At 32.9% G+C, this 140,945-nt stretch overlaps 1 protein-coding gene across 2 annotated transcripts; it reads right to left on the bottom strand.

Moving 5' to 3' along the window:
• Positions 1-19,646: 19,646 nt before the first annotated feature.
• On the bottom strand, positions 19,647-108,568 carry Sply (Sphingosine-1-phosphate lyase). 2 transcript variants are annotated; one of them, XM_085817080.1, is made up of 13 exons: positions 108,220-108,563; positions 98,367-98,533; positions 94,754-94,923; positions 94,396-94,644; positions 86,248-86,339; positions 86,022-86,058; positions 75,860-75,967; positions 53,786-53,848; positions 48,944-49,090; positions 40,808-40,928; positions 29,951-30,068; positions 29,573-29,840; positions 19,647-20,010 (listed from the first exon to the last, which is right to left on the bottom strand). In XM_085817080.1, the coding sequence occupies exons 2-13, from the start codon at positions 98,521-98,523 to the stop codon at positions 19,873-19,875; spliced, it is 1,668 nt and encodes a 555-aa protein (XP_085673206.1). In that variant the 5' UTR covers positions 98,524-98,533; positions 108,220-108,563; the 3' UTR covers positions 19,647-19,872. The 2 variants fall into 2 exon arrangements, with proteins under 2 accessions (XP_085673206.1, XP_085673207.1); XM_085817081.1 differs by lacking the exon at positions 75,860-75,967 and having other exon boundaries at positions 108,220-108,568.
• Between the last annotated feature and the right edge of the window lie 32,377 nt (positions 108,569-140,945).

The raw sequence follows: 140,945 nt of genomic DNA, 5'->3' as shown, positions 1-140,945 counted from the left end.
AAAAGATAAACCAGTGTGTCTAATCTGCAACGAAACTGTAGCAGTCTTCAAAGAATATAACATTTCCCGTCATTTCACATCTAAGCATAAAAATTCCAATTTCGAAACAATGTCCGAATTTGAAAGTAAACAAAATGCAGAAAGTCTTTGTAAAAAATCATCAGGCCGACAAAATTTTTTCAAGAAGGTACATCAGGACTAGTATTCCTTCTTACTGCCTTGGGAAACATCTAATGTCCTGAATGGGAATAGGGAGCTTACTCAAGCTATGCTCATGTATGTGTGGAATGGACAACACAAGTAAGAAGGGTAAACTTTACCCTTTATTCTCCACGATATTACAGGTGCTCCCGCACTTCGGGATACAAAGACCAATCACTTGTTGTCTGAACGTAAAAATATAAGAACTACTAACTAACAAAATTTAAATAAGAGCTAATTTTGAATACTTTGCGCAGATGACTAACATTAAGGTTGGCCTTTCAGATTATTACGTATGAAGAAAGCAAGCTGTGGAAAACTACACTCGTCTGAGATATCAAGAGGGCTAAACCTTTGGCCTTAAAGGCGGACAGCAACTGATTGAAAGCTCGCGTGAAATACAGTGGCAAGAAAGCTCTCTCTCCATCTAACTCTGTTCTTGGCGAAAAGCCACAACTTAAATTAAGCGTTAGCAAGTACAATTTGCATAAACAGATTAAAGCGTTTATTATGGGCGAAGTGGAAAATAAGAGCGGACTGTAAAGCTTTAAAACAAAATAAACGTTAGACAAACTTAGATCCTTACAGGTAAACAGTATCCAAGCAGCAGCTACACGTGCAAATTACATTGTAGCATACAATATTGCTAAAAATAATAAAGCTCTCAGTGATGGGGAGTTCGTTAAACAATATTTTTGATGGTTGTGATGTTTTATGTTTGTGATGTGTGCTCAAAGTTTGTGATGTTTTATGTCCAGACAAGAAAAATAATTTTGTGACTGTAAGCTTATCTAGAAAAACGGTGACTTCTAGAATCGAAGACATCGATAAAAATTTGGCATCACAATTAGAGTCAAAGATTGGCCAGTTTAAGTTTTGCTCCATAGCTACGGATGAAAGCACTGATATAAATGATACGGCTCAATTTGTATTATTTATATGAGGTGTTGATGAGAACTTTGAAATTACCGAGGAACTGGCGTGCATGCGTTCCTTAAAGGGAACTACAACGGGATTTTTCGTGAATTTCAGGAAGGGCTTTTAACTTTGAAAGTGCCTATAACAAATATATGTAATATTACGACTGATGGAGCACCAAACATGACAGGGAAAAAAATCTGGATATCTTGGACTCTTTAATCCAAACTATACCGAGAGAAATGTTGTTTTTCTACATTATGTTACATATCAAGATGCTCTGTGTAAATTTGCATTGAATATGAAACCCGTGCTTGATGCTGTCGAGAAGCTTGTAAATAAGATCGTGCTTACTATTCTATCTCGTGGACTTACTCACAAGCAATTTCGAGATTTTCTTCAGTCCGTGCAATCTGAATAGCCTGATATACTGTATTACACGAAAGTAAGGGGCTTAGTGCTGGATGAGTTTTCGAGCGAGTTTGGCAGCTGAAAGACGATATTGTGTCGTTCTTCCATGAGAAACAGTGTTTTGCGGAGTGCAAAATGTTTTAAGATATAGAATGACTTTCGGACTTTGCATTTTTCATAGATTTTCGTTGGCATATGAGGAACCTGAATGCCAACATGAAAGGGAAAATTTAATTTATCGACGATAATTGGGCCCGACTCAAAGGCCTTTAAACTAAACCGTAATCTGTTTGCTGGACAGATAGCTAAGAACGACTTGTCGCATTTCCCGAGGTTAACTTCAATACCCTCTGTAAATGAAGATCTAAGATTTAGGAAGATGGCTTAAAGAAACTACATTTTGAGTTCGAACGCAGATTTCAAGATTTCAGTGCCATTAAAAAAGAATTGGATATTTTAACAATTCCTTTTCAATTTTAGCAATATTGTATGCTACAATGTAATTTGCACGTGTAGCTGCAGCTAGGATACTGTTTACCTGTAAGGATCCAAGTTTGACTAACGTTTATTTGAAGTAAATTGTGAAGTGTAGTAAATTGTGAAGCAGTGAGGTCAGATTTGCAGCTTGAATATATTGAGTTGCAATCTATCAATCATCTCAAGCAGTTTTTTCTAAAAGTGCCAAAGTTAGAGTTTTACAAATCATTATCGAAAGTACGTTTCCCAAATTTAATATCTCACGCCTAGAAAATCAGTGCTATGTTTGCTTCATCTTATATATAAGTGTTTTCAACTATGAACCTTAGAAAGAATTATTTCAGATGTAGACTGACAGATGAGCACTTAGCCTCCTTCCTTAGAATCAGTACATCTCATTTCGAACCTTAATATAAGGAACTTTTGGAAATGAAATGGCAATTTCATTCATCTCATTAACATAGTTAAATTGTAATGCTTGTATATTGTTTTTAAAATTTTCGGAAATTTATCTTGGCCCGGCAATTTTTTTTTTCTCGATTTTGGGCCAATGACCGAAAACGTTTGCCCATCCCTGATCTAGCCAGTAGGCTGGATCAATGTAGTTGACATTTATTTTGATTGAGTTTTCAAATTTACTTTAAACATTCTCAATATTCCAGGTTATGAATGTGACATTATTACCTAAGACTAAGCCTTCACCCGCGTTATAGTTATAATCTCGATCTTATAATTAATGCAGGCAGTTGTTATTTTCTTCAGAAAGTACAGTAATTTTAGTGGGTTTAACCTTCCAGCATGCGCGCGTCGTATTTTTTACGACATCTGTGGCCTAATCGCACCGACGGTGCGGAATAGCTAACAGGCTATTCACACTACCTACGTTCGCGCATGCGCACAAGCAGCCCAGGTACAAGGCAGGCGGTAGTGAGAGCGAAGGTTGTTAACCCTAACTCAGCAATAGAAAGGGTTGTTAATGGTTCACCAGCAAGAGAATAATTTGCAAGTAATAACTATCACTTACACAGACGAAGTCAATCTATAATGATAATGTTCAGGAAATGATTAGATAAAATTGGGATTTAATGATGGTTCTAATTGCAAGCGAGGATGAGTAATTAGCTAAAAAATCTTTAGTGTATTGACAAAAAGGCTACAGAAATTACTTAAATTCTTTGATTTAACAGAGGAATTTTTATGCAAACTTAAACCCTAGTCTTATAGCATTGGACTGTCAGAATTTATTATTCAATAAGAATACTTATAATAACTTATAATATTCTTAGAAAACTTATAATATTCTTATATATTCATCACTTTTTCAGTATCCACTCATGTTTATAGGTTAAAATGCCATATTCAATATCATATATATAAGTTATTTATGAAATAAAAACCTTATAAAATCTGATAAATCATTTGTGTGTGCAAATTTTTAAATCTAAATCTCTTACATTAAATTATTTTTGTCTTTTAAATTACATCCCATTATTTATTTCAATTTAATTGATTAATGTGTTTGTGCTAATATTTCAAAGTTCTTTGAAGCACTTTTTGTGTCCTGAAAATGCCAAGTATTTCCATAAAAAAAACAAGCAGGCATACAGAATATTTCATTTAATAGTTCATATAATCGCTTTTAATTTCATGTCTAAATTTTCTACAAATATCCTCTGTCTAATTTTTAGTATCTTTTATCAGACGAAATTTTTCAAAGAGGAATGCTTGATTGAGCAAAACACATCTTTAAAGCTAAATGTATTCTAAGAAGTACAAAAAATGTCAACACGATTTTGCCCCCTTCTTCAAATCAGTCATTTAAACTATTCAAACCGTTCAGGAAAAGGATAATTATTGCGAACATAAAAATCTGCCCTCTTTTATATATACTTTGATAAAAGGAAATGTGTTCCTTCTTTTTATAAGAAAAGGAACCCATTTTCCTTTCTAAACTTTTGAAAGTCGCCAACGCTTAAAAAATGATAAAATACGCCAAGGTAGAAACCCGCCTTTGACAATTCATTGCGCATGCGTGGTTAATGTTGGTGCGAATAGCTTAAGCGGCTAATCATACCGGTGGTGCGAATAGCATCGGCCGTTATTTTACTGTTTTTGGTACGAAATATGACAGAAATGAGTGAATGTTGATAATAAATTTGTTAAAACATAAAATATTAACTTTATTATTGCAAAATACAAATGATATCACATTCAAATGATAGTAAATTATTTTTAAACGCTTATATTAGTCAGGCGGAAAACCAATGATGTATTTTATTATAGAAATTTAAAAAATATTATTTAATAACTATATTTTAAAATCTAAGCTAGTTTTAATATTCATCTGTTCTGTCCTGTTGATTTATCATCAAATCGAAGACAACTTGTTAGAAATAAAAATCTCTTGCAGCTCATCACAGTTCTTGTTATTTCAATTTCAATGCGATCACTTGATAAAAAGTCTTTTGCATTTACATGGTGTTCTTTTTTTATTTCTATCATACATAACAATTCAAAGTAGACAATCATTTGCACTCAGGTAACAGTGGAGTCTCTATCTCTTGAGTATTTTGCCTTTTAGTGAACTTATATATTTATATATTTATTTGTACATTCAAAATTTCATCAAACATATTTATATCAACTATTTAAAAAATTTTTCTCGTTTCATCCTTTATATCCTTGGCATGGTGTTTTAGGCCAGGTAACGCTCACGATATTCATCTTATTCGTCTTTGGGCAGTTTGCATACTTCTGTTTTTGCCACTTAGAAGATTTATCCTTACCAACATAGAATATATCATCATCATTCCTTTTTTCTATATCATTATTACTATCATCATTCGATATTTATTGTTCAGATTCAGTGCTGATATTATTTATCTCTATATTTTCTTCACTCAGATTGCGATTATTCTCACATCCAAAAGTTTTTTTTTGTCTTCTTTTTCTTCATCAGATAATTCTTGAAGAATGAGAGTAAAATCTGCTGGTACCACATAATGTTTTGCCATGAAAACCGATATAAAAATTATAGAGTCGAATTTATGCAAATTAAAATAATACAGTCAATTAATAACACAAAATTGCAAAATATTTGACAAAAAATATTTTCCAAATTTTCACCCGCGACCACGCGCGTCGTAACTTTTACGATGAAGCTACCACGTAGCGCAAAAGCCCAGTATAAAAACAAAAAAGTCATATGACTTCCTGTTGGCACATTCCATGATGTGGGGAAGGGTTGAAAAGAGGAATAGAAATGACATTCAGATGTCTCAGCTGCGATATGCGAAAAGTGTGCATTAAAAACCGAATTTGTCGTGCACTTTGTGCATAGCGTGCGTGCTGGAAGGTTAACTTCACAATCATTAGATCACTTATATAAGTGGCTGAAGAAGTTTAGCTTGCATTGTTTCCATTGTGAGAGTTAGGCCTAAGCAATTTGATACTTTTGGGCGTTTCATAGCTGCTTCTTTTAGCTGAAGACGTCTTTTTTTGCTTTTTTAGTCGGATTAAATTTTTTGATGCATTTCTCAATTTTAGGAGTGAGAAAATGAAATAAATATAAACTGTGTACAGAAAACAAACACGAACACTACGTTACATCATTATAAATAGTACACACACACACACACACACACAAAAAAAAAAAAAAAAAAAAAAAAAAAAAGAGCAAGTCACAGAAATAAACAACAAAGCGCTGATTCCAGTTCAAGATCAACAACGGGCCTTTTTTTCTTTCAAAATGGAGCTTTTACTTAAAAAAAATTTTGTTTTTTTTAAGTATATGCTCCACACTTATTGTTATGTTATAGGTCCACTCTTAAAAAAAGGCAATAAAACAGGCTATAGTTCAAAGTTATACAAGCTGAACCCAAGTGACACTCAGACTTAGACAGAAAAGAGTTATAAAAATCAGATTGAGAACAATATGTTAGTTTTCCTTTATTTCGTGGGGGAAGGGGTGTAGATTCTGTATGTCGTTCCGGACAGTTGCCCGTTGCTGGTATCTTGAGTCGACACTGGGCCTGTTCCTCTATCGAAGAATATTTGCTCTTTTTAAAATAAAAGCGAACAACATTGTTCTCTTTCCTTTAATCGTTGTTATTCGAACAATTTACTCTGTTATCATTCCTCTTACATTATCTCTGTTATCATTACTTCCTTTGCACCTAGGTAATTTCTTAGTCTATAGGCTTTTCATTAGCTCAGTCACTGCTATAAATATTGGGTTTTTCGAAATGTTGACGCCTTTTACAGGTCAATGATATTTTCTGTTTGCATTCTGGTTGTCTTCATTTTTATGGCATGCCTAGAGCAAGTGTAATGGCTCGCTATTCAATTTATCTTCACATCCATAATAGCACATTGGAGATTTAAAATGTTTCTGATACTAGGGGCATTATTTAACCATTATTCAATATTAATCATGAGATCTTGAAGTGTTTCTTTTACTTTCTGTTGTCAGATCTTAAGGTGGAATCTTTGGTAAACTTCGGGGAAAAAAAAAAAAAAAAAAAAAAAGGTTTGTCGAACCTCAAAAGTATTTAGCAAGGCGTCAGCAGCTGTTCATTTTTTATCCAGACGTGTCAATAATGTCTGCGGCTTCTCGTAGCGACTTTGGAGGAGTCCCATTAGTTCGTCAGCAAAATCTTTCAGTTTGCCTTTTATAACTGATTTCCCATAATACGGCGAGAGTAATCAGAGGCAACGTATTCACAGTGATGTATCGAATAAAAGCTGTAACTGAATTAAATGCTCCTAAAAATTTGAATTCAAAAACCAGTTACCCTTCGATTTCCAAAGGGTGAGAGGGAAAGAGTCGTCTTCTTATGAACATCTCATCACTTCTTCATTCGAATTTAGCAATTTAAACTCATAGCTCCATAGTGGAATTGATTCTTCACATGGTTAATATGCTGGGGTGCTACCTGTGCGATTCAGAGTGAAATTTGTGGTGCCCCACTCACTTATAACTAGTATCTACCAAAGGTGAGAGCTTAAACATGGGAAGAGATGACTGAACCGGGATATTACCCAAGGCTGGTTTGTGATACCATTCACTGTCTTTACGAATGACAGAAATTTCAACAGAATTTGTGTATTTCTTTCTTCAACCTTTGGTTAACAACAGAAATTTCTTCGGTTACGCTGAAAATTCTCCAAACCATATCTTGAATCGTTATGATAATTCTGTACATACATAACCTATTGCTAATAAATCTAGCAGTTCATGTCGGACTATATAAACGCTTCGTCGAGCACATATTCTAGCCGTCTACCAGCCGAACTCTTCAACCTAGCTGTTTAATTTTGAGCTTTTTTTTTCAAATACATGGCAAATCAAAATTAATGTTACAGAAAGGAAACATACTTGCCACTACTATAACGAATTTATTTCGAAAATGCAGATATAACATGAACACGTAACTCTTCATATTTCTATGGGCATGCACAGATGTTCTATGTGGAGGCCTTTTGTAACACGGCAGACGTCTGCACAATAGTTTATTTCGTAAGCTCTTGCCAATTAAGTGAACGGATCCAGCATATTTTAACTGCTGGAATCATAAAGGCGGTCAAAACACTTACCGTCTCGTCTTGAATTTCTCAGTAAAAAAACTCAGAAGAAAGTGTAAAATAAATTTTGCTCAGCCTAACGTTTACATAGTACAACATTCCATTGGGTTAACAGCGTTTATGTTTCTTAATTCTTTCCCTCTCGTTTACCCCTTCCCCGGCCGAAAGTGATTAATTTCTCATTCATTTTACTTCTAACATGTTTTAACTCACATACTTTCTCTTTCATTTCTTTCTTCATCTCCAAAATTGCATTAATTATGTTAAACTAGTTATTATTTAGCTTTCAACTGAAGTTATAATTTCCAAATTATTTACTCATCGAATTTTTTCTGCCCCAGCCGGTATAAATATTATTAAATCATCCATTAAAATACGTTTCTAAATTGCAAATACAAATTAAGTTTATAGCTGTTTGTAGAATTTACGTTTAGCTTGTAACCAGTTGTTTTACGTTAAACTACTTTCTTATCCTTCTCATTTCAATTTTTCCGGGCAGAGAGTAAATATCTAGATCGCATCATATTCAAACGAGGTAGAAAGAAGAGAGCATTTAAAGGAATGTTTTATAGGGTAGAATTAGAGTTATTCGGCCTATTGAAGGCCACATTAATAGTCTGATTCCCTTGCGAGTAGTATTTCTGCGGCGTTGCGTTATTCTCGCCATTAGACCTTATGTCATACTCAGCCTGCGCGTCATTCTATTTGTGCAGACATTAGGCTAATTTACTTTTCTTACTTTTAATAATCCTTTATTTTTGATTTAAGCCATAGTTGCTGACTTCGGTAAGAACGAGTGGAGCCATCTGTTAACTTCTAATTGAATCAAATAAAAAGGTCCTCTACACCCTTTCAATGTCTCAGTGGTATTTACAAGACATAGCGAGAATTCGCTTAAGTCTTAAGAGTTTGGTACATATGAGTACAAGACTCTATATCAGGGATGGCCACACTTTTCAATGATGGTTCGATGTGGAGGCTTTCAAGACGTTGGGGACTGCATAATAGGTTTTATGAACGTTCGAGAGCCACAACTCCAAATTTATATTGTTTCAAAAATAATGAGACAGGTTTTGAATATAAAGAAACTTTTGAAGTAAATTAATGAATAAATCTTATATTTACTGTTTTTGTGTTTATAAAAGATAAGTCCCTAGAAAATAAATATTTGTAACTCTTGTACTGGGCAGCTGAGCGTTTTCTCTTCAGGTAGAGCAACCAAATATTCTCTTCCGATTTCCTTTATAATTATTATTTTATTTCAGTGGAAGTAAAATTAATGGAAAGCATATTCATTGCTCTACAATTACATAAAAATATGTTATTTGAGTAAATTACAAATCATTATTTGAACTGAGCGTTTTTTAACTCAGGAGCATTCTTTTAGAAAGGATAAATTAAATGATACACGTCAACGTACACTGCAGAGAAACTGTTATTCGAGAAAGAATATTTATTTTAAAATAAGCTATTAACTTGTTTAGGCTTTTGCTTAAAAAGTAATTTTTTTCCTCCACACAATTAACATAGGGACCAACAAACTGAGATCATTCGAATCTTTGGAACCTAACCTAAGAAATCGTTAGACTTTTTCCCCAAAAATTTTCGGAAAACTATTTTTACTAATGCCCGGCATGCAGATATAACATGATCACGTAACTCTTCATAGTTCTACGGACATGCACAGATGTTCGATGTGGAGGCTTTTTGTAACACGGCAGACGTCTTCACAATAGTTTAGTTGATAAGCTCTTGCCAAATAAGTTAAAGGAATAAAAAATAAAGTAAAATTAAATAAGTTAAAGTCTTAAATAAGTTAAAGGAGCCACCATATTCTAACTGCTGGAATCATAAAGGCGGTCAAATGACTTGAATTTCTGAGCAAAATAACTCAGATGTTATTTTGCTCAGAAATTATTCTCAAGTTTAGAAGAGTTTAAAATAAATTATTCTCAGCCTAAAGGTTACATAATACAACTTTTCATTGGGTTACCTAACCTGTATACAGTGTAACGTCTCCTTTCTCTAAAGAACACTTGGTCACCCACCCTCAAAGAAGGGACAGATAACTCTCTGTTCAATATCAATATGCCGATTTTGACAGAAACTTTGGAGAAGAGAGACGTTTGTGTTCTGTTGATCCCTCATTGCTTGATGCAACGTTATTAATATGAAAAACTGATGATCAAGGTGAAAGATGCCTATCTGGAATAACAATATTTGATAAAATGGGAAATAAACATTTTGACTAAAATTTAAATCGTTGTCAAACCAGTGATTCTTCCCATGACTCCAAATATTTCAGCATGCCATTTCACCACTAGTGAAATAAATTATGATCTCTGCTTAGGATTTCCAAGGAATTATTACAAAAGATAAGAGTTTCATGTGGGAAAACTATTCATTAAGCATATTATCATGAATGTTTGCGAAATATGTGAAGCAATTGTATAAAAATGCTTGACTTGTTTACGGATAGGAAATTAATTTTGAAGGAGTTCCGCAGAAAATTGAGATACGTCTCCTAACCAAGGCTGAAGGTTCACTCCACTAAAAATAAAATCCTCGTAAAATTCTTCCACAGATTAAAAAAAAAACTCAATATGGATTGGAAGGCGAAACAGGGTTTCTTCAATAGTTACTCACGCCATTCAAGGACTGAATAAAAGTAATACACTACAACGAATAGCAAATCTTCCAGGTGGATCACAATTGTTATGAACAATGGGATCACACAGGAATGTAAGCAGATACTGCCTGAAGTAAAATTAACTTGAAAGAAAAAAATATTGGGAAGAATATTTAAATAAAAATATTAGCATTGAATTTCAGATTAACTTCGTATTAGTGTATTCCAGTGACTATTACTTGTTCAAAAAGTAACATAACCGGAGTAGTAATTACCAGAAATGGAATTATTTGTGATTTTACGTATTTGTTGCTCTGACGATAAGCCAGCAGTGGACAGTTTGAAATCTATCAAATTTTTACATACATAATATGTATGTATTAGAAATTAGCGATTAACAAAAGAAACGCAGCACTGCATGATTTCTACTTCAAATTCCATTTGTATTAAAAAATTTAACTATATTTATTCAAAACAAGTTGCGTTTCAGATGGCAAAGGATCGCAAGTAGCTTGTGAGCCGCAGTTTGGCCATGTCTGCTCTATAGGCTAAACTTCTACTTCCCATTGATTTTTAGTGTTAAGAATTTTGTACGTATATAACTAATTTTAGTGAAATTATATGTAAAATTGCTGTATTTTTTCTGTATAATGTAACATGAGAATCTAAAGAGACGATGCTCTGCTGGAAGAATAAGAATATAGAGGCAATCTATTTAACATTGAACAAATGGGTCTTTCGCTAAATTGGCAAGATATCGCCAAGCTTTGATGGTTTTGTTGACTAATATTTGTCTCCAAATTCGGCGAGAAGCCGCCAGCATTCGCCAGACATGGTGACCATTTGGTCCGGTCCCTCTATAACTGTAATGAGTCCTGTAATTGATTCAATTATGCAACTATAACCGTATCCGGCCCTTAGATGTAACTTTAACCATATATGCCTTCCAGTAATTTCCAGAAGTAGAGATTTCTCAATGGCTGTGCGAAAACTGTAGACCACAGAGAGGCCATTTGCTTTCAGTTGTCAATTTAGAGACGAATTTAGAGTATTGAGATATCCGTGTTGGTTTCGCTTTAGATGCGTTTTGCATTGCGTTGGATTTAATGTTCTTCGTAGTTTGAAGTGTAACTACTCATTGTACTCTGTGAACAGCTGTACGAGTAATTTTGTGGAAATTTCCAGAAATGTGAAGTGTTTCCTTTTGGTAAAGTAAATTTCATCAAGCTATCATCAATTCAATCTACATTCAATATAGTATTATGAGCCATACGTACGCAACGCTATCGAAAAAAAAAAGCTACCATCAATTCATTCTGCATTTAATATAGTATACGAGCTGTAAAAAAGCAACACTGTCGAAAAAAGAATAAAATAAACAAAAACTTTATTTTCTCTTTTTTGAACTGTATTCTTATTTGAATGTTAATTTACATAACCAAACTAAGCTGCTTGAAATACAGACAAATTGTTAATTATATTTTTTGCTAATATAGGTTACCCGTCTTTTAAGTATTTATTTAACTGCTGTCGGATAAACCGCATTTTTGGTCTGGATGTCGTCTCCGTCATTTTCATGATTCATTGGGAACATACTGTATGTGAAAATATGGCTTTAATATTTCATTGGGTTATATTAAAGCATTATCAAGACTTAGTTTTTATATGAAACTTTTATTTTTGAGATATAAGCCTATATGATCGGCATTGTCTTGCTGGGTTTGGTTTATTTAATCAGGACAAAGCACGCAAGGGCTATCTTCCTAAGGGAAGAGATGCCTTCGTGGAAGACTTTCTAAGTGAAATGGCTCGTATACACATTACATGTGGAGAAAGGCACGAAAACGCTTATGTAGCCAGCCCGTTCACTTGGAATCGAACACAGTTCGGAACTACCAGTGTTCAGCGACTTTATCGCTTGGCCAATAAGACAGGCTCCTGTTTTGCTGGGAAAGATGTTCTTTGATGTATAATATGAAAGGCAGTCAGTTGTAGCGTTTTTGGGATGTACCTCTAGGCTGTGAGTTTGCCCAGAATCCCTCTCTATCTTTAGGGAGGAGTACAACTGTTGAACAAAACAACTTTCAACAACTATCTATAGCTACAGCGTCTGCTGTTCGATAGAAAAGTACAAATGGGAGCACCAGTTGCGTCTTCACTGAAAGTTAATGTGATGATCATCTGATTCAAGCCAGAAATGGGATTCATCACTGAAAGCAATATGCTGCCATTATGTGCCTCTCCCCGATTCTCTGGAGGCGCACCACTCCAGACATAGCCGACTATGTTTGAGAATCAGAAATAAACAAGCAGCACATCTGCAGTCCTGCTTGTCTAAGTTGAATAATTTGTGAACAAACAAGACGTTATATTTCAGCCATCGGCTCAGTTGTATTTGCATTACTGCATTTTATCTTCTCTCACTGAAAACAATGTACAAGTCTCTAATAAATTAGACAAACCAAATTCAAGGTAATAAATGGAAAGTGTTATTTTATGCATGATTTATTCACAAACACCAAAGAAGAACTACTGCATATACACTAATATGATTTCACAGTTTCTTTTACAAAGTGTATACTTGTATAGTCTTTGGCTACTACTATTTACAGTTTTGACTTGAAACTGACTATTCTGTTTAATTACATCACCGCGAGCTGCGGTTGATTTTGTTAGCACAAGAAAATGCATTTATATTCTGTTTAAATAAAAAGGTTTATTTAAAACTTTCCCCTGACTTTGTAGTTATTGACAACTGATAATTTCCTTCTAGACTTACCAATAATTTCCTTCTTGTTTGGTAGCAGTTTTGAACTAACTCAATTCACTTTTAACAGATCAAATAAAAACCTATATTATCCTATTTAAATATTTTCCTAGGCCTGTTGCATACATACGAAATACTTTTTCTTGTAATTACTGATACATACATGTAATCATGTACATGTTACCCTTTGTAATCTGCAATATAAATATTTATATTCATAATTAATAAATCTTTTAAAACAAGCTTCAAACGGCTGTCAAAATTATTATTTAGTAATGTGTTTATCATCTTTTTGTATTTATGGAAAACATTTCCCTCTTTACTCTCTACTCAGTCGATAAGACCAATGAATGGAATGATCAAACTGGTAATTCATCCCCAATTTCAAACCAGCTGAATGTGCTGGTTGTGTAAGCAGAAGCGAGCTATGAAAATTTTACAATTTATCTTAAACAAAGTATGAGTCATATTAAATGTGCAGTAAAGTAGCTGCACACTATTAGTTCGACATGGCATCGAATCTCAGCAAACAGCCTGGATGTATGGTTGGCTTTCTCCCCGTTAACACAGATAAGAGCCAGTTTTCATGTCCTCTACAAAGGCATCCCTTCCTATATGCAGATAGACCTCGACCTACTTTGCCTTAAAAAATTAGCCTAATTCTAAACCTTATTAAATGTTTCACTAAAAACAGAAAATACAAATAGTTGTGAATAAACAAAATAACTTCCAAAAAACCCGTGTTTTGAGCCCTGGCGAACATGCTGGCTGCATAGCCGTTTTCGTGGTCTTCCCCGTGCGTAACGATATGGGCCATTTTCCCTTAAAATGTCCTCCACGGGCACTCCTCCCTTTCTATATAAGTGTCAAATGGCGGAGCACGTAATACATAAAGAATACCATGTGTGATACTTATAGGCACTTTCCTAACTTTAAAGATAGAAAATAGAAATAATTGTGTATTGAACCTCAAAAACAAAGGTCATGTTAAAAAACATTATAGTTCAAAATTCTTAGAAATCATTATTTTATAGGTCAGACATGATAGTTCAAAATTTGTAAATATAACTTACATTTTTGGCACTGATTCTCTTTCAACCTTATATTATCTAATGAATATCTTCTTCTGTAATAAACTGTCACTTCTCATGACTCTTAAAGATCTTAATCACAAAGATTGTTGATGTCATCTTTTCTCATAATATGGTCACACTGGTCTATGAAAGAAAAGACTGATTGGATTGCAAAACAAGCTACAAACTTTCAGGTTAACACCATTATGACAATGTCTAAGTTATTCTTTAAGGAACGAAGTTCGAGCAAAACAATTCTGAAGTTGAATGAGCTATATAGTACTGCCTCTCAAGGAAATTCTATTTTTTAACAAAATACTTCATGATATCCATGTGGATCACGAGTTACCTGCAAACATTTCAAATTCCTGAATCTTGTGAATTTAAGATTTTTATATTTCAAATCCTCATTCTAACTATATGTGGCAGAATTTTTGATTTCCTCTTTATTCTAGCAGCCATCTGATACATATGCTACGTGTATTAGGTGGCTAAAGGCAGAAAAAAATCCCTGACTTACCTTCAGACCTATAAGTACACTTTCGGTCTATTCACTTTCAGCAGAATTTCCTTATTTCACCACAGGAAGTTGGAATGAATATGTTTGTAGATCAAAGCTTTAGAAAATATGATTGAAAGTTTCATTAAAAAAAAAAAAAAAAAAAAAAAAAAAAGAAGGCTCATGCTTATCTATATTATTCATTTTTAGGAGCATCCCCCCCACATGGATGAAAAAGGGACCTGTATCTTATCACCCTCAAAAATCAAAAGTTGTTTCAAAACCTGCTCCAAACTAAAGTTGCTTTTTGCATAACTTGAGTTGAACTAGCTGTTTTTCTCTTTGTTGGATTACCTGCATGTCACTTCTTATCTTTAAATGCGAATGTTTTATTCAGAGGTAACAGGACAAATCTCACATTTCTCCACAATATGACTCTTAATGATTCATTAGTTTAGGAAGATTACATGGCTTTCGTAACTCACACAGTCAAACTGCATTTATATATCTACATTAAGCCATCAGTTATTGCTATGGGTATTCTTCCAAAGCATAAGAAGAAAGATATTCTCGTTCTTTAGGTTTAAACTAAAATAACTAAAAAAATAGAGAAAGGTTAGGTTATTTAATTACGTCAAAGCCTCGAGGGATATCTGCCTAAGGGGGAGGGATGCCTTCATGGAGGACTTTCTAAGGGAAACTGACTCGTATACATGTTACACATGGGGAAAAGCATGAAAACACCCATGCAGCCAGCCTGTTCGCGGGATTCAAACCTCGGATTGAACTACCAGTGTTCAGCGACTTTACCGCTCGGCCGCTGGTGGGCCGAATTAGAGAAAGGAGTCTGCAAAGTGAAATTAATGGAAATTGAAAGTTCAATTTTATGTGACATACAGAAACAAGAAAGCCATGTTCAGACATTTTTCATGCAAACAAAATCTATAAATTTGCAGCAAATCGAAAACTACTCATTAGTCCTCATATGAGGAATAAGTTTGTGTGCTATACAAATGGTTTGCCTTAAAAAGATAAGAGGGAGCTTGTATTTCAGAACTGATGCTGTAAGAAAAAGGTGAAGAAAAACGAATGTGCAAGGAGAATGTAGTTTCTCTCAATACTTATTTGCTTTAAAGAAAAAAAAAAAAAAAAAAAAAAAAAAAAAAGGCATCTGCAAGTTAGATATTTCAGGTGAACATTGGAGTGCAGTGACCACAAATGAGTTTACAATGCAATTTCAAAGAATTAGACACGAAAATATTGTGATTGCAGAGCAAATATCTAATGGTAGTATGAGTGGATTATTATAGAAATGCCTTCGCAGATGGAGTTTAGCCTTTGCAGTGGAATCCTTTTCGATGAACTTTAAGAATAAAGACAGCTTAACTCTCATGGTATGTGCAAAAGCAGTTAAGTACTGCAATGCTCAATACTACAAAAATGTAAAATATTTGCATGTCCTTTACTATTCACAAAAGAAAACATGGAAAAATTGTGATATATTTATTAAAAAGAACTAAAACATCCTGGCCAAGTGTTGAGAAGCATTTAAGGAAAAGAGGTTTACTAGCAGAAAACTATTGCATAACTATTGCATGTATTTCTGAACTAAAAGCTGAAATGTTTAAATATCTACATTATCCAATGTAACATGCCTCACCCAGCCCACTGGACCAAGGAGTTATTCAGAAGAATCAATCCCTTTTTATACATCAATGTGTGAACTTTTAATGGAATGTTCATGATTTTCAGAACCAACTCATATTGAAAGACACAAGTACAAACTTTGTCTCTGGCTGGAAAGATGTAAAGAATATTACTTTATGTTTCCATTTGCATAAATTGTGTCCTGTAATCATGTTTATAGATAACTTAAGAAGGCTCTTTAGATTTCAAAACATATCTGGGACTTGTACCTGACATCCTGGATTTCATTACACATTTAGAAAAGGTTGGTGCTAGTGAACATGAAGTAGAATCTTGGGTAGACAATTCTGTTTCCATCATAATTTATCAAGGTAATGATGAAATAATTGAGGTGGGGAGAAATATGATGATGAATGGAGATATGAAGGTAGTAAGCAAAGTAAAAAAGTTACATGCAAGGAAGCTAACGAAGGATTGCAGACTTTCAAAAGATCTGCCGAGAAATTTTAGTCTATGCAGCACATAAAGTTATACAGCTTCATTGTATACACAGCACATTTTTTAATTTACAGCCACAAACTTTTAAGCAGGCAGACTTGAATGGCATCACACTAAGAATATGATAATTTTTGTGTGATAATAAATATGATTATTTTAAAATGGTGTCTAATTTTGTTTTTCTGAAATATAAAATTCATCAGAATGTGTTTCAATTTTAAATAATTTATATAAATTTCAATTTTATTTATTTCATTATGACTGACAGATACAAAAACATGACCAATGGCCTTCACTGTAAATTCTATAGATAATAAGCCTTAAAACATGACCATGTAAGTTCTAGAAATAAAATTCACTTATCAATAAAGTTCTACTGCTGCCAATTAAGAAGGATGATACTGTATTTAGAATCTTCATAATAAAATATGTCAAGTGTTGTAATAGATATACTTCCATGAAATAAAGAAACATTTTATGAATTTTGTAGCTGCAATTATTCGCAGGGTTTGTACACATTTCTGCACACAGAAATTAAGTACTTTTAAGGACCATTAATGTAGTGCCAATGTTGAATACCAGATGGAGTACAGATTGCTCATCGTATAATTTTTTTAATGTTTTATTTTTCGTTTTGTGGGTTAGCAATCAGATGAGTTGGACTCAAGATGCAGTAAAAGAAGGACGATGATAAAGACATAAATAAAAATGTATTGAAGAAGTTAATTCAGTTTATAACGAACTTATTTGTTAAAAATGTAAATACTTTAAATGTAATTAAACATGCTGTCCTTTTAAGTAGTTTCTTAGATGTCTTTTTAAGAAAGAACACAGTTTGCTCCACATTTGAAATTAAAACCAAAATATCTTAAACCGTACAGAATAACTAAAGAAGGGAATACTTACGACATAGTCAAAGAAGGAAGTCACGAAGGCCAAAACTGTATGGCGACATGCACTGAATTTCTAAAACCATGGAACAATTAATTGCTAGGACTAATACAGAAAGAAGAAGAAAAAGAAGTAAATTATATGTTTTTTGTATGAAGACGAAAACAAAGTAAAATAAAAACAAAGATGACGCTCTTAAGATGAAAAGAAAGGTGCTTAACGACGAAAAGAAAGAGGCCTAAAGAAGAATGAGACAATGCCTAAAGACGAAAAAACTGTGGTTAAAGCCGTTAACTACTGTTTATATGGCAGATGAAGCTTGAAGACTATGTCTGCTCATTTTCACATTCTTGAAATTGAAAGACAATCAGGACTTTAAACATTTAACTTTTATTTTTTATTATCTTTCTTGTTTTGCTTTTATCTTTTCTTTGTATTTGCAGTGTCGCCTGGAGGACCAGACGAGTGCAGGACGGCTGAATGATGTAGTGCCAATGTTGAATACCAGATGGGATACAGATTGCTCATCGTATAATTCTTTTATTGTTTTATTTTTCGTTTTGTGAGTTGGCCTCAAGATGCAGTAAAAGAATGACGACGATAAAGACGCAAATAAAAATATATTGAAGATGTTAATTAAGTTTATAACTAACTTATTTGTTAAACATGTAAATACTTTAAACGCAATTAAACGTGCTGTCCTTTTAAGTAGTTTCTTAGATGTCTTTTTCAAGAAGGTATTACCACATTAATGAAAAAAGTTAAGGAATTCACTTAAGGTTTAATAAAAGGATTCACATTCCCCCCCCCAAAAAAAAAAGTTGTTCAAGAGCTCCTCATTAGAAAAAATGAAATAATTTCGAAAAGCTTATGTTTCATTATATTATCATATTGCATATATTATCATTATTTTGAGAAAATTTATTAATATTATAATGTTCTAAAAAATTGTCGAAAAATTCCCATATCTCGGAATTAAAAATTTCTATAGAAATAGATCCTAAAATCGCAAAAATGTTGATAAGCCGCCAAATTTAAAACCGTTTAAATAAAAGAATTTACATCCCCAAAAATGAAAAGTTCTTTAAGAGCTTTTCATTAGAAAAAATGAAATAATTTTGAAATGCTTATCTATTATTTCTTGCCCAGAAACTCAAATATCGTAAACATTATAACCCATTAGAAATAGAAACATTATAACCCATGAACCCATTTAAAAGATAACCATATTTGTCAGTAAATCACTGAAAATATTCCTCCAAAATGCTTATTCACACTCAAAATGACAGTTGTAAAAATAGACAGAAATTTCAAATGATTAAAATTAAGGACTTTTGCAATTTTGGGTGAAATTAAGGACTTTTAAGGACCATACGAACCCTATATTCCCTTTTATGTGATATATCATTCTTGACAATTTGTTGCCATTCCTGTCTCACATGTCTTCATTATCTTTTGTTGATTTCTTCCCACAGTTTTTAATACATCTCTTTTTCCCCCCCTTTCACTTTCTGACACTTCCCTTTGTTGACAATTCTCTGTAGCAAGATTTTGCAACTCTGAATTAACTGACATATCAGTTCATGAAACTGAGAGTGGATAACACTAACAGTTACACTTTAATGTGTGATTTCCATTCTGCATTTGTGTTAAATGCAATTTTAATTAATAATTTTCCATATTCTTTTAAAAATTGTGTTTTAGAATTTTTTTCATATCATGCAAAGCTTATATGCCCTTTCTACACATATATAGAGAATAAATGTGTATAATATTCAATTCCCCCCCATTTAAATTTAGTACAATGCATAATGTATAAAGGATAACAAAATAAGATGAAAAATTATTTTATGAAGAAAGCAGTATGAAAAATTTAGGAATTACTAGCAATGGAATATACCTGAATTAATCTGTAATTACATTAGCACAATAAAGTTTCATCTAAATTAGAATTCAAAAAGAATAATCATATATATAATAGTTCTAGTTTCATTAGTTTGGCTAACTTGTGCATAGGAATACCTGTGAAATAAGGAGAAAATTTCAAGAGTGGAGAGTTTGCCCTGTAAACAAAAGTTCATTTGAATTTACTTAAAAATTTGTTATTATTTAATACATAAAAACTTATACTTGTATCACAATAAAATATACATAAAACTTCTTGTATATTATGTCACAATAAAAAATTATTATATTTCATACATATATAAGCTACAAATACAATAAATTCTTCACAAAATAATTCTGTCACACAAAATTCATTTTTACTAAACTTTTTTCACTTGACTATGCCATTTTCAACTTTTGGATTTTTAATTGGATTTTTAATGCTATAGCATGCATCCAAATATGTCCACACCAACTCGGACACAAGAGATCTGTCAGGAATTTGTTGAGCCATTCCATAAATAGCAGCCTAAGGATTAAGATTCTTATATTAGACATAAATTTATAACTCTTCAAGGATAATAATTTTTGCTACTTACTAAGAATAAAAAAAAAAAATAAAAATTTTATATTTTTAATTACATTTCTCAATTTTTATATGAGAAATCATAAAATGAACAAAACATTCATTACACATCATGAATGAAGAATATGTACACATTGATCTATTTTATTTTCTAGAACAACAAGCACTCTTTCATATTGTTAGAGATATCTTGCTCCACATAAAAAAAAATGGACCATCATTTGCTTTGCTGCTTCAATCCTAATACAAAAATCACATTCATTTCTTATAATTAATACCTCTGAATGCATTTCATAGTTCCTGCCACTTGTTTTTGGAATTTCTTCTATAATATGTTGCAAAGGCCAAATAGCTGTTTGTAGATGTATAATAAAACTTCTAGTAAACAATTCTTTTGATTCTAAATGGCATTTGAAAGTAATTTTCAGTCTTTATCCTACAGAAGCAGCAAGAACAACCAATTTTGGTACCTTTTTCTTAGCTTAATGCTTAAGTTTTCCCATTTTATCATAAGCCTAGATTACAAGACTGCTTGGAAACAGCAACAGTTAGGATATTTGTGGGTCTACAAACACTTAAACTTCCACAGTGTTACTATAAAATTTTCACATGCTAAATATTACATACTGCAATAACAGTGTGCATATTCCTATATGAATACAAATAATTTATATCAGTTTTTTTTTTTTTCCAGACAAAAGAAAACTAGTTCTTTCTGACTATACTCTCCTGAAATACTTTGTAATCAAAATAAGCAACCCGTACACGCATTTGCATGCAGCAGATTTCCACCTCCAAATCTGATGTTCATCTAACTGATTACTGTTTGTTTCTACCTTAAGTATGTTTTCCCCCCTCTCCCTCCCCCAACATAAAAGTTACCATTATCTTTAGCATGTGATTACTAATATTAAAAAAATAAATAAATAAATCCTTAGAGTTTGCATGAGTAATTTCTGCAGTTATCAGAATTGCACATATGCCAACATCTGATGAGACATAGGTATAATTTCATTGTCCACTGCTTATATTTATTTTTCTTTCATGCTACTTTTCACACTGCTTCTGTTTTATGGAGTTTTAATTAGAGGGAAATACACAGATTTTATTGGTTTGTTATCATGAGGTACCAACTTTTAACTACACCTTTCACACAATTAGAATTTACTATCAATTTACTTCAAGTATTCATGTATTTTCTTTCTTTTATTTATGTTTATTTATTATTCCTATTTTTATTCTTGCAGTTGCACATTTTCGTTACTTGTCCACACCCTCTGAATGAGCAAAATTCATATTATTAAATATTTCCTTTTCTTTTGCTTTCAAAAGCAAATTTAAATCTATAAATACAACTACATTTTACTGCAGTTTTATGCACATTAATATAAGTAAGACCATATTAGAAGACTTGCAACAAATTATTTAAACCACTAAATGCACTAAAAATAAACATATCACAGTAAAAGTTGGACTACTAGTATGGAAATTTAAATGAATAACAGTAAATAAAATAATAACGATTTTTACATCCTGAGTAAAATATAAATATAGTTGGGTGCTTAAAATACAGTATGTTACTTAAGTACTGAGCGTAACGTAATACCTTCTGTGAATGAACAATGGCAAAACTTATTTCCACTGATTTGTCACTAGAAGTAACAGTGGTGTGTATAACTTGTTTTAATGTTATTACTAAAACTTAGTTATTGTTGAATTTATTTCAATAAATTTAAGCTTACAAGATCCATCAACACGCTAACAACAATATAACCCCCCCAAAAAAAAGTAATCCCTCTAAAACAAAAAAAATTATTTAAAAAAATCCACTGACACATGCCAATGGTTTAATAGTTCTAGATGGCACCAGCTACTTAAGTTAATAACAAGTATGGCATGGTTGAAGACAGACAGCCGAACACCACTACATGTACTAACTTGTCTACAATATAAACATAAACTATACAAGAGTCGTACATCTAATCATCAATTTAGTTCTATGTTATGCTGATACGAATTGCATAAACAAATTTTCCCAGTCTTAGAGAAAAAAAATTTGTGCTGTTAGTTGGAAGATTTGTTACAGATGCATTTTTATGTATTATTACGCAGATAGCGTACTTTTGTTACAAAAGTATATTTGAATACCTGTTGGAAGTTTTGGTACATCTGCATTTTTTTCATTCACAAAAAAGTTAAAAGCATTTCTCCTAGGAATTCCCACATGGTTTCTTTTGATGTAAAATCATTATTCATCAATGTTTTGGAGAAAGGCGCAGTAAGATGTCTAAACACCAGACTTTATGAATTTCATTTCTCTTGCCCCAAAATTGATGAGCTAATAATTTCACTCACTCAACTCTGTTTGAAACAAACGCATTTTGTTTTCCAAAATAAGTATTACAAGCAAGCTGAGGGATTGGTCATGGAAAGCCCTCTTAATCCCATCTTTGCTGATATCAACATGCATTAGTATGAATCAAAATTATTTGAAACTTTGCCAAGTAGACAATACTTTTACCCTATTTGATGGTAATAAAGATGATTTAAAGTTCTTTCAATAATGAATTCCATTGATCCAGCTATTCAGTTCACTTCTGAACTAGAGACATCCAATTATCCTCCATTCCTCAACATTTTGGTCACATATAACATATCATGTAACATATCCAACTTCTGTGCTACTGTTTACCAAACCTTCATCAGTTTGCCTTCCACCACACTTCAAATCATGTCATTTGACTTAACAGAAGTTAGCATCATTTTATTCCTTTGTTTTCCGTGAACTTCAAGTTTGCTCCTCCAAACTAACCCTTGATCTAGAACTAAATTACTTAAAAGCAGTTGCTATTGAGAGGGGCTTTTCACCCAACATTATTAACAAAATGTTTAAAAATTTCTCATCTCAACACATCAAAAGGCACTCTCTCATCTTGGGAGATTACAAGAATTTATGTTGTCAATCCTTTCTTTTTATCGATTAGCTATAAAAATGCTCGTACTCTACAGAAATTTAATTCTCTCTCTCTCTTTTTTTTTTTTTTTTTTTCTTCTATCAATAAAATTCCCAGTTCCATACTTAAGGATCCCATTCTGGATATGAGTTCCTGGGGTATTTATCGGATTTCTTGCCAGTGTGGTTTAATTTACATTGATTAAAAAAAGAGATCCTTAAAATTTTGTGTTAAAGAACATGAGGCACATGTTAGGAAAAAGAATGACCAACAATGCTGAGAACAGAAACCCTCTGTTGCTCAGCATTGTTGGTCAGAAAATCACTCTTTCCATTTCTACAGCAAAAATTATTCAAGAAACATCTTCCATTGGTGAATTAGTTTTCTAGAGGCGTTTCACATTCAACAACTACAAAAATTTCTTTTTAAGTTAATGACCCAAATTCCAATCCATCTTTATCCTCAGCCCTTTCAGAAATTATGTTTTAGTTTTCTTGTTTCATCAATAGATGGTGCCAGTAGCTTGACTTCTTTGCAGCCATTCTTATCTTATCACCATATTCTATCTCGCTCATTTTGAAACTAGTCCTGCAACATTTACAAACATTATGCTGATTCTTGTTGTTTAACTTACTTCTAAATTAATCATTATTCAGTGTGTTATTTTAACCTAAATTAAAAATTCATTTCCATTTAATGTAAATTTGATTAATTCTTGAAAAGGTGGTTTAATTTCATTAAAGATAGATATAAGCCCTATTTTTTTTCTTTGCATTTTTTTTTGGGAGGGGAACTAATATTTGGGTCTGTATGAAGTGGAGTATTTCCAAAGTTACAGGATTGGGGTATCAACAAAAGCTATGGTACACGACTTTGAAAACGGATAAATAATTATAAGTAATTTAAGTTTTTTATATGCTATATCCATAATTTGTATCTCTTTAGTATCCATTTAAATAAAGAACAATCTGCTTGTTCAAACTTCTGCTGGAATGATTGGTTACATCTTCACCAACTTTCATGTTCGGTGGAATTTCATAATTGGATCAGATGCTCTATTTTCATGTTTAAGGCATATGAAATACATTGGCTTTTAAGTTCAAAATGCCTTTTCTTTTCCAAATTTTGTATAATTTTAAATGTAGGCTTTTGATATTCAAGTTGGTAACAAATAACATGACTCTTTTCATAATTTTAGAGCAGAAATTTTCATGTATCTTGAATTAGGTATTTTCCAAGTTTTCAATAGCTTTCCCAGATAGTCGAGCTTTCATTGCATAAATAATAAAAAAGAGGCAATAATCTAACTGAAAGCAGTTTTTATTTAACCCTGCCCACAAACATACACATAGACATGCACAAAAAAGGGGATTAATACTATTTAAAAATTTGACTATGTATATTTAGGAAACAATTAGTCATAGCACAGGACACGATATCATGGAAAACTGTATTTTATATAAAGGTTCACACATAAAACAAAACAGTCTAGGTTAATATGCTAAAAACAATGCTTAAACATTACAATTGTAGGAACTTTCACAAGCAACCATCTGCTTTATCTGTTGAATCGAAATGAATGGCTTGATCAAGTTTGTTTCCTTTTGTCAGAAAACTATATCTTATATAGAAAAATACTATATCCAGAAAATAAAAAAGTGAATGATTGCAATGGTCTCAGAACGAGCAGATGAAAACAGGTGATCTCGTCAGCCCCCCCCCAAAAACCAGACGTGTACCTCCAAGATATTAAATAAGTTGTTAGACATATTACCAGCATCTCTAAGATATATAGTACATTTTGCAAAATAGTGGAATAGCCCAACATAAAATACAATCTTACTAATATTAAACCTAATCTGATTTATAATACACAACATGTTTTAATACAGATCAAATATTGAGACCTTAGATAAATACAGTAATTTAGGGATGCACAATCTGTTGCCTGCATGTGGTCAACTTATGACGTGGCGAGATCTCTTAAAATTTTGTTATGATTTGACATGTTGTTTGTCTCTAGAAGGGATTGCGAGCAGAAAAAATTTCACCGCATCCCCCTTCATCATTCATTCTACTCTCTCCTCTTGAAGTGAGATTTGGCCCTGAGCCAAGTTCGCGGCATTCAACCAAAGCAAGTTCCACCGCCTGAGCGCGAAAAATGTTCCTAGCCTGTATAGCGCACAGATTGAGGAAGGGTGTGGTATAATGTAGCACAAGTATGTTTGCACACACCCGGTAGTAAAAACGGAGAGAAAAAAAATTTGCTCAGGTCGGAAGGTGCTGCATACATTTGTTTTGGCATTGATGCAGTTTTGCCTTCATGACAATATATTGTTTTATCACTTGTGTGTTTTTCTTTTTGAGATCATTAAGAAGTTTCTTTAATATTATTCTGAAAGAGAAACCAACAAATAATTTTCGTCATTTTTGTTCCACATGGTTTTGATAGTTACTTGCTATGCTTGAAAATGGAAAGAAAGGTGGCTAACAATAATAGGAAATTTTCAGAGGCCTGGACTTCGAAATACTATTTTGTGGGGCAAGATAATAAAATTACATGCTTGATACATAATTTTACAATTAGTGTTTGCAAGGAGCATAATATTAAAGAACACTATGACACGAAAAACTCAACATTTTCAAAGCTTGAGGGAGAGGATCAAAAACGTAAAATTGAATCTCTTCAATGTTTGTTCTTTTGTTGCACAAAGAAATGTATTTACAAAAGCATCTTCACAATCAGATGAATGTGTTGAAGTTAGTTTGGGAACTGCAGCCTTAACTGCTAAAAGTGGCCACTTATTTACTGATGGCGATTTTGCAAAGGGGTGCATATTGTTGGTGTCCATGGAAAGTATGTACTAAATCTATGAAAAAATTTTAAAATAAAGCAGAATGACAATTCAAAGAAGAAGTGAACTTTTACCTGATGATGTTAATGAACAATCAGAGATTGCTGCCACAAACTTTAAGTACTTTTCTCCCACAGCTAATGAGTCAACAGACACTACTTCAACAGCTCAGCTGCTTTTGTTTGTTAGAGGAATTTCTGAAAATTTTATATCTGAAGTAACTGAAGAACTTGTTGGAATGAGTTCAATGAAGGGTCGGACAACTGGAGCTGATATTTTATCTTCCCATTTCAAATTTGTGTTCTGCAGATAATTTTGATACAAACAAATTTGTTAGTATCACTATTGATGGAGTTCCAGCCATATTGGAATTCAAAATTGCATGGTGAGTCTACTGAAAAACCATTTGGCTTATCGAGACAAAGATTTGTTTGGGTAGCAATGTATCATATACCAAGAACAGCTGTGTGTTAAAGAACTAGGATTCGACTGCCTAATGAAGGTAGTGAGCAACACAATCAATTTTATTCGCTCATATGTTTTAAACCACATGCAATTTAAGGAAATCCTAGAACACACAGATGCACCACATAATGATCTCATATAGTACTCTGGAGTACGGTGGTTGAGCCGTGTAGAGGGCCTTGAAAGGTGTGCTCTAATTTGATTGATGAAATGCCACCATTCCTTGAAGAAAAAGGCAAGCAAACTAGGATGTTAAGGAATCTTTCAAGTGTGACTTTACGATTTTCAGTTGATGTGACAGCCCATCTGAACAGCCTAACAAAAAAGTTGATAGAAAAAAACCAATTCATCAGTCAACTGGCCAATGCAGTATCTGCTTTCAAACAAACTCCAGTTGTTCTCAAATCAACTCGGCTATCAAAATTTTGTCGATTCTCTTTACCTGAAGAAAATCAAGAAACATTTTTCTGATAAACAAATGTATCATTCAGATCAAATAAAGATATTGCTTACTTTCATTTGAAAATCGATTTACAGATTTTGAGTAGCGTAAGATTAAATTTAAACCATTTGGGGATCCATTTTCTATTGTAGTCAAAGAAGCTCCAGAAGATGCTCAAATGGAATTTATTTACAAACTTCTGACTTCAAATCCAGATTCTGTGATTTAGACACTCTTGACTTTTATAAAACTCTTACCTGTTGAATTTTTGCACTTAAAAAATAATGCAAGCAGATGTGCAGATGTTTGGTAGTACTTACATATGTGAACAAACATTTTCTCTTATGAATTTAAATAATTCAAAATTAAGAAATAAGCTGACAAATCAACAGTTGCAATCTGTCTTACGAATATCAGCAACTAGCTTTCAACCAAATATATGAAAAACTGTTGATAAAATTCGGTCTCAATCATCCCACTAATGTATTTAACTATATGAAGTAGATATTTTTATTAAAATATTTATATATTAAATTATCATGCACAAACATAAACTGTAATTTTTTTTCCCAAGCTGAACTGGATGTGTTGGCCCTAGTAGCATATGCATGCCCCCTCTCTCCTTATTTACTTACATATGTAATGGTCTCCAAATCTGTTTAAATTTGATATCGTTCATTTCTGAATTGCAAATTCAGCAACTTATTGCAAGTTCATAAAATGGAAATTAACTAATTTAAATAATGTCTCTATTCACAGAAGCTTACTTCCTGATTTGCATTCAAAAACGGAACCTTCCACATTTTTTATGAGATATCTCAGATATACACTATTTGTATATTTCTTATAGCTAAGAATGGATCTGATATTTCTTGCCAACTAATACAAGCACAGTCTTGTGCTGCTCCTATGAAACCTGTGTTGGTCAAGATTTGAACTATTGGCTTCCTGTGTAAGTATTAGACTATCAGTGCTATTAAGCAAGATTTTTATTTTGAGCAAGTATCTATCTACTACTACTAATCAAATTCAGTGAATTCTATGTGATAAATAAAAAAGAATCTTGAGCTACCTTTGTAATGATTCAAGTTAAAGAAACAAGGTCTTCAAGCAACCCAAATCAATGAAATATTCTGGGACAGCTGAACCCTGTTATGTTCCTTCAATAGGATGCTCTTCTGACGCACTTACCAAAAAGCAATGGTAGGAAGAACCATTTAAGAACCTGAAGGAAAATGGCCAACATGTGAAGTAATTCTATATTGTGATTTGTTCACTCACAAAGGAAGAAAATTATCGTGACAAGTATATCTAGAATATTAAATGATTACTGGTGAGTCTGATTCGAAAAGAATTTCTGAATGCTATTAATGATAACATTTGTGAATTTTATCCTGTAACAGATGAGAAAGGACTAAAACCAAGAATGAAGAACATATTCAATGTCTACATCCTTTGGAACTGACTGATACTGAGGGATCCTCTTTCGAGATAAACGTTATTGCTGGATGGTAACAGATCTGTTAGTAAACCTATATAAACTGAACCTTTTATCAGGACTTGAAATGAATGCCAAGTTAAACCACCAATGAGACTACATGTTTGATTTGGTGACTTTGTTGTGTTATTCAAGTAGTCATTATACAAAGTGGGAGTATTTTACAGCCACTTACAAAATGATTAAAAACAAACTATGAACTGAACTGAATTCAGACAATTGGGATGTAAAAAGTAGCAATACTTCAATACTCAATTCCCTTTGCAGGAATACTCATTTCTTTTTGTAACATACATATATATTTCTTTGCATAGTTAAAATTTGAAAATAAATTAAAATGCCTCTGCATTCATCAAGTAAGACGTTCCTTATTTAGGCTGGCTGGTGTTGAATCTGAAAAATGGAAGGTAAGACAGAAATTTGCTTACCTTTCGTTTTCATCGAGTTACGTATTTCCTTACGCAATGATCTCATCACCTCACAAATTAGTTCACAATTTGGAGACATAATCTGCCATAACCCCAGTCCCATCCATCTGGAAATGGTTAACAACATAAAAATCAAATGTCAGCACAGCAGTTATAGTGAATGTATATACCACTACCTTCTGTGATGAAAAAGTCTAATACAAATACTGAAGAATACAAACTGTAGTGAAGATACAATAGACAAGTTGGACATCTAGAAAACTATCAAAAGAGCTGCTGAGCATAAGGAAGATAATATGGAGATTCTCTGCCAACTAGTACACCAATGAAATTAATACATCCTTGGTTAAGTATTCCTAAGAATATCCAAGCTTGATACTTGAATAAGATAAAGATAAAAACCACCAAAAAAACCCTAACACAAATGCAACCTTAATATTATTGAAGTTGTCATCAAAACTGCCTCACCATCATGTTGCAATACAGAACTTCTGCTCACACTGCTACATATCTGGACATCAAATCTAAAAAACACAGCAACTCTATACATAGCAACCTTGCATGAAACAGCGATAAAAGGAGTTTGATCGAGCCATTCATTCAGAATCCAGCTAATGAAGAAACTGCTGGCCTCTTGAGAAAGCTCCTACAATAACATAGTTTAAATGTGGTTTTTAGCAAGTTAGCCTACATTTTAACAACTTTTGATTCCTCAAATCTACATTTATATCTACATTGCTTTTATATAATATAAATTATTACTGGAACAGAATACTTAAAAGTTTTTCAGACAGAAATGATCATCAAAAAAGAATAATTTTATGAATAAAATTTGTGAAAATGAAACTTAAATATCTACTTACAGTTCCAGAGGTAGGTAAACTTGGATTTTTCATTATTTCTGCTGTGCACTGTTCAACATCTGTTAGGAATTTATCAGCAATTCCTTCATAAGTATGTTGCATAGTTATGCAAATATGAAAACCTGCTGGGAACTGAAGTATGTTGAGATTCCAACCTCTTTCAGTAAGTGCACTACTTAAGTGATAAATGTCAAATGATTTTGATCCTACGGCTATGACGCTCACTTCAGGACAACCATAAACAAATATGTGATTAATCTTCTTCAAACTATGTATGAAAAAAGAATAACAAAAATAAATTACTCATTACTTTGGAATCACTAATGCAGATATTATATAAGAAATTCTTACACTTAACCTTCATAGGAAGGTCCTTACCCATTTTCAATATACTTTGTAACAGAAATAATTTTCTGTGTAGATTTAATATAATTATCTTCTCCATGATATAATAAAGAAGCCCAGCATGTTGCAATTACTCCACCAGATCGACTACCTTATAAAAAAAAATTAAACACATAATCATTAAGACTTTTTATCACCATTTCACACTTCTATAATGCAAACAATTTTTATTTACAGTCATACAAAATCATTAATTAAAGTAATGAAAAAGAATTACAAAAGCTCTTTTTATTACACATTATAATACAAAATAAGGTACTCTCCGATCATCTGCTCAACCCTGACCATGATTTCTGGCAGTGTTCCTTCTAATTTTTGACTGCTAATGAACATTTTTTTTTTTTTTTTTTTTAAACTACAAGAATTACCTGTGGACTTATTTTTCACTCTTACTTTTATATTTAAATTAACAATATTTTAATACTATAATACATTTAAAAAACTATTTATGAGTTAAAAATTAATACATTAATATACATATAAATATAACACAATTATATACTAAAATACAGCTTAACTTTAATCATTCTAATACAAATTAAGGTACTCTCTGATTACCTGCCCATCCCTGACAAGGATTACCAGCAGTGTTCCTTCTAATTTTTCACTGCCGATGAACTTTTTTTTTTCACTCTTACTTTTATACAGTACAAAGTCTGTAATCCGGATGCCCATTATCTGGAATGATTTATAATCCGGACATCAAAGCCACAAACTTTTTTTTTTAGTATGCTTTACGCATGTGCATGCACATTGAGAGGATGAGTCTTCAGATATGTTAAAAAATGCTTGCCATAATTTATGGCAAGCTGCCATATTTCATTGTGAGGACAATGAAGATGATAGCCGCGAATCTGAAGGTTTTCGGACATCACAAACTAAAGGTGAAATTTTCCAGTTATTGGATTTTGTAAAGAAATGTGGAGAAGCGGTAATAAATGAAGATGATATAACAGAAGTTTTTGATTGCGACGACAATGCCTCAATCATCAATCAATTAATGGATGGCGAAATCTGTAGTATGGTTCTAGATCCAGAAAATAACGCTTCTGATACGTGGAACTTTGTAACTGAACAAGAAATTATGTCTGTTTATAGAATTAAAGAGAAAGTATTAGCGCAAAAAACGAAGCAAGTTAAACAACTTGCATTAAAAGAAATGTTTAATAAAGTAAACAAATAAATATTAAGCTTTTTTTTTTTTGTAAATTTTGATACCCTTTATATCATAATTGCTCTTTATTTCATAAATTACGGTTTCATATTTTTAATTGTATAATTTCTGCATGCCATCTTACAAGATTTAAATTGATGATCTATAATCCGGAAATAATCCCTAATCCGAAATCGAAGTCCCGACGAGTCTGGATTACGGACTTTGTACTGTATTTAAATTAACACTATTTTAATAATATTCATTATTTTCAAAAACACATATATTTATGAATTACAAAATTAACGCATTAATATACGTGTAAATATAACACATTTATACACTAGATTATTGCTTAATAGTAATAATGTTCAGATTTATAAAAAATAATGACAAATAGTACATTTATATGAGTATTATTAAATTATTGCTCTTCCATCTTTTGAATTTAACCATTCAGCATATATGCAGTTCAAATTTATACTGTTTCCTCTACTTAAATAAAATTTTACTTGCATCAGTGATAAATGATTCTTTCTTCACTTAATGGAAATGACATTTACAGTCAACACTAGATACCAAAAATGTTGCATCAATATCCATTAATTCAGAAAATTGTTCTTTTTGTTATAAAAACATTACGAGAAAAATTCTGTAATGAAAACATTACCAGAAAAATTCTGTAATGAAAATATTACCAGAAAAATTTGTTAGCAATTAACACATAATTTTTTTTAAATTAACAGTAAATTTAAAACCATTTTATTGTATCAGAGTTATTTTTTCTATTAATATGTTGCTGTATTTTATGCATAATATTTTGATTAGTTCTGTGCCATAATTAAAAAATCACATGCACTTAATGTTGCTCATTACTGCACTTCATTTTCAGGAAATCTTTCTTCTAAATGACAGTAATGTAAATTTATAAAAGTTAACATAGAATTAGTGTTTATTTCAATCCTTTTTTTCCTTGGCTTTATGGAGAAAAATTTTCACAACATTACTCCAAGCAATGCTGTTGTGGTTCATATATTATTCTTTTACCACAAAGTGAAATGCATCAAGAAGTGTTAGTGATGTTGAAAAATTTTACACAAGATCTTCAAAAACATCTTTTATAATATATAACCTTGCATGAAATTCGGTATTTTTCTATTTCCATAAACAGTATTTTGAAACAGTATTACTTCAGAAGTCAAACAACAAAAATCAGCGTTATATTTTCAAATTTTCACAAGACTAGTTTCGATGGTTTTACCGAACCACCATCGAAACTAGTCCTGTGAAAGTTTGAAAATATAACGCTGATTTTTGTTGTTTGACTGAATTAATATTTGTTCGACGTGTTATTGTGTCTTAATTAGTATTACTTGCTTTATCTTCTTTAAAGTATTTAATTAACAGAATTTTTTATGTTTTTAGTGTAAAATATCTAGATAAGCATCAAGCTTAATTTATTGGTTTAAACGTAAAGCTTCATTTTCTAAAGCAGTAGCAATATCTTGAAATTTATCAGTCTTTCTTGCAGGTCTAGAAAACACAGAGTATTTCATTTTTATCAAAGTTTCAATGTGTCACATTAACTTAATTTCTCTTGAAGCACTGCATTGATTGCTTGAAGAACACAAATCTTCACATTGAGCAACACAGTGTTATTGAGCCAAATGCGATACATTTTCTTTTAGTTTTGCTGCTTCTTCATTTATCTTATCAAACTGCCCCATCAAAAGTAAACATAACCAATTTTGCCTCACCAGAAGTAAATATATCTTTTGTAAATCAATATGATTTTCTCTATAAAATTCTATTACTGCAGAAACAACTGAAAAGCATCACAAGATTTAATTGAATTATTTCAACAAAAATAGTTTAATACTAGTTATTTTGTGGATATATAAAATTTTAGTATAATATTACACATTTGGTGATAAAAATGTCAGTACTTTTGTTGACAGTCAACAAGTATAAAAAAAAAAAAGATACAGTTCTTTTATCATGTGTTTTACCACAGAATTAATAATTTCTAAAAAATTTTCGAAGCATAGTTCTTAACTTTGGTAATTTTCTGGAATTTTAACAAATTTTGACATATGATCCAGGGCTTAATTTCTAAAATTAGAAGTGCCGGAGTTCTATGGAAGACTGAGGAACGAAAGAAAAAATAAATAAACAAAATAGCTAAAAATTAAAATAATTAAATTTAAATTAGGAGGAATGTAAACAGAAATCTGATAAATTATTAAATTAATTTTAAACAGTTAAATTTTAAAAAAATCCGACTTATATAGTCTTATATAGGGCATCGGCTGGAATTACAATTCTACTTAGAAGCCAAGAAGCAGCTCAGCCAATCTCTGTCTGAATTTAAACCCTCATTATACATATAATATTCCAAGGGATGACCCGCACCACTCTTATTTTGCAGCACAACAAGGAAAAAATATAAAACGATTTAAACTCCACTGAAAAGAATCATGAGAATTCTAGACACAGTATTAAGATATGGAAAGAAATTTTAATGGAAAGTGTAGCTTAGAAAATAAAGAGGTAAGAGTTCAAGACTTTCTGATCATGATGCCCTGTCGATATAATTCTAGCCATCAAGAAGAAATTTTCGCCGAATACGATTCAGTAACAACGTAAAAATAAACATAGGACTTCTCTATACAAGTGACAGCAGTGGCGCCCCATTTGGTTGCATCATTCAGACAGTCTACAGGAGTTCTGCAATAGGAAGTCACTAGCATGGAACGTGCAAGACCAGGGTATTACTTTTAGTACTTTGAGGAACACAAAATTTGCCCATTGTCATAAATTCATTGCACATCCTGGAGGATAAGCCTTTGACATATGATTGGGGGCTTTTCTTTCCTTAAAAGTCTCTACCTCTGTTCAAGGTTTGAATGCGAAGGAAAGACAGGCCTACATTCAGAAGTTAGAATTAATTTTGAAGGCATGTTTGCTATTAAAACAAAAGTTGCTTACTAAAATTGTCGTTCACATACATAAAAGAAGTGCCGGAGCCCTTTTGCTTCAGTCTCCGGCTAAATTATAATTTATCTCAAAAACTGAGAAGTACCGGACTCGGTCTACGGTGCAATTTAAGCTCTGATATGATCATTTATATCCTGGACTAAGTGCAATAAAATGTTCGTATTAATTGCTAGTAAAACATTACCAATTAATGCTGCCCAGACGGAAAAGTGGTTAGTGACTCTGACTGACATTCTAAGTGTCCAGATTCCAGTCCAGAAGGCATGGATGTAATTTGCCCATCCCTTTACAGGAGGCAATGGTGGCCCACCTAATAGGTGTCTCCATAATACAGAGACCACAGCTTTTGGCCTTAGTATGGCCAATGCCTACAGCCCACCATTTGGGGGGGGGGGGAATCATTATCTATTAAAATTTTATTTTTTTCATGAATGGACTTTTGATGCTCATCTGAGGACTTACTTAATAAATGCACTAATTCTGCTGCTGGTGGCAATGGATGTTTGTATCTTAATTTTGTTACAATTTAAATACCGCTTAAAAAAAAATTCCATTTTCCAAGTATCTGGTTTTTTTTTTTCCCTTTTTCTTTTCTTTTCCTTTTGGGGGGGGGGTATTTTCCCCCCCATTAATAAAATCATTATTTCAATATCCATCATGCTAGTGAATACAAATAATTAAATTTTTTTCATTGTATAAAATTATTTTCCATAATGGAATTTGTAATCTATTTTTAATGTTTGGTGTGTCTGTTTAGACTATTTCATTAAACCATTCAATTTTAAAATCTCTTGCTGTTTTTCTTCTTTTTACAAATTTTCCATGGTTTTATATATATATATATATATATGAACATACAGTACAATGCATAAATATATATATTGAGAGAGAATCTTATAGAGACTACACTTATAAAGAATCCACCCTGTGCTAACTGTTGCTTAATAACATGCACTTTACATACCACATTAAGAGACAGTGTAAGCACACCAGCAGCATTTCCCTACGTTTGTATGGCACAATACAAATGTGCATATAAAATACCAATGAATAGATAATGTGCATATTTAATATGACTTATTTTAAAAGTAATATAAAAATGTAACTATCATCAGTATTATTTTAATTACCAGCCTGTTTGTGCATGAACTCGTTAATTTTTTTTTTGGGGGGGGGAGGGATGCATTAAACTTTTTAAAGGTAGGCATGCACACAGCTTATAGCAAATTCTGATCACTGGGCAAAGCACTATACCACCAGAGTAGGCAACTTAGAATTTTACAAAAACGTATTTATCTTGCAACTCGTTAATGGCCACATGCACAATATGGGCTGACTTAATGCATGCAACAGATGCTGCCATAATGTTTTGAAATTCGAGGGTCATGTTTATAGATTTTGCTTATAATTAGCATGTGGAATATATATATATATATATTTTGTATTAGAATGTAATGCCACTGTGGATTTTGGCTTCTAATGAAAGAGAAAATATTGAAATTCAATAATATGGCCTTTTGTCTAGTAGTAGAGAGCACAGGAATGCACATTTCATGAAGTTAATTTGTGCAAGTTTCTGATTTTTTAAACTAAAAAAAGCTGATGGTTAATGTCAGGTTGTACTGCAACGTTGTTTCATGATGCCCAGAATTCTGCTACTCTCCGAAGCATTGTGCACATGGACGGAAGTCCAGGAAAAAAGAAAGTTAAGCATTTTATTATGGATGTTTATTTTTAATTTAGTTAAATTGCTGTTCTTTTGTTTCATTATGGCTTTTCATTCTTAATGCATGCAACAGATGCTGCCATAATGTTTTGAAATTCGAGGGTCATGTTTATAGATTTTGCTTATAATTAGCATGTGGAATATATATATATATATATTTTGTATTAGAATGTAATGCCACTGTGGATTTTGGCTTCTAATGAAAGAGAAAATATTGAAATTCAATAATATGGCCTTTTGTCTAGTAGTAGAGAGCACAGGAATGCACATTTCATGAAGTTAATTTGTGCAAGTTTCTGATTTTTTAAACTAAAAAAAGCTGATGGTTAATGTCAGGTTGTACTGCAACGTTGTTTCATGATGCCCAGAATTCTGCTACTCTCCGAAGCATTGTGCACATGGACGGAAGTCCAGGAAAAAAAGAAAGTTAAGCATTTTATTATGGATGTTTATTTTTAATTTAGTTAAATTGCTGTTCTTTTGTTTCATTATGGCTTTTTGAGTTTTTGTGAATTCACTATTGCTTTATTTAATTTTCAATGTACCTCCATTTTTAAAAATGGCTACTGTTTTCACTTGTTAGGTTGGCAAAAAATTAGTCACCAACAACTGGCAAATTTGTGAGACGTTTGGGCGGATAATCAGAGAGTACCCAAATAAATTACTAGTAACTAGTATTTTGACAAATTAACACATTATATTAATTAGAAGATTCCACTTGCTGTATTATACAAAATTATTTATTCAAAGCTAAAAAAAGGAGTGTAATATATTGATAAATAATGCAATGCAAAAGTAACACTCCTATATACTTTGGTGAAAATTCGCTCTTGTGAAAATTCAGTTTCTAGTTATTAAATTTATTTTTAAAGTCAAACTAAAAAGCCCTATTTTTTATCATAATTTTTAAAAATGATACTAACTCAATTTAAAAATATAACTGACAACTAAAAATTACTGGTCCAATTTAGCCTAGAAAAAACTATATCTTTCAAGGATAATTAGAAAAATTTAATATACATTACACTGAACAGAAGAAACATAACAATAGAGAATGGGTATAGCTTAGTGACCCTGAAATAAATGGCAATTAAAAAGAAACATTTAATGCTGATTTTGTATCAGATGATTTCATGAGTCCACAAATAGAAATTTTTATCAACCCACAAATTCCATAGATTTCAAGTACTCTCCAACATATACCTTCCCAATTCTTTAGACAATTTCCCCCCCTATCATCTTATAAATTTTAATAGCTTCAGTTTCTTTTACCTGAAAGTTCAACTTTAATATAATTCTATTAGAATGACTGCAACACTGTTTTATTTATTTTAGAGACCAAGGAATGATTACGTCTTTCTAGTGTTTATTCTTTAACTGAATGTAAATTTAGAAAGTTCCTTGTAGGGTCACAGTTATTTGGTCTTGATCATCAAACATGACCATTAATTTAGAAATATAAGCTATATTACTTATGGAAGAAATCAAATAATGGATATACTGCATGGAATCTAACACAAAAGAACCATCAGTAACTAACTACATACCATATTAAGCAAATAAAAATAGCAAAGATAAAATTTTATGAAGATTCTTGCCAAATAAATTGTTAAACCTAGTTAAAACATCAGTTATACAACACTTCATTTCTCAGGCAATTACATCTCTCTATCTAAGTTGTATATGGTGTAAAGTCACAGGTTATCAAAGCTTTCATTAAAATGCCAAGAAAAAAGAAGACATAAATGCACATCTTTTGAAAGAAAGATGTGATTTTTTTCTGCACAGATTTTAAAAGACTCTGTGTGACAATTATTTTAAGTTCTACTAGCAATTAAGATGTGATTTTTTTCTGCACAGATTTTAAAAGACTCTGTGTGACAATTATTTTAAGTTCTACTAGCAATTACGCTTAAATTTGCATACTGTAATGTCCTTTTTGCTAATGTCACAATATTTGCTTGGATCAGGCATGCACAAGTTAAATAAGCACTACTCTAAACTGCAACTCATGCTGCTGTAGAAAAGAAGAGACCATTACCTAAAGTGACCATACGTCCCGATTTTAGTGGGACAGTTCCGCTTTTTGGATTAATTTTCTAAATTGATTAAAATTTTAATTTTATCTAATTAGAATAAAATTTTAAATATCTTCTAATTAGAATATCATGTTTGAAATAAAACGGTGAAAAGAAAACAATGGCAATATAATAAAAATCAGCTTTAGTTTCATTTAATAATAAATTATGCAAATTAAGATTAGGTTAAAATCATTCTGAATTTTGCCTTTTTAGGAGATCTGAAATCGTGGACATGTATTTCACATCATTTCATTGAAAAAAGTTCATCTGCTTAGCCAGCAGAATCAAAAATAATTTTTTCCAAATATATTCAAAAAAAAAAAAAAAAAAAAAAAAAAAATTACAGATCAGGTTTTATTAATCACCAAGTAATGATAATCAGTAAAAAGAGAAAATTAGAAATCAAATTTATTCATCAGTTTTCATTTATATACTTTACAATGCAATAACAAAACAAAGGAAATTTTCCTCTTTTCTTGGAATGGATTTAAGTTTAAAATTTCACAGTGAATTTTTTTTTTTTCTTCTTTTTTTCTGAATTATAAACCATAAACAGTAAGTGAAGCAAACAGGAGAAAAAAAAAAAAAAAAAAAAAAAAAAAAAAAAAAAAAAAAGCAAAAGCTAAGTAAATAAACAAGCAAAACTAGGGGTGAATGAGGAGTGGAGCTGCAAGCAAACCAGTCTTCTGCTGTGACATCACACTTTCGTGCTCAGGCCTTGTAACTATTTATAAGGTGTTGCCAGAGCCCCTGATCTTAACCCTATACAGTATGTCTAGAATGATCTCAGAAGAGCAATTTCATCTTGCCATCTTTCTCTGACAACAATTCCAGAGTTTAAAACTGCATTGCTACAAGTGGGATCAATTGTCTAAGTATAGGGTCGTGCTGCACAATCTCTCTGGCTGTGTGAAGAGATCATACTCAATATTAGACTCCTTTACAGTCTGATATCACAATGTGGATTTTGAAAACCCTTGCACTATAAACTTTACTGATAATCATGTGCGCACAAAATTATTTTTGAATGGTACATCTTTTTCTCTGTTATAAATGCATATTCATACCAAATTTCATTAACATGTGTGCACAAATCACTAAGTTTTCAGAAATTCAGAATTTGTTAAATTTCAAAAATTTGATATAATGTGCAAATTCTCGTAACTCTGGAAATAATTTCACTTAATTTTGCTTATTATGCTTGGTTATCAGCTAGATTTTGCATGAAGATGATGTATAATTATAATGCATTTGTTAAGTCTAAATGCCTTCTAGGAATTTCCAGATGTGATTTTATAAAATAATTAGAAGCATACTGCATAGCTGTAAATTTAATTTCACCAGGAAAGGATTTCTATATTTTAACTGCCAGTGTGATGACTCGCTGACATGGAGTGTGGCTCATTTGACTATAAGATTTAGACCAGATGCTCACAGAAGAATCTCAGTATAGCAATTGTGATAGCAATGAAAATGATTGATCTTTAAGCTTTTCTCAGCCTATCTCATTATTCTGAAAAGTACTTTCATACAAGAATAAAAACATTGAAAATGATGATCTTTAAGCTTTTCTCAGCCAATCTCATTATTCTGAGAAATACTTTCATAAAAGAATCAAATAGCTTTCTAGTATGTTCTTTTTTTGGAAGGAGGTGGTAAATGTCAGCTAATTTACTTTCTATTAACTAATGTCATTTGAATATTATTTTTAATATTTTTTCTACAACTTATTTCTGAATTCAAAAGTTGCACAACTAGTATTTAATAAGGAAGATTGAAAATTTGTAGCAAAATTATAAAAACTATTTAAAGTAAGTTTAACCTTCCAAGTGGTCAAAGGTTTAGAACTGAATTAAGTTCACCAAAAGACCATAAGTAAGTGGTATTTTCTCAACTATAGCTCCAAAATGTCTCTCCGAATTTGTACCTTGACTTTCTTTCTTCTATATATAATCGCTTTACTTTTATATAATCGCTTTCTTTCTTCCAATATATAATCGCTTTAATATATATTGGTAAGGTATAAATACAACTGTAAGCTTTCCCTTCGTAGCAGATTTCTTTTCTTCTGGTGAAGAGTGACCTGCGTCTGTCTTCGAAATCGATAGAGTTCTTGACTAAATCTATGACAGACACAAAGCTGTTGCTTTGCTAATTTTAAGTATTTCACTTATGGTAAACTTGTTAATACAGATACAGAACAACAATAACAACAACAAAAAAGCTTGGATACAGTTTCAAATAACTGTAAGGTTTTTGACATAAGAGCATCTCTATATTCATAGCAGTATATCCCTCTGATCAACACCCAGCATCATTATCAACAGTAATCAGTTATAAGTATTAATACCAATGATTACATATAATAATTTAATTGTTCTACTTTCAAATTAATTAACTGTAATAAATATATAAACAGCAAGGTATCAGTACAACCACTTTGCCTAGTTTGGTGACTTTTGCAGAAGAAAAATAATGATTTATAATTCAAAAAAATTATTTACTACAAATATATAAGTATTATATATTTTATATTTTGATTGGATATTTATACTGAGAATCAATCATTATAAGAGTGTTTTTCTGAGTTTTATTTTGATGAACATTTTGTGGCATTTGCTTTAAAAAAACAACTCAAAGCAATTTTTTCCTTTAAAAATTTTATGATTATTGCACAAATTTTACTACAATTTTTTCTACTGCAAGCAAAAGGAACATATATGAAAATGGCAAAAATTACTTGTTAAACCTGAAAAATTGCTATACACATGGTTGCCTGAAATTTTGGCACCTTCTATTAAGGTGGTTGTGCTAATACATAAACACCAGTGCAACAACAAGTGTGTTATTTAGATACAATGATGGAAATATACCTGAGAGGTTTGGTGTCCCATATATACCACCAGGCCAATTTGGTTGCACGGAAAATTGATAATGACGATATATTTTATCTCTGTACAAAATTATAGATGAACCTTTTGGTGCAAATGCATACTAAAAAAAAAAAAAAAAAAAAAAAAAAAAACACTGTAGCAAATTAGTCATCACCCATTCTTTTAAAATACTAATTAAGATGTAAGATACACAAAACTTCTTTCTATTAATGATTACAGAGATACTCAGAGGAAAACACATTACCAATACGAAAAAGTAAAGTAATAGTTTATTAACTTTACTTTCAAATATAAAGACAGTGAATTAAATTAATATATTTTTTGATAAAAGAAGTATCCCCATTTCTTTTCCTCATCAGATGTTTCCTGCAAGATAAATAGTTTTAGGTCAAGAGAAAATTTTTTATGAAAACGTTATGAATATTTAAATGAATTTATTATTTAAAATATGCTTAGATAATCACAAAAATTTGTGCATGCCTATTTAGCTTATAATATAGATTTCAAATTTTTTGACTGAAAAGTTGTTAGGATGTGCATTTAATATTTTCATTTCTTTTTCTTTTGCCTTATTTATTTTATCAGTATTTAATTCTATGATATTATCAATGTATGATAATGGACAAACCAACTGCTATCATTAAGCACATTCTCGTTTCTGAAGCCTTGAGGTTTGGGAACTCATGAATCATTAAAATAGAAAAAAAAAAAAAAAAAAAAAAAAAAAAAAATCAAACTGTCATGTTGCTTCTCAAAATATTTCTTGAGCAACCAAGAATTACTAGTGCTGATCCTGTTAATTTAAGAAAACTATCTGTTATGTCTGATGAAGCTGTCCATAGAGTAAATAAAATCTCTTGCGAAAAAGCTTCGTCTAGAGACGTTTGGCTATTTTTTTTTAAAAATTAGAAAAGGTCGACCTTGAAACACATCATTTATGGTCACAAAAGATTGGGGGAAAAACAGTTTCCTACCTTAGAATGTTTTTGGGAGTTTATAAACTGAAGATGTTTTTCATTCAAAATGTTAAACAATCATAATACTGAAAGGCGAGTATTGCAGAAAAATCAATGTGCTGTTTCTAAGAGTGCTCCGCATAATAATAAACATTCTGTTGTCAGCACTGCAATGGTTTTCATACTTTATCAGAGTGTTATAAATTTAAAAGTGCAGATATTACAACTAGGAAAAATATCATCTAGAAGAATTTATTACATTTCAGGAATCATTAAGCAAAATTTTGTTCACCACAAACTTTATGTTCTATTTGTAAATGGAAACACCATACTTTCCTGCATGAAGATATTAAAAAGTAGTAATGTATTGTTGTCAAATTCATCTCTGTCTGATGAACAAATTTGTAACTCAGATGAACAAAATAATATTTCAAATTTTTCCGTTAAGGGTGTCAGAGTATTTCATTTTTACCAACAGTGGCAGTAATTTTTTACAATTCTGCTGGTCACAGTAACAAATGCATTATCCTTTTTGGCAATGGAAGTGAAGCTTCTTTCATCAGTGAATCATTTATTCGACAATTAAATATTCAAAGACATAATGCCTGCATTTGGGCAAAGGGACTTGTGATTCTGAAGCAGCACTGATTTGCAGTTATGTAAACTGCAAATGTAATGTATGTAAATGTAAAATTCTTTTCGAAATCCAAATTGAAAATAAATAAATAAATAAAAAATGGTGTTTTTAAAACAAGCATATATTCTTAAAATTAACTTCACATTTGCTTTCAGGAAAAAATTGATGGCAAACATCTTGATTATTTCAATTCAATTAATCTTACTGGTCCGAATTTCAGTATGCCCAACAGTAATTGGAGCTGAATATTTCTTTTCTCTGCTTCAGCCAGAGCAAATTATTGGCTATAAAAATGTTACTGCACAAAATACAATTTTCGGCTGGGTTGTATTGGGTAGAATTAAAATAGATGGTAGTGTTCTGCATCCCATTAGCATATTGAGGATAATGTAAGTGCAACACTTAAATCGTTTTTGACAACTGGAAGAATTAATGTTCCAAAACCAGAATTAAAGGCTGAAGAAGAGTTTTGGGAGAAGCATTTTTAAGGAAAACTATCAAGTAAACAAAAATGGCAGATTTGTTGTCTGACTGCCCATTTTCAGTAAATCCAAAGAGTTAGGCGACTCCAAACCCTTTGGCTATTTCCCGTCTTCCATTCATGGAAAGAGAACTTGATTTAGATAAAAAGTTTGGAAGGCAATACAAGGTGTTCATGCAACAATATGAAACTATAAATCATATGGCTTCAGTTGTTCAGGATGAAAAAAATTATCAGGTATATTACCTACCGCATCATGCTGTTGTAAAACAGAGTAGTTCTACCACTAAACTTCGTGTAGTATTTTACGGATAATGTAAACCTAAAAATTAAGTTTCTTTGAACTCTGTCTTAGGTGTATGTGCAACACTACAACAAAATATATTTTCAATATTGCTTAATTTTCATATACATAAAATAGCTTTTTCTGTTGATATAGAAAAAAAATTTACTGCCAGTAGTAGCGGAGAGTAAATAATGAGGATCAACATTTGCAAAGAACTGTTTAGGGAGAATCACTTAATTCAAAAATGCAAACATATAAATTATGTAAAGTTATTTATGGCATTGCATCTGCCCCATTCTTAGCGAATTGCTATTTGTGGCAAATTGCTTTGAATTCAGAACAGGATCATCCTCGTGTATATTCCGTTCTTAAAAATGATTTTCTATGTAAATTGTTTATCTGGATCAAACAATTTAGAGGAAGCAGTTGACCTATACTCTAAGTTTTCACAGTTATTAGACAAATGTGGATTTAATTTGAGGAAATGAAGAGCAAAATGTCTTAAGCTTCTTGAAAACTTATCCATTCACAGCAAAAGTGACCTGGAGGTTCATTTAGATGACTGTGCCAAAACTTTAGCTCTTTTGGAAATCTACAGAAGACATATTTTTATTTAAAATTTCTATGGATTTCAGGACTGAAATTATTAAAAGAATGTTTATTTCTCAATATTCTAAGATCTCTGACTCTCTTGGCTTGCTATCGGTATATAGAGTCAAGTTAAAAATGTTTTATTAGAAGCTGTGGTTTTTAAAATTTGACTGGGATGCTCCAATTCCTATAAAATGAGAAGACAAGATGCAGAGACTTCAAGATTTTAATAGATTCTCAGCAATGTTAAAATTACCAGATGGCTTCAAATGATATCTAACCACATTTACCAGCATATTTTTGTGATGTGTCAGAATCTGCTCACACTGCTATCATGTACTGTGTTCAACCAATACCTCACGACAGAAGTGAAGTCAATTTGGTGGTTGCTAAATCTAAAGTCACACCCATTAAGCAAGTGTCTACACCTAGATTGGAACTCACGTGCATTGCTCCTTTCCAGACTAATCAAAGCTGTCCGTAAGGTCTTCTCCAGCACTGAAATTTCCTTCCAGGCTTGAACTGACTCTAAAGTGGTTGTCTGTTGTGGTTAGAGCTCATCCTCGAAAACAGAAGTATTTTATGGCAAACAGGATTTCAGAAATAATAGATGTTATTCCCTATCAAATATGAAACTACATTTCATCGAAACAGAACTCTGGTGATCTTCCTTCTAGAGGGATTGATCCTAAACTCCTACTGAACATACCCCTTTGGTAGCAAAGGCCATCATTCTTAGCGTTAGACAGTGCAAAGTGGCCTCTACAACGTTTTATAAGTAATGAGACCAGTAATGATGCAACTGTCTTAGCTGAACAAAAGACACAAATCAATTTTTTGTACAACAGCTTATTTGACTAATGATACTCTGGAAAATTTATTTCAGAAATGTTCTTCTTTATTTAAAATAGTTAATGTAATTTCGTTTTGCTTAAGATTTATTCCACAGTGCAAAGAACGGGTCTTTGGTTCTGAAGATGACAGTTAAAAAATCCTGCAGTAGTACTTTCATCTAATGAAAGGCAAGAAGCTATGAAGTTGATAATTAAGCGGTTCCACTTCGTGAACTTCCACAATGATATAAAGGCCTCAAAGGTAAGGTTAAGTAAGGTCCCAAGAAACAATCACCAATGATTCCAGCCCACACATTTATGGCAAAAACATGTTGTGCAGTGCGACTTCTCGTACCATGTGGCATAAGCCCACACATGCGAATTTTGTGTATTGAACACACCTCCACAAGTGAATGAAGCTTCATCTGTAAAAACAGCAGAAGCTAGGAAACTGAGCTCCACGGCACCTTTCTGCTTGAACCATTATGCAAATTCCACATGCTTCGGATAAAAGTTAGGATGCAATAATTGCATCCTTTAACTGCATGCTGGTAAGGATGCACACGTTCCTTGTACAGTGTCTGACTGAGACTGCTGACTAAGAGACTCCAAGTTGCTGAACAACTGCTGATGTGTTGATATTTGAATTATCTTCCATGGCAGTAAGCCTTGTTCTGTAACGCTGACAGTCAACATCAGTCATCTTCTCCCTGTATCCTGCATGTTGCTGTATAATGAACCACATTTACATAGACTGCGATGTACACATGCAAACATTTGATGCCGCTGTATTCTTCTGTTGGGGTATCAGTTTTCATAAACTTGCTAACTTGTCGCTTTTGCATACTTTCCTATGTAAAATCAGTTTCCCAACATTTTCCCTACCTCCTCAGGAAACCTGAACGATAGTGTTTTGAATCACCCTGTATAGCTTTGTTTATATGTCTAGCTACAAAAGCTTATCCTACTGAGGCAGTTAACGACATACCTGCAGATTGCTGGTCCTCATTGCTGGTGATTTGTATCAAGGCATGGTACACAAATATTATGGAATGGAAAATTATTCCCCCCTGCTTCTCTCCACTCTGGTGATTTGTGGGAGTTGACAAAATTTCATTTGAAAAGAATAATAGGAGACACAAAGTTAACATTTGAGGAATTAACTACTCTACTAACTTAAACTGAAGATGTGTTAAATTCATGACTTTTGTCTAAAACTAATCACTCTGATGTACCTAATTCAGATACCTTGACTTCTCATTTTTTAACTGGAAAAGTCATTACTAGAAACCCAGATGAGGATTTCTCTAATACTCCCAAACCCACTTTATTAAAATAATGGGAGTTATTACAGCAAATGAAGCAAAGCTTTTCAAAGAGATATTATAAGGAGTATTTCAATTCCTTACACCAAAGAGATAAATGGAAAGAACAAATTCTAAATTTGTCTGTAGGTGATCTTGTATTAATTAAGAACAACATGCCTCCTGGTGTTTGGCCATTAGGGCACATTGTTGAAATTCATCCTGGAAAAGATGGCAATGTGAGTTATTATAATAAAAACTATCAACGGTCATTTTAAAATATCTATAGTAAAACTTTTACCATTGCCATTGTATCAGGAATGATCTATTCTTAATGCAATGGCAAGGGTGAGAGTATGTTTGGATGTGCATTTTACACTGGCACTCATTTTATTTTTTCTTTTGGCTTATTTATTTTCTCAGTATTTAATTCTATATTATCATTAATACAGGATAATTTTGTTACTGGCAACATGTTTTCTTTTACTACTGAATTTGTGCAAATGGCAGCATTATTATATTACATTTACATTTATACTTTTTGGTGTGGAATATTTTTTTTTTTCTTAACCACACTGTGCTGCAGGTATTTTTCAGTTAAATAATATTTCATGTTTTAAGAATGTTAATAAAATTTGCCAACAAAGCTCATTCCCTTTAATCCAAGGTGATTATCAGAAGAATCTTCATTTTTTCCCCACTTGCCCAGCATAAAAAAGCTCTTGCTGTATGAAATCTATTGAAAGGGGAAACAAATTACAAATAACATAATTTGACAAAAGTTTTTAGTGGCTAAAACCTAAATTAAATAATAAATAACTTTAATTCTAATTTATATGATTAATGGCTTCTGGATGCAGTTTATTAATTATAATTTCACCAAAGCACTAGAGTGAAATTACTTATTATTGAAGACATAAGAATATGCTCTCAAAATCCATTAAACTTTATTAATAAAAATCATTGTCAAACCAGGCAGAATTTTAACAATTATAAACACTCAAAAGAGTAAGCTTCTCTTCCATCTCTTAATATATCTATTACAATAATTTTACACTATAAAATTTAAATGGTTTTGACTAAAATCATAAAATGGTATACAGATGCAATATGTAACTTATAATGCTTTATAAATACAATGTGTAACTTGTAAATGACATTTGGAACTTCCTAAAAAGTTGACTCTTTGTATATGAAGAATGCATTCTTATGGATTATATACTGATAATAACATCATAAAAACTGCAATGCAATAAGATGAAGTCTGAATACTTGCTCACAATACTTTCTTATTCTTCCTTTGTACCATGGATGCTTAAACGATAATGCTACATTTTATCATTAAAGATTACATCAAAAATAAATAAATATTGAGTTTTAACGAAAGTTTCCGGCCACCGCAAATATTGTCTGTACAAATAGTTCGCGTTGGCATGTTTAATAATTTGTCAAAAAAAATTTTGGCATTTGAAAGAAAGAGACTTGCTTTAGAACACTGTGTTGTGAAATTTTTTAAAAAAATATTGTTATCATTAAGTACAAGGTGTCTGAAATGGAATTATCATGTGTACAGAATGTCACGAAATCATAAGCACAGCTTTAGGTGCTAATTTTGTATCATACTGCACTATGAAGAATGCCAAAAGTTTAAAAACAAGGACTATGACATTCAAGAAGCAGAACACTCTGGCCAGCCTACTGATGTTGATAATGCCCACCTGCAAGAACTTGTGAAAAAAAAAATCAGTATGTAACCACACAAGAACTTGATAAGAAGTTACACATTAGTGCCATGTCTATTATTTGCACTATGCATTGCATAAACTTGATCTACTAGTTCAATCGCTGGGTGCCGCATTAGCTGACTCAAGCAGATAAGAACAGACATTTTTAGGCATGCACTAATCTGCACCAATACCAATGCAAGGGCAAAACTCTAGACCAGATCGTCATTTGTGATGAAAAGTGCGTTACTTCAACAACGCAGGTTGAAAGGAGGTTGGTCTGGCTATTGCTTTTCACACATTAGCTTGCACAAAACTGAATCGCCAATGTGTTCAGTACTTTTCAGCGGGGGTGCAGATAATCACAAAGTACCAAAGTTTTTTTGCATAAAGTATAATCCTTCTCTTCTGTTAACAGCAGAACTAATACATGAAAATGTTAACTTAAATAAGGTAGAACAATATTCTTTAAAATACTATATTTGGATACTGTAAAGCATATTAAACATTCCAAAACATAGAATAAAAATTTAGAATGACAAATAAATTTAGTTTTATTCCAAATCAAAACTGTATTTATAAAAAAAATACATGAATTTCTTTAAAATATATTTTTAGACATTTAACAACATAGTTGCATGCAGAAAGGACTAAACAAACCAGAAACTTAACAGAATACAAATTATTTCACATTTAAGGCATCTAAAAAAGAAGTTTTGGAAATAATATCTAACTCTGACTTGTTGAAAAGAAACATAATGAAAATAATGTCAACCCCATTTAAAAAAAAAAAAAAAAAAACTGTAAGCTTACAGAATACTGCAAAATAATATAACTTCTTTAAAGTTAACATTAATTTCTAGGAAATTTTATCTTTTAATTAAAAATAATTATACAAAGCATTCAGTTCAATCTAGGAAACATTTCTATTTACAGAGATCTACAGAATATGCAGTTTGCATACATAATAATATACTATGCTTATCAATAAATTGTCCAATAAACTTGGCCCCATCAGCGGCCACCAAATACTAGTAATTAGCTCAATCTGATTTGGGTCTGATGCCAGGCAAACAAGCTGGTTACATGATCGGGTTCTTAATTTTCCCCATGTGTAAACTAACTATGAGCCAGTTCTCCTTCAGAAAAATTGTCCATGAAAGCATCTCTCCTCTCAGGAAGAATACCCTCACAGCCTTGTCTTATTAACTTAACCTAACCTATCTTCCAATAAACAGACATAATTATTTTACTTATGAACACATCATTAAATTATGATATAATAAAAAATGTATGATCATACCTTATGAGTATCAACAGAAATGCTAGTAACACCACGTAAAGAAAAATCAAATGGAGGAACTATGAAACCAGCTCTTTCCATAAACGGCAATAAGAAGCCACCTAAGCAAGCATCCACATGAACAGGGATTTTTTTCTTAAGACCCAACTGAAAGAAAATATGTTACAACAATTTATTGTCTACCACGTTTTAGTTTGGGCACCATTTAGTTTAGTTTTAGTCTCATAATTAATATATTCATTAAATACAGGAAAATGCAGAATTTACTATCCTACTCAATGACTTTTGTTCAGTTCTTATAGGCACTAAAAGAAATCCTTGATTCAATTTACTTTTTAATTTTGGAATATTTACATCCAACAAAAATTAACTACTCATAAATAATTTGCTCAAAGTTTTTTGTGGAATATGTTCAGGGAATCATAATCATATAATCAGGCAACCCAGAATGTTTGTTTGCTTGTTAGTATTGCATTTTCTGGCATAAAACCTTACAAGATTATCTGTGCCAAACCAACAGTTGAAGTGAAGATTAAAAAGTGTGTTAAAATACTGCATACATGCAATTACAATATAGTTTAAGCTGTATAAAAATCAAAATAAAAGCAGATTACAACTTATGACAGAAGCCAAAATCTTAAAAACTGGAGCAATTAATGATGAGGTTTTTTCCTATTAAGTTTTCTGATTTGAAATAATTAAAATGTTTCAGGCGAAAATATTTAAAACTATGGCATTCCAGCAAAATATGATGAATTATCAGAACTGCACTACAATTTGTGCAAAGTGGATTCCTCTTGCATTTCAGATGTTCACAAGTCAGGTGACAGAGACCGATTCTCAAATGAGTTAACAATACTTTTCACTTTTATTTAGTATAGAATGCTAGCACTCAAATAGTGGGTTTAATACTTCTTGGCTTATTGTTTACCTGAACATCCCAATGCATCTACCATTTATTGAGAATTTTACATTTGATCAATACTTTGATATCTGTGAGTTGGACATGAAGGTTAGGCATAATAGTAGTAGCCTTAGTTATAATATCTGCTAGTTCAATTCTCTTTTAGGTCAGCAAGGCCAGGCATCCAGGAGTGAAAAATCTTATATCCCTGATAACTTATAGCTTGATTAAGCTTCAAAATTCCCGAAATAAGGGATTCAAACTATAAGTAGTATCTTTCAATGATTTTAAGGCACTCAAAGAATTTATGTAGATAACAAAATTCCTGCAACGTTGTTTTGAGAGGAAGAATGGGACTCAAAAGTGAAAAATATTTTTTTTTTTCATACTCTGGTCTTCAATTAGCAAAAAAATTAGCAATTGATAAATTTTTCTAGGTCTTCAATTAGCAATTGATAAATTTTTCTAGGTTGACAAGCTGAAACCATGTTTAAATGTAAGTAGGAGCTTTTGCAGATGAACTGCCTGCTTTGTCAGCTGCAGCTAGAATAGATGGTTTGATCAAGTTTGTCTTCTTCTATTCCTTTCTGCAGAGTGTTTAACCAAAGCTGTACTATTTTCTTTGATGTATTAATTAGCACAGAATTTATAAATATATTTTTTTCTTTTTCTTTTTAGTGCTTAGCAATGCTTGTTTTCAATATGCTGAATTGAAGTATAAAGTTTCTATGTTTATATCTTCAATGTGGATCAAAACAGTATATGTACCAGAAGTATCGGCTGTGGCGATATCTGATTTATCTGATGACTGGATAATAAGGGAATGTTCCAACAAATTTGATTCTAGCATTAGTAAGAACTTTACTTTTGGGAAATAACTGCAGAAGTCTTTTGTTGATTTTCTTGATAAGTTTTTCACAAAATTAGACAAGTATCTATTATTTTCAGAATTTAAGTGTTTATATTTATTTTCATAAAATTCTGGTGTATAAAAGAAATCTTTGGCATGTCTTAAGTAAAAATAAAAAGGCAGCTATTTTATGCAAATGCTGAAAAAAGCTCATATGGGATTAGTGCTAAATTAGTTTATGATAGACTACAGTACGAAGAATACCACCATTTCTTAAAATTAAGAGATAAAGGAACTATTGATGGCTATTGCCAGTTTCTCTTAATTGTAAAATGCAGGTTTGGCAAGTTTTCTTTAAATGAAAACAAAGTTTTGAATTCACTTTTTAAAGTTTCCATTTTTATTATTAAATAATGAAGGATCTATATGTATGTTTCTTACATTGTGAAATGCAAATTTTGGGCAGGAGGCATCATCGGACCATACTTTTTTGAGAATGAGGGTGGTCAAGCAGCAACTGTTAATGGTGCTCGATATCGCGACATGATAACACAGTTCTTTCTGCCAAAATTGGATGATATTGATGTGGCCAATATACGGTTTCAACAAGACAGTGCCACATGCCATACAGCCAATGAAACAATTCAATTACTACATAAGACATTTCCTGATCGCGTAATCTCTCAGAATTGGCCCCCTAGATCATGGGATTTAACACCATTAGATTTCTTTATTTGAAGTCAAAGGTCTATCCCACAACCACACGTGCATTACAAGAGGAAATTAAAAGCTGCATCAATGAAATTCAGCCACAATTATGGAGAGAGGTAATGAAAAATTTCGACGAAAGGGTGTGTATCTGCCAGCAAAGCTGTGGAGGCCATTTGCTCGATGTATTATTCCACAAATAACCCTATTATATATACTTTATGATTCACTTAAAAAATAAATACCTAAAGACTAAAAACTTCCTTTTATATTGAATTCAAATCTTGCATTAATTTTGGGACACCCTTTACTATCCAGATTAGCAATGAAATTACAAACACAAAAATCAATACATCAGTTCAACATTTAGAAAACTATTGGCTAGCATTGCCAAACCAAAAAAAGATAACTACAGACACTTTGCTAGAGTTAACATGTACTGATACAGTACAAAGTGCGAAATTCGGATGCCCATTATCCGGAATGATTTAAAATCCGAACCTCAAAGTCACAAACATTTTTTTGTATGCTTTATGCATGTGCATTTGATTTTTACTTCCATAATAAAACATGTGGAGATTTCCACTTAAAAATTCTGATTCTTAATTTCACTTAGGCACTAAATAAAACTCCTCATTATGGAAAAACAATCATGTAAGCATAAATTCGCGAGATCAGTAATTTGGCTCCGTAGCTGAGTGTCTGCTTGGCATACATCTCAAACTGAAACATTCAACTATTTTATATCCCTGTCGCCGACCTGGTGAATCATTATTTATTATATTTTGCTTACATCACCGCATGTTTATCAATACAAGACAGCTTCAGTAATAACTCATGCAGTGATGTCTGAACTTTTTTTTTTATATTAGTAATTGAATATTTTTTTTATATTAGTAATTGAATAACAAGAGTATGGCAACCTTTTATGCTAACATTACGCTTGGCGATGATTATAGATTTTTAAATGCTCTAAGAAAGAAATGTTGACGAGGAAAAATTCAACAAAAATTTCTTTTCATATGCTAAAAATAGATTTTGTTAATGAAACTCATAGGCCAAAAAATTACATTTAGTGCTATTTTAATTAAAAATAACTGGTATGTTATTGACCACAAACCCAGAAGCGGCGGCAGAATATATCGGCACCAGACGGCAGAATTTAGGGAAGACAAAATTTTTGAAATTTGGGAAGCACTGAGTGGCAAAATTAAGAGATGAGAAGTTTTTTTTATAATGCAAACTTTTTGGGATCGGAAAACGTGCACAACCTTGAGCATTTAAAGGACTAGCGATTTTTATCGTTATATATCGTGCAAATAAAAAAGCATGGGTGACGCCAGTGTTAATGAACGATTGGTTTGAAAATCATTTTCCAGTTAATGGATTTTGTAAAGAAAAGTGGAGAAGCAGTAATAAATGAAGATGATATAAAAGAAGTTTTTGATTGCGATGATAATGCCCCAATCATCAATCAATTAATGGACGGCGAAATCTGTATTGCAGTTCTAGATCCAGAAAATACTGCTACCGATAGTGAAGTGACAGAGGTTATTGAAAAGGAAAAATTTTTGACTGACAAGTTAGTCGGCATGTTTGACACAGCAATTACAGGACTTGAACAGTAGAACTCTGTAACTGAACAAGAAATTATGTCCGTTTATAGAATCAAAGAGAAAGTATTAAACCAAAAAATGAAGCAACTTGAACAACTTACATTGAAAGAAATGTTTAATAAAGTTAAACAAATAAATATTAAGCTTTTTTCGTAAATTTTGATAACCTTTAGATCATAATTGCTCTTTATTTCATAAATTACGATTTCATATTTTTAATTGTATAATTTCTGCATGCCATCTTACCACATTTAAACTGATGATCTAATATCCGGAAAAATCCCAAATCCGGAATTGCTGAAGTCCCAACAAGTCTGGATTTTGGACTTTGTACTGTATTTGTTAATTACAGCTTATAATGAGTTATACCACAATGGTTGGCTGGAATAATTATGAGAGGAAAAAAGAAAGAGATATGTACCAAATCCTTGCTAACTTTTTTAAACATTAAAATGAATGGATACAATGACATTGGAGAAATGAATAAAATAGCTTATTCATAAAAAATAGGCAGTGTTTTTTCATCCCAGTAAACTTTTGGAAGAATGTGTCATGAAATAAAGGTTCCCCCCCCCTTGTTGTTGTTATGGTCCCAAATGTATTCCACAAACTCCAAAAACGCATGGTACAGCTTTAATGGAAGAGTATACTAAAAATAACAGTTCAAGTTGCAATAAAACTCAGCTTTTAACTTTTATAGTTTAAATTAAACATACAGAGTCTTTTGTGAACCCTGAATGTAATACTTTATTCAAAAAGTATACCTTAGCAATTTCTTCAATTGGATCAATGCTTCCATGAGGGAATGCAGGAGCTGACCCTACAATCTAAAATAATGAAAAAGGAAAATTCAAAAACCTGTGTATATAAATAATGCAAAATGAAATTACATAAGTTCATACAAAATATTTTTTACATTAAACTAATTTACCAAAAACATGAATATTCAAATTTGATATAATATTAGTTTACATGCCTTGAATGTATGAAAACATAACAAAATGACAAGCAATCATGCATGCATCTTGTTGACATCAAGTTAAAATTTTAATATAAAATCACAGTTTTCAGAAATGTGCACTTAATGGTTTGACACCAGCTTTGAGAAAATTGATGATTTCCATACAATAATTCTCTATATTTATAATCTTTCTTATAGCATACCATTAAACAACAGAAAATTATCTACAAAACCCATACACGTTGAAACGGCAAATAATGCAGCTTTAATGCTGCAGCACAATACTAAGAATATACATATAGTAAACATACATGTACACAAAAGATTCATATTTTAAAATTATTGCATTATTCCTTGTGAAATATCTATGGCAATTAACAATAAGATGAACAAGTTCTACGATTACAACTTATTATAACAGCTGAAACTAGAACCAAGAAAAAGTTAATGCCTTTTTTCCTTTCTCTGTTAAAAAAAATATCGTTTTCCTTTTTCCTAGTAACTTATTTCTATAATTTGAGATATCAAAAAAAAAAAAAAAAAAAAAAAAAAAAAAAAAAAAAAAAAGAGAGAGAGAGATTCTTTAAAAGAACAAGACAAAGCAAGTCTTATGACCAAATAAAAGCAGATATATCACCCAAATTAAAACGCGGGAAAGCGCGTGGGGTGTATCATACCCCAACCCTACATAAAAGTGGAATATTCCTAACTTGTGAAATTGAAATTCTGTGCAGCTTTCAGTAGCTGAGTTTCTAGTTGTGGTTGACTTTCAGAACCGCTTTTTCTTTGCCTGTGTGTTTCAGAAAAAGATTTATCGGTATTTTGTTGGAACTGGGGTATGACACACCCCACACACTTGTCCTCATAAGTGTTTTTCTGACTGAATATTTAGTTCAGACATTTATTTCTAGAGTGTAACAGTAAATATTTCTACTCGCAAGTGATTTTAAAGTACTTGACATTGAATTCTTAAAAATTTCTAACTGCATTATGGTAAAAAGAATGAGTCCCTATAAACTGGAGATGCAACGCATGTGAGATTTATTAGAAATATTTAAAAGCGATGAAGATTGTGTTTCGGAAACTGAAGATGAAACTAAGAATATTTTCTACAATGTTTTGGTTTCGAAAAAGATAAAACATTAATTCCTGATGTTCCTAAAAAAAGAAAAACTGTTCTTATGCTTTCAACATTATATAACGATCATACTATAGATGATACTATTGGAGAAAATAAAACGTCAGGAATTATATGTTTTAATAATATGACTAAAGGAGCAGTGGATATGGGGGATGAAATGTCAGCCAATTATTCAATTGCCAGAATAACAAGGAGGTGGCCAATGGTAATTTTCTTTCCTGCACTGAATGTTGCTGTAATAAATGCTTGAATTATATTACATTCAACTGCTAATCCACCAACCAGAAACAGAAGTCTGTTTTTGAAGGACTTAGCATTACAATTCATGAAAAAAGCATTGAACAAAGATCAGAGATTAATACTTTTTCAAGAAACTGATGTACTGCATGCAAAACAAAAGAAGAAGTTTTGATGAAGAATTAAAACGAATACATGAAATTCGAAACAACTAAGTATGAAAGATGTGATAAATTTTTTGCCCTTGCGCCAAGGACAGAAGAACGTGAATGCAATGTTTAAAATGTGAAAATATTCTGTGCCAAGAACACATGAATGTATTTCGTTCAAAGTGTGAAGAAATAAAATAAGCATGGTGTATTAGAGATGTAATGAAACTTAGAGGCATGATGTTTATTTTTTTATTATTTTCATTTATCTTAATTTTAACTCTAAGATTATTTCGGAAATTAATTTTTTGAAACCCAATTATTATAATACACCAGAACGAAAAAAAAAAAAAGTTTTAAAACTAAATAATACTGTTTATATCGTATTTTAAATATTGGGGTATGCGATACCCCACGCGCCCACTCTAGTAACTTTTCTTGGTGAGACTTCCGCCGGGTTAAAGAGCACATAAGGACAATTTCTTGTGTAAATGATAGCAAATTTTGTGTATAAAATACCTCATTTTAAACAGAACAAAATCAGATTTGAGAATACAACATAATTTTATTAGAAACATATATATATATATATATAAAAAAAAAAAAAAAAAAAAAAAAAAAGATACATAAAATCATCTTACAATGAAAACATTTAAACAGGCTAGAATGTTTTGTATGATTTCACTGCATATTTTGAATGATACAATTAAATATATTAAATGTTTTATAAATCAAGAAACATCTGTTATGAGTTAAAAAACATTAAAGATACAGGTTATTTGTTTTCCCTGAAAATAAATACCTATAATCCTCCTTGCTTTCTGCCATCTATACTTTAACAGTAATGTAATTTAAGCTATAAAAATAATTAATAATTTTAGGTTATAAAAAGGTATAATTAATTCTTAAATTTCCATAACAAAATTTTCAGTTCAATTTGACGAATTAATTTTGAGAAATTAACAACAATAATAGTAATTAACATTAATTTTAAGATCACTACAAATCTTTTGAAGAAAACAAACCTAAGACTAAATTAATGCAAGTGTAATTGTGACTTTGTGAACATAGCTTAACATACAATACACAAAATAGTTAAAATGACAAAATCGATGCTGAAAGTGAATTCAGCATTAAAAAAGGGATGGATATTACATTTGCTTGATTTTTATATGCACAGTAGGAAGCATGTTTATCGAAATTCATTACGGCAGATCCAAATAACCCATGGCCGAGCTAATTTTCATTAAAAAAAAAAAAAAAAAAAAACTCTCTTTTTTAATAAAGAATAAAATGAACAAAACTCACATGTTAAATTTATTTTGCTTTACTAGCAATAAATGTTCTTCACATGATGAACATACAAGAAACTTATTTTCATATGAAATATAATTACACTACAAAGTCTAAAATTCAGACGTTCTATATCCAGACCTTCTGAACCACCAGCCAATAAACAGATTAGAAAATACATAAACTAATAATAATAATAAAAATTCCTCCTCTTAAAATCTAGGAACGGAGATTACAATATTCAACAAAAGAAAGCAGGTATGCTGTAAAGTCGAGTTGTCTACCAACTGAGATTACTGCATGTCACTTTCAAACACCTGCTGGTTAGGGAAGTCGCACCATAGCCAATAACAATATCTTAACTAATGCTGTATTGATGATGGCCAGAGTCATACTTTTGGTTCTTAGGTGGCAGTGAGGTTGGGCAGTTCTGCGCTGTGCATTTTGTCAGCCAGTGCATTGTGTGTCGGTTAAAAAATTCTAAAAATTTTGTCATCCCCAAATTTCACTGCTTGGTGCTTCTCTAAATTCTTAAAATTTTACCACCCCTAAATTCTACAGCCCAAAGTAGCCCTGTAGTATTTTTTGTCGGACCTAAACAACAAAAGAAGACCCAACGTTGCCATATCTACAAGAATCTTACTAGATTTAAACTATGATCTAAAATCCAAACATTTCCCAAATCCCAAAGTTGGAATGATTTCAGATCTTAGACTTTGTATTAGCAAACTTCATATAATTTACTAGTGGGAAAAAATTTTAAATAAGTACAAAATATATGAGTAAAATTTTTTTAACATATGTTGCTTTCAATAAAAGCACTACATATAAAATAAATTAATACTCACGGAATTTTTATTCACATGTCATAAAAAATAAAATTGTGCCATTACTGACAATGACAAATTTCAAAAGAAAAATTAACAGCAGTTCTCTTCCATTAAAGCCATGAAATGTATTTCTGCCACCATATTAGTGTATTTCAGCTCAATTTCTTTCCCACATACCTCTATCATGTTGGACAATACAGGCATGGTATGTTTAACCAAGTTCTACAATGAATTTATATGCTACATCTAAATTTTTACATGTGTGGTTCAGTGGTATTCCTATTTAAAATCAACATTCAATGTAATCCAGAATCTATTTAACATCTCATCAGCAGCATTCAAGCTGCATCAAACAAATCAAAAGCAACATATCAAAGCATATTTTTTACACTGTTGCCACTTAGCATTCTCTAAATCAATGTGCTTCTACTGATTTTCGCATTTCCACTCCCAGATAGAGAAAAGTGACTATTCAAACCAGAACACATTAATTATTTTAATCAACAATTGAGTTGCAATGCATTAGAAGTATCCTTAATTCACAAAATTCAAACCTGACACAATAAGTAAATAAATACATTAACAGTAATGAAATGCATGATCGCCAAAGCCATGTTTGATTCTGGGTATCTTTTCGTACTCAAGAACGAAGGCTACATAGACAGTTTTACTTTTGAGTCTAATTTCATGATGTAATTATTCAAACACATTTTTTTTTTTTTTTCCCTTGAGGAAACAAGGTAGCTACTTATTCATCTGCGCGAACCCCAAGCTGTGAAATTTGTTGCAACAGGAATATGGGAGACTGATTCAAAACAGGATTGCATGAGCAATGATTATAAAGACAAATATTGATAGGAAAAATGTTTAAACCAAACTGGTGACACCTGGCACTGAGGAAATATATAAAAGAATCATATGATATGACTTTAATGGAGAAATACCAAAATAGCTAAAATATTATTTTGATTTTTTAGTTTCCTTAACAAATATTATTTTGATGTTTTATTTTCCTTGATTGTCACAGCAATCAAGAAAAATACTTCTATAAAAAGAAATGCCAAATATGAGACCACAACACAGATGGAACTTTAAAAAAGCCAACTGGAATGCATTTACTGCAGATCTCGAACAGAGTTTTGAAGATGATAATATATTCCATGTTGGGAGCATTGATTACTTCGTTTAAGAGGTTCTGTGAGACAATCCACAAAGTTACTAAAAAGTGGATTCCCAGAGGAAAACCTTGCAATTACAAACCATTCTGGTCTCCACATCTCCAGGCCTTGAGAGACCAGTGCAACAAGGCTTGTATTTTTTCTGAGCAGGCCTAGGAAGTACAAAACTGGAGGAAATGTGTTGCTTCCCTTCAAAAGGAAATTTATCAGGCAAAACAGACAAGTTTTAATTCTTTTATCAGCATGATGAATTATAAATCTGATTCTAAGAAGGTTTTTAAGTATGTTAACAACTTAAGAGCTGGACATTCTGAAATTACTAGGGACTCCTTCAAGGATTGCCATGGAATTTTAACTAGTGACAAAGGTACCGCGCAAATGCATTTATTTCATTTTAGTCTTAATCACAAAGACTGAGTCAAGATTCTAGAAGAACTCCAAAAATGCTGACAAGTAATAATCACAAAGTTGTAACTGGTTTTGGCTCGCATCAATTGGTGTTTAGTGCCAACTTTACCAAATTTAATCTTAATGACTCTATTAAATATCTTAAAAATGGGAAGAGCCCCAGCCCAGACTGTCTTCCCCCAGAATTTATTAATAAGCTAGGGCCTGATGGTCATTCAGTGCTTTTAATGTTGATCAACAGAAGCTAGAACTCTAACATACCAGCAATTTGAAAGAAAGCTATTATTGTCGCAATACACAAGCAGGACAAACCTTCTGACGAATTCAATGGATATAGGCTAATAGCCCTTATCAGTATTTTCGCAAAAATTATGAAGCGGATGATCGCTGCAAGATTGACCTGGTTTCTCAACCCCCAGGCAGGCTTTACACATTTTCATTCTACTGCCCAGCAGGTGGCCTACCTTAGCCAAAATGTTAAGGATGATCTCGACAGCCGCAAATCTGCTTTGGCAGTCTTTGTTGACTTCTCATCAGCATGGTCTGCTGCCCTAAGTTAATTTATAAGCTGATTTCCACAGGAATTAGTGGCAATATGTTAAGCTGGCTATGTGATTTCCTTGGTCAAAGGTTTTATTCAGTGAAATTTGGAAACTCTTTATTCCATATTCTCCATATTCAAACAAATGAAATCTGGATTTTGCAAGACGTTGTTTTGAGCCCTATACTATTTAATATTTATATTAACGATTTGACTAATTCCTTGGAAAGCATTCCTGGAATAAAAAATTCAGTGTTTGCTGATGACCTGACAATGTGACCGAGTGAGCCAAAGAACACCCAGGACAGGTTTAACAATACACTTAATAAAGCCCTTGAGCAATTCAGTTTTTGGTGTTCTGACAATCCCATGTCTGTCAACAAATCAAAAACCCCCTGCCATTTTTTCTCCCTAAATAGGCATCCTTTTGTACCTAACTTCAAATTCCAGGTTACGTAAATTCAAAGAGTAGAAAGCACGAAGCATTCAGGATGCATTCTTGATTTTAAGTTGAACTGGAACAGATGTGTTGATTACGTATGTGGAAAACTTGTTAAAAGACTTCTTGTTCTTAAAAGGTTGGCTGGTTGCAAACGGGATTGCAGCCAAGAGACTTTTAATACTCCCTTCAAGCTTTTCATTCAGCCAATCTTCGGTTATTGTAATGAAGTTCTGGTCTCTGCTGCTACTAGTACTATTCAAAAACTTGAAACTGTTCAAAATCAAGCTCTTTGTATTATTACAGGTGCTGTTAGAATCACTCATATTCTAGCAAAGTTTAACTCAACCCCCCCCCAATAAGAAACATAATTGAAAGACATGCAATTCATCTTTATGAAAAGCTCATTTGCCTGCCCAACAATACTTTTTGGAGGGATTATGACACCAACGCAGAGAGAAATCTTAAAATTCAAAATGGGGTTATACAATATGCTTATTCTGCAGCCACTGACATAAATGTCCACCTCAATCCTCAACTTCTCTTTAAGCCTGTTTGCCCTTTGGGATATGGGGGAGATCTCTGTGTGTCTGAAGCTGAATATGCAGATTAATAACAGTCATATGAGCAAACAGGAGATTCGTGGAATTGCTCTAACTACCACTGGAAAACAATACACTAGAGACATGCTAGTCGATGCTAGTCTACATAGATAGATCAATGTTTAACAATGAAGGCAGAGCGAGAGCCAGTGTGCATTGTGATCTTTTTTAATGCTCATTCCACCCATTATGATGGGTGAAATTGAGGCTATTTATATCACATTGAAGTAGGGGTTTTCAACCCGTGGCCCGCTGAAGCCATTTCAGTGGCCCCACATTTGAATTTGAAGAAAAGCTGAAGAATTTTAAGAAATTTTGTTTTTAAGAAAAATTGCCTTGTCAGCTTTTTGTCGTAAAAAGAATTTTTTTCCCTCTTATTCTTGATATTTAAAACATTTTATTGGCATGCCTGATATTATCTGAGATAAAATTTTCTGAAAATGGTGAATTTTAGGCAGTTTGCCTTATTTGCAATGACAGTGTAGCTGTGATGAAGGAATACAACATTAAGAGAAATTATGATACTAAGCACAGTGAGAAATATTCTGTATTGGAAGGTCATTTTCAAAGTGATAAGCTGAGTGAATTAAAATCAAAACTCAATTTTCAACAGACTTTCTTCACCACAGCGAATAAAGAATCTGAAAATAGTGTTTGTGTTAGTTAAATGATAGCAGAAAAAATTGCTAAGCCTGAAAAACCCTTTGCTTATGGAGAATTTGCAAAAGAAAGTCTTCAGAGTGCAGTTGATGTGCTTTTGTCCATCACAGGCTCAAGTCATATCGAATATTAGCTTGTCTGGTGTGATAGTAGCTAGACGCATAGAGGATGTAGCAGCAGATATATTCAGTAAATTAAAATCCAAAAGCAAACAATTTGAGTTTTATTCTGTAACAATGGATGAATCAACAATTACTGCACAAGTAACCATTTTTATATGTGGCATTAATAGAGACAATTGTAGAGGAATTAGGCAGTGTCGTTGCACTTAAAGGTACAACACGAGGAACAGATTTGTATTCGAGTCTGACGCAAACTTTGGATAAATGCGAATTAGACTTCAGTAATATATCTGCTTATAACCATGGATGCTGCTAAATCTATGACTGGAGAGAAAATAGGAGTAACTACATTATTCCAATCTGATCTGAAGGCAAGTGGAAATAATACTACCATGACTTTCCACTGCCTCATCCACCAAGAAAATTTGTGCAAGAAGTCCTTCTCAAACTTTGAACATGTGATGAATGTTATTACAAAAGTGGTTAATTTCATTCGGTCTCAAGAACTTAATTGCAGGCAATTTCAACAGTTCTTGAGTGATTTGGAAGCTGAATACGGTGACGTTGTGTATTACGAAGTACAATGGTTAAGCCGAGGAGAGATGCTTCAGTGCCTGGTTTCTTTGAAGACCAAAGTTCAACAAGTCATGGAATCTAAAGGGAAATCTACTCACAAATTCAATGATGAGAAGTAGGTGAGAGACTTTGCATTTCTTGCCGATATTACAGGTGATCTCAATGATTTGAACTACCGCTTACTGGGAAAACATCTACTTGTTCATAATTTTTATTACTTTGTGAAAGCTTTTGAGACAAAATTAATCCTGTGGTAAAGTCAGTTGCTAGATAAGAATTTCACTCACTTTCCAAAATTGATGGAGTGTGTGAGGTCATTTCTACAACATGAAATTCAAATAATTATGTACAATGCATTTCAAATTTGAAAGAAAAATTCAAAACCAGATTTTCCATTTTTCGCGAAAATGAAATTTTTATCAGAATGTTCTCCTCACCATTTTCAGTAGATGTTAGAAGTCTTCAACTTAAACTTCAATTGGAATTTATCGATTTACACTGTGACTGCAGTAAAATGCAAGTTTCTTGAAAATCCTACATTAATTTATTTTTATTCGAAGTACATGACTGAAGACAAGTATCCAGGAATTCGTAAACATGCACTCTTCATGTCTTCCATCTTTGGCAATACCTACATATGTGAACAGTATTTTAGTAAAATGAAAATCCTAAAATCAAAAACAAGAACACGGCTGACAAACAGACATTTGGAGGAAACTTTATGAATTTCAACAACACAGATTAAACTGTTGAAGCTTTAATCAAGCAAAAACAATGCCAAGTTTCACATTAAAATCAAAGTAACTACCATCTCCTGCCAGTAATGTAAGTTTTTCTTCTTCTTCTTCTTCTTCTTTTTTTTTTTTTTTTTATTGTAAATGCATTTTGTAACATTCTGTACAATCATCTTTATGATTTTTTTATAGTTAAAAAAAAGTTGCAAAACATATTAATTTGATTTCCATTTGACTTTTTGGAACCAATGTATTATATATATATATTTATATATATATACACAAATCTGTAACAGTATCTCTTCACCTAGAATCAATTGTCATCCTGCGAAACAAACCTCCCTTTTTTTAATAAATTTTTTGACTACACTATTTTTTGACAGACATAAGGCCTGCGAATCTTTGTGAATTTATTATGTGGCCCTCGAACATGAAAAGTTGAAGACCCCCTACATTAAAGCACCCCTTGTCACTCTGCAAAGCGGTGATTTTGTCAGACTCTCTGTCTGCTCTTCAATCCCTTGCAAATAGACAATACCCAGACAATATCCGCATACTGCAGTGCGGACAGTGCTCAACGTCAATCTATTTCTTTCCAGTAGATCCGAGCTCACTGCGGAATTCTTGGGAATGAGGCTGCAGACTTTTTGGCCAAAACGAGTGCAAGAGTTCTCCATAGCCATTTAAAAAGCCTCTCATTTCATTCAGTCGAACTCCTGATAAAAAGATATATGCCTCTGGGATAAAGCAGAGAGCACTGTGCCATTAAGTTATGGGCCTTACTGCCTGAGGATACACAGTTGATCCCAGATTTTAATAGAAGTGCAGCTGTGGCATTTTTCCACCTTACTACAAGCCATGACTGTTTGTCCGCATACTTGTAGTGGCTTAGGTTTTGTGATTCTCCTTTATGTTCTCTGCATCATCAAATTTTTGATGCTACTCATCTTGACTCGTACTCTGCACTTGTGTTTTTAAACTATAAAGTTCTGAAGTATTGGAAGGCTAGAGATCTTATGGTGTCATAGCCAATCTTCGGGGCATTTGCATTAAATAAATGTTTTAGAACATTTAAATAAAACTATGTAATATAAAGAACTTTTTTTTAAACATATATATACATAATTTACTTTTTCTTCTTTTGAATGGACTAAGGTAATAAAGAGTGAAAGTAAAAAAATCACTGCCTGTACATGCAGGGAAAATATTTCTTCTAATAAGCATAGCAATGCAAGCATGATATCAACCCCAAAGTTTTCCCCATCTATCTGACGAAGTGAGATTATATTCAATTAGTTTAAATAGATGTTTGAATTAAAACTTTGATCATATCAGTGCTTAAAACTGTAGGACTGTTAACAATTAAGAATTAATTCTTTAAATTTTGCATAACAATAACTAAAAACTGGAATGATTTCTAAAAACTGCTGGTATTTAGTAAATTATGTTGGAAATTCTAAAGAAAAGCTATTTAGGAAATTACTTTTCAGTCTCTCTGATGATGCAACAATTAAAATTTTCTCATAATTTATTCTATCTTAAAAAAGGATATGTCAGAAAAGTAATTAAACATTAAAAAATATTTATATTAATGTTTGAAAAATATCTCTGTTCAGTATTGAATTAGCATCAAAAATCCATATGTACAGAATTTAGAGAAAATTTGCTCTGTAAATTGAAGTCAAAAGTAATTTTAAAGTTTCCCTCTTATAAACAAACAGAAATACCAAGCTAAATAAAACCATACAAAAAAATCACTCTGCATATCAACAAAATGTGTGGTGTCATACCATATGCCAAGCAGATCCTTTTTGAAATACACCCCTACATTTCAAAATGTTAAAAAAAGACTAAAACTTAAAAAGAGTGATGAAAATTTATTTCTTTGATGTTGATAACAGTATAGAATAAAATAAAAATTTAATGATATTTGAAACCAAATCACTGCTTCTGTGATACTTTTTTTTAACACTATTTTCACACTATACTGTGTACATTATAATAGAACATGAAGTAAAATGGCAAAAAAGCAGCATGAGAAATTTCATATCCAATAATACTTTAATGTAAATTTATATAGTTTCTATTAAAATTTTATTGATGTGTATATTACATGGGGAGTAAAATGGAAATAAAAATACAGTAAAAAAAATAAATAAATAAAAAATAAAATTCACAAAAATAAACACCTGTCTAAGTACGAAATATATCCTTGGGAGAGCAGAATATAATTTTACTTGCATCATAATAAAATTTTTTAAACATCAATTTCTAAGTACAAAAAATAAAAACTATATCAATAAATGATATTAGTAAAATTAAATGAATACAAAACGAAAAATTTTAATTGGAAAAAAGAAAGATATTACACATAATAAAATCAAGAAACAAAATATGCTACATGACTTTGCTTAAAAATGGATCATTTCCAAGCAAAGATAATACAGTACAAAGTCCAAAATTCGGACGTCCATTATCCGAAATGATCTATAATCCGGACTTCATAGCCACAAACTTTTTTTTTTTTTGTATGCTTTACGCATATGCGTAATGCGTTTACACATGAGCATTTAATGTATAATGGACAGTATAAGCTAGACTAAAATTATCTTTACTGATTCTAAGGCATTTTCAGTTAATGTTGCAGATTGCGCTGTTCCTTAATCTTCTGATTGGATTTGGCTTATTATTTTTTGCAGACTGTTAGAGCAGTTTAATAAAAATTAAGCTTGAACTTTCGATTATGTCAAAAAGAGTTTCCATTTCTGGAGCTGCCAAAGGATTTACAAAGTGAAATCATGTTTCGATGTCCATCAAACAAAAAGTGGAATTGCTGCAAAAAATGGATACAGGCATATCCGTCTCAAAATTATGCAAGGAATATGACATTGGAAAGTCAACTGTATATGACATAAAAAAAAAAGAAAAAGAAACTTTTTGAATTTTTTGTGGATTCCGACACCCCACCTCCAATGAATAATAGAAAAAAAGTTCGTTATGCTAAAAATGACGATCATGACAAAGTGATGATTGAATGGGTCAGACAGCGTCGCAGCGAGGGCATTCCCTTGACGGGGCCAATGCTAATGGCTCAAGCCAAAATATTTCATAAAGAAATGAACTTAAACACTGCGTGCACATAAAAAAACTTCAGCTGTTACTGAAGCTGCTGAAAAATTTGCAGATGAATTCATTGAACTCATTACTAATGCACAATTATCTCCAGAACAAATTTACAACACTGATGAAACTGGTCTTTTCTGGCAATATATACCACGAAATACCTTGGCAATCTCTACAGCAAGGATGTCAAACTCGTGGACCGCATGCGGCCCACAACAAATATTTTTGCGGTCCGGCCAATATATCGGCATATAATAATAAAATAACATATCGACGAAGAAAAAAAATGAAATGTTTACAGCTAAGTAATTAACGATAATTTATTCAGTTTTGGTACATTACTCACAGCAAGCTGACACACACACTACTTAAATTACAAATGCGTGTCAGTAGCTTGCGTTCAGCTACCTTCGGCTTTTGGGGAACACGTGCACTCAGAACTTGTACGCATCCCCCGATAGCCGAACGTGGCCGAACTCATGGTTGCAGTTTTCCAATCATAGTTTTGTACGATATATTGGTGCATGCACTTTGCTTTATTATTAATTATAACTTAATTCATATTGTTACAGATTTCATAGTTACTTATTTAGTTAGTTATTATTTTTTTTTATTATTATTATTTAGAATTGTAATTAGATTTGCTTCATGTTGCCTTAGCAACGCAGACGATTTTTGAAAAGACAGCTGCGTTGGAAGGTTAAAAAAAATAGAACAGCGCGTGCATTTAATACCTAATAAATAAATATCTCGTAATTGCTGTTGCCATCCACAAAAATCCAGATATTTATAGATGTTTCCAGTATATTCGAGAAATTAATTATAAAGCTTATAAAAGCCGAGAACAAACAACTCATCTCAGTAGTAGCTGTAGTTCTAGCGAACTGTTTGTTTACTTAATGCTGTAATTGATTTGTAGCGATTTCGCTGTGAGATAGAATTAGTTTCTCTGTTTTTAATTGATTTTTGCTAAACGTTTCACATTTTGTGATATTGTTAGAATATTTTTGAAGAAATATTTCAGCATTTTGATTTATCTCTTGTGGAAAGAATAAATTTTTGCTAACTTTTTAACGTTAACCGTGTTTATTCCAGCCCTTTGTATTCAGTATGTCTATATCAAAACCAAGTGGTAGTAAAATTAAACGAAAAATCGCTGACGAACATAGAATATTCCAAGTAAAATGGAAATGAGAATATTTTTGCTGTGACATAAAAGATAAAATAATCTGCTTGATATGTAATAATACTATTAATGTACCTAAGTTATATAATATTAAATGTCATTACGAACAACACAAATCGAAATATAACAATTACGAAGGATTAATGAGAGAAGAAAAGTTGAAAGAGCTCAAGTTAGGAGTGAAAAAGCAACAGTCCATGTTTAGTAAAGTATTGCAAGAAAGTGAAGCAGCGGTACATGCAAGCTACGTCTTGTCCGAGTTGATAGCTAATCATTCGAAGCCTTTTACTGACGGTGATTTCATCAAGGAATGCCTAATGAAAGCTGGAGAAATTGTTTGTCCTGGAAATGTGAAGGCTTTTCAATCAGTTTCATTGTCTCGAAATACAGTTGCGGAAAGAGTTACTGATTTAGCCGCGAATTTAAGTGATCAGATCAAAAGCAAAGCAAAGCAAATCAAAGCATCAGATCAAAGCAAATTCATCTAGTTTCGAAAGTTTCTCCATTGCCTGTGACGAGAGCATGGACATTAGTGGCAAAGCTCAATTAGCAGTGTTTCTTCGTTTTGTGACAAGAATTTTAACATTTCTGAGGAATTACTGGAACTAATACCGATGCCTGGTATTACCACAGGAGAAGATATATATACTTGTGTTTTTGGACTTCTGCATAAATACAATCTACCTTTGGCAAAATTAACTTCTGTAGCTACAGATGGCGCTCCATCAATGACCGGGAAAAACAAGGGATTCGTAGCATTACTAAGAAAAATTCACAGTTCAAACATTAATCATATGCATTGTATTATACATCAAGAAGTTCTATGCACGAAAGTAATAAATATGGAGAATCTTTTGTCATATATAAAAAAAGTTATAAATTTTATAAGATCTCGAGGTTTAAATCAGCGTCAATTCACTGCTTTCTTAAGTGAGTTAGATAGTGAATATTCGGGTTTGTCCTACTATACCGAGGTACGTTGGTTATCTTGCGCCAAGATTCTCAAACAATTCTGAGATTTGAAAGAAGAAATATATATGTCAGTTTTTAAAAACGAAAAATCAAAATGTAAGTTTGTTTTACGATCCAATATGGATACAAGATTTATCTTTCTTGGTTGATATAACCAAACACTTAACCGATTTAAATTTATCGTTACAAGGAAAAGATCATATCATTACGAACATGTTTGACATAATTAAAGCATTCAAATGTCAACTAGTTCTTTGGGAAAAACAACTTAAAAATGAAGATTTGACGCACTTCCCGACATGCAGCATAAACAAATCAAGTTTAGATGATACTTGTTCGTATCAAAAATACGCAGAAAAAATTGCAAATTTAACAACTGAATTTGAAACGAGGTTTAATGATTTTAGTTCCCTCGAAGACAAATTTTTTTTGTTTTCTTCGATTTTCTCAATAAGTATTGACTCAGTACCCAGCCACATGCAAATGGAGGTGATCGAGATTCAATGCAACTCAAATTTGAAAGCAAAATTCATTGAAGTGGGTGTGCCTGAATTTTACAAATATTTACCAGCCAGGTTTGAAAATACTCGAAAATTCGCATATGAAATTATTTCCATGTTTGGTAGCACTTATTAGTGCGAGCAGTTATTTTCAGTCATGAAAGGTTATAAGTGTCCTATTAGAAACCGTATTAATGATGCTCACCTTGGGTCAGCGTTGAAAGTTATCACTGCAAACAAAATTTCTCTCGAAATAGGAAAGATAATAGCACAGAAGAGATGTCAAGTATCAGGACGTAAACATTAAATTTTTCTTGTTCTTTTCTATATAAATATATACATATATATACATGTTTATTATTGTATTATTCGAAATAAATCTACGTTTCTATGAATATTGATTTTTTTTTTTTCCCCCCCCCCCGGCCCACCTAAAGTTAAACCTTGTTTCTTTGGCCCAAGTGTACCTATGAGTTTGACATCCCAGCTCTACCGTAAAGGCTCCAACTGGTGTCAAAGATTCCACAGCGAGACTAACAATTTTAGGGTGTGCAAATGCAAACTTTTCGTAATCAGAAAACATGCACAACCTCGAGCATTTAAAGGAGTAACGATTTTCTCCGTTATATATCGTGCAAATAAAAAGAGCATGGATGACACAAGCATTGATGAATGATTGGTTTGAAAATCATTTCATACCCGAGGATCAGTGACATTTGAATTTGGTTGGTTTACCTGATGACTCAAAAATAGATCTGATTGTTGACAACTGTTTGCCGCATACTTCACTTAGTGAAAGTTTTAGTGAAAGATAATGTAGCCATATTATTCTTCCTTCCAAATTGTACGTCTATCATTCAGCCTATGGATATGGGAATAGTGCATATGCTAAAATGCAAATATAAAGTAGCATTTGAAAAATCTATGTTAAATTTCTTGAACAATGGCAAGACTATTCTAAAATCTGCTGTGCGGAGCATCGCAAGATCGTGGGAGAATGTGTCTCCAGATATGTTAAAAAATGCTTGGCATAATTTATGGCCAGCTACCATATTTCATGATGAGGACGATAAAGATGATAGCTGCGAATTTGAAGGTTTTCGGACATCGCAAACTAAAGGTGAAATTTTCTAGTTATTGGATTTTGTAAAGAAATGTGGAGAAGCGGTAATAAATGAAGATGATATAATAAAAGTTTTTCATTGCAACAACAATGCCACAATCAACAGACGGCGAAATCTGTAGTATGGTTCTAGATTGAGAAAATACCGCTTCCGATAGTGACAGAGAGGTTATTGAAAACGAAAACGTTTTGATTGACAGGTTAGTCAGTATTCTCGACTCAGCAATTACAGGACTTGAACAGTGGAACTTTGTAACTGAACAAAAAATTATGTCTGTTTATAGAATTAAAGAGAAAGTATTAGCACAAAAAACAAAGCAACTTGAACAACTTACATTGAAAAGAAATGTTTAATAAAGTAAACAAATAAATATTAAACTTTTTTTTCGCAAATTTTGATAACCTTTAGATCATAATTGCTTTTTATTTCATAAATTACGGTTTTATATTTTTAATTGTATAATTTCTGCATGCCATCTTACCAGATTTAAATTAATGATCTATAATTCGGAAAAACCCCTAATCTGGAATCGTCGAAATCCCGACGAGTCCGGATTATGGACTTTGTACTGTCTAACAGAAGAAACTGTTTAAACTTGTCAGACAATTTGGAAAAAAATGCCAGACATTTGGAAAAAAATGTAGAAAAATTGATAACTGATTTCTTACTATTCTTCTTTTAAAAGAAGGCAAGAGTATTTTTTGTAATCTGCAAAGATTTTGAAATACACAAAAAAATATAGTGATTTTTTAAAAATCCCCGCCCCTCAAAAAAACCACAGATTTCATAGTTATGGGTCTTTTCAGCCATACAATATATTACATATACACTCAAACCTGTTTTTGTATGGTGGATAGGGACTGCATATTAAAAATTAAAAAAAAGCATAAAACTTCACGAGTAGCTATAAAAAATAGAGTTTTTTCGAGTTGACTTTTTTCAGTTACCATGTAGTCGGTGATCAGTTTTTGTGACGACTGTTTCATTAGACGCTTGTATATGTCTTGTAGTCAGACATACAAGAGTGAAGCTCTTGTTTTATTGATTATTTATTTTATTTTATTTATTTATTATTTTTTGATAACTTCATCAATTATGTTCCAATTTAATTGAAATTTTCACATACCGCACAAATAAAAACCTGCGCAAAAAAGACTGCATAAAAGCAGGTTTGAGTATATATGTTGTTAGAAATAAACTTAATTTTATTTTTATGATGTATCTGCTAAACCAATGCTATAGTTATAGACTCTATGTTCCTCAATATTCATGTGTAGCTCTTTTTTGTTTTTTGCTGAATGGCAACAGTTTAGTTACTCAAGTAAATAAACATGTAATGTGCATTTGTGGTTTACTTATTTCTTTTTACTATATTTCAAAATATATCTGCCATTTAAGTAATTTCTATCATGATAGTAGCACTATATGCTCTAAAGAAGTTTATTTGACAGAAATGAAAGAATTTTAATTTTTCTAAAAGAAAAAGAAACAACATTCACACCGCCGACGAAGCTTAACACTTTGAAAGCGATCCAATGGAAGAAATTAAGATTCAGAAACTCAACGGAGATAATTACAATGCTTGGAAAATAAGAGTACAAGCTGTTTTAGTTTTAAAAAAAGATTAGATTTTTTAAATCTTTGAAAAATTCATGGAATATAAAACAAATGTTGAAAATTTCCATGGACTCAAAATCACTACTCTACAAAGCGACAATGGAGGGGAATATGTCAACAATGAATTTGATGATTTCCTAAATAAAAATGGAATAACAAGACAACTCATAGTTCCCCAGATACCACAACAAAATGGAGTTGCAGAAAAAATGAACCATACTCTATTTGATATGACTAGATGTCTTCTCCAAGATTCCAACATCCCACAAGAATTGTGAGCAGATGCTGTGACTGCTGCCTGTTATTTGTGCAACAAGTGTCCATCAAAAGCTACCAAAGGAAACATACCTGAAGAACTCTGGACCAAGAAGCTTGTGCAAAATTAGTTACCTGAGAATATTTGGCTGTCGAGTTTTTGCTCAAATTGATAAAACACTGCAGAAAGGAAAGGTACCCAAGAATGTGTCTTTATAACATATCTCGAAAGTGTTAAAAGATACAACTATGGACTACAGAGAAAGATAAGTTTTTAGTGAACAGAAATGTTAAATTTGATGATACTGTTTTTCCACTGAGAGCCAGACAGCTACTCAAGCAAAGAAGGAAAATGAAGTGACCTTTAACTTAAATCATGAGAACAATTCTGACAGTGAAGTAAATGTTGTTCCATTAGAAGTACCCATCAGTTGCACCACTACAGGAGTCGAAGATGTTGAAGCTCCATTAAATGACACAACAGAAGAAACCGAAGACACAGAATCAGCATTACTGGGAGATTCTGATAGTGACAAGGAAGACCCCATTGGAATCAGAAAAAGCACTAGAGAAAGGAGACCTAAGACTTACTGTGGGGATCCAGTGTTATATAAAGCTGTTTGTGAAGAACAATCTGCCATCAAAATCTGTAAGAACCTAACAAGTGTAAAAGAAGCAATGAGTTCCCCAAACACAGAGATGTGGAAAGAAGCTGTGAATAAAGAATTGTCTAATTTGTACAAAAACCAGACATGGGAATTGGTGCCAAAGGCAGCAGGCAACCCATAGGATGCAAGTGGGTATTCAAAGAAAAACAATATGCAGAAGGAGAAATAATCAAATTTAAAGTTTGATTAGTAGCACAAGTCCCTGGTAGAGATTTTTCAGAGACTTTCTTCCCCTTTCAGAGACTTCAGAGCCCCTGTTGTAAAGATAAAATCTATAAGAATCCTTCTAGCCCTTGCTGTCGAGTTACAAATGAAAATTCATCAAATGGACATCACTACTGCCTATCTAAACGGCTTACTTAAGGAAGACATATACATGACACAACCTGAAGGATCTCAACAGCAAGGTAAACAACATCTGGTCTGCCATTTAAAAAAAGGTTTGTATGACTTAAAGCAACCAAGAAGACAATGAAATGAATGCTTTGATACTTTCTTGAAGAATTGTGGACTGTCATGCTCAAAATGTGATCCAGCATTTATTACCTTCCAAACAAAGCATTATATATTGGTATTTATGTAGATGACACCTTACATTCAGAAAGACAGGAAGAGCCCTTGAAACATTCTCTGATGCTGACTGGGGTGCTGACAAGGTCGACAGAAAGTCGTTCAGTAGATATATTCTGATCTTAGGTGGTGCTGCAATATCTTGGTGCAGTAAGAAGCAGTCTACTGTTGCTCTATCGTCGGCTGAAGCCGAATATGTGGCAATTGGCCTTGCTACAAAGGAAGTTTTCTGGATAAGGGGACTGTTGAAGTTTATCCCATCACCCTCAGTTATAAAAGTAGACAACCAAGCTGCTATGTTCATCACACAAACCCAAACTACATCTGAATGCAGTAAGCACATGGACATCAAGCATCACTTCATCCGTGACTATACTGAGCAAGGTGTGATTAAATTGGAATATGTAAATTTCGAGGAAAACATAGCTGATCTTCTGACTAAAAACATTTCAAAGACAGAGTTAACCAATTTGAGAAAATATTTAGGTTTTTAAAAATAGCCCTCCTATGTGTAATATAAAAAGTGCCTGTGTATGCTCATAACACTTGTAAATTTCTTTTAGCAATTTTTTTTTTTTTTTTTTTGTTCAGTTATGAAGAGTTTCTGTAAGTTCATTTTAAGTGAAAGGCAATAACTCACTTTAATATGCAAAGATGCAAAGATAATTTTTAAGGCACTTAGTTATAAGTAATTAGATTAGGTATTAGATAACCTTAGTCATATGGATTTACATGAACACTATCAAATTAAATTTATTTTTGAATATTATTTGTTAGAAAACCCCTATTAATACCACAATCTAATAAAATTTCACAGTTGAAAATACATGCAGTTTATGACACTGATTTTTAAACAATGTTAGGATAATTACACATTAAACATTTATGTTTTGTAGCAACAAAACAAAATAATTATGCTTCTTTTTAATTTGAAGCCTTGCCCAGACATTTGGGCTAATTTATATCGATTTCCTTCTCCTTAAGCATCTTTTCTAACAATTCGAAATTTGTCTCAATATGCAAAACAATGTTCTCATTAGTTTCTGCCTGCTTTATCTCCTAACTGTCAACCTCTCCACAATGTACTACCTATGAGGGTTTACTTGATTTGGTAAAAGTTAAATAGTCGCCCCCCCCCCCCCCCCGCCAACAGACGAAACAGATTATGGCTATGTCTGAAAGTAACTATAAATCAGAGGTTTAAATAAGCTTCTTATTTAAAAAGAACTTAAAACATAAAGGCATGTTCTTATGCTAACAAAATCAATTACAATTTGTGGTGATGTAATTAAACAAGAAGAGTCAAATTCAAAATAAAAATATGGACTAGTGGTCAATTAATTTCAGTTTAATCGGGTTCAATAACCTTCTCGTCATAATAAACTCAAATGTCAGCAGCGGTAATGGAAATTATCAGAGCTGATAGGAACTAATACAGGGAGCAAAGGGAGGTCAGAAACACACTCTTATATTACACTCCAAAAACTGTCTCAGTGATTTGCATTCTTCTAGTGAGAAAATAGAAATGGGAAATTATAGTAAAGGCTGAAATTGTTAACAACTGGATAATTTACATAATAATAACTACATATCTATGAAGAATAATTTTCTTTCTCTTTACATATTTAGTTCGTTTCTTCAACAAGTTTCCTTTTCACTTTAGAATTTTTGGATTTAATTAAAGATTTCTGTTATTCTAAAAGACAAAATGCATTTAGAATGTATGCGAAAAGCTGCTAAGTTTACTTCTTGAGTAATACGAACATTCAGAAGAAATATGAAATACATATTGTAAGGTCTGGTCACAGAGTTGGTGTGGCATTATTTTTAGAATTTAGTGACACACTGAGCAACAAAATATAGAAATGGCAAAACTTTTAGAATTTAGAGCAGACATAGGAAGCAGAATTTAGTATCCACAGAGACTGCATCAGATGGCAAAATTATGATGCACTGAGACATATTAGATGAATCTTTTGAATTGTCAGTTTTCAATTTCTTTCTATAATTTCCTGTCCATATGATAAGATTAGAAGCATTTTTGATATTTTCCATGCTTGTGTCTAGTGAAAAGTAGAGAAAGAGAAAACTGATGCATATTCTGAGAATTCTGAAAATTCTGAGAAATGGAGGAAAACTGTTACCATGAAAAAATTAAAAAGACGTTTAATTAATTACATAGCTATTTGGCTTTTGCTAAAAACTGCTTCGTAAATTGTGGTTTATAGCATTATACCATGCTTGTTTTTCAGATTCAAAACATTGCATAATATGTGGCCAAAATGGAACTTTATAATATGACAGTGAAAAATAAAAATGCTTTATTTTAATGTTATTTTTTAAATATAATTCCATTTATCAGTGTTAGAATATTCTAAAAAAGTTGCCAAAAATTTCCCAGATTTCGGAATTAAAAATTTTTCATACAAACTGATCTTGAAATCACCAAAATGTTGATAAGTCGCCAAATTTAGAATCATTTAATAAAAGAATTCACATCACCAAAAGTGGAAAGTTGTTTGAGAGCTCTTCATTACAAAAAATGAAATAATTTCGAAATGCTTATGTTTCACTTCTTGCTCACAAACTCGAGTATCCCACCAGTTATAATACAAATAGGAACAAATTATAACCCATGAACCCATTCAAAAAAATAACCATATTTGTCAATGAATTGACAAAAAATTTGGTGCAAAATGCTAATTCACACTCAAAATGGCAGTCGTAAAAACAGACAGAAATTTCAGATTATTAAAATTAAGGACCTTCTAACGATTTTGGCCAAAATTAAGGACTAAAAATCGATTCCAAAAAACTTAAGGATTTTTAAGGTCTCTTAAGGACCGTACGAACCCTGCTAACATTACTTAAAAAACTGGGCACCTAGCACCATCTCATGCAACCTGATAGTAGTCATTTACAGTAAATTACACAAACAGGTGAAATATTTACCATACATGTGTTTTGATCCACAGCACTTTTCATTGCCTTGAGATCAACTTTTGTTGTAAGGGGATCAAATTTAACATGTTTAACTTTAACTTTCAGTATCTGAGCAGCCTAAAAAATATATTAAGATAGAAACATTATTTACAATTACTAAAAAAACAAACATTAAAAAGAACCTAAATATAAGATTCATGAATGAGCATATAACACCCAACCAGGTAATATACTATTGACTATCACTGTTCTTTACATAAATAAATGACCTTTCAAGAACACAGAAAAAATGCATCATGACTTTGTCAGACAGCCTCATAGTACTGATGTTCTTGTAATAATGCTAGGATTCTTTCAGCCATTTCTTCTTATGACTTTTCAGTGCTGCTGTCATAATCTCATAAGCTTTGTCATAATCTCATATTTTCTGGGTTCTTTGAATTTCAGGATCCTGGATATACAGGTGACAAGTGACAGAGGGCACCAACTCCTGGTAGCAACTCCTTGCAGAGATTTGCAAGAACTGTCTCTGCTCAGCCATCAAGAGTTTATTGCAATAAAAATAATTTTGATATGACCAGACGGGGGCTGAGAGTGCATAAGTGGTACTTTGCGAATGATTTTTTTGTTTTTGTTTTTTTTTTTAATCTTAGTACATATTGAACACTTTCGTCTTACAAAAGTTAAGCATGCTTTCTAATTACAAATGTAGATTTAGAGCAAAATATACAATATATTTATTAAATTTATATATATTTAAACTATAACTAAAATTAAATTAAACAAAAAATATTTTTTCAGACAGCTTTATTGAAATTTTTCCAGTTCTTTTGATTCTGCACTACAAAATCTGTAAAGATCTCTGATTCTGCACTACAAAATCTGTAAAAGCTCAGGCAGCTCTCTCAAAAGCTATCTCTGGTAAAATGAAAGTAACAAACCTTTTAGTAGAAATAGAACAGAAAAACAAGAACCAGTGGAAAATAGCTAAGAAGTTGATTATACTTTTCCAAAAAGAGAGTGCTATCTTTCAAAACAGAAGTATAATGCTAAGAAGGTGAGGATACTCTGCCAAAAAAGAATGCTGCCATTCAAGCTGCTAGAAAATTGTTAAAAAGGTAGTACTGTTACTACTCTGTCAATGCGATCTTCGGCAACATCCACATTGTTAGCATATGCAACCACTTTGTATGTCCTGAATTAGCGCCAAGTATAGGATTGAATGTTAAGTTCCCGAGAATAGGACCCATGCAGCCAGCCATTTCCCTGGATTTTAGAGATCATATCGCTATTGTGCTACAATTAGGCAGTAGTTTGTCTGCCAGATTGTAAAAATTTTGTAGAGGTTGACTGGACATTTTACAGCTTTAGAGTGCTTGTTTGACAGCCGACCACCAAACAATTTAGAAGATATTTAGAAAGTGGGTCCAGGACTTTTTGCCGTTGCTATTTCACCATGGCTGTTTCGAATGTCAAGACATATTTTTCCTTACATGATTGCATTTTATCTTCTCGTATTATACTCGCATTAAATTTATTTAGTTCAATAATTCAGCTCCCCCCCCAGATGGTATAGTGGTTAGGGGAGCCTGACTGCGATACCGAAGGGCCTGGGTTTGAATCCCAGAGAAGGCATGATTGTAACTGTCCATCCCTTCATAGGAGGCAATGGTGGCCCACCTATTAGGTGCCTCCGTAATAAAGAGACCACTACATATGGCCTTAGTATAGATTAATGGACTCTGTTACAAAACTGTAACTGTTCACAATCTGCCATTGGAAAAAAAAGTTTAATAATTCTGTTTACCTTTTGTATATACTTAATGAAGGTTGCTTTTAATATATAAAACTATTTACAAGCATGAGATACAGTACAAAGTACGAGATCCGGACTCATGGGAACTTCGGTGATTTTGGATTTTTCCGGATATTAGATCATCAATTTAAATCTAGTAAGACGGCAAGTTGAAATTACAAAATAAAAATTTGAAATCATGATTTATGGAATAATGAAGCCTTTATGATCTAAAGGGTATCAAAATTTATCAAAAAAAAAAAAAAAAAAAAAAAAAAAAAAAAAAAAAAAAAAAGCTTAATATTTGTTAATTAAACATTTCTTTGAATGTAAATTGTTTAAGTTGCTTTGTTTTTTGTGCTAATACTTTCTCTTCAATTCTATAGACAGACATAATCTCTTGTTCAGTTCCAAAGTTCAAGTACTACAGTTGCTGTGTTGAGAATATCGACTAACTTATCAATTGAAATTTTTTCGTTTTCAATAACCTCTCTGTCACCTTAAATTTTGTCTTCCCTCTTCTGACACCAGTTGCTGCGTTATTTTCTTCCTTCACATTCGTACGGGGTTTGTAGATTTGGAGTGAATAACGACGATACTTGATGAAGTATCGAAACACACTTCATTAGCCAGTATCGTCAGGACAGCTCCAAAACACGTTTTACAGTCGTCAATGAACTACTATAAACACGCTGACACGATCAGCGACACAGCCTTTAGGTTATCAGGCTATCACGGTGGAGACAGCTTCCTGCAAAGCAACTGACTCTGCTTTCCGGAGTACAGCTCCCGACTCTGCTTAGTCTTTCTCAGAACTCCACGTACTCTCAAGACTCTCTACGCTACAACTCGCGATGCACTCGATGACACACAGAGCACAGCTCCTGACTCTCGGTTTAGTCATTTCCGGAGCTGAACGCACTCTCTCGACGATGCACTAAGAGAATCCTTCGGTGCACTCGGCGACCCACTCGGCACTCGTTGCCTGGCTGTCAACTTGATCGACTCCGCACGGCTTGCTAGACGAGACGCACTCACTAACTGACTGCGGACTAGTAGGGTTTATATAGTTTTTGGCTTGTGTTCAGGACATTCTGGGGTAAACCGGTAAGAATTCGTTCCAGAAGGTTCTCAAACCGTCCATGGTATATCGCCAATTTTGTCGCCAAATGGGTGATTTCTCGCCAAATGTGGCAACCCTGCCTTCCTTTTGCCATTTTTATGGCAACCCTAAAACTGCTTTGCAGGGAAGCCATCTCACCGTGCCTGTACATTTCGTAACAATATAATAAATAATCAGGGATATAAAATACTAGTAGGTGAATGTTTCGGTTTGAGATGTATGCCAAGCAGATACTCAGCTACAGAGCAATATTATTAAGCTCACAAATTTATGCTTACTAATAATTGTTTATTCATAATGAGATATTTTATTTAAGAGAAATTAAGAAACAGAATTTTTAAATGAAAATCTACACGTTTTACTATGGAAGGAAAAATCAAATATGCACGCGTAAAGAATGCAGAAAAAAAAAAAAAAAAAAAAAAAAAAAAAGTGTGTGGCTTTCCGGATTTTAGATCATTCTGGATTTGGGACATTCGGATCTCAGACTTTGTACAGGGTTGCCACTCAAACAGGAGAATGAAATTCCCTGACTTTTCCAGGTTTTCCAGGTGTGTTTCAAGAAAATTCCAGTCTAACCGCGTAATGTACGTTGGCTGTGCTAAGAGGTAAATTAATTATGGTATTACTTGTATTGTGTAGCAAATTCACTTAATTATTCAATAAATCCCAGAGGACATTTATTCTTAATTATTCTTGGTACACTTTGTTTGATAATTTTGTTTAGTTTTCCACTTAAGAAACTTAATAAAATTTAAGATATATATATTGGATAACAAATGTATGTTTTATTTAATTATTACTCATGATCATCACCAGTTCAACATGGGGCTAATCCGGTCCTTATAAATCACAACACAATGCTAAATAGTTAGGTTAAATTTTAGGTAAATTTAATTTGCGTGAGGTATGTTCTTAAAAGGCACCTTAACACTTGAAAACACAAATATAATTATAATAGTTGTTGTTTTCTCCACTGAAGATTGAGATTAGAATCTTCCCAATCTGGAATAAAATAAGGCTTTTTTTGCAGACATTCTGCAGCTAAACGAAAGAAAGAAATCTATTTTAATAAATTGAGGTATTTTATATTTATTTCGCAGCATACGTAAGGAAAAAATATGTGCATTAAATTTCGTGATGGTATGTCATCATACTGCTATAATTAATTTCAGGATTATGCCAGAGAAAATTTCCTGAAATTTGGAAATATTATTTACTAATAATAAATAAATTTAGAGGGAAGAAGCAACATTAAATTATATGAATAACTTAAAAATAATTACTTAAAAATTGAATTAGAATAATCATCTATATTTTAGCAAATATAGTTATATTACATGGCTAGCCTAGATGACTGATTACTATTTTTTTATTTTACTGCAAAATGGCAAGGTATTTATTAAAAAGAAAAAAAAAAGGTTTAAAAAGATTTTGCGGTAAAATTCTAGTATACGGTAAGGCTTTGGCACGATTTTGAAAATTGTCGCCAAGACCAAAATGACCCGTTTACTGCGCATCAAGATGTCGCCAAATCCCATTATTATTCTAACCAAAGAACGTCTATGTAAAGAAGAAAAGGTTCCATACAAGTAAAATGCTATTACGCCGCTAGAATGCGGAGGGAAAATTTGCTAAGGGATTTGGCGACGGAACCTGGCGGTCAGAATTTCCCTCTCCGCGATGTGTACAGGAAATTGAGAAACACGTGTTAAGAAGAAACGCTCTTTGACAAAAAGAAAACTACGAAAATCCGTTTTTAAATTATTGCGAAAAATCCAAGAAGAAACGTTTTATCAAAGCCGTTTCTTCTTGGATTTTTCGCGATAATTTTAAAAACAGATTTTCGTAGTTTTTTTTTTTTTTTTTCTCTGAAAATAACTAATCCATGAATTAATTTACTTGCGCCAAAAAATATTTTATTTTCCTTTAGAGTTTAACCACTTGCGCTAAGACTAAACTTCACGGTTGCGGCGCCGTGCGCTACAATATAACAAGCGGTAAAGTGTCTCATTTACGCCGCTCCGCATCTGCGAGTGCAATCCAGAGCTGTAACTCGAGAAATAAACAATCTCGTTGTTAGGCGACGTGTGCACCACGTTATTTTCATTTTTGCGATAAATGCTTATCGACGTGGTGTTCACGTCGCTCGCGGTTTGAGACAAAAGCATCTTGACGTGCGTGGCACGTCTTTTTAGCGCAAGTGGTTAAAGAAATTTTAAACGATATTCATTTTATGAACTCTTGATAACGTGACCTTCGAACTTCGACACCGGTTTCGAGCTTTGGTGACAGATATATCAGACATGCACAGCTGTTTCCCTCTATGATGGAACGGAGCCACAGCCACGTCTGTTGCAGAGAGGTTTTCCTTCTTTACAATACATATTCTTTGATTCTAACCTCCATAGTACCGTATACTAGGATTAAACCCATTTTGTTTTATACGAGAACAGGTACTTTCTTTAGTTCATGCACTGCACATGCGATTCTCGAGAATATTGGAAACCAAAAGTTGCGAGAAAGTTGCTTTGCCTTTCTAAAAGACAATCAAATTGGAGCTGCGAAAATTGGCTCTATGCCAGCTACCCGAATGACACTCACGTGATACATAATTCGCCAGTTAAGTTACCTCTTCCGACGTCGGCGCAAAAATCGCTTTTTTTGGCGGGATCGTTGTATGAACTTCCCTGACTTTTCCAGATTTTGACAAAAATACTTAAATTCCCTGACTATTTTGGTCAATTTTCGAATTCCCTGACTTTTCCCGGTTCTCCAGGTAGCGTGGCAACCCTGTTTGTACCGTATAAAGAAATTACACATAGTTGGAAAATTATGCCAGTATCAAAGAGAACTGGGGCTAAACTTCTGATATAACAGAAGTTTTATTATAAATTTTAAAATTATGCGGGCATGATATTTACATGATTCGTCAAAATTCCTTGAAACTTTAATCGGCTAGTTCAGAGAAATCACTCATACAAGCAGGATATTCACATTCTTATGAAATATGAATGGAAAACAGAATTACTTTGGAATATTGTCAGCACATTACTTTCTTAAAATTAATATCTCATGTATAATGGTGTATTTGTATAACACTGTACACAAAAACATTTTATACACTCTTTTGAAGAAAAATCGAAGCACCATGAAGGAAGCGGTTGTTTTTGATGAAACTGAATGTGTGCATAGCTCTTACACAGATAATAAAATGATTAAAAAATCAAGGTTATAGTACCTGTTCATGGCTCACAATCACCCATTGAGTGTTCAAATTAGTAGTTGGTCGAACCGCCCCTGGCGGCAAAGCATGCTTGAATTCGTCGAGGGAAGGAGTGGTAGAGGTTCCTAATGTCATCCTATTGTCACTCCAGATCTGCAATATTTTGTGGTTCCCGAATCTAGCAGCCTATCATGCTCCAGACATTCTCAATTGGTGAAAGGTCTGATGACCTTGCTGGCCAAGGAAGAGTACGAACCGCATGGAGACAGTCCAGAGATATGCGAGTGGTATGTAGCCTGGCATTATCTTGTTGGAAAATGGCCCCAGGATGACGTGCTATGAAGGGTAATGCAACCGGCCGCAGAATAGTATCAACATATCTTTGAGCTGTTAAAGATCTACGGAGGATGACTAAAGATGACCTGCTGTCATAAGAAATAGCGCCCCACACCATCACACCAGGGATTATGGCTGTATGCCTTTGTAAAACAAAAGCTGATTGACCGCTCACCCCGTTCCTCTCCAGACACGAACACGGCAGTCAATCAGCTTCAAGAGTGAAGTGGGATTCATCGCTGAACAGTATGCGATGCCAGTCTGATGGCAGCCATGATGATCGGCTGCGACACTACTCCAGACGACTCAGCCGATGTTGTGGGATCAAAGGCAAACATCTTAAAGCCCTCTGTGAGAGTAGCCCCACCTCAGACAAGCGCTGTGAGATGGTGGATGGTACCACGAGTAGTATAGACGTGGCTGTAGTGTGTTTGATAGTCGACAATGATACCATTGGGGTGGTTTGGAATACAGTCATCCTATCTAGCCTTGCATTTATCTTGCACTAGCGAACAGTCATCCTATCTTGCCTTGCATTTGTGATCCTTGGCCTTAAAGAGCCTTCATTTCATTGGCAATTTCCTAGTAGCAACCACTGCTGCCAAAATCTTTGCACAGTAGCGTCTGTACACTGCAGGTGGCGGCCTATTGCTCGGTATAACCACCCAGCTTCATGGAACCCTACAATATGAGCACCTTCAAAGTCATTTAGCTTTCTGTAAAGTCTTCGATATTGCCGTAATGGCACCTTTAGTTGCTTCTTTACGGAATTACAATGGCAGCAACAAAAAAAATTAAACTTTCCACCTCTGTTACTGGTTTTATATTTCCTGTTCATTTGCCTGTAAACTTTGATCATTTGCATGTTCGATCAAGATGTTTTTGCATACCAAATTTCATAATGATTGCAAAATTCCTTCTTGGTGCTTTTTTTGAAAAAGAGTGTATATTATTTTATTTATATATTATTTCTAAAAAATTTAATTGACTAGTTCAAAGAAATCACTCATACAAGCAGGAAATTCACATTTTTATGAAATTTGAATGGAAAACTGAATTAATTTGGAATCTTGTCAGCACAATACTCTCTTTTAAAATTAATATGTCATGTGTAACAATGTATTTGTATAAAATTGTACAGAAAAACATTTTATATATTATTTTCTATTAGGGTTAACAAGTTTTCAAACCCGTTTTTAAAAAATCGATTTTTAAAGTGAGAGAATTAAAAACCCAGATAGCTGTCATTCCTGGTGGCCTGACTAGCCAATTGCAGCCTTTAGATGTATCAGTGAATAAACCCTTTAAGGAAAAAGTGCGAGAACGACGGAACAAGTGGATAGGAGAGCCACATCACACCCTCAGGTAGAATGAAGCGGCCCTCTATGGGTGCGAGTGAGTAAAAAGATCTTGTGAGGGCGTAAAGGCTGAAGTAATTGTTAAGTCCTTTAAGAAGTGCAGAATCAGTAATGCTTGACGGAACAGAAGATGACGCATTATTCGAAGAAGATTATACTAGCGATGACGGAAACAGTAGTGATGACGATATTCTCGTTTTCGATGATGATGATAGTGAAAAGTATTTTAATCGTTTTGAAAGTGATTAAAGTCTAATTTCATGATAGGCAACATTTTCCTTGTTTTTGTTGTTTTTTTGTTTTTGCTTTATTTTGTATTATGTTTGATTTCTTGCCGTTCATTCATTTATTCATTACTGAAATTTACGTATCATGTTCAAAATAGCTTGCCATTTGTTAATTTTCCTTAATAAAAATATGATTGGTAATTGCATGGAATGATTGTTTATCTGGCTTTTACGAAACGCGAGAACTAAAAGAAACCACATTTTAAGTTATTGTGGTACCGCGCTGTCGCGCGGACTATTGAAACTTTTTTCCCTTGTGTGTGGCCTTCTAAATAAGGGTGCATCTTATATACCATCAAATACGGTAATTAAGTTTTTTGCTGACAAAAAGCAGAAGTTCTATTAACATGGAATTATAATACTGCCTGAATGACGGCAAAAGATCATCAACAAAAATAGACAATATCTATTAATAAATATTTCTTTAGTAAATAATTTAATAAAATTATATTTTCAAGTAAAAATTTTAAATTTTTCTTCTTATTTAATATCTGCAATCATTTAGTTCTCAACCCTATAAAATATTAAGATCATATAGCCTACTTAAAAATTATATATTAAAAATGCATATTCTGCATAAATATTTGATAGCTTAGGAATTGATTAATTTTTGTAAGTTTGGTAGTCTGAATTAGTGCATTTTACTCCCACTGCAATTAAATTTAATAATTATAAAGCCATGTCAACATTATTTGAGAACAGAAAATTTGAAAAACTACTTAAAAGACAGTTTAAAATAAAAGAATCTCAATCCAATCCATTTCCTAAAAAAACAAAACATAAATATATATCTACAAGTATTACAGCATACTCTCAAAAAATACAGAAGCAACAGTAAAATTTTTTTCAAGAAAATTAATAGAGTAACAGAAAGTGTCTAAATATTTAAAGTAATATATAATTAAAAAATTATTACATTAAAAAATGTGGTCCTTTCTACACCGCCTCCCCACAAAGTATTCATAAGGCAATGCAATATGCTGCAAAAATACTATGTGGCAAGCAATGATATCCAAAAAAATTTTTTTGTGGTAATCGAGATATAGACGCAAAAGCAGCAAGCATGCACTTTAGTACACTTGGATTTCCACCTTCCAAATGTGATGGTCATTTTTCTGAACAGTTTTGGTTTTTCCACTGGTAACTTTTTGTTTTTTATGAATCATAATGCGACTGTGGAGTCTGCTGGAAATGCAAAAGTTTCGTTTCTTCAAAAACATGGCTTTTGCCCAATATTACAGAGTACAAAATTTCACGTTCTATGAAGTTGCACTTTTTAAGTGACTGAATTTTATTGAAATACAGTATGAAAAATTTCAAGCAAAAGGTTAGATTGTAGTTTGAAAATTAGTTTGAAGATAGCCATAGCTCTTTTACAACAACCACTTGCGTCAGTTATTGTTGGGCAAAAGAATATATGTCATTGAAGTTCTGTGAAGAACTGGAATTATCCTCAAACATAACTAAGGATGGATGTAATGGTTTTTTATAATTAAGGATGGATGTAATGGTTTTTTATAACTAAGGATGGATGTAATGGTGTTTTCTAATTGTGCACAATGTCAAATCTGTACAATTCTCTGATTTTTTTAAAGCTAAGATAGATCACTATGTGTCCGGGGGGACAGCATGTTCAAAGGCAAATTTTTTTAGTTGTCTGACTTTTTTAAAGCAAAAACTGATCACTGTGTACATTAGAACAGCACACACACACAAAAATAAATAAATAAAAAATTACATAAGAAAAAGGAATGTATTTTATTATGCATGTTTCTGAATTTTAATTTTATTGACTAATTGTTTTTTTATGAAATTCTTAGTGCACAGACATTCTGAAAACTGCTGTTGCCTTTTGTGTATCAGTTTTGTGAAAAATAATTCACTAGACTTCTCTGGAGGAAGGTGCAAATAAATTGAATGAAATAATCAGAAATTACCAAAAAATTAAAAAAATCATCAATAAGAAGCCCTTTATGTTGAGTTACTAAAACAAATCAACTTATTTTAATGATACAAACTATGAATATATCATAATTTCTAATTTACCTTGTCAAAAGCTGCATGAGCTGTTACTGGTATTACCCTACAAATAATAAGTTTTCTGCCATTAAAAATAGTCAAGATAATAATACATATTACAGAAAATATATACAGCAAACAATACATGTTATAAAATAAAATGATCTAGAAATTTAAACAAGACAAATTTAAGTTATACAAAATACTGAATTTTTAAACCTGAAATATTTTGAAGCAAAACAGTTTGACTTACATATTTGGATTTTTTATACCCTTCTCAAACTTGGCAAAATCTCTATATGCTTTACAAGCAAGAAAAATACTTTCAGTTCCACCACTTGTAACCTATACATAAAATTAACAAAATCTATGCAATCAGAACACTTTTAGACATATTAATTAAGTAAAGACATATATGTATTAATAAAAATTTAGTTTAGTGATGTGGAAAAGATGAGATAATTATGGCAACAATAATTTCATTTAATAAAAGACAGCTGTGAGCATTAACAGATTTTCTTCTTCTTTCTTTTTCTTTTTTTCCATAATTCGTTAAATAAAACTTGATAAAGGCGATATATAAAATGAAAAAACAGGTGCACACTTTTTTTAAAAATTACAAGCTATGTTTCTCAAAACTATAGTCGACAGCAGAACAAAAAAAAAGTAAATAACATTTGAAAGGCTTCAGATTTTATATTATGACCAAAGGTAAATTTTTTAGCATTTTGTGTGTTACCTTTATTTATTAAATATCATGTTCTACGTACTCAAACCATAAAACTCAGTTCAACAGCAATATCGCAAAATAATTTTTAAATAAGCATATCTTTAGAATTTCCAATACAGTCCTGCACGCTGCAGATAAAAATTATTTTCCCCCATACAGTGTTGCCATTGGTGACTTTTAGTTTGTTAATAAAAATTTGCTAAAGTGTTACAAAATATGAAAGCGATAAAAAAAATTTCAAATTCAAATTACGGCTTCCAGATGCTCATATTCTATGGAAGATTACGTTATTCATATTTTGATGGCTCTAGGTACCGTTGTTTTTATCACAATGCGAGAAACGTACATACATTCATGCAGATTCTTCATTATTTAATTTCTTTAAATATAATACAGGGCAATAATATTTGCAGGCAACAATTTGAAAAGTGAAACAACGCTTATCGTGAATCGACGCAAAATGCCAAAACGATAATAATAATCCTTCTGGGCAAATTGCACCTTTGGATGAGTGGATATGTTCCCAAGACAGAAGGAAGCATGAAAAATGGGATGATTATAATATGAATATTAGATTAAGAATAGAAAAGTTACACAGCATAAAAAACACAACTTAACGTGACCATGATTAATCATAGTACTTTTGATAACATTAATCGAATAACATAATTAAACGAAGACCTTCAAAACAGTAATTGAATTTAACTAATTTAATACAAATATAATCAGAAACATATAAATAGGTACTTTCACAACATTTTATTTAGGAACAGGCAAAAATTTGTTTATGGCCAAAAAAAGCCATCATAGTAGATATTTTCATACATTTTCTTTTCCAGGAGCATGGAAAGGGGGGGGGAAGAATCCTGCAGAAGTTTGTTTTGCTCCTGAAGAGAGGAACTTGTGCCTGACCATCTTCAAAATGCACTCCAAATTAAAGGTTTTTTAAAAAAGTGGAAAAAAAAAACTTTTTTAAAAATGGTTGCTTAACATAGAAATCAAGCTGTTGGGTGACTTGATCCCTTACTTGGCAACATTTCTCTATCACTTGTAATTTTTATAATATATTTTTACCTTATTTGGCAACTTTATTTAAGTTTAAAAATGTAATTTATAACAAATTGATCAAATTAATCAAAATGTTGATACAATAAGTAAAGTATTTTCCATATTTTCACATACAAATGGGAGGGATTTCAGTAATTTCGTAATATCCAAATGAAAACATTAACCACAATCATATTAACTGTAATGCTTTATTTCTATTGATTAGTTACAAACTTTGGTTTGAATATTTTTAAAATACTGTTGGATAGAAGACTTCACTTTCACTTTTGAAGTTATTCAAATATATGCATCATTAGTGTTACATAAAAGTGATATAACAGGAATTAGTTTTGAAATAATGCACTTCAATAATACAAATTAAACTATTACCTTACATACACTCTCAAACACAGTATAATATTTGAAATCCAGATATCCAATATTGGGAATGATCTACGATCAGAACCTCTGCACCACCAGCCAAAAAAATAAAAATAAACAAAATAACCAGGGGGGGGGGGAAATCTGAAGGCTTTCAGATAAGGGGCATTTTTTAATCTTTACTTATTAAATATCATGTTCTTTACACTTAAACCATAAAATTCAATTCAACAGCAATATCACAAAATATTTAAAACAACATATCTTTAGAATTTCCAATACACAGTCCGTGTGCTAGAGATAATTTTTTTTTTTTTTTCCCCCGTACAGTGTAGTAAGGCAAATTTTTAGAATTCATCAGAAGTTATTCTTTCGTTAAGTGAAAGAAAGCAATAAGCTGCTTTATTGAATCTTAAAGGGCAAATAAAATTACCCTTAATAAAGACTGTAATGTCTAACAAAGCTAAATCAACATATAACATAGGAAAATAAATTAGTTTACTGAGGAAAGCTTAAATTGCAAATGTATATGAATATATTGACAATTTTGAGCTTTTAAATTTTTCTAAATTTTAAAGTATTAAACTCTTTGGCGTTCTAGAATCTAATACTTCCTTACTTATGTACAGCTTCTGATGCTATCGAATTTCAATGTTTTTAGAAAAGTATACTGTTCGCCTCATTTAGAAAGTAAAAATAAATCTTTATTTAAATAAAATAATTGAAATCTTTCAGATTTTAACGGTCATACGAAAGGGTTTGCTGAAGTGCTTTATGCTCCTGCTGAGCTCCAAGTCTACCAGCCTGCTGTTGAACTCACTCCTACTAACCACTTTTTTTGGTCTTTTTAGCTTTATTTTTAATCATCATTATCTTCATGCTTACGCCACATAAAAAAATTTCAAAAGCAGTACAGCAGTATATGCTTAGAATTCTCGATGCAGCGTCAAGTGCTGGCACATATTTTTTGTTTTTAATTCTTTCCTCAGTTTTCTTACTAAGATGGATTTATACAACCTTTTTTATTTGATCTTTTTATTAATAAATTTTTGTGAGTTTATTCATTAAAAATGACGCTCTTGGCACTTACACCAGATACAATTCAACAAGAAATCCCAAAATACTTAAAAACAGCATGTCTTTAGAATTTCCGACAGACAGTGTCGCATGGAGGAGATAAAAATTTTTCTTTTCAGTACAGTGTTGCTACTACTCACTTTGAAATCATTGAGTTTGTTAATAAAAAAATTCTTTAATGTTTAACAAAATATGATATAGCTTATAAAAGAAATTCCAAATTTGAGCTTCCAGATGCCTATGATGGAGAATTCCAGATGCCTATGATGATGAATGGAGAATTACATTATTCAAAATTTGATGTCTCTAGGTACCGTCGTTTTTTCACAGTGCGAGAAACATACATATATTCATGCAGATTCTTTATTATTTTATTTCTTTAAATATAATGCAGGGCTCTAATATTTCATGCCAACAATTTGTAAAGTGAACCAACATTTATAGTGAACCGACGAAAATGCCAAAACGAAATTAACAGCTCTTTTGGGCAAATTGACCCTTTGGGCTAAAAAAAAAAAAAAAAAGGAGATTTTATAAAGTCTGGGAATACAGAGTATAATAACAAAAGGAAGCAAGTCTGCAGTAAATAGGATTTTCCTCCAGTCTAACTGAGAATCCTGCATGTCACTTTCAAACCCCTGCTGGCAAAAAGTCACACAACCATCAATCACAATGCATTGATTGACATTGCACTAAGGTTGGCTTATGGCTTACTTTATGTTCTTAAGTGGTTGTGGGGTAAGCATTGCCAGTGTTAAACAGAGCAATCTCTGCAGGTCCTAAATTCTGCTACAAGTAACTTCTACCAATTTCTATTGCCCTGTGTCTGATAATTCTGCCATCCCTAATTTTTGCTGCTCAGTTATAATCTTCTAAATTTTTGCCACCCCTAAATTCTGACAGCAAGGATCACACTGGTTGCACATGTTCTGGCACCAGTACCATGGGGGATTAGCATTTCTCTATCAGACCTAAAGAATTTGTCAAGCCAAAATGCTGTTATGTCTACATGGCATTATACTAGATTTAAACTAATCTTAAATCTGAAATTGCTTATGTATATATATATATATATTATGTGTGTGTCTTGACTTTGCTTTTAAAACTTTCAAGTTCATACAGTTCTACCACATCTTTTTTAAAGCAACATCTGTACTTTATCACCACTGGTATACTTAATCATCCAATAAATATGGTGTGGATATTTCAAATACTGCCAAAGGCTTATGAAGCACCCACTTTAACAAAGAAGTACCCAGATTTCAGATACATGTTATAAAACTGCAGGTATTCTGTGTAAAATTGCCATTATTATATACATTCAATATAAACATTCAAGGATTGATAAAAATATTCATAATTTAGATTTTAAGGTTATGATATGAAACAGGTGACTATAACAAAAATAACTGGTGATTTGAGAAGTAATTATTTTCACAATAACTAATACAATTACAAAAAAAAAAATTAAATCAAAATATATATATGCCTAGTATTTTTGCGCATTAAGCTGCTGAAAAATTATCAGTAAAGCCATAAAGTAAGAAATTATGGGGCATTACTTGTTTGAAAAGTTTTGGTTTTAACATTTTTAAAATTCTTTATTGCATTTATAGGAATTTTTTTTAATTTATTAATTCCGAATTTCAATTTTTGGTCTTTGTGAAAAATTAGTTAACCAATTTTTCACAAACACCAAAAACTGAAATTCATTAATAACATGCATGTATATATAAACATATGTTACTGTGAAAAACCGAAATTCGAGAACGTCGACTTTCACTGGAGAATGTCAACATTCACCAAATACGTCGGTGAAAGATCGAATATTGCATTGCATTCTTGTATATTCGGGCCTTCATCGGTGTATGTCAACAATCACAGATATGCTCTGGTGTAGGTCGGAAAGAGAAGGGTACATGTACGTGCTGTCATTGCAAAAGAAAGTGTTCCACAAATAAATGCAATTGTAAAAGCAAGGACCTCTTGTGCAATTCAAAGTGTCCTAATAGTTTAAGTTGTTGCAGTAAATAAGATTTGAATCACGTAATTTAGTAAGTTTTTAACTTCTATTATTTTCCTTTCTCATTTTGAATGTACTGTGTGTTTTAAGTTCTTATGTTCTCATTTTAAGTCTCAAGTGCGTTTTTGCATTTTTTCGAGACTGAATTACGAAGAAGAAAATATAATATTCTTATATGTTCAACATTCACCATTAGCACATGGTGAATGTCGACGTTTACCGGTGTAAGTCAGAAATAAGAGTATTTGGAAAATATTTCAGACATGCACCAAGCGACTACATTTACCGGTGAAAGTTGACATTCTCCAGATTTCGGTGTTTCACTGTAACACACATACATGTGATAATTGCTGTAAATGATTTGAGGATTTGAATATAGTGTAGATACATCAGATGATACAATGATGGGGAAAAAAATTGCAGACATTAGTGTAGATAACAAGACAAAATTTTATTTCTTGATAACTAATTCTGAACACATATATTCTCATTTACACATTGCTATGAATGTGATATGCACCTCAGAATTTTTCATAGCATATATTTTTTCAAACAATGGAAGACATAGAAAACAGAGCGATGCAACAGTACACTTTAGCATAGCAAGAGTAGAGCAGATAAAAGTGAGTGTGCATTTCAGCAAAGAATATTTAAAGAGTTGAATCCTTTGCTTAAATACACACACACACACATATATGCAAGATTGTTACGTTTAAGGCGTTCGTGCGATTTTGAGTGAATAACGACGACACTTGATGAAATATTGAAACACACTTTATTTACCAATATTAATCAGGACAGATTCAGAACACTTTTACAGTTGTCGAAGATCTACTATAAACATGCTGGAACAATCAGCGACACAGCCTTCACATTGTAACGATAGAGATAGCTTCACTGCAAACCACCAGAGTACAGTTCCCGACTCTGCTCGGTTGTTCTCAGAACTCCACATTCTCTTGAGACTCTCCACGCTACAACTCGAGATGCACTCGACGACACACAGAGAACAGCTCCCGACTCTTTGGTTTAGTCGTTCCCGGAGCTCAACACACTCTCTCGACAATGCACTAACCGTGATACACTAAGAGACTCTTCAATGCATTCGACGACCACTTGGCACTCGCTGCCCGGCTCTCAACTTGATTGACTCATTCCGCACGGATTGTCTAACTCAAGACTAACTATCTCGCACTCACTCTCCGCATACCAGCAGGGTTTATATAGTTTTGGGCTTGCGTTCAAGAACATTTGGGGCTAAACAGGTAAGAATTCGTTCCAGAAGGTTCTCCATCCGTCCATGGCATATCGCCAATTTTGTCGCCAAATGGGGCAACCCTGCCTTCCTTTGCCATTTTATGGCAACCCTAAAAGTGCTTTGTGGAGAAGCTATTTTACCATGCCTGGACATTTCGATATGATGTCTATGTTAAGATATAACTGGCGACCTTAACATAGACTATTCTGAATTTTATGTTCTCCAAGTTCATCCTTTCTCTCAAATTCGAGATATTTCCAAATTACATAACACTGCTTGAAAAAGATAACTAAAACTATAATTAACCAATCATGGCTTAGCTTCACATATGCACCTGCGTAGTATAAATATTGCATCGCAAGCAATGACACCTTCCTTTTTTCCTAACTTTTGCCATGCAACAACTCTGTGCCGCTTATGCTGTCTAAGATACTTACGTTGTACCTTTAAAAAGTGTACATCAAAATTTATTGTATTCAACGATGATTGAAAAGTAATTTGTCTGACAAAGAGATGATGTGTAAAAATAGAGAATGGTGATTCTTCAATTCAGTTTTGTTAGCTGCTGAGTTTTCACCCTCAGCCTCTACGAGTGCATTAAAATGTTATATATATATAAATAATGCAAAGTAAAATAAAATAAAATAAAAATCTGAAAGGTTTCAGATTTTAAATTACATCCAAAGGGGTGGTCTTTTAACATTTTGTTTTATTTGAAAGACTTTATTTATGAAATATCATGTTCTTCACACTTAAACCATAAAATTCAATTCAATAGCAATATCACAAAATCATTTTAAAATGAGCATATCTTTAGAATTTCCGATAGACAATTCCACACGCTGGAGATAAAAAAGGTTTTTCTTTTCCCCGTAGAGTGTTGCTACTGCTCGCAACTGCAGGTTAAAAAAAAAAAAAAAAAAATCATAGAGAAGGATTTTTGTAAATTTTCTAATAATTTCTAACTTTAGTTAATTATGACCTTAGTTTTTTTTTTAAAATTAAATGGTATGATTTGAACAATTTATCTTCACTCCCCCCCAAAAGAAAAAGAAATGAGGGATGTTTTATTATTTACATAAGATTAGGCAACTAGTGGCCAAGTGAATAAAAGGATGAAATACTGGTAGTCCTTCCTCTGTTCTATTTCCAGCAGTTGAATTATCTGGATGCATTAGGTTTCGCTCCCTTCACATGGGCCTGTTTCTTTTAGAAAGCTTCTTATCACGCCATCTCCCTTCAAAGGTTCATAACCTTTATGCACTATGCATAATATAATACTCTAATCCAATTCAAACAACATTAGCCTCAAAATAAATAATCAGTAAACATACCAACGAAATGCGATAAGATTTAAAAACTCATTCATAATCCATACTGGTATGAAAAGCAGATCCATGTGTAGGCATTCTATGATAGTACTATTCCATTTTCTCCAGATCAAGAAATAAAGTTGAATATATTGAATATTTTATTAGCTTTAATGCTCAATATTTTATGGATTAAAAAAAAATCTTTCCTAATGTTTAACTACGGTCTTAAAATGTTACAGTTTATCCACAGCATGCTAACTATTCTAAAACTTTTCTGAAGACTCAATTAAATTTAGTCACTGTGAATAAAGTTGAACTACTATTTATTGCTATAAAATACACTTTTAATAGATTTAAATGCGAGTTGGACAAAATGTGTGAGAGAGATTTTTACTGTGTAAAATCTATTTTGCATCAATACTATGAATGTTGGGAATAAGTTACAGGAAATTAAATTTTCATTTTTAAATAAAAAGCTTCCATGTTTGAAGTATGTGTAAAACGTTACTAATTTTATTCAAACCATTTAAATCCAACCATTTCAAAAAATGGATGTATTAATTGCAACTTACAGTCCCAACAGCCTGTGGAGCATTGAAAAGAGAAGAGACCATTTGTATAATCTCAGCTTCCATGACTCTAATACCAGGAAAAACATCAGGGTGAAGAGGATTTGTGTAACCTGTCTCCCCATACACATTCTTCATGAGTAACTTCAAAGATTCATCATTGCCAGGATAAACAGCACCAGACACATAGCCTTCTTGCCAAGAATATCTTCCAAATGATAAATATTTTCCAATTTCTTTTAATATGTCTTCCTTCATTAAAAAAATAACATTAATATGAATAAATTGAATGCTCAAAAATTAAAATATAAGTAAATTCAGAAAAAGCAATAAAAAGTGCAAATATTTAAAATATACTTACACTTTTCCAATGAGTTTCTGGAATTTCCCTCAGAAAAACTTTATTTTCTAAGCCTTTCAACAATTCTTTTTCAACTTCATCTGAAGAACTTTTCATCTTCTTCTCAATACTTTGTTTTACATATGGTAACTGACGTACAAAATACCAGAAACGTTGAGATATTCCATCTCCTATTGAATTCATTAATGCTATCTTTTACCAATCACGTCTAAATTTTTTATCTACTTAAGATAACTATTTAAACTATTCATTACAGCTTTTCATGCTAAAAAGAATTATACATAGATAGACATATACTGGCATGCACTAAACACAAAAAACATTTACCTTTAATTAACGAATTACAAGAAGAATTAAATTCACATAACTTAGTAAAAGAATTATTTCTTTTAAGCTGTTTATAAAGGGTGTCCCAAAATTAAAGCAAACTTTGAATTTGCCACCATTCGTGCAGTAAAGTGCTGGCATCCCTACTAAATAAAACCATTTGAAGGGCTGATAGTTTAGGGTTAGCAGAAATGAAGCGTTACAGGATAGAACAAGTTGTGTTCATTGTTAACCAATATTTCAAAAATAATGAAAATCTGGGGGACACAGATCGAAAATTTCTTACAAAATAATGGTGGAAGAGTGTTAACTTCGTCGACTGTAATAAGATTTAATTCATGCAGACTGAATCAATCGGTGATGCTAAACACACTGGCCGTCTAAAAACAAGCTGTTCAAATGACAATATTGAAGGAGTGCATGAGAATGTTGGTGAAAGTTCAGGAACATCAGTTCAGTGTCGTGGACAAGAATTGCAAATTTCAAGAAGCTCTCTACAGTGCGAAGATTTGTGTCTCCATGCTTACGAAGTTCAATTAACACAACAACTGAAGCTTAATGACCATGCACAGCGAAGAGAGTTCGTTGAATGGATTATTGTTGAATGGAACATCAAAATGTGGATGCCGATTATTCCAACAAAATCATTTTCAGCAATGATGCATATTTTCACTTTGATGGCTTTGTTAATCATCAAAATTGCCGCATCTGGGGTTCAGAGAGCCCATATGTGATTGTCGAAAAACAAATGCATCCTCAACGTGTCACTGTTTGGTGCAGATTTTGGGCTGGAGCCATCACTGGACCATACATTTTTGAAAATGAAGCTGTTAAGCAGTGGATGTTACTGGTACTCAATATCGCAGCATGATAACACAGTTCTTTCTGCCTAAATTGGATGATACTGATGTGGATGACACGTGGTGTCAACAAGACGGTGCCACATGTCATACAGAGCATGAAACAATTCAATTACTGCATGAGGCATTTTCTGGCAATGTACTCTCTTGTTTCGGTGATGAGAATTGACCCCCTAGATTGTGTTATTTAACACGCTTGGATTTCTTTTTATGGGATTATTTGAAGTCTATACTAACAAGCACCTAAACAAGCATGCATTGAAGGAGGTAGTTCAACGCTGCATCAACGAAATTCAGGCACATTTATGCAAAATGTTCCTGAAAAATTTCAACAAAAGAGTATTGCCAGCAAAGCCGCAGAGAACATCTACCTAATCTGTTATTCCATACATAACCCTATCCTATGTACTTTACGATTCAATAAAAAAGTAACAATTTAAAGGAAAAAAAACTGTGTTTTTTATTTAATTCAAATCTTGCGTTAATTTTGGGACACCCTTTATGAGACTTCAGATTCAAATCAAGTTGAAAAATATTTTCACTGAAATGCATTACAGATGCTTTTACTCTTAAATGAGGAGTAAGGGCACACATTATTAAATAAGAACATCTTAAAAGAATCTTAGCAGTAGCAGAAAACTGCTACAATAAATGCTCCATCTAAGCAGTAGGCTGCAATTTAATATGCTGTTAGCTATTCTTCCATCTGTAATTAATGTAAAAAAAAAGAGATAATTTTTTCTTATGACAAATTTTAAGCTAAAAGATTCTAAGATGAATAATCAACATTTCTCATCAGCTTCTGCATTACACTAAAGGACAAATATCAAGCCCATTATAAATTTATAATAACTGCTAATGTACTTTAATACATTATTAACTATAAAATTTGCATAACAAGTTTAAAAAATTTGGAATCTATCTAAATACATAGGAAAAAAGGAAGTATTTATCAGCAATCAACAAACATGGAATTTTACATGCATAAAACCAAAATTATTACTGAACATGAAGTTTTAGCTCCAGAAATCAATGCTATTTTTGTGCATTTGGAACGAAAAAGTCTTTTTATCTACTTAAGATTATTATTTAAGTCATTTATCACTGGATTTCATGTTGAAATGGATTTTATATACAGTGAAATTCGTTTAACACAAAAATGCTTAAGACAAAATATCGGTTAACAAGAAATAATACAACGGTCCTGACAAACTACTACGTATTTTTATGCATTTTGTTTCTCTTAACACGAAAAGATTTCCTTTCTGGGAATGAGCAAAATATGGAAAACACCGGCTTTGCAGGCGAGATTTTAAGAGGGGTGTGAAATGAAAGAGAGGTGGTTTCACATGTTTCGTAGAAAGGAGGCTAACTTGGTTTTGAAATACTCTCGGAAAAGCCTGTGATACGAGCCAGTTTTGTTTAACTAAGCTACTTTCACCCTCCACCCCTACAAATGCCACACAAACTTTTCATATCTCATCAGTTGGCTTTGGAATTCGGTGACAAGTACACCATAGTGTGAGTAAAAATTTGTGAGTTTGGTTCATATGTTGCACTCTGCATGTCTCAGTCTCTTCATATGTTGAACTCTGCATGAAATTCAGTGACTCCAAAGACGACTGAAAATTGTTTTCATCATACACGATTTTCAAAAGTATCAGATTCTTTGGCGCCAAAAGAAATGGAGAAAAAGAACGTTGACACTGAGCCAACACTTAATGAAATGTTTGAGAAAGTTTGTATTATTGGACTGTCCTACTGTATTATTCAAAGAACTCATTGTAGTAGATGATGATAATGTGTGTACAACACCAATTATGGCAAACAAAGACATTTTGAAATTTGTTCAAAACTCAAAAAACATCATTGATGCAGATTCCGAAGACAAAAATGAAATGAATAATGCCGCTATTGTTCCCTCGTCATCCAAAATGAGGAACATCATGAAATGTATGCACAGTTATTTAGACGTACATTCCAATAGGGAAATGAATAACAAAGTGAATGATATTGATCAATTTGTTAACAATTTGATGCTAAAAAAGACAATGTAAAGAAAAATATCAGATTAAAAAACTTGAAAATTTTGTATTTAATTTCATTGAGTTCTTGTGGATTTTTTTCCATTCCTTTTTATTAAATACATACATATATACATATCTATGTAAATAAAATGTACTCTAATAAACTTAATTTTATTGAATATATAGCTTTTTTTTTTTTTTTTTTGGCAATATCCTTTAACATAAAAAAAAATTTCAGTCCCCTCACTTTCGTGTTTTCACTGTATATAGAAACCCATAAATTTTCATTAATATCATAAAATGTGCTTTTAAAGCTTAGGAAGTAACATAAAATATTATAATAAAGAACAATGGAACAAAATTTTGTATATAATGCAATTAAAATTCTAAGAAACTTACTATCCATGACTTCAAGCCATAATGTCAAATAAAATATTAATGACATTGTAACAAAAGTGCAAAGAATGATTTCCCATGGCTCCAGACCATGGCACATCCAATTGAGAAAATTTTTAACTGTGATTGGCAATTTTGATATATTAAATTCTGAAGCCATCTATCTATAACTGAGGAAAAAAATATAATTAAAAAGCATCCCTTTACATATATTTTAGAATAAAGAAATCTTAGGATTAATGAGGTACATTAAATATAAAATTATTTAGTGACAATATTTCAGACTCCTCAAAAAAAAAAAAAAAATATATATATATATACAGTCAAAAGTCGTTAATTCGGACACCCATAATTCGGAATGATCTATAATCCGGACATAAAAACTAAAAACTTTCTGCGCATGCGCCGCGTTGACACATGCGCAGAGGCGTTCACGCGTGCGCGTAAGACCTTTTACGACTGCGCATATGAGTGTGCGCAAGTGCAGAATACGTTTTCGCGTGCGCATTTTATGTATAATGGACGTATAAGCTAAAATTATCTAATTATCTATTTCAGTTAATGTTGATGATTGCGTTGTTCCTTAATTTTCGAATTGCATCCGGCTTATTATTTTTTGCAGACTGTAAGAGCAATTTTATAAAAGTAAGCTTAAACTTTCGATTATATCAAATAGAATTTCCGATATATATTTGTTAATATGTAAAGGATCTAAAGCGAAAGTGTGTTTTGAAATCCGAAATCTGTTTATCAATTTCACGCTGCTCGGCGGCGGGCGCGTAATGAATTGGAAGTTGATTTGTCAGCACTATCCTTATCTTCAGCGCAGATGTTTTTATTTTATTTGGCTTATAATTCCTTACCAAATGTAGTATTTCATCTCGATATGCTCCGTCTTTGATATGATTTAAAACAAGTTCCTCGTCATTATAATTCGCTTCCGATAGCGAAGAAAAGTGACAGAGGTTATTGAAAACAAAAAAATTTCGATTGACAAATTAGTCGGTGTTCTTGACACAGCAATTATAGGACTTGAACGGTGGAACTTTGTAACTGAACAAGAAATTATGTCTGTTTAATAGAATTAAAGAGAAAGTATTATCACATGAAACGAAGCAAAACTTAAACAACTCACATTGAAAGAAATGTTTAATAAAGTAAACAAATAAATATTAAGCTTTTTCTTTTTGCAAATTTTGATACCCTTTAGATCATAATTGTTCTTTATTTCATAAATTACGGTTTCATATTTTTAATTTTAGAATTTCTGCATGCCATCTTACGAGATTTAAACTGATGATCTATAATCCGGAAAAATCGATAATCCGGAATCGCCGAAGTCCCGACGAGTCCGGATTAACGACTTTTGACTGTATATATATATATATATATATCTTCTAAATTAAAATATTTAATCTACAATTTTAATTGTCTTGCACCAAAATATGTCTAAATTACTTTAGTAATTAACACTATAATAAAATTCTTTAAAAATGATGAAATTCATAATTTATTTTGAGAGATATATCTCCACAGCTCGAAAAACAGAAAAAATAAAAATTCTTAGTAAAGCCAGTAATCTAAATTTACCCCCCCCCTGAAAAAAAAAAGGCTGGAGTTTTGTATGTATGTTTTTTATCATACAGAAATTTTTAAAAATATTAATTTTCTCACTAAAATGAACAACTACAGGCTCAAATTATTAATGCAAAATTACATTAATTGAATTTTCAAAATCCATGAATTAATAATGTAGATGGGATTTTAAATCACTCTTAGCTTTAAATGAGACAGTGAAACTATTTTTTCTTTCAAGGATAGTCCTTTTAATCTTATTATTCATTGCAGATTTTCAAATGAAAAAAATAATATGAAACATGTATCACAGCAATGTCATTCTAAGGTGATTATATTATTACACAAAATAGCAAGCTAAATAAAACAGAGTAATTTATTAATTCTATATAAAATTAAACTTATTTAAAACTGATTTCACAAAGTAATAAATACATTAACAAATTGTATTCAAGAACAAAAAAGTTTTTTCTCATTTTAGGAAAACACAGTATTCCTGTGAAACTTTTAAAAATCAAAATGATATAAAAAAAAAGAAGCAGTCACCATTAACCTGGATGACGGGAAAAGTTTTTTGAATATTCAATGTTCTCCAGAAGAATTACCACATTATACCAAAATAACACTTAAAAAAAATCTACTGATATAATATGTATATATTCTTCATTCTAAGTAGAAATAATGTATATACACAATGTAGTTTCCAGGGTTGGGAAATAAATCAAGCTCATTATAAGACTTTGAGGCAAGGGCTGCAATGATGGTGCATTATGCTCAGTTGCTGGAGATCAGATAGTAAAACATGCATGAGAGACTAGTGTGCAAGCAATAGATCACAGAAATGTTTTACTTGTATTTCATTTTCATTTCACCCTTTAGATCACTATGCCTGCACACACAAATATAGAAAACTGAGATCTAACATGTGCAGTGCCTGATCTGAAAGTGAACATATTATCTTTGATCTTCTGACACCAATTGTTACGTTATTTTCTTCCTTCACGTTCGTACGGGGTTCGTATGGATTTGGAGAGAATAATGACAACACTACTTGATGAAGTATCGAAACACACTTTATTAACCAAGATTGTCAGGACAGTTCCAAAACACGTTTCACAGTCGTCCATGAACTCCTATAAACTCGCTGACACGATCAGCGACACAGCCTTCAGGTTATCACGATGGAGACAGCTTCACTGCAAAGCACCAGAGTACAGCTCCCGACTTTGCTCGGTTGTTCTCGGAACTCCACATACTCTCGAGACTCTCTACGCTACAACTCGCGATGCACTTTACGGCGCACAAAGCACGGCTCCCAACTCTTCGGTTCAGTCATTCTCGGAGCTCAACACGCTCTCTCAATGATGCACTAACAGCGATACACTAAGAGACTCCTTCGGTGAACTCGACGACCCACTCGGCACTCACTGCCCGGCTGTCAACTCGATCGACTCCACAGGGATTGACTCGCTACACGAGACACCAACTCGATATTGACTATCTCGCACTCTATGCGAGGCACACACACACTAACTGCCTGTCGACCAGCAGGGTTTATATAGCTTTTGGCTTGTGTTTGAGAACATTCTGGGCTAAACCGGTAAGAATTTGTTCCAGAAGGTTCTCCGGTAAAAGTATAGTTTAGGGTACCCCTTGGCGAAACTTGGCGATTTTTGGCGGTACATGGATACCAATTTTGTGCAATTCTTTGACTCGTTATTTTGGTTTGAGAAGCGGCAATTTTTGCCCCAAAAATTGAAATTGCCGCTACACAAAACCAAAATAACAAGACAAACAATTGCACAAACTCAGTATCCATATACACATAAACTTATTTTCACTTAAAAAAAATCCCCGAATTGCACAAAAATCGCACTGTGCACTCCTTTGACTTTATCCATGTACACGTCGACCTATTTTCACTTAAAAAAATCCCCGAATTGCACAAAAATGGCATCGCACACTCTTTTAACTCTTTTAACATGTACACGTCAACCTATTTTCATTTAAAAAAAATCCCAGAATTGCATAAACTTGCATTGTGCACTCCCTTTATTTTGTGCGTACACAACGATATATTTTCACTTAAAAAAAGTCAAAGGAGCACCCAATTCTACAATATAGGCAAACCAAAAATACGTAGCATATTCGGAAACTAAGTACCGTTTCATTCTAGCGCCGTCACAGTGCTGTGGTAGGCGTCCTGCGCATGCACACTAGTCTTTCTTATTCACTGACTTTCAATTGTCGCCATTTTGGTTGCTCTAAGTTGTGTTTTCAGTTTGCTGTGCACATTCAAAATGTTTAAGACAATTAGTTCTCCCTCTGACTGTGAGATTCGTGCCGTGATTAAATTTTTGAATGCGAGGAATGTTAAACCGGCCGAAATTTATTGTCAAGTGACAGAAGTTTACGGTGAATACGCGATAAGTGATGGAATGGTTAGAAAGTGGGTAAGAATGTTTAATGCAGGTCGAACAAATGTCCACGCCAAGGCTCGGAGTGGTCGGCCTTCTGTTGTCACCGATGATTTGGTAAGGAAAGATGATGAAGCAATTCATGAGAACAGACGCTTCACAATGACAACTCTTTCACAAATTTCACGTACTGTTTTGTTCGAAATTGTGTCTGACCGCTTGAATTATCGCAAACTCTGTTCCCGATAGGTTCCAAAAATGCTCACTGATGTTCACAAAACAAAGCGACTTGGTAGTGCCCTGACATTTCTAACGTGGTACAGTGATGAGGGAGAAAACTTTTAAACCAAATTGTGACAGGTGATGAAACTTGGGTGTGTCATTTCACACCAGAATCGAAACAACAATCGATGGAGTGGAGACACACTCATTCTCTGAAAAAACAAAAGTTCAAAGTGACAATGTCATCACAAAAAATCATGTGCACTGTCTTCTGGGATAGGAAAGGCGTTTTGCTTACTGAATTTCTTCCCAGAGGTGAAACCATTAATGCGGCATGATATTGTGAGACTTTAACAAAACTAAGGCGTGCCATTCAAAAGAAACGAAGAGGAATGCTGAGTAAAGGAATTGTGTTGCTCGATGACAATGCTCGGCCCCATACTGCTGGTGTCACTCAATCGTTAATTCGACAGTTTCATTGGGAGCAGTTCGATCACACGCCGTACAGCCCGGACTTGGCGTCGTCCGACTATCACTTGTTCCTGCACATGAAGCGCGAGCTTGGTGGCAAGCGCTTTGGATCTGACAATGACACGAAAAATGCTGTGGAGTCGTGGTTATCGAAACTGGCGGGAAGTTTCTTTGACGATGGTATACAAAAACTGGTCACCCGCTATGACAAGTGTTTGATCATTGGCGGAAACTATGTTGAAAAATAGTTTAAGACACGTATTTTCATGTAAAAATAAAATTGGATTCGAAAAAATTGTTTTATTTTTTTTTTTTTTCAAAACGGTACTTAGTTTCCGAATACGCCTCATACATAATCTCAATAAAATACATTTTAAACCAAACAATAAAATAACATAAAATAGAAAAAAAATGTTATACATTTAAACACTACCAAAAGCAAATATTCACTTACTATGATTTGAGTTCGCTTCGCACACCCAGAGCCACGTAAAAACTAAAATATCAATCATACTCAAATGACTGTTTTCACACCAGGTACTCTTTCTGATCGAACGCTTCACATAGTGACCATCTGAATCTTTCTTCCAACAAACCCATTCAAATCCATCTAAACGGTTTTTAACGTTCGACTAGACGCATATCCTTCCTATATACAAGACACTTATAATGGCTACTAAGTAAACCTTCATTTACACACCAGTCAATTAAAGCTCTTTTCCCCTTTCACTACAAATTGTACAGACACTTCAAATTAATCTTACTACATTCGTCCATTCTACCTTCTAAAGAATCAAACCAATACACACCACAAAATTGCTTACAAAACATTCCATGATTCAAAATTTCCCAGAATCATGCACCCGATTACGTCACAATAGGGTTTCCATAACATTTAACTACGCAGGCTACCATAAATGAACAACAACTTCGCGATAAATCAAACAACAACTTCATCATAATACAAGTTGTACCTTAAAGTCTACTCTACCCGGTTCTCCAACCGTCCATGGTATATCACCAATTTTGTCGCCAAATGTGGCAACCCTGCCTTCCCTTGCCATTTATGGTAATCCTAAAACTGCTTTGGGGGAAGCTATCCCACTGGGCCTGTACATTTCGTAATAATATGTTTTATTTCTTCAGTTTAAAACATTACTTTCAACTTAAAGCTTTTTGCAGACAATGAAAATATCTTGAAAATTTGCTCTAAACTTGCATGCCCTTTCATAATAAAAGTCATAGCAGTAAGCTGTAATAGTTTTAAGTTAAACTATTCTGACACACTTATTAGTTTATATTCCAGCAACTAAATATACAGAACATAAAATTAAATATATTTAAAATGAACTGTTCAAAATATCAATGTCAAATCATAAGAAGAGGACTTTCTATAATAGTATTTCACCATAAATCAATGTCATATGGAAACTTTTGCTTTTATTCAATAGAGGAAATGATTCAAGAGACAATTGTATACTTTTTTTCACATCAGGCTAGTACATGAACTTGCAAAAGTTATTACAGACAGTAATCTTTACATGTAGGATGTGGAACATTTTATATTTTGCCAGTGCACAAAATCAGCGTACTTGATTAATAAAGCTGATTGCCAGCTTTAAAAAGAAAAAAAGAACTTAGCCATAATTTTGTTTTGTGCCCTCTGAGAAGGAGGAAGAAAAAAGAATGTGAAATGCTATTGGGATTTGTTTTAGCATTGCAAAAGCTATTAAATTCAATCTTAAAAGCCAAATAAATCAAGACATACTTGTATAAAAATTCCAAAGTTCAATTTTTAAAAGACCAAAAAAAAAAAAAAAAAAAAATATTACTTTTTATTTCTGAAAATTCTTAAGACACAAAATAAATTTCCACACATTACAGAGACTCCTAATGCTACAATAATGACATTTACAATCTTAATACTGATTATCAGCCTCCATGAGATAAAGGATTTGGCCCTTGAAAGCTGAAGCTCCCAAAAGGGTCATGAAAAAGAGATACTTTCTTAATTGTAATTCTAAAATGCTCCTATCATTTTATATCTGAACTCCTTACCTTCTGATACACATACTATATTCTCAGCACATTATAATGCACATACCAGAAAAATGTCAAGTCTTCAATCGAAAAAATGTTTTGCTAAAAAAAAAGTAAATGCATATATAATAAAACATAACATATTAACATTTTTACTAATTTACTACAGTCAAAAGTCGTTAATTCGGACACCCATAATCCGGACCTCAAAGCTAAAAACTTTGTGCGCATGCACTGCGTTTACACATGCGCATAGGCGTTAACGCGTGCGCGTAAGACCTTTACGACTGCACATATGCGTGTGCGCAAGCGCAGAATATGTTTTCGCGTGCGCGTTTAATGTATAACGGACGGTATAAGCTAAAATTATCTATTTAAATTAATGTTGATGATTGCGTTGTTCCTTTATCTTCGAGTTGGATCTGGCTTATTATTTTTTGCAGACTGTAAGAGCAATTTTATAAAAGTTAACTTGAAGCATGTTTCGATGTCCATCAAACAAAAAGTGGAATTGCTGCAAAAAATGGATAAAGACATGAAGAAGGTGACAGAGAGGTTAGTAAAAACGAAAAAATTTCGATTGAGAAGTTAGTCGGTATTCTCGGCACAGCAATTACGGGACTTGAACAGCGGAACTTTGTAACTGAACAAGAAATTATGTCTGTTTAATAGAATTAAAGAGAAAGTATTATCACATGAAACAAAGCAAAACTTAAACAACTCACATTGAAAGAAATGTTTAATAAAGTAAACAAATAAATATTAAGCTTTTTCTTTTTGCAAATTTTGATACCCTTTAGATCATAATTGTTCTTTATTTCATAAATTACGGTTTCATATTTTTAATTTTAGAATTTCTGCATGCCATCTTATGAGATTTAAACTGATGATCTATAATGCGGAAAAATCAATAATCTGGAATCGCCGAAATCCCGACGAGTCCGGATTAACGACTTTTGACTGTATTTAAAACTGGATCCAAGTGTATTTTGTGCAATTTTAAGAAACTCGCATGCAAATATTCAACTCGATTTTTTTTTTAATTCTAGCAAAAAGTATGCTTTCTATTTATAAGTGCAGCAGATATATATTTATGAATAACATCCATTAAAAACTGAAATATTGATGTTTGGAATAAACCACCTTCTATCTAAAGGGTATAGTGATTCCTTACTGATATTTTCACTTTTAAAGTAAGTGTAGAATTTATATGTAAATTAGGAATCTAAAAGGTAAAGTGATTCCTTACTGATATTTTCACTTTTAAAGTAAGTGTACAATTTATATGTAAATTATAAAATTTGCAAACTTTTTTTAAAAATAAAACTCTCACAATGAAAATATGCAACATTACTGCACCGCTGTAAAGAGTTCAATATTAGGCTCTAATGTAGAATTGGGTGCCCCTTCGACTGGCGATAAATTTTATTCAATTTTAGCAATGAGTAACTTCTTATTAACCTTACACGATGTCATCATTCTCCTGATTTTTTTTAAAGTGAAAATAGAGCGATGTGTACATGGACAAAGTTCAAGGCAGTGTGCGATGTCCAGTTTGTGCAATTCTCTGATGTTTTTTGAAGTGAAAATAGAGTGATGTGTACATGGACACCGAGTTTGTGCAATTCTTTGAATTGTTATTTTGGTTTTGTGTAGTGGCTATCTTGATACTTGCGGCTGCCAATCTTGCCATAAAAAAATAATGACCAAAAAAAAAAAAAAAAAAAAAAAAAAGGCATCCAACTGTAAACTTTTACCCAATATTACCTAAAAACTACTGAAAACAATGCAATACTGTTGAAAGTAATGCAATACTGCATTCAGCATTTCAATAATTTGTAGTAGTTCTAGTATATCCTCAGTTATATGTATACAATTCAAAGCTTAATTTATCATGTAACACTTTAAAATAACTTCTAGAATTATTACGAGACATCTGAAAATAATTAATGACAAAAAGCATCTTCCGGAAATCTAGACAAATTCTGAAGTTATGAAGTAGCAGGCCGATTTCATCTAACTTTTTGAAGGCCCTCTCATCCAAAGGTACAGGCAATGTTTACAGCCATTTTACACTCATTTTCTTTGACTACTGAAGTGATCTGAAGATCCCTTGGAATACAAGGTCAATCATAGTCTACACCTTGCACAGTCTCATAAAGGCTACCACAAAGATGCCCTATATTGTCATACTTCTGTTTCTGAAAATATCTGTATTGACAAAAGGAAGCAGTTATTTGTTGGAGCAATACTTAAGGAGCATAGACAGCATGCTATGACTTAAATCCCAACACTCTGGATCTTTGCAATATAAATAAAGAATTTAAACCAAAAATAATATGCCCCCCCCCCCCAGAAAATAGTGTTTGTGATTCCAAAATTTAGAATTCTTGTTTCTTATATCTGGTGAAACACTGCAAAATTCTTTTTTTTATAATTCATGTTTTCCTTTGCCAGCCAACTAACTAATATATCCAGAAAATAGGAGTACTATTTTAGCAGACTTTGGATAATAGATACTCCATAGCAATTCACAAATTTCTGCTATTAGTTACAATTACTGAGTTTTCAATTAATTTAACATTTACAATAATACTGCACTGTATTATAGTGAAGAGCTTTGATACATTTTCAAACTCTTTCTTTTTGAAACAGCAGTAATAACAAAATACAGACATAAAAACTCTTTTGCTTTGTTTAATATACTTTAAGCAATCTTTGTAGTTCCGGTTAATTGCATGTAAAATTTTTGCCATTACCTTTCAAAACTAAAAATAAGCAGTCACTTCTGTGATACTCAGATACCTGTAGGTGGAGAAAAAAAAAAAAAAAAAAAGAGTACTTATGTAATTGAAAGCGAACATTTCAAAAGCTAAAAATTGAAATTTTAACTAGCAAACTTTGTAAATATGCGGTCAATATTCCGACAATATTGCCAAAATTTTAAAACGCATGAAAGTGGGCAACAAAAGGTTAGTAAGCATTACTGACAAAAATAGTTTTTTGGATGGATTATGTATAGAGAGAAACATGCCATTCATTATGTATTGAAACATGGATTATGTCATGAGAGAAATAGGAGAATGTATTAAAAATATTATTAAAGAAGGACAGAAAGAATATAATCTTACCTCCCGCTTTCTAAAAATACCCTTTGTATATAACTGGTAATAATGAAAGAAATGATTTCCGCAACCTACAGGAAACACTCCATATACTATTAAGTCAATACGTTCAAAATCATATGGAATGATTCATTTAATTCCGCAAAGCCAATCAGAATTAAGAGCGAAATGCATCACGAAGTGCTTGAATGTACCCGCTTCTAAGATATCCTTTCCTTATCATTTTTCATCTTTTAAGCGATGACCTAGATTTTAGATCACTAACCTTATCAATTCATAACATTTTTATTATGAACTCAAGGACATAATAATATCAAACAACTTTTAAATGCAGTTTTATAGCGCACTTCTAACATTCGGTGTCTGCGGACAGAACAGAAAACGATGCGCACTTACAATTTAATTTGAAATCGAATAATAACATTAGAACTATATTAAAAGATATTAGAATTTAAATAAAAGCATTAGAACTTAATTAAATTAAATTTCAATTACAATGATACTGTTTATTTCTAATGAAATCGAATAATAACATTAGAACTATATTAAAAGATATTAGAATTTAAATAAAAACATTAGAACTTAATTAAATTAAATTTCAATTACAATGATACTGTTTATTTCTAAGAAAAAGAATTTTTAGATAGTTGAATAGTTTACATGGTAAATAAAGAGTGAATGCAGTATCGCAGTTATTGAATAGTATAAGTGTATGTCTCTACTTAACATAACTGAGATGTATCACCGGATTTCAGAGCCATTGAAGGTTAGCCAAAGAATGGTTGGGTTAGCCTTTAAGTACCGTGAGAGATGATCTGTTTTGTAAACAAGTTTAGTAGAGAGAGTGTTGTCAAAGAATTTGAATTGGAAGAGCTACAATACACTCTCCTTCATATTCTTCCAATACATTCCCCGTCACATTCTTTGGTGGTGTAGGACCAGGGTGCCTGAGTCTAATGACCCAAGGTTCTTTAATATACTAAGGTTAGGCCAGGAATGGAAAAAGCGTGCCATTGGTTGCTGGTAGTGACGTCACCCGGGAGACAAGACGCATCGGCCGACGCGTCTGCTGTATGATTTTGGTAATGGAAAAAATGTAAACTAAAGCAAAATGATCATTTTATATGTGGTAGATACACCGGAAATATCGGGTATATACTTTCCGATTAAGTATTTTGTTAAAGAAAATGTTTATTTTATGCACAGAATTCGTACGAATGCTGAAAATAATTGTAAACATTAATTTCTTTTCGTAAAGGAAAGCATTAGAAAATGAAAAACGATATTTAAGTTAATTAAGGGAAATAAATATTGCAAAACAAGGTATTTTTGAATATTTTTCGTAGTATTGTTTGCACTAAATAAATCTTGTTGAACAGAACACATGATGGCATAACTGCTAAGACGTAAAAACATAATCAAAAAGTATTATTATGTTTATTTTCATTGCTCATGCACCTTTTTTAATACAAATGAACTTTGACATTCCATGAGAAATATATGATCGTGATTTTCAGTTTAAATTACATATCTCAAGCAAAAATATACATAAAAAGATTTGACTTAACAAATTCATATTTAAATACCATAAAATTCTACAAATTTCTTAATATCCGTCATTATACTTTTAAATAGTATACTTATCACATTCTTTTTAAAGTGAAAAGTCACTTCATACTGATTCACTTCAGATTTTAGCAGAAGTGCATATATTTTCAGTATAATCTAAAAGTACTCTTATAATCCCTTACACTCCCAAGATTTCTATATAACATTTATCCTGACGTGATTATTTGCTTTAGTAAATAATCTTCGATATTGGCATCCTATTCTTCCTTCCATACATTAAAAATGGAACAATAAAAATAAATTTTCTTACACATATACGCACAATAATAATAATAATAACTTGCCCTACATCTTAGTTTCGGCCCACCAGCGGCCGAGCGGTAAAGTCGCTGAACACTGGTAGTTCGGTCCGAATCCCGCGAACGGGCTGGCTGCATGGGCGTTTTCGTGGTTTTCCTCATGTGTAACGTGTATACGAGCCAGTTTCCCTGAGAAAGTCCTCCACAAAGGCATCACACCTATTACGCAGATAGCCCTAGTGTGCTTTGCCATAATTAAATACACCGCCGCATCTTAATTTAAATTCAGACTGTACAGTCGGTCACAAAAGTATTCGAACACCGGTACCCTATCAGAAAATGACAAGATGGCGTTTTTTTTTCTCTTTCTCTCTGTGTGTCGTGTTATTCCATCCTAGGTTTCCTTCTCCCCCCCCATCTTGGAAAAAACTGGAAAAAATTGGTTGCGATCTCTTTTTGAATGGGGAGATGCCATTTTGAGAAAAAGCTGACGACCCTATCTTGGAGAATGAACATGACCGCTCTACACACCCTTTCACTCTCTCTCTTTGAATTGGGAAGCCATTTTGGGAAAAATGCAGACGACCCTATCTTGGAGAATGGAAATGAACGCCTCTCCCTCTCTCTTTGAAATGGGAAGCCATTTTGGGACCCTCTATTCTTGGGGAGGGAGAAAACTGAAGTCTGCATTTCGCTGTCTCTGAATGCGGAAAGCCCTTTTGGGAAAAGCGGACCCTCTTCTTCTGATATTGGAGAACTGGAAATGAACGCTCTATACGATCTCTCTTTGAATTCAGAAGGTATTTTGGGACCTTCTAATGTTGGAAAACTGAAATGAACGCTCTACACCTTCTCTCTCTCTCTTTCTCTGAAATGGGTAGCCATTTGAAAACTCCCTAACTTTGGAAAAAAACAGAAATGAAGGCTCTACACTATCTATCTTTGAAAATGGGGGGGGTGTCATTTTGAGACCTCCCTCCCCTAAACTTGGAAAAAAAACTGAAATGAACGCTCTACACTTTCTCTCTTTGGACATGGGTAGCCCTTTGGGGACCCTCTCCTCTTGGTAGGAAAAAAAAACAGAACTGAAGTGAAGGCTCTACACAATCTCTCTTGGAATGGGATCCATATTTCGGGAAACGTGGATCACCTCATGCTGGAAAACTGAAGTGAACCACCAAGATTGGACTCTATATAATATTTTTTTTAATTGACATCATGACCCTCCTCCCATTTGTTATTAAAAATTTTTTTTTTGTTTTGGTTTTTATCCCATTTCCGATGTGATTTCAGAAATGCAATTCCATAACAGTTCAATTTCATTCGAGGTTAAATGATCTAAACAGTCTTTGACCCACCCATCCGTATGATTATTTTCTTCTCCTTCCTGTTGCACCAAATTTTGTAAGTCCATATAATCATTCCATACGGGAAGGGCTGGATCCTCACAAGGCTGTCTTGAAACACTTGGAGTCTCTTTGGGATGAGTGGAGGGATCTAGGATCTCTGGACCCGGCTGCAATTCTACCTCCATGATTTCTGGACCCGTTGGAACTTGTTTACCCGGCTGTGATTCTGCCTCCATGATTTCTGGACCTGTTGGAACTTGTGGACCCGGCTGACATTCTACCTCTACGATGTCGGGACTTTTTGAAGCTTGTGGACCCGTCTGACATTCTACCTCTACGATGTCGGGACAGGTTGGAGGAGGAGAAGAAGAAGAAGAAGAGAATACTGGAAGAGGTTCTGTCTGTGAGGAGTCCGAAAGAGGTTGCCTGTTTGAACAAGTCGGGGAAGAAGAAGAAGAAGCTTCTGGATTCTGAAGCGGATCTTGCACGCCAGGTAGGTTCCGGTAAGTCGACCGTTTTTTAAGAGGTAATTTTTTTCTTCCTCCTCATCTTCAATTGTGATGACTTCAATTTCATTCCGTTGCCGGGTCGATTTTGTTTCGGGAAATAACGGTTTGGTCCAGCTCCTCTTATCATCTAAGGAAGGGATGGGTAAAGGTGGCGGAGGGTTTTCTTCTTCTTTTTCTTGAAACATCATCGGCGATTGGAAAGAAATCTCCTCTTTCAATTGTTTCCAAAGCGAGTACGAGCACCGATCGACGAGAAAGAGACTCTTCTGGGTTGTGACGATGAGATATTGCGTTTTCGGGGGAACGACATAGTTTTGAAAAGGTCTTAGAATATATTTCTTATATTTCATCCTGTCGCTGACTTTAAAACTTCTTTCCTTCAGATTGGGAGACGATGATTCGTAATAGGCGAGAGGAGCGGCTGTGGTTTGAACAATATGAACTTCGTCCTCAGCCGTCGTTCTCACTCCAAACGTAAAATATCGTTTCGTGAGAAAAATATTCTTCCACCGAAAACTCGTGCGCGGATCTGTATATCGCCGGTCTGTTTGAATGGGCCGTCTCAAAGCTCGATCCATCCGATTCCAAGAGAAGGGAGATTCCTCTTTCGTTTGTTGCGATTCGAATAAATTTCTGTATATATTCTGAACGAGCAGGTTGGAGGATTCGACATCTTGGTTGAAAGAAACGATCGCTTGATGAGGTGGTAAATGCGGAATAAATGTCGCACAATGACACGCCAAAAAATTTTCAAGTTGGAGATTTGCTTTAGCGTCTTCAAATCCTCCCCGTTCGAAATCCGTTGAGTTGGAAAAACGTCTAATAGCGACATGGCTCCCAATGGAAAAGAAATGATCTCGCCCAGTACTCTCGCCTTTTTATATATCTATATAGACACACACAGACACACATAGAGGCTCTATGACGTCCGTTTTATTTGTTTTTTTTTGTTTCTCTCTTTCTCTTCTTTCCAAGAAATCTTATCTCCATGACCTCTTTTTCTTTTCTTAAAAAGATGAATGTGTGTGGGAATGAGGAAGTGAAAGTAATAATTTAATAAACAAAAAATTATCCAACCATGACCTTCTTTTTTTTTTCAAAGTCACCCTTTCCAATCCAAGGACGTCCAGAGATAGAGGAAGCAGGGAGAGAGGAGGAGGAGGGAAGGGAAGGTCACACTCTCTTTCTCTCTATAAATAAAAGGGGAGAGCCCCAAAGTCGTATTTTTGTCCAAGTGGATCATGAGGAGGCATCCTCAGCTCACTACGTGTATTCCTTTCAAATATAAATATGTTGATCTTTCCTTTTATATCATCCAAGGAGTCGTTTACCTGAAAGCCTCCGATTTTTCAAAATGTGCGGGTTATTATACCGTGGGGAGTTATCAAAAGATGCGGGACGAATTTTTATCCGACGAAAACGTGTTGATTGCTCGTGACATTCCACCTTTGGATGCACAAATTTTGTTAATGAAACGAGCCAAATATTTTTACACGTCCCACTTTCTAACCGTCTCGCAAATGAATAGGATTATGGATCGTCTTGAGAAGACAAAAGGGATTCTCGTTCATTTCAGTGAATGGTTGCATAAATGTTTGCACGAACCTCTCTCGATCGAGAAGACTGGGAAGAATACCTATTATATTCTTCTCGAGGACTCTCCTCGTTCGTCTCATCTTAGAGAAGCTACGACTTTTGAAAAAAATCCTCGAGCAAGAAAAAATAGAATGGTGGAACAACTACCCCATCCCTCTCCCCGAGCATTAAGAGGAGCCTGTTCAGAAGAAAAAGAAAAAACCTTTCCAAAAGCCTATCCTCATCCTCCTCGATAATGATGGGGATGAGGAGAAGCCTGTTCAGATTCCTCTCCGTTTGTCAAAACCCGTCGAGGATGAAAAACCTCTCCCTTCCTCAAAACCCCTTGAGGAAGAGAGACCCCTCGAGAAGGAGAGATCTCTCCCATTGTCAAACCTCCTCGAAGATGAAAAATCTCTCCCTTTCTCAAGACCCATCGAAGATGAAAAACCTCTCCATTTATCAAGACCCCTCGAAAATGAGGGACCTCTCGATTTGTCAAAACCCCTCGAGGATAAGGGAACCAAAACTTCTCTCTCTTTCGAAGAGGAGGGACCTCTCAATTTGTCAAGACCCCTCAAGAATAAGGGAACCGAAAATCCTCTCCCTTTCTCAAGACTTCTCGAGGAGGAGGAGGAGGAGAGACCGCTTCATGTCTCAAGACAGGACCCCCCTCTATCTCTTGAGGATCCGAGGGAAACGATTCCTATTGAAAAACCATCTATCGACGATCCCCAGAAAAGGTCTTCGGAGGAGATTAGGCTTCCATGTAGAAAACGAATCTGCCACAATCATCATCATCATCATCATCATAATAATAATATACCCCCTTCTCAACAACAGAATCCTACAACATTTGCAGATAAATGCATTCAAACCAATCCCTTTATAGTAACCCTTTTGATTGGAGAACCCGTGCATTAGCCTCGAAAAATAAAATGAGATTCTAGACTGTTTCTATGACCAGAATGTTAAGCCAATAGATAGGTCTAGCTCAGAATTTTTCTTTTTAAAAGAAAATAAATAAATAATCCAAAGACTATTCGTAAATATAAATGGTAAAGTCTTGAGTCGGCAGGAAAAAAATTTTCAGAGCTGAGAAAAATTCTACAACTATAAAAAAAAAAAAAAAAAAAAAACTTTTGGTTAATTTTTATTATGTCTTAGATATGATAAAAATTAACCAAAAGTATCATGTCTTAGACATGATAAAAATTAACGACCCTCTTCCCTTTTCGTCTGGGAATGTTGTCTCACTCTTTTGAAAAACAAATCGTGATTCATTCATGGAATGATTGCCATTAGCGAAAGGATGAGTCATGGTCTATTTTTAGAAAGGGTGAGACATCCTTCCCAGACAAAAAGGGAGGGTCATTAATTTTTATCATGTCTAAAGACATGATAAAAATTAACCAAAAGTTTTTTTTTTTTTTTTCATTAGAGAATTTTATTTCAGCTCTGAGAAATTTTTTTTTTCTCCCAGCCGATTCGAGACTTTACCATTTTTTTTAAGAATGATTTCTCCCTGATCTATTATTTCAAAATTCCAAGTTTCGCTTCAGAACCATCTATGCTGTTGAAGAAGTAACGTGATATATGTATTTTTTTTAATGAGTTCTGTCAAGATTGAATTGTGCAGGATCGACCTTGCGAATTTCTTCTCTGTGTCTTTAAATAATAATGATACCGAACCTCTTTTTGTAGAGCGCAATGGAAAAAACCTTTTGTATGGTTAGGACAATTCATGTGTTCGATCCCATTGTATTTGAGAATATCTTGCGTCGATCCCGAAATGCAATAAATGGATCTTTGCAACCATTTCTCTAAAAACCGCCGTTTCATTTCTCCTCGCACCCAAATCATGGAAAAAGGTTCCGTCAACATCGTTAACACCCATGGAAAATAACTGTACGGAATTTCTCCTTCGTACCACGACAAGCCGTGATAATAATCACTCACCCACACAGCGGTTCGTTTTTCTTTCTCGGTGAGCATTTGCCATGGAAACGGGGGTTTGAAAACAAATACCCCTCGAGAAGTACCGTCCAATGTGACGTAAGCCAATTCTTTCACAATAAAGGCTCCTTGAGAATCGTAGAAACCTTCAAAGTCGAGCACGAGTTCCATGTTTTTTATTTCTTTTTCTTTCCAAGGTGACCTTTATTATTATTATGATGGATGTGTATTGAGATACGCACGATATTATTCAAAAAACAAATATATATATACGAATGTGACCTTTCCCAGAATTCATACGACCTGTCACGTGCAACCTTCTCTCTCTCTATATATATATATATAAAAGAGGAGACGGCGAGAGAACGCTATCCATTTTTTCCTTCAGGACACACAGCGAGAGAGAGAGAGAATTTTGTTTTCTTTTTTTCCTCAATTGAAGAAGATGGACATTTTGAGTACCAAACCTCTCAAAGATTCCTACATTGTTCTGGACATGGAATACTTTCACTGTTATGATCCAAAGACGGGAGATATATGTTTCATCTTGAAAGAACTGGGCTACATCACTTGCGATTTAACCTTATGCGGATCCATGATTTTTCTCCCTCCTGTCCATTACGATGACTTATCGTCCCGCAATCAAGCTGTGGTCAACCAGACTACAAATGACCGACACGGCCTGCAATGGACCGAGGGTCGTCTTTCCTAAGAGCATCTTCCTACGATCCTGAAAATACTGACCGAAAATGTGGAGGTGATCTACGTCAATGGATACGATAAAGCCGAATTTTTCAGCAAGCTCTGCCAGCGATCCGTTTACGAGTTTTATATCCCAGGGAAAACCGAGTGGCGGAACAAGTCGAAATGCACGCGACACCAATATTTCCAAAAGATGATTCATTGTGCCGAGAACAAGGTGAGAAATTTTCGATACCATTTGATGGAGGGTAGTTACGTTTTCCGGAAATTACATTGTTACCCCTTCGAGAGCAAAGCTGTCGAAGAGGAGGCGGAAGAATCTCCCCAGGAGAACTCGTGCGACGATGAGGAGGAGGAGGAGGAGGAGGATGAACTTTCTAATAATAATAATAATAAATGTCTAAGTTGGGATGCTTTAGAGACCCAAGAATATTAGTCTCAACCCTTATCTCACCTAGACCTGAAAGAGGATCCTCAAGTGTACTCTTTGTGGTCCTCTTCTAAAATTTGGTCTTGGAGAGAACCCTTGAATGTTCATGAATGAAATGGTATGTAAATCCCTAGAGAAAAAAAAATAGAAAAAAAAAGTTCCTTTTTTTTGTAATATGTTGATTTCTTTCCAATCCCATTTCTTTTCTATAACTCCAGCCCAATCGACGAGAAGAAGACGAATTTTCCAAGTTACACAAGACGAATCTTCCAAGTTACACAAGACGTAGAAAGATTTCACAAGGATTTATAAATCACACTCTCCCACATGATATATGTATAGAGAGAAAAAGACCCTCTGTTCTCTAGCCAATACGTCAAGACTTCCCTAAACTAAGAGAGACCATGAGTACCGAGGAAACCTTAGCAGAGCAAGTGGAAAGACTTTCAAAGAGATTAGAAGAGTTAAGACGGGATAGATTTACAGTTCCGCCGACTAAAGAGGAAACTATCATCGATTTCAACAAACCGCTGTACTTTCATCCCCTACCCCAAAGAATGAGACGAGTGGACTCGCCGTTGAACAGTTCCAATGAGAAACAAAATGTCACTTATTTGAATAGCCAATTTCAACACATGAATATTTCATAAGTATTTTTTTCCCTAAAGCGTAGGGAGATCGGATCAGTAGTTTTTCCCTTTTCATCGTCGAAAAAGATTGGGAGGAAAAATCTTTCTCAGCTCTCTCAGAAAAATTTTCAAGCCTTTAAAAAAAAAAAACTTTTTGTTAATTTTTATCATGTCTTAGACATGATAAAAATTAACTCTACCCCCCCTTTTGTCTGGGAATGTTGTCTCACACTTTCTAAAAATAGACCATCACTCCTCCTTTCCTAAAGAATAGAATTCCAAGAATGGGATCTGGTCTATTTTTAGAAACGGTGAGACCCTATTCCCAGACAAAAGGCGGGTAGAGTTAATTTTTATCATGTCTAAAGTTCAGGGTCCATCCATCTTCTTATGTGAAACGGTGACCCTGACAAGATCGAGATAAACAAGTCCTGTGAGTTGTTTTGTAATCTTGACGCGATCCAAGAAAGACTTTTTATTATTTTTTTTTGAAATAGGCGGGGGGTGGGGAGAGAAAATATTCTCACGACCCTCAGATATCTTTTCATAAATATATTTTTTATCAAAGTGTTTCTTTCATTCCGATCGTTTTAAGAGGTTGGAATGACCCTGACATTTAGATGGGGTCGCGATCCCGACAGATGTCGCGCGAGTATAAAAGTGTGTATCCTTCGCGAGATTTCTTCGCGAGATTTCTTCGCGAGATCCACGCGAGAAGACGTGAACTGAGCTGGTAAGTCCCTTTGGTCCTATGAATATGGTTATCTATAAACTCGATTTGATTCTTAGTTTTTTTTAATAACGATAATAATCATAACTTCATTTAAAAAGACCTTTAAAACTTCTTAACCCTTTGAAAAGAAAAATGTCTCTTTCAAGACGACGACTCTAAAACGTTTTATTATTTTTTTTCCCTTTCTAGATCTTCCCTGTTATACATATATACCTTTTCGATTCTTTTTTTGCTCCTGTTTGTGGAAGACATCACCGTATTCATCGCCATGGCGTGTTCAGAAAACTTTATCGTGCTCGATCTAGAGGGCTTCCAGTCCTACAACCACAAGAAGGGTGAATTTACCTACGTTTTAAAAGAATTGGGCTATGCGACAAAAGATTTTTTGACCGTGGGATCGTTGACGTTTACTCCTCCTCACCCCTTCCACCAACTGAGTGAAAAAAACCAAAAGACAAATGCCTGGCTGACAAGAAACCGGCACGGACTTCGTTGGAACGAGGGTCATATTCCCTACAACCATTTAGGACGCATTCTCCAATCGCTCACTCACAGCTTCTCCACGATTTATGTGGTGGGATGCCAGAAAGCTAAATTCTTTGCTAAAGCCTTGGATTATCAAAAACCCGTGACGGAAATTTATGTGCCAGATGGAATCATTTGGAAGTATCGGGAAAAATGTGCCCGACATCATCAAAGGATGAAATATTTCCATTGTGCCGAAAACAAAGTGCGCAACTATCGATGGCATATTATGGAAGGAGATTTTCATATCAATCACGTCTATCCAGACGGAACGGAGAAAGAGGAGAGGATTCAGGAGGAAGCAGACAATCCTCTGCAAGCTTTTGATAAGGCCTACGATCAGTTAGAGAAGGATCCGTCCCCAAAAGTGTACGATAACCTCATCCAGAAATGGGATAATCTGTCCTGTTTCCAAGTGATGGAACATCCGGATGAGCATACGCCTTTAAACTTGATGGGCTCTTCTTCTTTGTCGTCAACTTCCTCCAATAATTCGAGGAAGACGGAGGGTTGGGGAGACATACCTGAAAATATTCCCCATTACGATCCAGCAGCCTGTTGGGACGAACCTTCCAAAGAATCTCATGAGACCCCCAAAATATCTTCAGAGGATCCAAAGACAAAATCCACTGAGTGTTGGGACAATGAACGGACAACTCATGCTCTAAAATCCACTAAGACTATGTCCACTGAGTGTTGGGACAATGAACAGACGACTCATGCTCCAAAATCTACTGAGACTATGTCCACTGAATGTTGGGACGATGAACAGACGACCCATGCTCCAAAATCTACCGAGACTATGTCCACTGAGTGTTGGGACGATGAAACCGAAAAGACGACAGAGAATTGGGATGACCGTTCTCAAAAGTATTTGAATTGATATATACATAAACTCAGGAGAAAAAAAAATAAAGAAAAGATTTTTAGAAATAAGTAGAGAAAGGTTCTCCGCTTTCCCTATATTTATGGAAATGGACTGAGGAGAGAGAAAGAGAGACGAATCAGGAGACCAAAAAAAAATGGGTCTTGGAAGGAATGAGTGCAAATGCATTCGATTCCTTCCAAGACCCATTTTTTTTGGGTCCCTCTCTCATCCAATCTTGGAAAAGAACTTTGTCCTATTTTTCTAGGTCCATTCAAAAAGAAATGAATCTATCCATAAATTTTCTTAAAAGAAAAAACCAAAAAGATCCATTACCTCTTGACGGTCCAAAGTCGAGAATCTTGGAAAACGTTATCCACTCTCTCCATCCAGTCAAGCTTCTCTGTAGAAAATCTAGTAGGTGCATCTGCATTCTTGAACACCCGGCAGTTATTAGACGCGAAACGTCGAATGCTGAAATAGTAAACAGTCAGCCCATTCATTTCATAAAGTTGTATTGGCAGTTCTTCATGAACAATATATTTTTAAAAAATTAAAAAAGGGAAAAGGAGCATTTACTTTAGATTAAATGTATTTAAAAGTTTTATGCATGTCTGAAATTTCTAATATTATGTTCTTTGAATAAAATTAAGACTTCTTTTGTTCTTTTTCCTTCAGCTTCTTCAAAGTAATCCTTTTATATGAGTATCCTTTGCATGTTGCGATTCGTTAGTTGTGATGACACAAGTCAGGATGAACTACGTAATATTTCAGTACCGTATTTATATTTATTGGATTATTGGAAGAGCGCGTTAGGGCTCTTTTCCTAAGGGGAGGGAAGCGTTTGGGGAGGACTTTCTCAGGAAAAGTTTCGTACGCACATTACACATTAGAAAAACCACAAAATTCTCAAGCAGCGTGTTTTTGTGCTGGGTCTAGCTACCAGCGTTCAACGACTTTACCTCTGGACCACTGCAGCCAGATAGAGTTATTAACGAAATAGATTATTAACGGAAATGCATTCATTTTCACACTATTTTTTTGAGAAAGATCAAATTTAAATTTAGATCTAGAAAATGTAAACGCAGAATTTTACAAAAAGAAAACATAGGTACAATAAATCCTCTTGTCGATTACCATCCTAAGATGACCGATGTTTCTGAGAAAATAAGTAAATATAGGTTTTTCACAATGTCTCTCTAAGATGACCGCATCAACGGAAGACTAAAGAGATATGGAATCGTCAACGATCGCTTTGAAACGAATATTTTATATTTAACTTTACATTTATATATTTTTATAAATGATTCTAAAATATGGTTAAGCTTTTGTGTCTCAGTGTGCCACTACATGGAACACCCAAATTGAATCGCTTCGAAAGCCTCTAAATTCAACCGTAAATAGATAAAAATTCTTTTATAATATACTTTGAACTTTTCTTTTTAAACCGTAGATAGCAGCATATCACAAGGAGACACATAACTTTAATTTATTATGTGTTATTAAAATCCATTTTTTCAAGTAATTTTCTCTGTTTTTTTAATGATATAAAAATTTTATTTGGAGAAAAAATAGGCATAATTTTGCTGGCTGTACTCCAAATTATTTTTTTAATCTTTCATACAAAAATCATACGCAGAATCATTGAATAAAACCAGGTGTTCCATTAGCGGGAACACTGCGCCTTTAGCAATCTCATGCTCTTACTAATCAGAACATCTGTGCTCTTAGGAGAGAACATCCGTTGTTTTCGTTTTCTGTTTCCGTTGATTTTTTTTGGGGAGGGAATGAATTCAAACAAAGCAGCATTGAGGGGCGAGGTGGTTTTTGTGTTATGAAAGCATTAATATTGGCATCTCGAAATTTTTGGGGGCAATTTTTAGGCGGGAATTTCATTAGTAGCTTGACTCATCTTTACTTAGACCTACGCGAATTTTTTGCTGTCTTTTTAGTCTCATTCCCGTTTATTTTCAATAATTGTGTAGATATATTTCGTGTATCTCTATATTATAAGCTTATTTTTCTTTTTTGTTAATATTAATCGTAGTTAATTATTTTAATCTTAGTTGGTTTGTGCTTCCATCAAAAAGGTGTGACTTGCTTTGAACAATTTCACGAAGCTAAGAAATAGGAAAATTTATAAACATTTTTGTATATAGGACTTGTGTATATAGATATGTATCTCATTTATCCGTATATATTCAAGAATATTGTGTATATCCAGGGAACCATGTATACAGCCATAATACAGAGTTTTTTCATTCTTATGCAAACGCTTCTACTCATTTTCGTGCTTCACTGCAATGCTCGCTTAGTCGCACTTTTAAAAGCTCTGGCGGCGCAGTGTTCCACCTCATGGAACACCCACAGAATTAAAACGGTAAGTGCAATTTTTACAATATTTTACCTGTATACTTATTTAGGACTAAATAGACTGAATACAACGTTTCTTGCTGAAATTCCGACTTTAACGTACAGTGCGCCGCAAAGGATTAAATATTTTAGTTCTATGTTACGCAAATTGTATTTCTCTCTTTGTACCGAGGAGAGGCGCAGACACAAATTTGTTAGGATCGTAAAGCTCGGGTTTAGAGCTTTTAAGTTGCGGTGAGTTTCAACTAAGACGAGGTTCTCCTGAGTTTACTTGGTGAGCCGCTACTGAAGTCGGAGATTTCAAAGTGTTCTTCGCCGTTCCTCGGCCAACTTAAAGTTTGAAAGCCAATAAAGTAGTTTCGGTCAACATTATGACTCTGAGGTTTCTTGGGTTCTACACTGAGGGAACATCAAGTGAATTTACAGTCCACTACTTTTGAACGACGGGACATACAGTTTTCACACACAATTTATTCGAAAATGTTTTAGTTATTGCTTGAACTTTATGAACGAAGTTCTCAGCGAACCACTTTTTTTTACGACCACTTCTTAAAAGTATAGCTGTGGAATTCTGGTACTTATTCTCATCTTTTTAAGATTTCCCATTTAGGTAATATTTTATTACTGTATTTTACAATATAAAGGAAGTATTATAATTACGAAAATTTTTAAATATCACATTTCAGTGGAAATATCCATTTTGTCCATATCTGAATCCATTTGGATGATTTTTGTGCGACATCTCATACGGACAGAATAAAGACATCTTCCTTTTCATAATATATTTTATAATGCATTCAAAAGGGATTTTTTCGTGTTCTCTGTATGTATGTAGATATAATATATGTGTGTATGTATCTCGCATAACTCAAAAACGTTTAGCCGAAGAATATTGAAATTTTCTAAGTAGGCTTGCTTCTCTCTTTATATTGCAGGTTAGCTGTACCAACCGTATATGTATATGCTCACGTATATGTACACCAACATCCTTTATCCGGCTTAAAAGTCCCTACACGACCTTTATTTTTGCAATCGTTGCTTGTAGTAATATACTTCCAGTTATCGAAATGTTTTTAAATCACGAAAATATTCATGTTTTGGCGATGTCAAATTTAAAAAAAAATTCTTTTTTGACAAATAAGTAAATCCAAATTTTAATACAGTCTCGCGGTTCGTATACTTACATTTGGGAAAGTTTCATACTTGTTATCTATATAGTATATAAAGAAGAAAGTTTGTGTGTTTGTCCTCTCATAACTAGGTCACTACTATAGCTATCACCACCAAACTTTCTACAATTCTTTTATCGTTCCCGGAATAGGTCGACGTCACTTTTCTCCAAAGAAAAAAAAAAGTAGCTAAAATCAGAGCTATAAATTAAAAACTCGGAAAAACGATAATTTTCTTTCTCATTTTTCGAGTGGCAACAGTCTCGCAAGCTGGAGACGAAAATCTGCTTTATTTCGAAAGTTGTTACCATTGCTCTCTTTCAAATCCTAGAGTTTGTTAAAATACGAAAATAGACAAAAGATGAAATAAAAATAGCTTTCCCAAACATTAAATACGTTATTCCCGACTCCGAAAATTCGAGGGAAGCCATTTCGACTATTCTCATCTTAACTACTTTCATGAGCCAAAATACTAATTAAAAATTCTGAAAGTTCTAATTTTCGCACTCATTTTTCCTAGTGGTAACAGTCTCGGGCGTTGGAGATAGAATTGTTTTATTTCGAAAAGTGTTGCTACTGCTCGTTTGCAAATCGTACATTTTGTTAATAAAAAAATTTGTAAATTTTACATAACCTATATATATAAAGAAGAATGTCTGTTTGTGTGTTTGTTTGTTTGTTTGCGTTATTGATTTCTGATCAATTATGATAAATATTTTGCGACATTGAATCGACTAAAGTTGAATATAGGTGAAATATTGGATGGAACTTGAGCTGTTATGGCCATTTGATTAGAAAGACGAAAATCACTAAAAGCTTAGTGACATTGCTTCTGATACAATGAGAGAGAATTATATTTTTCTATCGAAATTTTTTATGTGGGGTTGCATATCGCACCAGATTGAAAAATGTATAACTATGAATCGTATTTTTTACATCGTTAGAGAAGGATTACAACGGTATCGTTCTCTCTGTTGTTAGATACATTGCTTTCAATCTAACTTAATTGACATCAGGTACTTCCGCTAATAAAGAAATAAAATTAGAAAAAATTCATAAACGCACGACCAAAATTGTGCAGTATACGTAATTTCAAAATCAGCAACTTTCTTTTAGGAATCGGGTATTCAAGTTTGAAAGAGCAATTCGAAGAAATAAATTTAAATGATCAGCAGCAAAAAGTGTGTATAATTTAATAGGCCTTATAAGGAAATTCACATAACTTATAAGGAACAACAGATAAGGCCTTACAAGGCCTTATTTGTTGTTCGCCTGAGATTTTTGATTTTAGTAAGCACATAATTTTTCGATTTTTTTCATTCGAAAAAATATGCGTCTGTTTCTCGTACTTTTCTAATATACAGTGAATTATTTCATAAGGGCATTACGCGGAAGTTTCTAATTATTAGTTTATATATAGTATATAGACATTGTCAAAAATTCGTTTCCTCAAGATGTAAACCACCTGGTTCTCGACCTGGCCCAAACAGCTTTTTACATATTGTTAACTGCAAACAATCATTCGATTTACTGCATAGTTAAATGGAATGTATTCTGAGAGCTGAAAAATGTCATCTAAGCAATTTGCAATTTGATTCATTACTAGTAAATCTGAAATCAGTTTCGTTATTTTAACAAGAAAGGGCATTTTTATGCATAGTGCTGGAAATAGAATAAAGATTTAATAAAAATTAAATTTTAGGTTCGAGTTCCATTTGACGAATATCAAAATGTTTACCTTGAAATATTAATAAAAGTTTTTTGAAAATAGGATTGTAATTTTTAATTATTTTAAATCTATTTACTCTAAAGCAAAATGCCGTTACATTAAATATCAGAGGCACAAGTAGAAGATATAGAACTGGATATAGATGGCTAGAAGTAAGAAACAAACAGAAAAGAAAGAGAGAGATCAGAGTAAAATTATTCATGTTAAATTCAAATGGAAAGAATTTGAAAATGCTATATTTCAATAGCTAAGATTTAGTTAACTCTAACAGGGAGAAGTACCTCATATGGGCATAGTATACATCATAAGTGAAGTGGTGAAAGCATACGGTATCGTGTTTTTACTATTTGAACACTTTCGAAGATCTGAATGATGAGTTTATATATGTCAAATACTCTATTAATTACTTATCTCTATCTATCTCTAATTTTACACGTACTGTCCACCAATGAATGCTCGATGTATAGGTCACAGCCACTATCCCACCAAAAGAGAAAACTTTCATTTATGAAACTTCCTAGTACGTCTGCCAGGGAAACGAAAACTGGCTTTACATCTCACATTATCCTGCACATTTTTATGAAACATTAACATTTTGATTCGACCCTTTTGTTTTATTTTGTTTTGAGTTTTGTTCAAGCAAACGTTTCGAAAATCATTCCTACTTGTAAATACCTGTTTGTTTCTTGTATGTTTGGGGCACCATTGGTCATGTGGTTAGGATTGCAGAATACTGAGAGTTTTATGGAACTGATCATCCCAATTGTAATTTCCATTATTTATATACAAAAGCAATATAGGAGCATGAAAAACACCAATATGGATAGTTTAATAAGACGAAACTTCAGCTCGTTAGTGCTGATAAAAAACAATGTACAATAACTAAATGTTACTGTAGGATGTTTATTATAGCTTAAATAAACAATATTCTGTTTTTGCTCAAACACAGCGTTAAAAATACCAAGTGGTTGACACGAAGCCACATAAATTTCGTTTGACTAATTATTAATATATTATTATATCATAATATTAGTTAGCAGTGGTAAATCTAGGTATTAAAAAACCGTAAACACGAATTTTTGAAAATTTTAATATTTCTCCTTTGACCACGTTTGAATTATCCATTTGAAGGTGGCAAGGGGCCTTCATTTTCAAGGAATGATTTCTACCGGCAGTAATTTTACAATAATATTATAAGATTAGACATAATAAATCTGACAGCATGAATGCATTATATGAAAAAAACCAGGAATTTGCATTATTTTGCTGTAGAATGTTATACTAATTCTCGATTATCCGTGTGTGGAATACCCGTCTTGGAATTTGGAACTAGGTACCGTTGAAGCAATTTTAAGCGACCAGCGAATATATTTTTCATTTAGTCAATTTGTCGAAATTTTAATCTTTTTAATTGCAGTTTTACATATTTTGATTACCATTAAAAACGAACGTGAGTAACTCATCTGAAAATCTATAAACTGTGAGAGAAATCATATTGAATGATCTGAGCATACAGAGGAGACTAATTATATGCCTTTGGCTTTACAATCCTTGTTAGAATATTTCATTTTCAGAGTTGTGTTTTTGTGTTTATTGCAGCTTGTAGGATGATGAGTGAAATTGCTTGGAACTCCGTGCATTAAATAAGTGCAAACATTGATTACAGACCCTGTTAATTAAAAAAAATAAACTTTACAAAAAATAATATTACAGAATACATATATTTCTTTTACATTCCGAATCAATTTTCCGTACCTAGTTGAGTCACATAAATTATGACAAACTTTGAGAAATGAATTTAAAAGAATTAAATATGAAAAAAAGAATTTAACAAAACAATTATAACTTGGTTGTGCGAGAAATCTCACAAATACTACGTTTATGTTTCTGAACAAATGCATAATATTCCCTTCATTTATATCCATCAATTTTATCATTTATCTCTCACACACTTTTTTATAAAAATCTGTGATAACACTTTACAAACATTTAAACAAATAAATGAAACTTATACAGATTGGACTGTCAAATACCTCGAAAAATTAGTTGTTAAATTTCAAAAAATTTCAGATTTGATTACGAGATATATCTCATAGATATCTGACATCGAAACAGGTCTCAATTCGATGATGTCATGGATTTTTAGAATTATGTTTACAGTTTGAAATTATCCTCATTATACGCAAAATATTAAATAAATTTGTTAATTATTAGTTTCCTTGCACACTCTTGTGCTATATGTACTTTAACGTACAAAGAACGTTATAGAATAGTGTTATCAAGCATTATTTAAATCAAACTGCTCTGCGTTTTAAGGCTGAGCGGTGGCTTTCCAATTAACACGCTGAGTTCGGCGCCGAATTTGCTGTCCTTTCCATTCAGCCGGCAGCGAGTTAAACCTTAAAGCTAAGCCGTATTATTGTTTAGAATGTTTCAATACATTTCATTAAAACTAAATTTGATCACATTTCATTGACACTATGTTTATTAACTTATACTGTCGGTCCCGTGGAACGACGCCAGGCAAACGAAAATTCCAGTGCCGGTCCCCAGGGACCGACGCCGGCCACACGGAAAGTTCACTGTCGGTCCCCAGAGAGCGGCGCCGCGATCAACGTGTTAAGAAAGTTTCGGGCCGGTAAGTAAATATGTATTTAATTCAAATATATGAATTAATATGTAATCTATATATATGATTGATTGCATTTGAGTTCCATTTCGAATACTCAAAACTTAAACACAAAGAACTAGAGCCAGCAGATACATAAATCAGTTTATTGAACGCAATTTAACAGAATCGTTACAGGTGATGAGATGTGGGTAGCTCACTTCACCACAGAAACCAGCAACTCACGATTGATTGGCGTCACAGGGATCCACGCGCCGGACGATCCTCAGTCTATGCACGGAAATTGATGTGCACGGTATTCTGGGATAGTAAAGGCATTCTGCTCATTGACGTATTGGCGAGTGGTGCTCCGGTGAAAGCTGATCTTTATTACGCTTTACTAGAGAACATCTGAAGAGCCATTCAGAACAAATGGCTTGGGATGTTCAGTGCTGGTGTTGTGGTGTCCTACGACAACATCGGACGCATACGGGGAATTCCACAAAATATATGTTGTAGACGTTTCGCTGGGAGATGTCTGACCATCATGGCTCCGATCTTGCTGTCAAGTACTTTCACGTGTTATTGCACCTGAAGACGTTCTTGTCTGGGCACACTTTCCTACAGGTGAAATGTTGCAGACAACTGTGACGGGCTTCCTTTCTTCCCAGGCGACAGACTTCTATGACACTCTAATGGAAATAGGTAACCGACGCTATGACAATTGGTATAGTTCCGATGTTTCTTATGCTGAGAAGTAGCAGAAATATAGCTGTATCTTTTGCAATAGATCTTTCCAGGTAATAAGACTTTGCTCTTATGGTTTACGGCAAAGTAATTTTTCGGACGACCCTCTTATTGTTTAAATAATCATTATCAAATGAGTATACCTTCATCTAAATCAATATCTAACTCATTGAAATCATCATCTATATAAATTTCCTTCTAAATCCAATCAACTTCATCTGCTAAATTTAAATCATCATCTAAGACATCTAACTAAGCATAACTACCCAAAACACATCTTCATGTTAAACCATCATATATATATTATCATCATCATCGTCATTGAAAATATCGCCAAATTAAGATAAATCATCATAGCTCAAATCAACTAAATAAAAAGCAGTATCATCTAAATCACCACCATCAACAATATGATTCTCATTTGATCATCGTCTTCATCACCTCAACCGTCTAAATCACTATCAAAATTGTTATCTGAATAACCAAGAAAAAATTATAAAATTATCACCAGATAATTCAAAACCATCATTTAAATAATCATCATCATCGAAATCATACCTTCAGTTTAAACCGTCGTATGTGTCATCATCACCATTATCATCGTCGAGATAGATAAATCATAATCCTCCAGATCGTCTAAATAGAAAGCAATATCAACCAAATCATCATCTTCTTCATCCTCATTTAATCATCGTCTTCATTGCCTAACTCCTCTAAATTATTATATAAATCACTCTCACATCATGTATAAAATCGTCATCAGTCAAAACTATGTCACCATCAAATTCATCTAAATATTTATTATCACTTAATACACATCGTCATTTTAACCATCATGTATATCGCGTCACCATGATCATCGTCAGAATAAGATAAACCATCATCACCCAAATCACAAAATTTTAAACCATCATCTTCATCATCATCATTGAAGTCGTCGTCAAAATAAAAGATCTTCACCTAGTTACAAAGCCCAATCACCTCAAGTTTTATTATCATCCTACTCAAATATTCATACTCTTCATCATTAAACCATATACTCACGATCACCTAAATAAAAAATCATCAGCAGTTAATCTAAATCCTCGTCCTTAAAATACCAGTTAAATTATTTAAATCATGATTTTTTAGTGTTTCGCTAGTGTGCCGTCAAAAAGAGCCAGTTTCGTTCAGGTACAGACAGAAGGATATCACCGGAAGTTCACTATCTTTGGTACAGGTGTAGTAACCAAACGCCCTCAGGAGATGCCAGAGGCTTGGGTACGTAGCCGAAACCTATGCCATCTTAGATAACATGACACTCGGAAGTGACATAAGAGTTTGAATAACGTAATGTTTCAAAAAGTTTTGTTTTTGTGACAACGAAAATATTTTTTTAAGTTTCATGTCAAAACGACGAATTGTTTTCTTTTTTTTTAGGCAACGGCCTCTTGAATCTCTTGAAATCTTGTTTGTAATGACATTAAAAATTTCCCTTTTATCATTAAATCTGTATTTGATTTTAATTGAGCATCTCATTACTTACTGTTTGTTCATTTTGCATAATTTTAATATAATAATAATAAGCAAAATGCAAAATGTTAATCGTTAATGAAAAATGCGACCAGAGATATAAAATAAAAAATTAAAAGACAAAGAATTAAATTTATATATAAAGTTTTACCAGAATAGAAAAAAAAGAGAAAGGACTTTAAAGAATAGAATAGTTGAAGGGGTGTTGTTTATGTGAGTATCGTTTGCTTCATTTTATTGTTGCAAACAGCGTAAATTCCTTTTGCTTTTGTTCCTTTAGTTTTGAACTTTATGTGTGGCAACAAGATAATTGATTGATAGAATTGTGTTTGTGACAGCCATGTAGAATGGCTCGCTTATTTTGTATCAATTATTTTGCATCGCTGACAAGTGTAATTTAATAAAAGTGTAGGAATACAGTTCATTTGTTGATTGATTATAGTTTGTGAAACATATTAATTTAATAGAATACAGGTGTTGAAAGCCAAAACATTTCATAAAATGAGGATTTCTGATATTTGCATTTTCAAATTCTCTATAATTTTAGCTTTCTTAAAACACCATTCTTTAATCTCTATGAAAATTAGGACTGTACAAAATCTAGCTTTAATTTGTCATTGAATGCTTTGATAATTGAGAATTTTTACATAAAATCGCCTTTTTCGAACGTGATTTTTTTATACTCGATGTAGTACCTGTTCTCAAGAACTACTGCTCACAGGTATCCGAAATGTTTATACCTTATTTACTACGTTTCCAAATATTTGCCGAATTGAGCTTTTGATTATAATCAGTGCTAAATTTTACTATGCGTAACAAAATATTCTGTAAAATACTCTAAAATTTAAAATGATAAAAAAGCTCGTTTCAGGATATTCAGCTAGGTATTGTGATGTTCCTTCCCTTAGCGAAAGACGTTTCCAGAACATTTTATCCGCGAGGGGCGAAAGACGTTTCCAGAACATTTTATCCGCGAGGGGCGAAAGACGTTTCCAGAACATTTTATCCGCGAGGGGCGAAAGACGGTTAAAGGAAGGGACGTAGTTACGCCGGAAAACAGAGTGGAGGCAAGCTGGTGGGAAGAATACGAGACTTGTGACTTTTGCGGTTGGACCGGCAGTCATGCCGTGTGCAAAGAGGTAACTTAAGCTAAATGTATAGTAGTGGTATTTGTTTTATTGTGTATTGTGTAATAAATTAGTGGATAAAATTTCAAAGCTGATGGAGATTATTTTCCTATTATGGCGAGTGTATGAGAAATAGACGAACCCGCCTCGGAGTTGAAACGGCGCAAGGTGCAAATCGGCGCAGTCCATAGGATAAGATTGTGAAAAAGGAAATCACTGAATAGTGAAAATAATAAATAAATATTATCGTAAAAAGTTACTGAAAATTATAAAATGAAATTCGGTGATAGTTCACGAATGGATCTACGGTATGAGAAGATTTTTATGACGAAAGAAAATGGCGCGTTTAAGGCAATGTGTGCGAATAAATCATCAGATTTTGAAAGCGTGATGTGCTAAAACGTTCACAGCCAGTAAGTGGTAAAATGTGATCATCAGTGTTCATCATCCTAGTGAAATCGTGAAAAGTTAAATCAGGGTAACGTGAATTACCGTGTTGTAATCATGTCAAGTTACGTGCCAGTGCAGTGTGCTCATGATTAAAGTTTACAACGTCAAGTTGTGCTCTTCGTTCGACATTTTCACTATCGGGATCAAAGGTAAGTCCTTCTTAATTTATATATTAACCATATTAACTTGGAAAATTAAAATTGTTTTTATGTCTGGTAATAACATGATTCGAATGTCAGGCGTTAAAACCAGTAGACGCCGAGAAAGTATTTTTTATATGCAAATGAGAAATTAAGGTTGTTATTTTTATCAAGATATAGGAGATATTGATTGTTAAATGAAAGTTAAAATAGTTCGGAAATATGATATCAGAAGTGATTCTGAAGCATTTGATTGTTTAATAAGCAAGGTCGAACGGACTTGTTTGTTGTCTTGTTTTACCAAAATGTTTTAGTCACTGAAGTTAATAAGTTGATTAAAAATTAATTCGTTTAACCATTTGAAACAATACGTTTAATATGTGTGTCAAAAAGAGCCAGTTTCATTCAGGTACAGACAGAAAGATATCACCGGAAGTTCACTATCGTTGGTACAGGTGTAGTAACCAACCGCCCTCAGGAGATGCCAGAGGCTTGGGTACGTAGCCGAAACCTATGCCATCTTAGATAACGTGACACTCGGAAGTGACATAAGAGTTTGAATAACGTAATGTTTCAAAAAGTTTTGTTTTTGTGACAACGAAAATATTTTTTAAAGTTTCATGTCAAAACGACGAATTGTTTTCTTTTTTTTTAGGCAACGGCCTCTTGAACCTCTTGAAATCTTATGCTGCTGCATTGCCGTGCGCAATGCAGCAGTCAGTACAGGAATGCGTAAATGCGATACGGCGCAATGCAGCAGTATTCAAAACATTTTATTTTCAGGATAATTTAAAAGATTAGCATATTTCTTTTTGCATTTATGTGTTTAACAATATATGGTTAAATATATGTTAAAAGTTTAATATGAGAATCTATTATTCATTATTGTGTTCCCTAATGATATTGTATGCTAAGTGAATAATGGTAGTATTCAGTAGTAATGAAATATGTACGTTTGCCTATAATCAAGTGTTATTATTGTATTGCATGTGTAACGCTGTAAAACGGAAATATCACAGATTAATAAGGGTCTTAAAAGGAGAAATAGGGTGGCAGAAGAATCAGACGAAGTCATAAAATCCATGCAGACTTAAATTAAGTTAAAGGAAATGGGGCTACAGCTAGAAAAGTGTAAGTTGGAGGCAGATGCGGCTAAAAAGCGGTTAAAAGAGATGGGATTTAGGGAAACACAATTAGAGAGAGAGCGAGATAAAAATTAAAGAAATAGAGCGTAGGAAAATAGATAAAGAAGGAAGCGTATCGCAATCAGAGGAGGATGGGGTTTCAGATTCTTAGAGCAAGGGAAACGATTATTGAAACATTTGAAAATAATGAAAGGAGTTATGATTGACCCACCATCGAAAGCTGAGAAATGGCCGTTCTTTTTACATCATGCTGAAGTGATTCTTAATCTCTATAAAATTTCTGAAGAAGGGAAAATTATTTTGCAGAGTTTAAAAAAAAAAGTTAAAAATTTGATCGCGACTCTCGATGAAATGGATTTAAATAACTATATTATGATTAAAGACACCGTATTAAAAAAATTCGAGATTCCTCGGAAAAACCGATCGAGGCAGGGTGGTGGGGTGAATACGAGACTTGGTACATTAGCGATTGGACCGGCAGCCATGCCGTGTGGAAAGAGATTACTTAAAACATGTTTTGCGCGTCTTATATTATGTATATAGATGATATTACTTAAAACATGTTTTGCACGCCTTATATTATGAATATAATTGAATGTATACTATACTAGTGATATTTGTTTTATTGTGTATTGCGTACCGTTATGTGTAATAAATTAGAGGATAAAATTTCAAAGATAGAGATTATTTTTTTACTATGGCGAGTGCATAGACGAACCTGCCTCGTGCTTGAAAGAGCGCGAGGTGATAGATGTACTTTAATTACGTAAAAACCTTAAAGCCTGTAAGAACAGTAGATTTTTCAGAAAAGGTAATCCAAAAATGGCCAATTTAACATTGTTGCTATAGGGTTTCCAACACCCCTTAATAAAAAGGAGTAAAATATTTTTAAAAAATGGCATTTATGGAAATAAGAAAAAGAAATATGTTTAGCTTATAAGAGTATATAATATTTCTGTAAAATAAATAAAGTGAGCATTTAAAAGTAATTTTTTAAAATAAAAAACCAAAAGGAAATATTTATAGTTTTTAAAATTAGTATTACGTTTGTAAAATGAAAGAACTTAAAATCTTTTTAAAGTAAAAATAGCGAAAAGAAAAATTTAAATGAAAGTTTCACGTTAGTAAAGTTAAATATTAAAGAGAAAAACATTTTTGACACGAGAAAGGGAAAATAAAAGAATTTTAAAGTCAAAATTACATTTGCACAAGTTGCAAATTTGATAGAGATTCGCGTTCCTTTAAGCCTCGGGCGCATCCCTATGACGGTCGGTTACTATTAAGCTTGTTATTGTAAACTGGCTATTCAAATTACAGTCGGTATGCGGAAAGGGGGCCTGAATCTTCATCCTGAAAAATAAACAAAATTATTGTTACACATCACATAAATATATCAGTTAAAATGATAATTCAATTCTGAGTCACAAGCATGAGAATATTTGAGAAGGTTATATCGCATACGCAAATAACCAAAATGAAAGATACTCGAAACGGATGACTGTGCACTGTCTGCAAAATTTCAGACCGGATCTTGGTCGTTTGTGGTGGGCATTGACTTCCAAGTACAAAAGTGTTTTGAAAAACGTAAATGTTTGCGCTTTGGTACTTTTAAATTTAAAATAATTTGTTTTGTAAAAATTACGAAGCCTAGCTCTTCATATGTTTCTCCGACACTCATGATTTTATGAGGAAAAAGTTTGCACTCGTTATGAAATAATTTTGAACATAAGTATCTCCGTCTGATTTCGATGGACATCAGTCAATTGTTTTGTGATTTATTTCTTATAACCAAATACCTAGACAAAAGTCTAGGTATTGGAGGAAAAAATAATTAGTCAGATTTCGTACTTTGTGCAATAATAACCGTTTATTATTCGAAAAGACAAAAAGTTGCGTCATTTAAAACAGATTATTAATTGAAGTATATCCACGGTTGCACAAATAAAGAGCGAGTGAATATTTTGTGGACAGAGCGTGTACAATTTGATGAAAGGCATATGCAGTAGAAAAGTGCCCAAACTGGCGTAAATGGATAAAACGGCTTTTGTGGGAGTAAAATCTTTCTTATAATTAAATTTTAAATTAGTAAGTTATTTATTATGATATAAATAGTAAAATATAGATAACTGGTACTTTTATTTTCAGCTTTTTTGAAATAAATTCATTACGCATCGTGCCAAAAGAAAATAAAAAACTTCTTTCAAAATTTAATGCTTAACGTTCTTTTTTGGAAATGAAAATATCAATTAACAATAGACAAAACTCTTCCTTGACCTTGCAAATTATTCTAGAAATCCTTAACTTCCTTTAGCTGGTAAAAACCTGAAATCTCTTACTAAATTTGGCATGGAATATGCCAGTAAATTTCAAACGTAAAAATGTGCGCCATTTGTTTTTACATAAAATTTCTCATATAAATAACTCTTGGATTAGACTTTTTTTGAAAAGTATCTTGACCCAAAATGTCTAAACTGTTTTCTTAAAACATTCGTTTGCTATTAAAAATTTTATAAATATAACTAGACTGAGTTTTGAATAAATGAAATTACAACGCATAAGCACATTGTTGGAACATTTTGTATAAGAAAACGTAATCGCATATAAATCAAGTTCTTATATCGCTTAATTACAATGCATCAGATCTTTAGTAAATAAAGAAAGCAATAAAATACACATGGTGGTTTGGCAATACCAAAAACATCATATCCCGCAACAGCTCTTCTTGATTATTTCATACCTTAGGAAACACGAGCAAATATGTCAATTGCGGAAACATTGCAGTTTGGCAAGCCATAAGGTGGTGCGCAGGAGAAATGATTATCGGGGAAAATATTTCTGCAAGGTAGGAGGTGATTTGTATTCATTCTGGATGTGGAAGAGAATGTTATTCTAGGACTTCGAGAAACAAGGAACATAATTTGGATAAGAGTGCTCTTTCGACCAAAGTGAATTTGCGGAATTAGGAGTCATGTTCTTCTTTCTGTAGTCATTTGAAACCGTGGTTCTGATGTCAACATCAAAGACTTAACGATATCACATTTGATTTTAGTGAAGTGTAGTTCATCCAGTGCTTTCTTCAGCAGTAGTTATGGCTTTTGCCGAACGAAACAAACACAATGCAAGTTTCAAATGTTAAGGCATTCAGTTTGCGAAAGAAAATGGAAATCATGCAGTTTGGTTTTCGTGAGTGCTTCGTACACGAGTGGAGGAAACATGAAATTTTACAATGATTATTGCGCCAAAGAATAACTGTGCATTGCATAAAGAAGTAATGAAATAGCTTACCGTCGGCGAAAGTGTTGGAAACTGCATTGTAGAAAATCCCCATCATTGCTAGAATGAATTAATTGTAACAAGAAACAGCGTACGTTTCTTTGACTTAAAAATAGAAAAAAGGAGTGCAAATGGAAGTGAAAACTCTAAAGCAAACTGAGTTTGTGTTTTCGATTTACTTCACGGAATAATTCAGTTCTCCGAGAAAAAAAGACAAAATTTTTTCAAAGCCTTCGCAAATATAGAGATAAAACTTTGATGAGTTTTTAAAAATATGGAAAATTTAATTACTATCACGTGTTGCAAATATGGATGTCATTCCAGTAGTTTTTATACGGTAGGAGATAAATAAACAATGATATGAAAGAAAAATAACGGTTAACATAGAAACAATAGTCCAACGAGAAATCTCACCTCACCGTACTGATCTCCTGCTTAGCCGACCGTACGAAATTAAAATCCCATCGATATCTTTAAAAGAAAGATTTTGCAGAAGTGCAGTTTCCCGAAAGTGTTTTCATCCGTATTCAAGAGAAATGATCGGCGGAGAAAAATGTCGTGAAACTGTGGATAAGAAATATTTGGCAAAAGCTTCCTTTTGTCTCAGATAATCAAGAAAATCCAATACTTTGGGACATGTTCAGCCTCCATCTAACGGATAACACAAATATGTTGTTGAAAGAATGTTATACAGATATGACAGTTTATCCAGGCGGATTATTGCCATTAGTTCAGCTATTAGACATATATGTCAATATATCATCGATAGAATATTTTTAACGTCAGTGGAATACTCGAGCAAACGTGAAGGTGAAAAAACTGGTTACAAATGGAGACCAAATACGTCATGCCAGTCCATAAATAGTGTGTCAGTAAATAATAAAAGCACGGAATAAAATTAAACCCATTTAATATATGTGGTATATCTGACGGTCTAGTTGAAACGGAAGATGATTATTTATCTGTGGATCAGAGAAAAAGTGACGGCGAAAATGAAACATAATCCGATGATGTGCTTGAAGATATAACTTAAGCCGAATATGAGGAACTTGGATCTATGGAAGTATGGATCAGATGTGAAGGTGAAAATGAAACAGAATTTTTATAACGAAAATTTTTAAGTACATAAACTGTGTTATTTCTTTTAAAGAAAAAAAATTTAATTACACGCAGAAATCTAATTTTCGTATACTCACTTTTTCCATATTTCCAAACATAAAATTTTTATAGCTGGCGTACAGCGCGCACGCATAAATTTCCATCTTATATTTTGTTTTAAAAGTGCGTCTTATACGCCTGAATATACTATAACAAACATAGCTGAAACTTAAGTGATAGAGATATTTACCAGCTTGCTGAACCATTATATTCTGCTTTTTCCCTTCTATTAGTTTACAAATGTTTTCAAAATGTCATTGTTACGTTTTTCGATCTTTGTGTTGAGAAAAGAGATAAGGAATTAAAATTTTTATCTCGGAAAACAAAATTCCAAATCAGATTTCTAATGAAGAAGTGAAATTTTCTATAGCTTTACTTTCCGGATTATTTAAAATTAAGAAAAACAAGAGAGGAAAAAAAGAACTGATTTGGGTAACCAGAATATTTAGCCATTGAGTATCTATTGATGGGAATGTATATAACTCTAATGAATAGTACAGAAATAAGATAAAGTTACGTTTCGGTTTGTAGGCCTTACATTTCAAAATGCTTTTATACATCTTAAAGCGCATAGCAAAAGATTAGGCTCTCAACCGCTTTTTGTGTAATAACGTCAGAGAATAATTCTTACAGTTACAAGGTTTTCAAATAATACATTCCTTCAAAAGTAATCTATTGTATTAAGATAATGTGTTTTCGAGGGGGAAGAAAATGAAACAGAACGGCGAGATCCTTCAGAGTATGATCCTGTAATGCTTTAGCAAATCTTTCGCAGTCTAAAGTAATAGAGAAATGTGGTAGAGCTTCATCTTACACTATAGTAATGTAGTCAGATTATTTATATTATGTGACTATGTGTCTCTATTCGATGTGTGGGAAAAAAACGTCTCCAACAGGTTTATATATACGATACCATTCAGATAAACGCAAAGCAAACCAACATTTCCATCTAATAATATTTATTTTATTTTAGTTATACCATTTTCTAGTTAGATAAACAATTTGTGAGCAAGAATTTGTATCGTAACAGTGAATCATATTGCTGCCAAATTCCAAATATAAAAAACTAAAGCTCACGAATCACAAACCGAGAGTTTCTGTGAGATTTGTGAGGTGCGAAGGAATCTCTATTTTGAAAGAAATCGAAATTGATATAAATTCGCTTTATAATATATTATTCAGTTTTTTTCTCTAATTATATTATGATTCTGATTTAATGTATACACACATTTTAAAAGTTATTTTTTCGCTCATTTTAATTTGTAATCTTGAATTTTTACACTAGAAAAATCCTGAGTAGAAACGGAAACTGTGGTATGTCAAACTACATTTAAACAAGGTGAAAGCAAATTAAAAGCTAATGTACATACTACAATAGCTTTTAATTTGTTTAGAATTACAATCTTGGTAATGCAACTCAAGCTGATTAACACATAATTAAAAGCGGATAAACATTCCTTTTTGAGCGTTTCTTTGAATCTTGATATAAAGTCCTATAAATATCTGCAGTTGGATAAGACAGCTCAGGGTGAAACAAATTTTAAAATGAAATCTGTATAAATTAATTTCATGAGTTCAATTATGAAAGATATGACGTGCAATATTTATTTGCACAATTTAAAGCCAGTAGCATAACATAAATTTATTGTTGAAAAATACTGTCATGTGACTATGTGTTAAAAAAGTCAATAAACTGTGACTTTCCAGGTAAAACCGGAAGACCTCGCAGCCATGAAAGGCACTGAAAACATAGATCTGAACTACGAAAGAGTGTACTTAATTGCTGCTAAAATAATGCTGATATCTTAAAGTTAGCATGACTAATTACTAGCTAATAATATATCAGTAGTTACACTTACCGAGCAAAATATTATCAAATGCTGTCCATATACTAAGAATACCATAAAGTTCTTCATAATAAAAATGTTATTGATAATAAATTTTGGTAAAATGAAGCAGGTGTATGATTTATTTGTTCTATTTTTCTTTTCCGGGTCTTGCTTCGTTTGATCATTAAATCAATCGTTCTACAGTTGTTATCGAGTTCTGGCTCTTTTCGCAGTTCATCCGGTTTCCTTTTCGGGTTTGACAGTTTTTTTCCGGTTCCAGCTTGTTTTTCAGATGAGGATTCTTTTCCGTTTTTTGCTTTTTTTCCAGGTATTGCGTCTTTTCTGACTCGTCTATATTTTCCAGTTCTGGCATCTTTTCCGGCTCTTGCTTCTTTTCCAGTTTTTGCATTTTTTCAAGTTTCTTATTCTTTTTCAGTTCTTCTTTGTTTGTTGTTTTTTGCATTTTTTCCAGTTTCTTCTTCTTTTTCAGTTCTTCTTTGTTTTTTAGTTTTTGCATTTTTTCCAGTTTCTTTTGACTTTTCAGTTCTTCTTTGTTTACTAGTTTTTGTATCTCTTTCAGTTGTTTCTCCATTTTCAGTTCTTCTTTCTTTTCTAGTTTTAGTATCTCTTCCCGTTTTTTCTTCTTTTTCAGTTCTTCTTTCTTTTCTAGTTTTTGAATCCATTCTAGTGTTTGTTTCTCTTTCAGTTCTTGCTTCTTTTCTAGTTTCTGTTGCTTTTCCAGTTTTTGTTTGTTTTTCAGTTCTTCCTTCTTTTCCAATTTTTGCTTCTTTTTCTGCTCTTGTTTCATTTTCAGTTCTTGCTTCTTTTCCAGTTTTTGCTTCTTTTTCAGCTCTTGCTTCTTTTTCAGTTCTTGCTTCTTTTCTAATTCTTGTACCTTTTCCTGCTCTTGCTTCTTTTCTAGTTTTTGTATCTTTTCCAGCTTTTGCTTCTTTTTCAGTTCTTGCTTCTTTTCTAGTTTTTGTGTCAATTCCAGTTTTTTCTTGTTTTTCAGTTCTTGCTTCTTTTCCAGTTTCTCCTTCTTTTCATGTTCTTCCTTTTTATCCAGTTCTTGATTCTTTTCCAGTTTTTGCATCTTTTCGGGTTCTCGCTTCTTTTCCAGTTCTTTCTCGTTTTCCAGTTTTTGCTCCTTTTCATGATCACAAGGAGGGTTTTCCAATCTACAAAATAATCAGTATATCTTTATTTCAGTAGTAAAAAAGTGAAAGTAATGCAACGACTATCACGTTTAACATGCACAACACTTCCATATTTAGATACTATATAACACTTTTGGCTCAGTTTCATAGGGAAAAATCTCCCCGTAGATTTATTGCCTGACAGAATGTTTTTCTACAAAAGGCGAATTTGTTGCTTTTGTTCTTCTGACCTAAAGCCAAGCAGAAAAGTTAAAGCATTTGGCGTGATTTGTATGCAATAAGCGACCTCCATGAATCTCACGTAGAGCGTAATAATTTGCAAAGTTTCAGTGCCTTACTTTTCCTTACTTAATTTTTACATAAGTTGAAATAATAATAATAGTAATAATAAACAGGTGGCTTAAAACAGAGGGAAACAATGGCGAAAATTGCAAAATAGGAGGAAAAATGAAACTGAAATGAAAAATAAAACAACTACAAACAAAGGATGGAAAAAGCATTTTAGAAGATATACACGTAACGTTCTTTCTGAATCAGCAAAACCTGTATTTAAACGAGTATAAGTTTGAAAGCTTTGGATTCATTTATTTTTTGAATCAATTACTATTTCTTACGCATGCCAGATATTTTAAATTTCTTCAATTTTTGTATAATTTACTTACGTATTTTACCATTTCTTATTATTATCCAGTAGAGGTAACCTTACACATCATTAAAATATCTCCGAGTTTCCTCATTTAAGTCATCTTTCTCGCAGATCAATCTCTTTGCATCGCTGGCTGCACAGGTTTCAAATTTTCTCTCGTTATTCCGAATTCGGAACATAATGCTGGTCTATTTTGTCGTCCAGCAAGAAGCACTAGGATTTTTGCCATCATTTGTTTTCAATTGAAAAATTTATTCTCATCTTCAGTTGCATTCTTAAAGTTTTATTATTTATACAGGAATAAAGAAAGAAATCAAACAAAGCAAAACAAATTAGGAAAAGAAATATCTGTTTTCTCCTATATTTATTGTTCCCTGTAATTTCTTTTGCCTGTTCCATTAAATTTATTGAAGGAAAATTTGCTAAATCTTTCAAAATGTATTTCCTAAATCCTTATGCGAATTAAACCTTTCCGAGCGTTTCGGCTACACTTTAATGGCTTTTACAATTTAATGTTTGAATACTGAC

This window comes from Stegodyphus dumicola, chromosome 5, assembly GCF_044657685.1.
Source record: "Stegodyphus dumicola isolate Sdum_Otavi_A_Nest chromosome 5, ASM4465768v1".
Lineage (NCBI taxonomy): Eukaryota > Metazoa > Arthropoda > Arachnida > Araneae > Eresidae > Stegodyphus > Stegodyphus dumicola.
Note: the sequence above shows the minus strand (reverse complement) of the source record. Positions and strands in the feature narration are given on the sequence as shown.

Excerpts from the sequence above, each read along its gene's own strand:
- Sply (XM_085817080.1), bottom strand. The coding sequence starts at position 98,523 with ATGGCTTCAGAATTTAATATATCAAAATTGCCAATCACAGTTAAAAAT. Across the intron at positions 53,849-75,859 it reads TGGATCAAAACACATGTATG|ATTGTAGGGTCAGCTCCTGC; the intron begins GTAAATATTTCA and ends TCATTATTTTAG. Across the intron at positions 40,929-48,943 it reads TTTCTGTTGATACTCATAAG|TATGCATTTGCACCAAAAGG; the intron begins GTATGATCATAC and ends TTTTTTTTTTAG.